We start from the raw sequence: 138,433 nt of genomic DNA on the forward strand, positions 1-138,433 counted from the left end.
TATGAACTATGCACAATCTTGGGGACAACTAGTTGTAGTGTGCGGCAAGGCCGCTGCTTCACCTTGCCACAGAAGTGAACATAGATAATGTGTTCCTGCTTGAATTACTCTTCAGGGTTCTAACTTGGTATCCCCTTCCTCACTTGCTGTGTGTGCTGACACCTGTCCACTGACTTTCCACTGAAGCGGTCCCCCTTCCTGGGCAGACCCCTGGCAAGCTTCCCGGTACTCACGGACACTGTTTTTCCCAAGGCTGCTCTGCCTCCAACTCCACCAGTCAGCTTTCCTGGACCTCCTGGCTCAGCTCCAAATTCCTGGCTCACAAGGCTGAGCACCTGTGACCACCATTCACAGCAGCAGAAGGAGAGACAAATGTCCCCCTCCTTCTGGGACCTGGCTTCCCTCCCAAAGACACCCTGTCACATGTGCCCTTGGCTTTTATAACATATCCCAGGGTGCACCACTGTTTGTGCCAACCCACTGGGACAGTTATAAAAACCTGTGTGTCACTGGCTGGGTTTCCTCCACTGTCCAACAGGCTCCCCTATTGGATACCGTGGGGACTCTCTCTCAGCCCAGATGAATCACACCCTGGACACATGCAACAGGCATAACTATTAACCAGGCTCCCCTGATAAGTAGATGGAAACACTAGGCTTTACCTACCTAGCACCTACCTACGAGCAGGGCCGCTGATAGGGGGGGACCACCAGCCCTCTTGTAGGGGGCCCGAGCACAACACAGGGGGGCCCACACAGAGAGGGGGATTAGTGATGGACAACAAATACAGAAATCTTCCTCCAGCACCTGAATCTGATCTGTCCCTCTCCCTGCTATCAGCTTTTATTTGTTGAGAAAGAGACAGTTGTCCCTCACTAATCCCCCTCCCTTGTGTGGGCCCCCCCCCCTCCCAGCACTTATCTCTGCTCAGGAGTTTATTTGTAAATTGTAACTTTGTTTCTCTCTCTCTGTCTCTCTGATCACTGAGCTCCAACTGCCCAGCCTGTATATTTTTCTCATCTCATCTTCTTTTTTATTTAACATCGTTTATTTTTTAGATTTAGCAGGAATTATGTGAGTTATGTTATATTTGTGTCTGCTAATAGTGATTTTGTTGTAATTTTAGCTAAATATATCTTTTATATATTTTCTTGGGGGGGGGGGGGGGCTGCCAGGTAGTCTGTACGGGGCCCCATGATTTCTAACAGCAGCCCTGCCTAAGAGGGTGCTACATTAGCAAGCCTTGGATTTGGACTGAACTAGAATTTGGTCCAAATTGGGCAAAGTATATTGGGCCAAATTGGCAAACTAAATAATGTTCACCTGCCTGCTGAGTAGAAGCAGCAGCGGGAAGTGATACATTTAGTAGCTGTATTACTACTATTATCATTACATCCTTCCAAAGAAGTCTAATACTGACATTTCTTTACTGCATTGGAAGTGCAATAAGGAACTTGAACTTATGTCCCAGTATCACAGACAAATTCTTGTAACTAGATTACCAAATAAAGCAATGAAAATAGAATAATACTGCGGTGTCTGGGGGGGAAACAAAAAAACTGAGCAAGCTTCCCTTTTTTCTATGCTGATTCAACTTTATTAGAAAACTTCCCTAGAATGGTAAATGCTGAGAAAATCTCCTCTGCATCTTCACCCAGTGGATTCCACCTACAGAGAGATTCTCCTGGTGATTTAGTATAGTAAGTGGAGCATACAAATCTAGGGATGTCCATGGTTCAGATCCCTTACTCTAATCGGTTTATTTAATCTGTTCCTAGGAAGTATTGTTTCAAGTTCATTCCTTTAGATCGGTTCCCTTGATTGTTTTCTGCACAAATGACATGTTGGAAGTTTTTGTAATGCAAAATCTGAACACCAGGCAAGCCGCTAAATACACATAAGGGAGCTGCTTTACCAGCCAAGGGATTTATTTATCCATCTATCCAGGTGTGAGATTCACACAGCTCTGCCACAATGCATGGATTTTTTTTTTTTTTTTTACACGATTATATGCAATTATAAACCTTATTTTTTTATTATGTTTGAAGGAATGGTAAAAACATATCAGGGCCATGTATGCTCTTTTTGCTGTAGGGTCACCAGCCTAGCATTGGCTTGGTACGTTTCAAAAAGGGTTTATTTTTTTTATGTTTAAAATAAGTGAACGAAAAAGCAAAATAAAATGGTAGTTTTGTGGACTTTAACCACTTCAGCTCCGGAAGGTTTTACCCCCTTAATGCGGAGTTCCGGCCTCAAGAAACGACTTTGGGCCATCCGCTTGCTCTGTGTCACCTGTAAAGGAAATGGATAGTCCCGATTTTTTATTTTTTTTTTGTTTACTTACATTGTTATTGAAGAAAGTATACTCACTTTTCTTCCACTTCCTCCCTCTGCGGCCGCGGCCTGCGCCATCACTTCCTGCTTGCATTGATTCCCGGGAGCTGAACGTCATCGTTCCCTGGAGTCAATGCGCCTGCACTGGCCCCGCTCGTCAATTCCGGTGCAGGCACGTCATTCCCTGCTAAACAGCTTCTGGGCATGCCCAGAAGCTGTGCAGGGATGACACGCCTGCCCTGGAAGTGACGAGCGGGGCCGGTGCAGTGCATTCTGGGACCGAAGAGGACGCAGAAGAGGACGCGCTGGCTTCAGCTGCCCACACCTGAGATGGCAGCGCTGGAGAAGAAATTTTCAAAGTAAGTATTTCTTCTAAAAGGTAAGTGCAACCTGGGACAGTACAGAGGCTATCCATTGTGGAATGTACTAGCCCTGACTGTCCCGGGGGTATTTTAGTGAAAAATAGTTTCCGAGGCCGGAACTCCGCTTTAATGACCAGGCCATTTTTTGTGATTCGGTACTAAGTTGCTTTAACTGACAATTGCGATGCTGTACCTAAATACAATTGATGTCTTTTTTTTCCCCACACATAGAGCTTTTATTTGGTGGTATTTGATCACCCCTGCGGTTTTTAGATTTTGCGCTATACACAAAAAAATACTGACAATTTTGAAAATAACACAATATTTTTTACTTTCTGCTATAAAACATTCCCAAAAAAAATTTTAAAAATCTATTTTTTTTTATCAGTTTAGGCCAATTTGTATTCTGCTACATATTTTTGGTAAAAAAAAAATCCCAAAAAGCGTATTTTAATTGTTATAGCGTATACAAACTACAGGATAGATGTTTGGACTTTTTTATTTATTTATATTTTTAGTAGTAATGGTGGCGATCAGCGATTTTTAGTGGGACTGTAACATTTCGGTGGACAGATCGGACATCTAACAGACGTTTTTGGCACTTTTTGGGGACCAGTGACATTAATATAGTAATCGGTGCGAAATAATATGCACTGTTACTGTATAAATGACACTGGCAGGGAAGGGGTTAACACTGGGGGTGATCAAAGGGGTTAAGTGTATGTCTAATAGTGCTTACTGACTGTGTGGGGGGATGGATTGGACAGAGGCAGGGAGAGATCGGTGATTCAGCATAGCTGAATCACACAATCTTTCCCTGCCTCTCTGACAGAAGACCCACCTGCTTTGTTTACATAAGCAGGCGGCTCCTCCTTCATTCTATGTAAACAAAGCAGGCGGCTCTTCTGTCATTTTAGCCGAAGATCGCGGGAGGCTGGCGGCGATCTGCCTATTGCTGTGTCTAATCACAGCGGGAGCGTGGCTCCGGTGGCGCGAGCGCGCCGCCAAATCCATGTGCACATAATCACGTAGATCTACGTGATTATGCGCAGCTGAGCCGCCCTGCCGCAGTAAATCTGCATAGGGCAGTCGGCAAGTGGGTAAAGTGATTGTAAAGTCTCATTTTTTTATTTTTTTTTAAATACTTACCTGCTCTATGCAGTTGGTTTTTTGCACAGAGTGGCCCGGATCCTCCTCTTCTCGGGTCCCTCTTCTGTGCTTCTGGCCCCTTCCTCCTGTTGAGTGCTTGCTGTGGGGGCACCTGAGCTGAGTCACAGCTCCCTGTGTCCATTCAGACACGGAGCTCTGACCCGGCCTCATCCCCTCTCTCTCCGGATTGGCTGACTGACTTTGATTGACAGCAGCGGGAGCCAATCGCTCCGTGCTGTTGTCTCAGCCAATGAGGAGGGGAGTCCCAGGAAGCTGACATATTTCTGCAACATCCTTGGATAAAGATGGGCTCAGGTAAGTATTAGAGGGGCTAAGGGGAGGCTGCTGCACACAGAATGTTTTTTTTTTTTATCCTAATATATAGAATGCATTAGGATAATAAAAACCTTCTGCCTTTACAATCCCTTTAACCTGCTATTTTGTTACACATAATAATAATAAAACTATTACCTGAGTTCCTGGCATAGTCATTTCATAATTGTGTTGTTCAGGAACAGATGCATTCTCATACACTGAACTTCTTGGAGTTTCTAAAAAGAAGGTGCATGGCAAGTGGTGTAAAAGAATTGTTTTAAAAAAACAGAATAAAATACAATTATAAATAGAAAAAATACAATGAAGAAGATCACTTAATAAAATCTTATAAAAGCAATAGAATAACATATTATACAATCCAGTATTTGCTACTGCACACAACTACACACAAACCCCTGAGAAAATGGGCCAGAGTGCCCAGCAAAGCATATAATCCGAAAGATAAGGGGGCACTCACAGGGCCTAAAAAGTGAACACTCAGTGATGATGTTTATTTTTCGAGAAGGCACATCCTCATCTTCCTAAGGACCACAGAAGGTTCTGAGGAAGATGAGGTGGTTCCTTGTCAAAATAAAATGTATTCACCAAGTGTTCATCTAATCTTTAATTCCGGTCAGTGCTGCCTTATCTTTTGGATTTTATATATATGCTGTATATTATATACACTGCTCAAAAAAAGTAAAGGAACACTTTGAAAACACATTAGATTGGGAAAATATCATGCTGGATATCTATACTGATATGGACTGGGTAATGTGTTAAGAACGAAAGGATGAAAATGTAAATTCTCAACCTAAGAGGGCCGAATTCAAAGACACCCCAAAAACCAAAGTGAAGAAATGATGCAGCAGGCTAGTATATTTTGCTGGAATTTTATTGCAGCAACTCAAAATGATACTCAGTAGTTTGTATGGCCCCCATGTGCTTGTATGCATGCCTGACAATGTTAGGGGCATGCTCCAAATGAGACGACGGATGGTGTCCTGGGGTATTTCCTCCCAGATCAGGACCAGGGCATCACTGAGCTCCTGAACAGACCGAGATGCAACCTGGCAGTATAAGATAGACCGAAACATAATGTCCCAGTGGTGTTCTATTGGATTTAGGTCAGGCGAACATGGGGGCTATTCAATGGTATTAATTCCTTCATCCCCCAGGAACTGGCTCCATACTCTTGCCACATGAGGCCAGGCATTGTCATGCACCAGGAGGAACACAGGACCCACTGTACTAGCTTTGCATCTGACAATGAGTCCAAGCATTTCATCCCGATACCTAATGGTAGCTTGGGTGCAATTGTCTAGCCTGGATATGCCTCCCTAGGCCATCACTGACCCACCACCAAGCCAGTCATGCTGTACAATATTACAGGCAGCATAATGTTCTCCACGGCTTCTCCAGATCCTTTCACGTCTGTCACATGTGCTCAGGGTGAACCTGCTCTCATCTGTTAAAAGCACAGGGCGCCAATGACAGTCCTGCCAAATCTGGTGTTCAATGGCAAATGCCAATCCAACTCCATGGTGCCAGGCAATGAGCACAGGGCCCACTAGAGGACGTCAGGCCCTCAGGCCACCCTCATGAAGTCTGTTTCTGATTGTTTGTTTAGAAAGATTCATACCAGTGGCCTGCTGGAGGTCATTTTGTAGGGCTCTGGCAGTGCTCATCCTGTTCCTCCTTGCACAAAAGAGCAGATACCGGTCCTGCTGATGGGTTAAGGACATTTTATGGCCCTGTCCAGCTCTCCTAGAGTAACTGCCGGTCTCCTGGAATCTCCTCCATGCCCCCCTTTAGACTGTGCTGAGGACACAGCAAACCTTCTGGCAATGGCACGTATTGTGCCATCCTGGAGGAGTTGGACTGCCTGTGCAACCTCTACATGGACTCAGGAATACTTCCAGAAAACATTGTCGGTGAACACAATCCACCGTGCCATTTGCCGTTGCCAGCTAAAACTCTATAGGCCAAAATTTAAAGAAAATCTAAACATGATCCAGAAGCGCAGGCGTTTTCTCTGGACCAAGGCTCATTTATAATGCACTGTGGCAAAGTGGAAAACTGTTCTGTGGCCAGATTAATCAAAATTTAAAGTTCTTTTTGGAAAACTGGGACGCCATGTCATCCGGACTAAAGAGGACAAGGACAACCCAAGTTGTTATCAGCACTCAGTTCAGAATATGACTATAATGTACCACTCGCGCCACTGGGGTTAGGTTTCTTTTATCAGTCTACCCTAGGGGACAAGCTGCTGTTTCAAAACCCTGCAGGGTGAATGTAAAGGTAAGTAAGAATGTAAACAGAGCTAGGTCCTCCCACCTACTGTAAACATATCACACTGTGCAAATACTAACTGTGCAAATATTCCAATATTTCATCTGTGCAATATTATAAACAACTATAAATCACAATATTTCAAATAAATAAAACAATATATAAATATAAATATAAATATTACTGTGCAATGTAAAGTGCTTGAAAGAATACTAATAGATAGTGTTGAGCGAACACGGACTGTATTATTCGTGTTCGTACCGAATAATTGGATTTTTTGTACCCGAACACGGACACGGACACTTTACTGTATGTTCGGGTAAAAATCCGTGTTCGGTCGTTTTATTTCCGGGTTTTGCATGCTTTGGCGCTCTTTTCATGGCGGGCTTTCAACAGCCAATCAACAATCGTTTAACTGGTGTGCCTTAAGCCATCCCAGCCATGCCTGCAAATGTCTCAGTAGCTGTGATTGGCCGTCTGAAGCATGTGACCAAGTCTTTATAAGTTCGAGGCAGCCGCAGCGGCGTCATTATGCTGCTTAGATTCAGGGACAGAGAGCACACATCAACGTGCTGGCTGCTGATTAGGGAAAGATAGGCAGGAAAAAAACATTTGTGTCCGGATAGAATTGAGGGACAGGTCGGAGTGTTTAGGCAGGGCGAGTTGTAGGCATTTTAGGGATAGAGTCTGCTGAATTATATAGGGTCAGTGTCTTCTACAAACTACAATCGATATTGCTGTGTGGGGGGTGGGGTGAATCTGCACTCAATCCTGATCTACGATCTCTTCTCAATCCTGTTAGGGACAGAGTCTGCTGAATTTTAGGGAAACTGTGTTCTACAAACTACAATCGATATTGCTGTGTGGGGGGTGGGGTGAATCTGCACTCAATCCTGATCTACGATCTCTTCTCAATCCTGTTAGGGACAGAGTCTGCTGAATTTTAGGGAAACTGTGTTCTACAAACTACAATCGATATTGCTGTGTGGGGGGTGGGGTGAATCTGCACTCAATCCTGATCTACGATCTCTTCTCAATCCTGTTAGGGACAGAGTCTGCTGAATTTTAGGGAAACTGTGTTCTACAAACTACAATCGATATTGCTGTGTGGTGTGGGATTGGAGATAGGCAGGTGTCAGTGATCCACATCCATTTTTCTGTGTGTGAGCTGCAGTGAACACAATCTTTTTGGGCTGCAGTGAACACAATCTTTTTGGGCTGCAGTGAACACAATCTTTTTGGGCTGCAGTGAACACAATCTTTTTGGGCTGCAGTGAACACAATCTTTTTGGGCTGCAGTGAACACAATCTTTTTGGGGTGCAGTGAACAAAATCTTTTTGGGGTGCAGTGAACACAATCCTTTTTGGTGTGCAGTGAACACAATCTTTGTGGGGTGCAGTGAACAAAATCCTTTGTGGGGTGCAGTGAACACAATCTTTTTGGGGTGCAGTGAACAAAATCCTTTTTGGGGTGCAGTGAACAACATCCTTTTTGGGGTGCAGTGAACACAATCTTTTTGGGGTGCAGTGAACAAAATCCTTTGTGGGGTGCAGTGAACACAATCTTTTTGGGGTGCAGTGAACACAATCTTTTTGGGGTGGAGTGAACAACATCCTTTTTGGGGTGCAGTGAACAAAATCCTTTTTGGGGTGCAGTGAACAAAATCATTTTTGGGGTGCAGTGAACACAATCTTTTTGGGGTGCAGTGAACACAATCTTTGTGGGGTGCAGTGAACACAATCTTTTTGGGGTGGAGTGAACAACATCCTTTTTGGGGTGCAGTGAACAACATCCTTTTTGGGGTGCAGTGAACACAATCTTTTTGGGGTGCAGTGAACACAATCTTTGTGGGGTACAGTGAACAGAATCTTTGTGGGGTGCAGTGAACAAAATCTTTGGGGGGTACAGTGAACACAATCTTTGTGAGGTGCAGTGAACACAATCTTTGTGGGGTGCAGTGAACACAATCATTGTGGGGTGCAGTGAACTCAATCTTTGTGGGGTACAGTGAACACAATCTCATACTGAAGGTTTGAGGGTGCTGCCTGTTCCATACTCCCCCTACTCCTCATCTAGCCTTTTAGGGGTACAAACAATAGTAATTGGGGCCTAGTGTGGTTGTGTACGTGTGATATACATACACTTTTTTGGGATCATATTTTCTATTCCGCTATTTAATCAAAAACCTTTGGCGATCAGTTAAATTGGGGGATAGTCTGTGTTGGTACGTGTGAGAGAGATCCACCTTTCCAAGTTGTTGGGGTTCATCTCATACTTCTGAAGGTTTGAGGGTGCTGCCTGTTCCATACTCCCCCCTACTCCTAGCCTTTTAGGGGTACAAACAATAGTAATTGGGGCCTAGTGTGGTTGTGTACGTGTGATATACATACACTTTTTTGGGATCATATTTTCTATTCCGCTATTTAATCAAAAACCTCTGGGGATCAGTTAAATTGGGGGATAGTCTGTGTTGGTACGTGTGAGAGAGATCCACCTTTCCAAGTTGTTGGGGTTCATCTCATACTTCTGAAGGTTTGAGGGTGCTGCCTGTTCCATACTCCCCCTACTCCTAGCCTTTTAGGGGTACAAACAATAGTAATTGGGGCCTAGTGTGGTTGTGTACGTGTGATATACATACACTTTTTTGGGATCATATTTTCTATTCCGCTATTTAATCAAAAACCTCTGGGGATCAGTTAAATTGGGGGATAGTCTGTGTTGGTACGTGTGAGAGAGATCCACCTTTCCAAGTTGTTGGGGTTCATCTCATACTTCTGAAGGTTTGAGGGTGCTGCCTGTTCCATACTCCCCCTACTCCTAGCCTTTTAGGGGTACAAACAATAGTAATTGGGGCCTAGTGTGGTTGTGTACGTGTGATATACATACACTTTTTTGGGATCATATTTTCTATTCCGCTATTTAATCAAAAACCTCTGGGGATCAGTTAAATTGGGGGATAGTCTGTGTTGGTACGTGTGAGAGAGATCCACCTTTCCAAGTTGTTGGGGTTCATCTCATACTTCTGAAGGTTTGAGGGTGCTGCCTGTTCCATACTCCCCCTACTCCTAGCCTTTTAGGGGTACAAACAATAGTAATTGGGGCCTAGTGTGGTTGTGTACGTGTGATATACATACACTTTTTTGGGATCATATTTTCTATTCCGCTATTTAATCAAAAACCTTTGGGGATCAGTTAAATTGGGGGATAGTCTGTGTTGGTACGTGTGAGAGAGATCCACCTTTCCAAGTTGTTGGGGTTCATCTCATACTTCTGAAGGTTTGAGGGTGCTGCCTGTTCCATACTCCCCCTACTCCTAGCCTTTTAGGGGTACAAACAATAGTAATTGGGGCCTAGTGTGGTTGTGTACGTGTGATATACATACACTTTTTTGGGATCATATTTTCTATTCCGCTATTTAATCAAAAACCTCTGGGGATCAGTTAAATTGGGGGATAGTCTGTGTTGGTACGTGTGAGAGAGATCCACCTTTCCAAGTTGTTGGGGTTCATCTCATACTTCTGAAGGTTTGAGGGTGCTGCCTGTTCCATACTCCCCCTACTCCTAGCCTTTTAGGGGTACAAACAATAGTAATTGGGGCCTAGTGTGGTTGTGTACGTGTGATATACATACACTTTTTTGGGATCATATTTTCTATTCCGCTATTTAATCAAAAACCTCTGGGGATCAGTTAAATTGGGGGATAGTCTGTGTTGGTACGTGTGAGAGAGATCCACCTTTCCAAGTTGTTGGGGTTCATCTCATACTTCTGAAGGTTTGAGGGTGCTGCCTGTTCCATACTCCCCCTACTCCTAGCCTTTTAGGGGTACAAACAATAGTAATTGGGGCCTAGTGTGGTTGTGTACGTGTGATATACATACACTTTTTTGGGATCATATTTTCTATTCCGCTATTTAATCAAAAACCTTTGGGGATCAGTTAAATTGGGGGATAGTCTGTGTTGGTACGTGTGAGAGAGATCCACCTTTCCAAGTTGTTGGGGTTCATCTCATACTTCTGAAGGTTTGAGGGTGCTGCCTGTTCCATACTCCCCCTACTCCTAGCCTTTTAGGGGTACAAACAATAGTAATTGGGGCCTAGTGTGGTTGTGTACGTGTGATATACATACACTTTTTTGGGATCATATTTTCTATTCCGCTATTTAATCAAAAACCTTTGGGGATCAGTTAAATTGGGGGATAGTCTGTGTTGGTACGTGTGAGAGAGATCCACCTTTCCAAGTTGTTGGGGTTCATCTCATACTTCTGAAGGTTTGAGGGTGCTGCCTGTTCCATACTCCCCCTACTCCTAGCCTTTTAGGGGTACAAACAATAGTAATTGGGGCCTAGTGTGGTTGTGTACGTGTGATATACATACACTTTTTTGGGATCATATTTTCTATTCCGCTATTTAATCAAAAACCTTTGGGGATCAGTTAAATTGGGGGATAGTCTGTGTTGGTACGTGTGAGAGAGATCCACCTTTCCAAGTTGTTGGGGTTCATCTCATACTTCTGAAGGTTTGAGGGTGCTGCCTGTTCCATACTCCCCCTACTCCTAGCCTTTTAGGGGTACAAACAATAGTAATTGGGGCCTAGTGTGGTTGTGTACGTGTGATATACATACACTTTTTTGGGATCATATTTTCTATTCCGCTATTTAATCAAAAACCTCTGGGGATCAGTTAAATTGGGGGATAGTCTGTGTTGGTACGTGTGAGAGAGATCCACCTTTCCAAGTTGTTGGGGTTCATCTCATACTTCTGAAGGTTTGAGGGTGCTGCCTGTTCCATACTCCCCCCTACTCCTAGCCTTTTAGGGGTACAAACAATAGTAATTGGGGCCTAGTGTGGTTGTGTACGTGTGATATACATACACTTTTTTGGGATCATATTTTCTATTCCGCTATTTAATCAAAAACCTTTGGGGATCAGTTAAATTGGGGGATAGTCTGTGTTGGTACGTGTGAGAGAGATCCACCTTTCCAAGTTGTTGGGGTTCATCTCATACTTCTGAAGGTTTGAGGGTGCTGCCTGTTCCATACCCCCCCTACTCCTCATCTAGCCTTTTAGGGGTACAAACAATAGTAATTGGGGCCTAGTGTGGTTGTGTACGTGCGAGATACATACACTTTTTTTGATCATATTTCCTATTCCGCTATTCAATAAAAACCTTTGAGGATCAATTGAATTGCGGGATAGTCTGTGTCGGTACGTGTGAGAGAGATCCACCTTTCCAAGTTGTTGGGGTTCATCTCATACTTCTGAAGGTTTGAGGGTGCTGCCTGTTCCATACCCCCCCTACTCCTCATCTAGCCTTTTAGGGGTACAAACAATAGTAATTGGGGCCTAGTGTGGTTGTGTACGTGCGAGATACATACACTTTTTTTGATCATATTTCCTATTCCGCTATTCAATAAAAACCTTTGGGGATCAATTCAATTGCGGGATAGTCTGTGTCGGTACGTGTGAGATCCACCTTTCCAAGTTTTTGGGGTTCATCTCATACTTCTGAAGCTTTGAGGGTGCTGCCTGTTCCATACTCCTCCTCCTCCTCATCCATCCTTTTAGGTGTACAAACAATAGTAATTGGGGCCTAGTGTGCTTCTGTACGTGTGAGATACATACACATTTTTTGATCATATTTCCTATTCCGCTATTCAATAAAAACCTTTGGGGATCAATTAAATTGCGGAATAGTCTGTGTCGGTACGTGTGAGATCCACCTTTCCAAGTTTTTGGGGTTCATCTCATACTTCTGAAGCTTTGAGGGTGCTGCCTGTTCCATACTCCTCCTCCTCCTCATCCATCCTTTTAGGTGTACAAACAATAGTAATTGGGGCCTAGTGTGCTTCTGTACGTGTGAGATACATACACATTTTTTGATCATATTTCCTATTCCGCTATTCAATAAAAACCTTTGGGGATCAATTAAATTGCGGAATAGTCTGTGTCGGTACGTGTGAGATCCACCTTTCCAAGTTTTTGGGGTTCATCTCATACTTCTGAAGCTTTGAGGGTGCTGCCTGTTCCATACTCCTCCTCCTCCTCATCCATCCTTTTAGGTGTACAAACAATAGTAATTGGGGCCTAGTGTGTTTCTGTACGTGCGAGATACATACACTTTTTTTGATCATATTTCCTATTCCGCTATTCAATAAAAACCTTTGGGGATCAATTAAATTGCGGGATAGTCTGTGTCGGTACGTGTGAGATCCACCTTTCCAAGTTTTTGGGGTTCATCTCATACTTCTGAAGCTTTGAGGGTGCTGCCTGTTCCATACTCCTCCTCCTCCTCATCCATCCTTTTAGGTGTACAAACAATAGTAATTGGGGCCTAGTGTGCTTCTGTACGTGTGAGATACATACACATTTTTTGATCATATTTCCTATTCCGCTATTCAATAAAAACCTTTGGGGATCAATTAAATTGCGGAATAGTCTGTGTCGGTACGTGTGAGATCCACCTTTCCAAGTTTTTGGGGTTCATCTCATACTTCTGAAGCTTTGAGGGTGCTGCCTGTTCCATACTCCTCCTCCTCCTCATCCATCCTTTTAGGTGTACAAACAATAGTAATTGGGGCCTAGTGTGTTTCTGTACGTGCGAGATACATACACTTTTTTTGATCATATTTCCTATTCCGCTATTCAATAAAAACCTTTGGGGATCAATTAAATTGCGGGATAGTCTGTGTCGGTACGTGTGAGATCCACCTTTCCAAGTTTTTGGGGTTCATCTCATACTTCTGAAGCTTTGAGGGTGCTGCCTGTTCCATACTCCTCCTCCTCCTCATCCATCCTTTTAGGTGTACAAACAATAGTAATTGGGGCCTAGTGTGCTTCTGTACGTGTGAGATACATACACATTTTTTGATCATATTTCCTATTCCGCTATTCAATAAAAACCTTTGGGGATCAATTAAATTGCGGGATAGTCTGTGTCGGTACGTGTGAGATCCACCTTTCCAAGTTTTTGGGGTTCATCTCATACTTCTGAAGGTTTGAGGGTGCTGCCTGTTCCATACCCCCCCTACTCCTCATCTAGCCTTTTAGGGGTACAAACAATAGTAATTGGGGCCTAGTGTGGTTGTGTACGTGCGAGATACATACACTTTTTTTGATCATATTTCCTATTCCGCTATTCAATAAAAACCTTTGAGGATCAATTGAATTGCGGGATAGTCTGTGTCGGTACATGTGAGAGAGATCCACCTTTCCAAGTTGTTGGGGTTCATCTCATACTTCTGAAGGTTTGAGGGTGCTGCCTGTTCCATACTCCCCCTACTCCTCATCTAGCCTTTTAGGGGTACAAACAATAGTAATTGGGGCCTAGTGTGGTTGTGTACGTGTGATATACATACACTTTTTTTGGATCATATTTTCTATTCCGCTATTCAATAAAAACCTTTCTAGGGCAAGATCTTAAATTACAGAAATATGAGGAGACCGTCAAATAAGGGCCGTGGCCTGGGTCGTGGTGCTGCTGGTAGAGCTCCTGTTGCAAGGAGAGGACATGGTCGATCTGTGCCAGCTACACGCACAAGTGAAACACCTTCCTCAAGTGTGAGTAGGCGACAGAACCTGCATCAGTATTTGGTAGGGCATCAAACGCCCCTAGAAGTGATGAGGCCAGAACAAGTTGAGGCGATAGTAGATTGGTTTGCTGCTGACAGTGCCTCCAGTTCCTTCACATTGTCTCCCACCCAGTCTACTGCAGAAAGGTCAGAGTTGGCACCTGCAGCCAATGTCCAACCGTCTTTCACCTCACCCCCTTGCAAATCAGGCCAGCAGTCTGAGCCCCAAGCCATACAGCAGTCTCTTATTCTTTTTGAGGACTCTGTCAGCAGGGTTTCCCAGGGCCATCCACCTAGCCCTGCCCCAGAAGTGGAAGAGATTGAGTGCAGCGATGCCCAACCACTTATTCCTCAAGATGAGTACATGCAAGGATCATCGCAGCACGTCTCCGATGATGACGAAACGCAGGTGCCAACTGCTGCGGCGTTCAGCATTGTGGAGACCGACAAGGAGGGCAGGGGTGAAGACTGGGTGGAAGATGATGTGGAGGACGATGAGGTCCTCGACCCCACATGGAATGAACGTCATGCAGGTGAACTGAGTAGTTTGGAGGAAGAGGCGGTGGTCGCACAGAGCCACCAGCACAGCAGAAGAGGGAGCAGGGTGCAGAAGCGGAGCGGCCGTGCCCTAGACACTACGCCCGCTACTGCCCAACGCAGCAAGGGAACGAGCGCACCAAAGTCAGCTCAAAGGAGTTCTCTAGCGTGGAAGTTCTTTAGAAAATGTGCTGATGACAGGACACGAGTGGTTTGCACCCTGTGCAATCAGAGCTTGAAGCGAGGCATGAACCTTCTCAACCTGAGCACAACCTGCATGATCAGGCATCTAAGTGCAAAGCACGAGCTGCAGTGGAGTACACACCTTCAAAACCAAGAAACGTCTCTGGCTCATCCTGCTTCCTCTTCTGCTGCAGTCTCGGCCGCTCCAGCCACATCTGTAGTGATACCGGCACCTGCCACCCCGCAAACAGACGATCTGTCAGCAACACCACCACCTGGGTCACCAACAACCATCTCCACAATGTCCCGTGGAAGCGTTCAGCTTTCCATCTCCCAAACACTTGAGAGGAAGAGGAAGTACCCCCCTACCCACCCGCGATCCCTGGCCCTGAATGCCAGCATTTCAAAATTATTGGCCTTTGAAATGCTGTCATTCCGTCTGGTGGAGACGCACAGTTTTAAAAACCTTATGTCGGTGGCTGTCCCACAGTACGTCGTGCCCAGCCGCCACTACTTTTCCAGGCAAGCCATCCCTTCCCTGCACAACCAAGTGGGGGAAAAAATCAGGTGTGCACTGCGCAACGCCATCTGTGCCAAGGTCCACCTAACTACGGATACGTGGACCAGTAAGCACGGTCAGGGGCGTTATATCTCCCTAACGGCACACTGGGTAAATGCAGTGGCGGATGGGCCTGAGGCGGATAGCAATTTGGCGCATGTCCTTCCACCACCGAGGATTGCAGGGCGCTTCAGTTTGCCTCCTGTTCCTAACTCCTCCTACTCCGCTTCCTCATCCTCTACCGCCTCCTCATCCGGACAGCGTAACACCTTCACCACCAACTTCAGCACGGCCAGGGGTAAACGACAGCAGGCAGTTTTACAACTTGCCTGTTTGGGGGACAAACCACACACCGCGCAGGAGTTGTGGAGGAGCATGGAACAGCAGACAAATGAGTGGTTGCTGCCAGCGAGCCTCAAGCCCGGCCTGGTGGTGTGCGATAACGGGCGAAATCTCATAGCAGCTCTGGGCCTAGCCGGTTTGACGCACATCCCTTGCCTGGCGCATGTGCTGAATTTGGTGGTGCAGAGGTTCCTTAAAAACTACCCCGATATGTCAGAGCTGCTGCAGAAAGTGCGGGCCGTTTGTGCGCACTTTCGGCGTTCTCACCCTGCTGCTGCTCGCCTGGCAGCGCTGCAGCGTAACTTCGGCCTTCCCGCTCACCGCCTCATATGTGACGTGCCCACAAGGTGGAACTCCACCTTGCACATGCTGGAAAGACTGTGCGAGCAGCAGCAGGCCATAGTGGAGTTTCAGCTGCAGCACGCACGCGTGAGTCGCTCTGCGGAACAGCACCACTTCACCACCAATAACTGGGCCTCCATGCGAGACCTGTGTGCCTTGTTGCGCTGTTTTGAGTACTCCACCAACATGGCCAGTGGCAATGACGCCGTTCTCAGCTTAACTATCCCACTTCTATGCCTCCTTGAAAAAACAATTCGGGCGATGATGGAAGAGGATGTGGCACAGGATGAGGAGGAGGAGGAGGATGAAGAGGTAACATTTCCAAGGCTTTCAGGGCAGTCATTCGCAAGGGGCTCCGAGGGTGGGTTCCTGCACACGCAAACGCCAGGGACGCAATTGTCCAGCAGGGGCACAGTTCTGGAGGATGAGGAGGATGAGGAGGAGGAGGAGCTGGAGGAGGAGATGGAACCATGTTCACAGCAGGGTGGCACCCAGGCCAGCTCATGGCCATCACTGGTGCGTGGCTGGGGGGATACAGAGGACACGGACCATACACCTCCCACAGAGGACAGCCTTTCGTCGCCTCTGGGCAGCCTGGCACACATGAGCGATTACATGCTGCAGTGTCTCCACAACGACCGCCGAGTTGCCCACATTCTAACTTGTGCTGATTACTGGGTGGCCACGCTGCTGGATCCCCGTTACAAGGACAACGTACCGTCCTTAATTCACTCACTGGAGCGCGATCGCAAGATGCGCGAGTACAAGCGCACGCTGGTAGACGCCATGCTGCTGGCATTCCCATCTGACAGCGGGGCCACAGTGGAAGCACAAGGCAGAGGAGGAGGAGGAGGAGGTCGCCAACGCAACCAGGGCACCGCCAGCACCTCAGAAGGCAGGGTTAGCATGGCCGAAATGTGGAAAAGCTTTGTCAGCACGCCACAACAAACAGCAGCACCAGCAGCTCAGATGGAACGTCTTAGCAGGAGGCAGCATTTTACCAACATGGTGGAGCAGTATGTGTGCACACGCCTACATGTAGTGAATGACGGGTCTGCCCCCTTCAACTTCTGGGTCTCCAAATTGGGCACATGGCCTGAGCTTGCCCTTTACGCCTTGGAGGTGCTGGCGTGCCCTGCAGCCAGTGTATTATCTGAACGGGTATTTAGCACGGCTGGGGGCGTTATAACAGACAAGCGCAGCCGCCTGTCCAGAGACAATGTGGACAAGCTCACGTTCATTAAAATGAACCAGGCATGGATCCCACGGGACTTTTCCGTACCTTATGCAGAATAGCAATGGATACCGACCTTACCCACCCATTGTTCCATTTTTGCTCTTTCTCACTCTTTTGGGGTGTACCCTCATTTAAAATTTGTGAAAAGAAGCAGTGTTGGCTACCTCGTCCTCCTCCTCAGGGCCAGATTAATGTAGGGTCTATTGGAGCTGCAGCTCCAGGCCCCTACCTTTTATATAGGCCCCGGGTTGGCCATATTCACTGTTACCGCTCTTCTGTCACTTGTAAACACAGAAGTCTGGCTTCTATGCTCGCTTCCCCAGGCAGCACCCTCAGAACCTCCCCACACAGCGTGAAGGCCGGACAAGGAGGGACAGTTGGCGATGCATGGATGTGTTTATGGGCTTCAGAGACAGCATCCCATGTTGAATTAGGCATGCATGGCTGCACCCTTCCTCCTCTGGGTGCATGGCAAGGCACGGCCCTAAGGCCCTTCAAAATCCTCAGCACCAAGCCCATGATGCTGTTAATCCGGCCCTGGTCCTCCTCCACCGCCGCTTCCACCTACACCGCCCATAGGTGTGCGCAGCCTATTGCATTAAGGTGTGCACCCCAAAGTTGAAATACACATGCATGTGTTTGCCAGCAGGGAGAGTAATGTATCGGGGCCATGTACCTGTAGGCAAGGAGAAATAGAGCAGAGCAGGTCCCAGGGAGATCTTTCCCATCTCCTCACTGGCAATGCTATGTGCCCTAGGTGATTAGGGTGTGCCCAGGCACACCCAGCACACCCTGTGCGCACGCCTATGTCACCGCCACATCCACCACCACCTCAACCTCCCTCCTACTCCATATGGGCCTCGTCCTTCAGAGATGAAGAAGAACATTGTTTTATTTTTCTGTTTTTTTTTGTTGTTTTAAGTTATTTCCCTATCCACATTTGTTTGCAGAGCACTTGCCATGCTCTTAATTACGTTTTGCTGCCATTTGCAGCACTCTAGCCCTTTCCTTTGGTGTTTTAGAGCCATTTTAGTGCCTTAAAGTTCGGGTCCCCATTGACTTCAATGGGGTTCGGTGTCCGGGAAAAGTTCGGTAAAAGTCCGGGACACGGACCCGGACTTTTTTTTAAAGTTCGGCCGAACCCGTCGAACACGGACATCTAGGTGTTCGCTCAACCCTAAATATTATTATAAAATAAGAGATGGTCCCATATATAGAGGAGCAGAGATGTATAGTAACGAAGTAGAACTACTTAAGTACTGTACTTAAGTACCGAAATGCGGTATCTGTACTTTCCTAGAGTAGAATTTTTTTCTCTTACTTCTACTTTTACTTCACTACATTTTTTCGATGATTTCGATACTTCTACTCAAGTATTTTTTTTTTTTGTGCTGCATAGTTACTCGTTACTTTTAAAAAAATTACCACTGCCAGAACAGTAGATGGCAGGTTGCATAAAGCTCAAAAAAATGTGTATAATGTCATTTGTAAATCAGCGCATACGAAAATAAAGGCTGTGTATAATAAAAGCTGCTATACCAAATCTTTCCAATAAAAAGAAAATATGAAACAAACAAATAAATGGTGCTACAGCGCTTAAAGTGCATCAAGAAACTACTAACAAACACAGGTTAATCATTTGAATAAATCATTTGAAATAATAAAAACAATATGATGTTCAAACTTTTGACTTATTTCTTTAATAACTACATAACACAGTACTTGTACTTCTACTTTTAGTACTTGAGTAGAAATTTTTTTTCAAAACTACTGGTACTTTTTACTTTTAGTACTTAAGTAGCAAATTTTTTGAAAAAACTACTTGCAATACTTAAGTAAAAAAAATGTTGAATACTTTAGTACTTCTACTTAAGTAACTTTTTCTGCGAGCACTTCCACTTCTACTCAAGTAATTTTTTGATCGAGCACTTGTACTTTTACTCAAGTAGAAATTTCAAGTACTTTATACAAGTCTGTAGAGGAGCGGAAGCTGCCTATAGATATTTCAAAAAAGCTGAAATCGCTCAAATCGCACTTGTCTCAGACCCTTTCCTGAAAAATCAGTGGTACTATTTATTTCCGACAAGGAATAGATTTAAAAAAACCCAGGGCTTTAGACAAAAAAAAAATATTCCACCTTTATCAGGATAGAGGCATGCAGAGAGGCTGGGGCATTAAACCACAAGGCACCAAAGATTTTTTAGAGCCCTTCCTTACTGACTGAAGGCTGCTGTGCTGTAATAGAACTCACGGGTAAGCCATACTAGCGACCCTTGAAATGTGCTGATGAGCCCCTCCAGCCCATACCATCTGCACTCACGACAGCCAAACCAAGAAAAACCATGAGTTCTATTACCCCCAAACATTATATTTTCTTTTTTAGCAGAGACCTTAGGGAATAAAATGGCGGTCATTGCAACTTTTTATATCACATGGTATTTGCGCAGAAATTTTTCAAACGTGTTTTTTTTTTCTTTAAAACTGTTTTGTGAATTTAAAAAAACAAACCACTAAAGTTAGCCTAATTGTTTTGTATACTGTGAAAGATGATGTTAATATATACCTAACATGTCACGCTTTAAAATTTGCGCACACACGTGGAATGACGCCAAATCATAAACGTAAATGATTCTCTAATTTATTCATAAAAAAGAAAAGAGAAGGCGCCTGGCCCTTTAAATAAAAGATTGTTGAACCTGCTGCCCTTTTAATTGTAATAAAACAATAAATAGGTATATATCATAGGTAAAAAGGCGCTGGTAATCTTAATATATCACGTGTTATAAAAATTAATAGGTGATTTAAAGTGTAATATATGTGATTAAAAATTGCTACAAATATATATATGATCTACTATTGGTGCAATTAGCAAAGAAAAGTGCATACCAGTGCAATTTCAATTCAGAAGTGTTTGTGCTTCTCAAAGTAAATTAATCCACAAAGGTGTGGATCAGTGAACCAATAAATAGATATATAAAGAATTCCATACAAAAATCACATAAGAATATAAAAAAATATAAATATATAAATGTGCTCCAAGTAGTGTTTAAAAGTCCAGGCAATAGCATGCAATCAAAATTGTGCTTGGTGGATTCTTATTAATCCCTTCACAGTGCTCCAGGTGCTGGGATGTGACAACCGTGGCCTCTTACCAGCTAGCAGCAGGTCACAAGGACCCCCAACGCCTGTGATCCCTTTATTGGGTGGATCAGACCTCTCCTCGATTGCTTGGATCTCTGGCTCCTATATTACTCGAGTTGGACCATGTAGTCCCCCCATACACATAAAGATATAGAAGAACAAATAGCCTCCAATAGTGAAATACTGTTTTATTCTCCAAAAAACATACACTATAAGGTGACAATTAGCCTCTTACTATTTGTTGTGCCCTCCTGGCACTGGGCAATTCGGCAGTACAAAATCGTTTTTTTGGGTCTTAGGAAGATATTCTCCGGGGATCTGCAGCACCCTGTATCTCCTTTCCCCCTTTCTTTGTATTGCAGCGGTGGATGTGTATCCCAGCCTCTGTTCCGAATGCCTCTGTGTGTTACTTCCGGGTTAGCATTGACCACAATGCATTTCGCTTAACGAGCGTCCTCAGGCAGTCTGCCTGAGGACGCTCGTTAAGCGAAATGCATTGTGGTCAATGCTAACCCGGAAGTAACACACAGAGGCATTCGGAACAGAGGCTGGGATACACATCCACCGCTGCAATACAAAGAAAGGGGGAAAGGAGATACAGGGTGCTGCAGATCCCCGGAGAATATCTTCCTAAGACCCAAAAAAACGATTTTGTACTGCCGAATTGCCCAGTGCCAGGAGGGCACAACAAATAGTAAGAGGCTAATTGTCACCTTATAGTGTATGTTTTTTGGAGAATAAAACAGTATTTCACTATTGGAGGCTATTTGTTCTTCTATATCTTTATGTGTATGGGGGGACTACATGGTCCAACTCGAGTAATATAGGAGCCAGAGATCCAAGCAATCGAGGAGAGGTCTGATCCACCCAATAAAGGGATCACAGGCGTTGGGGGTCCTTGTGACCTGCTGCTAGCTGGTAAGAGGCCACGGTTGTCACATCCCAGCACCTGGAGCACTGTGAATGGATTAATAAGAATTCACCAAGCACAATTTTGATTGCATGCTATTGCTTGGACTTTTAAACACTACTTGGAGCACATTTATATATTTATACTTTTTTATATATTCTTATGTGATTTTTTTATATATCCTTATGTGATTTTTGTATGGAATTCTTTATATATTTATTTATTGGTTCACTGATCCACACCTTTGTGGATTAATTTACTTTGAGAAGCACAAGCACTTCTTAATTGACGGTTGTCACATCCCAGCACCTGGAGCACTGTGAAGGGATTAATAAGAATCCACCAAGCACAATTTTGATTGCATGCTATTGCCTGGACTTTTAAACACTACTTGGAGCACATTTATATATTTATATTTTTTTATATTCTTATGTGATTTTTGTATGGAATTCTTTATATATCTATTTATTGGTTCACTGATCCACACCTTTGTGGATTAATTTACTTTGAGAAGCACAAACACTTCTGAATTGAAATTGCACTGGTATGCACTTTTCTTTGCTAATTGCACCAATAGTAGATCATATATATATTTGTAGCAATTTTTAATCACATATATTACACTTTAAATCACCTATTAATTTTTATAACACGTGATATATTAAGATTACCAGCGCCTTTTTACCTATGATATATATCTAATTTATTCATAAATGATCTAGAGGAGGGGATATCTAGCACAATCTCAGTATTTGCGGATGATACTAAACTAAGCATGCCAATATCTTCTATGCCGGATGTGGAAACCTTACAAGCGGACCTGAACAAAATAACGGGATGGGCAACTACATGGCAGATGAGGTTTAATGTTGAAAAATGTAAAGTAATGCACTTGGGTGCCAGAAACCAGAAAGCAAGCTACTCACTAGGGGGGGGCAACCTCTGGGTGAGTCTAGGATGGAAAAGGACCTGGGGGTACTGGTAGACAACAGGCTTGGCAGTGGCATGCAATGCCAAGCCGCTGCAAGCAAAGCCAACAGAATACTGGGATGTATAAAAAAGGGGATTCACTCCAGAAATAAAGAGATTATTCTCCCACTCTACAAGACTCTGGTCCGGCCACATCTGGAGTATGCTGTCCAGTTCTGGGCACCGGTCCTCAGGAAGGATGTGCTGGAACTGGGAAGAGTCCAGAGAAGGGCAACAAAAATAATTAGGGGAATGGAGGAATGGAGGACATCAGCTATGAGGAAAGACTACAAGCACTGAACCTATTCTCTCTGGATAAGAGACGATTGAGGGGGGATATGATATCAATGTACAAATACTGTACTGTGAACCACATCTAACTGTGCTAACAGTTAGATGTGGTTCACACCTACAGGTTTAAGCAAGCATGTGCATGTTTTTCACATATCACGTGTAGGGTAGCTCGTTCGTTTTATTGGGCTGCCACATGGAAAAGTCATGAAAAAGTCCAGCTTCATACTCACATATGCAGGTGCATGGGGGTTCCATTAACAATTAATAGAACGACTGCATCTGCTAAAGGGCAGCTCATTTCTCTGTGCATGTTGGGAAAGCATACACTTTTGCATGCATTCCCCACATGCATAGAGGTGAACTTAGCCAAAGAGTGTTTAGTTTATGTGTTGATTTTACACTTTTGATTGTACAAAGTTTGGATAACACAGGGTTAAATAGAATGGTCATAAAATACTGTCACATTATCTGGACATACACAGAGTGTTTGGGGGTTGTATATTGCACTGTAACTGTATTTACTATAGTAACCTGCATGACGTCACGCCCGGCAGTTTTCAATACTGCACTGATCTTGGCTGAATAGCCGAGATTGTTTTTTTTTTTTTATTTTTTTTTTTTATTTCATGCTTTCTATTCTGTAGGAGAGATTTGAGGTCTTATTGATCCCAGATCTCCCCATAAAGAGGACCTGTCATTCACTGATCCTATTACAAGGGATATTTACATTCCTTGTAATAGGAATAAAAGTGATAAAAAAATAACATTAAAGGGAAAGTGTAAAAATAAAAAAATAAAATAAACAATGAAAAAAAAAAATTAAAGTGCCCCCGTCCCCGCGTGCTTGCACGCAGAAGCAAGCGCATTTGTATGTTGCGGCTACGTATGTAAACGGTGTTCAATACATAGATATGAGGTATCACTGCAAACATTATAGTAAGAGCAATAATTCTAGCCCAAGGCCTCCTCTGTAACTCTAAACTGGTAACCTGTAAAAAGTTTTTAAAGAGTCGCCTATAGAGATTTTTAAGTACCGAAGTTTTACATAGTTACATAGTTACATAGTTAGTGAGGTTGAAAAAAGACATCAGTCCATCCAGTTCAACCTATGATGTGTGTGTTTGCTGTTAACCGTACATTGTATACCCCTTCTAATCGTTTTTTGAAACTATCAATGCTCCCTGCTGATACCACTGCTTGTGGAAGAGAATTCCACATCCTTACCGGTCTCACAGTGAAGAACCCCCCTACGTATTTTAAGGTTAAACCGCCTTTCCTCTAGTCTCAGTGAGTGGCCACGTGTCTTATTGTATTCCCTTTCTCTGAATAGTTTGTTCCCTATGCTAGGGTCGCCAGTACAGTATTTGTACATTGTACATTGATTTCATATCCCCCCTCAATCGTCTCTTATCCAGAGAGAATAGGTTCAGTGCTTGTACTCTTTCCTCATAGCTGATGTCCTCCATTCCTCCATTCCCCTAATTATCTTTGTTGCCCTTCTCTGGACTCTTCCCAGTTCCAGCACATCCTTCCTGAGGACCGGTGCCCAGAACTGGATAGCATACTCCAGATGTGGCCGGACCAGAGTCTTGTAGAGCGGGAGAATAATCTCTTTATTTCTCGAGTGAATCCCCTTTTTTATACATCCCAGTATTCTGTTGGCTTTGCTTGCAGCGGCTTGGCATTGCATGCCACTGCCAAGCCTGTTGTCTACCAGTACCCCCAGGTCCTTTTCCATCCTAGACTCACCCAGAGGTTGCCCCCCCCCCCCCCTAGTGAGTAGCTTGCTTTCTGGTTTCTGGCACCCAAGTGCATTACTTTACATTTTTCAACATTAAACCTCATCTGCCATGTAGTTGCCCATCCCGTTATTTTGTTCAGGTCCGCTTGTAAGGTTTCCACATCCTGTATAGAAGATATTGGCATGCTTAGTTTAGTATCATCCGCATATACTGAGATTGTACTAGATATCCCCTCCTCTAGATCATTTATGAATAAATTAGAGAATCATTTACGTTTATGATTTGGCGTCATTCCACGTGTGTGCTCAATTTTAAAGCGTGACATGTTAGGTATATATTAACATCATCTTTCACAGTATACAAAACAATTAGGCTAACTTTAGTGTTTTGTTTTTTTAAATTCACAAAACAGTTTTAAAGAAAAAAAAAACACGTTTGAAAAATTTCTGCGCAAATACCATGTGATATAAAAAGTTGCAATGACCGCCATTTTATTCCCTAAGGTCTCTGCTAAAAAAGAAAATATAATGTTTGGGGGTTCCGAGTAATTTTCTAGTAAAACAATTATGATTTTTACATGTAGGACCGGAGTGCCAGAAATCACCTGGTATGGAAGTGGTTAAGCCACTTTATACCATACTGTTGTAACGGGGTTTTGAGGGTGCCCCCTAGTGTCTTTGGGGTCCCTAACCCTAGTTAACTCACTATGCCTGACAGCCGGATCCTGAGCCTCCGCTATCTGGGAGCTGGGGTACATGTCTGCGGCAGTGCCTCCACCCAGCGGGGCATCCGGTGTAGGGATGTGGGGTCCCACTGGGAACATACTTGGTGCAATAAGACTGACACAGCCTAACTGGAACTAACTTTATATAGTTAGTAGCAAATGAACCAACATACATGGGAAAATACAATAGAATAATACAGATAACAATGCAATGTGGATTTTCCTCACCCACCCACTAACACACCTGCGTCCCACCCCCTTATCTTCGCCCTAATGGCCGTTGGTGCACATAGGAGAGCTGGGGCCCTTATAAGTCCTGCTCCGCAGGGTCACTGAAGCAGCCTGAGCTGTGCAATGTCCACTCTGGACCTCAGAGTCTTTACTGTGAGTGAGGAGACAGGTGCCCTGTGGTGATACAGGGAGAGGCTTGGCTTACCCTCACAACGCCATTAACCCGATCAGTCCACTGCAGTCTCCTCTCACTGGATTCACCAGACGTCTGGACTCAGTGCTTGTCTTTGCCAGGGGTCCCTCTCTCAGCTGGTGTGGATCTTGGGTGAAGCAAGTTCTCTCAGCAGGATTCTATCTCTGTGCTGCAGTCTCTCCCAGCTAGTAGCATGTCCTTTCTCTGGCTGAGCAATGAGGTAACCTCTAGAAGTCTTCCAGGACCTGTTTCCTCAGAGTTGTGCAGGAAGTCCTCCCAGGACATTAATAGGTGATAAAACATGAGCAGAAGGATAAGAAGTCATCCAGAGCGGGTCTCTATCTCCCTCAGTGTTCTCATCTCCTCCCACACCACTTCCTGGTCACACTGTGATGATGATACAATCATGTGACTGAAAAGGCCAAGTCCTGTGATCAATGCTCAATGTTTTATTAACAGCATACTGAGTCCATCTGCCATCTACTAGGCATTTCAGATAATACAGCCCATGTAAAATCCACAGGGTTACACTGTCTTGTCTGTTTAATAATCCTGTGTGCCCGTACCCCTGTGTCTGTGTATGTGTTTTTAAAAAAAAATGCCATTCTTTACCAGTTTTCAGAGTTCCGATCACCGCTCACGTAACCCTGCCAACTCTCGCCTTTCCCCGTCTGAAAGCTGCCTGCAGCGGGCGGAGCCGAGGATTCTCCACTGACGTCAATCAGGAGGAGAGAGGCGGGCTGTCATGTGAGAAATGATCGGCGCTCTGAAAACTGGTAAAGAACGGCTTGTTTTTATAAAACACATACACAGGGGCACATCGGATTATTAAACAGACTGAAAACAGGATATGAAACTCCAGCAGCAGGAAGGGAGGGGCAGACAGGCAGGGAGGGAGGGGGTCGAGAGGACAGAGGAGGACAGGAGGGTCGTCTATGACGGAGGCATGTAGACTAAGGTGACCAGATTTTTAAAATAAAATCCGGGGGACATATTTTTTTTTTGGCAAAGGGCACAGGACTGCATAATACACAGAGCGCTGGGCACAGGACTGCATAATACACAGAGCGCTGGGCAAAGGACTACATAATACACAGAGCTCTGGGCACAGGATTGCATAATACACAGAGCGCTGGGCATAGGACTACATAATACACAGAGCACTGGGCACAGGACTGCATAATACACAGAGCGCTGGGCATAGGACTACATAATACACAGAGCGCTGGGCACAGGACTGCATAATACACAGAGCGCTTGGCATAGGACTGCATAATACACAGAGCGCTAGGCACAGGACTGCATAATACACAGAGTGCTGGGTACAGGAATGCATAATACACAGAGTGCTGGGTACAGTACTGCATAATACACAGAGGGCTAGGCACAGGACTGCATGATGCCCAGATCGCTAGGCACAGGACTGCATTATACACAGAGCGCTGGGTACAGGACTGCATAATAAACAGATCGCTGGGCACAGGACTACATAATACAGAGAACACTGGGCACAGGACTGCATAATACACATAAGGCTGGGCACAGGACTGCATAGTACACAGAGCGCTGGGCACAGGACTACATAATATACAGGAGGGTGTTAGGTCTCAGCCAGCATGGGATGCCTTGTCTACATTAATCCACCCCTGAATCCGGGGATAAAACCGGGGACAAACTTGGACCGGGGACTGTCCCCGGTTTCACCCTAATGTAGACTGACCAAGGTGTCAAGGCTATGCAGCCAGGGTATACCATGGTCAGTTTACGAAGGGAAGGACATAGCCAGGCAGGATCAGGTAGGCATTTTAGGTGATAGAAGGAGCCAAATTACAAAGCACAAGCACTGTGCTGTATAACATGCTTTAAGGGAACAGGGATCAATATATTTCTTTAGATTAACAATCGCTTTAAAAATAAATTCTGCCATTTCCCCTTTAAAAATAAATACTCAAAATAAATATAATGACTATGCCTCTCCTCTTCATGACATTGTAAAAAAAGGGGCAGAGTATGGGTGACCTTAGAATGATGCCCCCTCCTGAAAAAAGTTCTGTGGATGCCCATGACACCTCTGTACCATTCCTGTTCCCCACCTCAATCACTTCCCTCCCTGTCTCTTACTCTAGACCAGTAACCCTCCCCAACCATATACTTTTTGTCCTCCAGTGTCCTGATAAGGGCCATCCACAAACCACTAAGATTGGGAGATCTACTTAGCAGTCAGACTGGCATATTGGGTGACATCTAAGTAATTCTTTAACTTCCTTAGCGGTATTCCCGAGCGTGGCTCGGGGTTACATTTCAGAGCCAAAAGCTGTAACCCCGAGCCACACCCAGGGTACCGCCAGAAGCATCGCTGGATCCTGTAAAAGAGGTTACTTACCTTGTCACCGGGATCCATCGATGTATGCGAGCAGTATGCGAGCGGTATGCGGCGGCGGATCTTCCTCCCGATCCTCTCCGCGCCACGGCTTCCGTCTCCTGCGACGTGACGTTCGCAGGGGGGTGGAACCGGCGGCAAATTCAAATGTAAAACACACCAAACACACTGATACCATTCAAAATAAAATAAATTCACATTACATTGCCCCCCAGTGCCCTTACCTGCAGTTTTACTGTACTTTTTATGTATATATATATATATATATATATATATATATATGTGTGTGTGTGTGTGTGTGTATTTATATATATATATATATATATATATATATATATATATATATATATATATATATATATATTTATTTATTTATTTATTTATATATGTGTATGTATACATACATACATACTTTAACTTATTAATATTTTTTTATTATATTAAAATTTATGATTTTGTGTTTCAAACTTTATCATACCCGAGATGTTATAAAGAAGAACGCACAGTAAAAAAAAAATGTGTAAATAGTTGGTTTGGGCTGCTCATTCTCAAGAATTACATGCAAAATAATAGTACCGCTTTCAGCACCTAAAATCCGAAAGAATCATACGGCCAGGGAGGTTAATGTTAAACAAGCAACCAGACAATGCCCATATTTCTCCCATGACAAGTTCCACTTTAAGGCAAACAGGACAAAAACAGTAGTACAAACACCAATCTTTAGGTATACATTTTGGAATGCACCTGTCCATACAACCATATCATGTCATTACTAGTTTTTTCTCACTTGGCAGTTGCTACACTTACCTGACACAATAACACTGGAGCCGAAAGAATGTTGCTTGGTGATCATTTTCTTTAGTTCACAAACTTGGACACATAAATTAAACAACAGAAATTTCCTTCATGTTCACCATGGCATCTCTTTGTTCCTGGCAATCCTTTGTGTCACTTTTGATTTGCTAGACTCCCTTATATAGGACCCAAATATGTAGTTAATCTCAGATTGTACGTGCTTTGTCTCCAGTGTTACCCTGGGCTGCTCTATGTCTGGGTGTGGGGAAATACAAAGTGTGGGAGGTACAATAAGGGAAGTAATGCATTATTCTGAACACAGCTAGTTCCCATTCAAACCATTTAAAGTATTCCATGCTCTTTGGACTATCAATAGTCATTTAGCAAGTTTGAGCAAGTTGATATACCCCAACCAGGACTGGTACCATACCAAGGCATTTCACAAGAGGGTGAACGTCATGCACAACATTTTGCATCCATGTGCTCACTGTATTCAGCGGGCCCCCCCAAGCCCCTCGGATGTCCTAAGCACCTCCATTGGTTTTAATGTTCTTAGCCATAGCCAATGAACACAGGTGTTATTATTAGACACATCTAATTGACCAGTGGCACCACAGTATGGCAGTATGCCAAAATTAGGAGACAGAAGTCATGGAAAGGTATTTTGGGTCCCCTGCTGACGAAGTTGTTTAATTAATTGACGTAAAGTCAGGGCCCCGTTGCAAGAAACTATGAAGGGCCCCCTTGACCCCCGGCCAGGGCCCTTCCTACTGATCCCGGGGCGTGAGGGCAGAAGGACCTGGATAGGAGAGGCGGCGAAGGGAGACATATAAAGGAACAAATCCCCTCCATTTTCCTCCTTCAGCCTCTGAATGCCTATGTGAGGGAGATGAGGAGAAGCTGGCCTTTAGGAGAAAAATGGAGGGGATTTTTTCCTCTATATGCTGCCCCCCCCCTATCCAAGGGCAACACATGGGCCATTGCAATTGCGACCCCAGTAGTTACGCCCCTGAGATGAGTGGCAGCGGTGGTGGTTGGGTGGGGATGGAATCAGTGGTAGCAGTGGTGGTGGGGGGATGGAATGATTGGCAGCTGTGGTGGAGGGGGGATGGAATGATTGGAAGTGGTGGTGGTGGGAATGGGATGAGTGGCAGCGGTGGGGAGGATGGGATGAGTGGCAGGGGTGGTGGGGGAATGGGATGGAATAAGATAAGTGGTGGTGGCGGCAGGGATGGGCTGAGTGGCAGTGGTGAGGGGGGGGGTGGGATGAGTGGCAGCGGTGAGGGGGGCATGGGATCAGTGGCAGCAGTGGTGGTAATGGTATGGAGGGGATCAGTGGCAGCAGTGGTGGTGGTGGTATGGGGGGATCCATGGCAGCAGTGATGGTGGTGTGGGGAGGATCAGTGGCAGCAGTGGTGGTGGTGTGGGGGGGATCAGTGGCAGCAGTGGGGGTGGTGTGGGGGATCAGTGGCAGCAGTGGGTGTGGTGTGGGGGGGATCCATGCCAGCAGTGGTTATGGTGTGGGGGGGATCAGTGGCAGTAGTGGGGTCGGTGTGAGGGGGGGGGGGTTTGTGGCAGCAGTGGTATAGTGGAAAAAAGCTAGACACCTCTGTAGGAAGCTGGATATAGCCAATATATTAAAATGCTGTTGAGAACAGTGATCAGACAGTAAATAGATAATGGATTCAAAATTGCCTGAATAGAATGTAGAATATAAAAAAAACAATCATATACATGGGGGAACATGGGAAATATTCAAGTCCATGATAGTATATAGAAGTCCCGGGGAAGAGACAGTGTGCCAGTAGAAACTTTATATATACTGGACTGCAGTAAGGGCTAGCTCCACAGCACAGGGAAGTCAGCGCTGTGGGAGGAAGCATATAAAGAAAGAAGCGGAAGCGAAGAAAAATTATTTATTCCAAGGACGCACACAACAATCACAAACTCACAAGGGGGGAGTGGGTAGGTGATGAGGGATGGGTAGAGGAGAACTGGAGTGAAACTGGGGGATCCTGGTCTGTATAGGGATAAAAAAAAGGAGAAGGATTTGTGCTTGCATGAGGGAAAGAAGGGGCGGGGGGGGGGCAGAAAGAAAGAAAGAAAGAAAGAAAGAAAGAAAGAAAGAAAGAAAGAAAGAAAGAAAGAAAGAAAGAAAGAAAGAAAGAAAGAAAGAAAGAAAGAAAGAAAGAAAGAAAGAAATGGAGAGAGAGAGAGAAAGAAAGAAAGAAGGAAATGGAGAGAGAAAGAAAGAAAGGAGGCCCCCACATTCTATAGGACTATGAAAGCAGTCAGAGGAGTGTGAGTGTGTACGGAGTGACAGCAGGAGCAGGACAGAGCAGTAGACACTGGGCAGATGAGCGCACCAGGCTTTCTACTGTCTATAGTGCCACAGTGCCCTGCAGGGCTGCGGGCACGGTACAGGAGAATGCAGTGCTGCGGGCATGGTACAGAAGAATGCAGTGCTGAGGGCATGGTACAGGAGAATGCAGGGCTGAAGGCATGGTACAGGAGAATGCAGGGATGTGGGTATGGTACAGGAGAATGCAGGGCTGCGGGCATGGTACAGGAGAATGCAGTTCTGCAGGCATGGTACAAAAGAATGCAGTGCTGCGGGCATGGTACAGGAGAATACGGGGCTGCGGGCATGGTACAGGAGAATGCGGGGCTGCAGGCATGGTACAGGAGAATGCAGGGCTGCGGGCATGGTGCATGAGAATGCGGGGCTGCGGGCATGGTGCATGAGAATGCAGGGCTGCGGGCATGGTGCAGGAGAATGCGGGGCTGTGGGTATGGTAGAGGAGAATGTGGGTCTGCGGGCATGGTACAAGAGAATGCGGGGCTGCGGGCATACTACAGGAGATGCAGTGTTGTGGGCATGGTAGAGGAGAATGTGGGTCTGCGGGCATGGTACTAGAGAATGCGGGGCTGCGGGCATACTACAGGAGATGCAGTGCTGTGGGCATGTACCATGCCCGCAGCACTGCATCTTCTGTAGTATGCCTGCAGCCCTGCTTAATGGCAGATTGGCAGGTAGTGTGGCTGCAGTGTGGAGCAGTCTCACTTACCTCTTTGTAAAGGCGCCTTAGGATTTAAAAATGGTGCCTCCCATTGCCACACGTCAACACGTCCGCGGCCGGCCTGACATGCACACTGCGCATGTGCTGCCGCTCAGGAAAGCTAATACATGTTCGGCTATTCCCGGAAATAGCCGAACATTTATGGGCTTTGCCGAGCGGCGGCGGCGGTGGCGCGCAGTGTGCATGTCAGGCCGGCCGTGGGTCACCTTTTTTTTACCGATAGCCAAAGAAGAGAAGAGGCAGCCGGGGGCCGCCCCTCTCTAGATGGGATGAATGGATCAGCAGGCTCCATCTTTCCTCTTCTGGTTGCTGGTGTTCAATCTTCCCGCCCACACATCATCTTCTCTGAGGCAGAAAATTTTCGGGGAGTATGGGCGGGGCAAGCACAGGAGGAGAGGGTGGGAGGAGGAGGAGCAGAAGCATCTCTCTCCCTCTCCTGTCTGTGGGGGAGGGGGAACTGTCAGTGCAGCGGCTCTAGTATCTGGCTGTGATCCGGAGCTGTCAGTAAGCTCCTATCTCCCAGTGAGCTGATCCTGATCACGGCCCAGAATCGTAGCAAATTGTACCGCTTACAGCTGGGACTCGGGACTGTGCTGATGGCCAGGAGATCCCTGCTGCCAGCTTCAGAGACTGCTCTTTAATTTGGCAAATTAGGCATCCGCAAGGACCCTGTGAGCACCTAAATTGCCTAATTAAAGGGCCGCCTCTGACAATCATGATCGGCTTACTTGAGATACACGCTGTGGTGCTTAGTCCCTCCTCCTCAGCTCCTCTAGGTTGCAGCTCATCAAGCAGCACTCTATGCTCCTCTCATCACGCCTCTGGCCGGCCTCTTGGTGAGTGATGTCACGCTTGGCCGGGCCTGGAATACGGAGCACCTGTCAGGGGAAGTATCTCCACTGACAGGGAAGACAAATGAAAGGCTGGTGTGCTCTAGGCTTGTGCCGAGTGCAGGAGTGCACTCGGCACATCATTGCAGGAGGTGCAGCTACTAGCGGTTGGATCAATCTCACTCACACACAGTTGTCCAGCCACTTTTTAGAAGTACAGAAGTAACCTTCACTGCGCCCCCCTCCCTCCAATAAATTGTACTTCCCAGGGCACCCCCCCTTCTGCCCCCCCCCCCCCTCTGTACCAGCTCTGCTGTTTTATTCTACAAACATCCCTTAACTGCAAAAGCAGTTTTTTTTTTGTAAAGGTGAACTATCCTTTTAAGGAACTCAGTCAGGTGATAGCTACACCGTTGTTCCTATTTTTTATGGAAAGTTAACTGACTGGAATTGTGCCAGCTGATTGGAGAAAAGCCAACAAGGTAACAATATTTAAGAAAAAGGTAGAGATTTGTAGCACCCTGGAGAGAGAGTAAAGTTTTGGATCCTTTCTGCTTACCAGGTAAATCTATATTGTTCTCTGCCTACCAGAGAGCATGATCTGCTAGTGAGGTCTGCTCAATGTGCTCAGATGCATCTTAGCTTGTCTGAAGTGTTTCACACTGGTCCAATAGGGAGGCATATTAGACAATGGGAGGAAACCTGACAAATGAGTGCAGAGGCATTTAGTACAGCCCTGGTGATTGGCAGAGGAAAGTGCCTAGGTGCATGCTGGGATACTGTATAAAAATCTATTTTTTTCATCCTTTTAGGCCAATTTGTATTCTGCTACATATTTTTGGTAAAAAAAAAATTGCAATAGTAATGGTGGCGATCTGCGATTTATAGTGGGACTGCAACATTGCGGCGGACAAATTGGACCCTAACTGGCCTTTTTGACACTTTTGGGGGGACCAGTGACATTACTACAGTAATCAGTGCTAAAAATATGCACTGTTATGTAATAATAACACTGGCAGGGAAGGGGTTAACCTAGGGGGGATCAAAGGGTTAAATGTAAGCTTAGGAGAGTTATTACTAATTGTGGGGGGGGAGGGGCTTGGGAAATGACCATAGAGATCTGTGTTCCTATATAGGAGGATGACAGGCACTCTGTGATCATTCCAGGGAGAAGAACGGTCAGCTATGTTTACAACAGCTGACCGTTCTTCTCTCTCAGCGGGGAGCGATCGCGGGTGGCTGGCGGTGCCACCAGCCCCATGCATTGGCATCCCTGCTGTCATTGGGGTGGCGGTGGTACGCACTCTCCCCCTAGCACCAGGCTGCGACATTGCGCCGGACAGATCGGTCTCCCCTAACTGACATTTTTGACACTTTTTGGGGACCAGTGACACTAATACAATAATAAGTGCTAAATAGTGTGCACTGTTGCTGTATAAATTACACTGGCAGGGAAGAGGTTAATACTGGGGGCAATCAAAGGGTTAAATGTATGCCTAATTGTGTTTACTAACTGTGGGGGGGGGGGGCGGGGGCTTTGTGACAGGCACACAGAGATCGTGTTTAAGCTTAGCTGAAACACACAATCTCTCTGTGCCTTTGTTTACATAGGTAGGCGGATCTCCTGTCAGTTTCTGTGAAGATCGCGGGAGGCCGGTGGCAATCGTGCCCACTCCTCCCGCGGGCTGGCTCCCTCTGTGCCAAATCCAGTGGTTCTCAACTCCTTTCCTCAGGACCGACTAACAGGCCAAGTTTTCAAGATAATTGAAATACATCCCAGGTGATATAATTTACCGCTCAGTGATTGCAGTATTCTAGTCTACATCTCCCCAAGGGTATACCTAAAATCTGGCCTGTTAGTGGGTCCTGAAGACAGGAGTTAAGAACCAATGCTCTAATCACAGCGGGAGCGTGGCTCCGGCGGGGCACGTGCGCCACCAAGACCGTGTGCACATAATCACGTAGATCCACTTGATTATGCGCAGCCGAGCCGTCCTGCCGCAGTAAATCTGCATGGGGCAGTCAGCAAGTGGTTAACATGCAGCATTCCGCACACTTACATGCATGCAGTAAGGTACTGCACAGGTGATAAGGGGTCGTAAAAGTAATTGTCAGGACCTTGGTCACCTGCTGGTGGCACTGTGATTCTCAGAACTGAAGGGTGTAGTTCCAGTAGGGATATGCATTTTAAAAATGAATTGGGCAATCATTTTTTTTTTTGGATCACTTACCTTATTTTAGAAGATTCTTTGTCCCACTTCCTTCTTCTGTGGCCACGGCCCCGGACGTCACTTCCTGTTTTGCATTGCGTCCTGGGAGATGTGTGTCATCAATCCCCGGTGGCAATGGGCATGGCCGGCCGCTCCTCTGATTGCCGATCGCAATCTACAGCGCATGCGCGAGATTGCAATCGGCATTCTGGGTAGCCAGAAACCAGGAAGAGGGACACAGCGGGGGACACAGCGGCTTCAGACACCCACACCGGAGATGGCCACGCTCTGCATACAATTTTAAAGGTAAGATATTATCTACATTCAAATACTGTACTGTACTGCAATGTGGGAATAGTGTTACTGCTCATATGTTAGGATTAGAGGAGTGTTTTTATCTTAAAAATGTATTTTTTAACTTTCATTAGGTCCTCAGTGTTCTGTGTAACGCTCCGGCGTTTATTTGTGTGGTGTGGATTTGCAGCTGCGGAAGTTACACTCAGTAGTCATGTAGAGATGTGTTGAACTACCATATTCAACTCTCAAGACTCATCATTGTGCATCAGCCTGTCTCAGCAAGCACATACACAAACACAGACACTCATTAAAGATGTTCCTGGAGTGATATGTTTATATGTGAAAGTATAGAGGTGATACTGAGGGGACAGGCGTGGATAGTGATAGCAATGGTAAGAGGTAACAGATGGTGATAGTAAGCACTTAGTATAGCAATCATGTACAGGTAACAGGTGGTAGTGAAGAGCAGATGAAGTGTACAGGAGATGCTAGGCTAGTGCAGTGACAAGATGGTAATAGGCTCAAGAGCTTGCAATCTAAGCAGCGGTGCAGATGTTAGATGTAACAGTATAGTTCTTAGAGTAGCAATAGTCTTTAGTAAGCAGAGTAGTAGTGAAAGTAGATTAGGAAGGTATTCCCCTGTGGGGTACTTATCACTGGTAGGTTTGTAAGGAGAGGGTTCTGGCGGTGAGGTAATGATCTTGTAGCGAGATACAAGATGTTGTAGCAAGTCTTCGGTCAATCCAGGTATTAGGGAATAGCTGGAGGATTCGGCAGCGTTAGGTAATGCTGTAGCAAGCGGTTTGCACGAACACATGTGAGTGAATGCCAGCGGTTGAAATAGCCGCTCAGAGCGGCACTCACTGATGAGGTCATGGAATTTAAAGGGACAGGTACTAGATGCGTTCCACCTATCTATATGGTGGAACGTAATGTACAAATAATAGGCTGGAAGGGTACCGCAGGTACCAGGATCTTACATTAGATCGTTTGCAGCAAGCTGGAAGCTTTGCAGATCCGTGCAGTTGCGTCTGATTCTCAAGTATTGCCCGAAAGGAATCGAGCGAACAAGGGTTTCAGGATGAAAACTTGAGGCGTGTAGGATGGTGTTCCCCGCAGTGGGCTTACGATAAAGACCACTGCGGAGAGCACCATCCTCACCTATGTGAACCTCCACATCCAAAAATGTAATGCATTTCTCATGAAAGTTCATTGTGAACGTAAGGTTGAATTCATTTTTGTTCATGACAATTTTGTAATAGTTCTGTTGGGCCTTGCCATAACATAAATATGTCATCTATGTAGCGGACCCACATGACACTGTGGTCCGTGTACATAGAAGTTGACTCATCATGTAAAAAAGATAGCTCCCACTCCCCCAGGTACAAATTGGCGTAGGATGGGGCACAACAAGTGCCCATCGCTACGCCTTGCACCTGGAGGAAATGGGAGCCATTGAATGTGAACACGTTATGGAGGAGTATATAATGCAGAATGGACAATATAAACTCCCCATAAGCATCAAATTTTCCGCTTTGCATTAGTGTGTGTCTAACAACAGAGATCCCTCGATCATGTGGGATCGAGCTGTATAAAGCTTCTACATCTATAGTAACCAATAGACAATCTTCAGGAGTGATAACATTTTCAATTTTTTGTAAAAAATGTATTGTGTCACGTACATGTGAGGGTAACGCGGTAACGAAGGGTTTTAAATACGTGTCCACTAATTTACTCGCATTATCCGAGATCCATCCTCTCCCCGAGATAATGGGTCGCCCTGGTGGATTAGTGGCATGTTTATGGATTTTCGGGAGCGCGTAAAAGGTTGGAGTAACTGGAAATGCTTTACGGATAAATTCCCATGTATGTTTTGGAATTGTGCCGTTTAAATATGCAGAATCTATTAGTTGGTAAAATATTTGTTGGTATTTTACCACAATGTCAGATGTGATTCTGCGATACCAATTAAGGTTTTTTAAAATATTTTGGCACATCTGTATATATTGGTTGCTATCCATAATGACAACATTGCCGCCTTTGTCAGCCTGCTTAATTGTGATTAAATGATTTTCTGCTAATTTTTTAATAGCTTGTCTTTGTTGAAATGTAATATTTGGTTTAGAAGATGATCGTATGTGAAGTTTTTCCACCTCTTTGGAAACAAGTTTGACAAAGGCAGCAATGTTGGCATTGGATGTGTTGGGATATTTATCGGACTTCTTCTTTAACAGTGATGTCTGAGCGGTGAGGGTGGGCCCATCAGAGTCCACATCTGCTAATAATGCTGGTAAATTTACTCTATCAATAAGGTCCTCATTCTCCTCAAGTAAAGATATTAGGGTTTCAAGAACTGGATCTTTTTTGGGTATGGAAGACTGTGTGGAGTTTTGTTTGTCAAATAAGACCTTAAAATTGAGTTTACGGGCAAAAAGGTGTAGGTCTTTTATAAAGTCGAACTTATCCAATTTTGCATTTGGACAGAAACTGAGGCCTTTGGAAAGAACCTCAGTTTCATCTATAGATAGTTCATAGCTTGAAAGATTGATGATTGACAAGTCAGGGTTTTCAAGTGTATTGGGAACAATGTGGGACGGATTTGTGTGTTGACTATGGTGACGGTAGAGTGGTTGGAGTGAAGTTTGGGGCTCGTTGGTGAAGTGCTTCTAAAAAAATGGAATCCTGTAAATTAAGAGTGGATAGGAGTGATGGTGGGGGGTGAGTAGAAGAAGGAACATTAATAGTTGAATTAGACCCACAAGACACATCATCCATATTTGGTGATTTGGTCGAGGGATTTTGTAATTTAAATAAAGAGAGATTGGTTTTAGGGATCTGTTGTAAGTTTGATATTTTGGTGGACTGTTCCATCGTGGAATCACCTTGGTATGTGCGTTTTCCTCGATCAGTGGTTTTGGGTTTTGTGATATTTGGTGTGAAATGTGATCCATTTCTAAGTGGAGGGTGTGTTGAAGTGTCATAAGGTGGTTTCTTAGGTACAGTGTTGTGTGTGGATTTGTTGGAATTCCACTTGTATGCCTTGCCCTGTTGGAAGGCATTGATGTCTCGATTGAGCTTCTTTTGTTTTTTAATTAGAATGTTTCTGTTGAAGATTTCTAAATGTTCCTTCAGTTGTTTTTCTTTCTCTTGAAATAATTTGTGGGTTTTATATTTTTGAATCTTTTCACAAATAAGTTCAATTTCGACATCTAGTTTGGCAGCACGTGTGGTATTTTCATCTATTAAAAGAGTCATGAGGGAAGCTGAACATTTATTGTTGAACATTATAATAAAACAGCGCAATGATTACTTTTTTGCTATTATAGTAATCATAAGCACAACGCTTTTAGTAATTTTCCCTCTCTCCTCACCCGGCAGATCTCCCATTTTTCTTGGGTTTCAGCTGTCTCCATTCAGCTTTTAGCTGATGGGCACTCACAATTGCAATTTGTTTGCATGAATTGTCTTTACTCCAAAGTCATCCATTTTCCCCAATGAGGCACCCCAATGCAGCGATGAGCGCAATCCAGCCACTTGCTTTTAACATTACTGGCAGGCATACACTTTAAAGAGTCACACGGCAGATTTTGTAAGTGTTTTGTTGTTACTTTTGTATGTTATATATACATAATATTCTATTTGGTTTTCTTTTCTTCGCTATTATGAATGTTGTAAAACTGCATTTTGCCTTTTTGTATACTTTGTATATTTGTAGCTATTTTGATATATATATATCAATGATTAATTACTTTTGTGATTGATCACTTACAGACCGCTATTTAAAGGTTGCCCCTGAAGAAGGAGCTTTGACTTATGTCTTTGAAACGCGTTGGGCACTTACCTTCACTACAGCGGTATCATTCTGCCACATGACTATATGAATTGTATACAGCTTGCAATATCCTTTTAAAACCTTTTTTTGTATATGTATTTCATTCAATAAATTTATTACTATTTTGTTAATTCTTTTTTGAATTTATAAATTATTATGCGTGCCTTTAAAGTCCCACCCCAAGGGGAACTTCTCTCTTAGTCTTCAATTTCGGGATGTGGCACATTTTGGAGTGATTACACATGAGCACACTATATGTACTGTACCAGGTAGCAAATACCAATCCCCGCTTTTCGCTCATGTGAAATCCTCCTATTTTTAAATATTACTTTGTTAAACAAATGGTTGTTTATTGATATTTTCATTATTAAAAACACTCTATCTATTATAACCTTCAGTGTAGATCAACTTTTCCCCTCATCCACTACTGGATCTTTTCTTTTTCTGTCTCACACTGAGACTTTCTTAATATTCCATTATGGCCAAAATTACTGGCGATGACTGGACAACACTGATGTCAAAATACCTTAATGACTACGAGCAAAAAGAATTTATAGACACTGACATTTTTTCACTATTTTTCCAACTATCGAAAAGTCTTGAAAAGAAGTCGGCTCATTTTTGGCATGTCAAATCTTTCCGGGAGTATATAGACAAAAAAATTAATCCCTTTGGTCTCAGAGTCCAAGTTTTCCCTCTTCTCGAGGATTTGGACCGGGAGTTTAAGACCAAATGGGAGAAAACTCTCAATAAATGTTCAGCTTCCCTCATGACTCTTTTAATAGATGAACATACCACACGTGCTGCCAAACTAGATGTCGAAATTGAACTTATTTGTGAAAAGATTCAAAAATATAAAACCCACAAATTATTTCAAGAGAAAGAAAAACAACTGAAGGAACATTTAGAAATCTTCAACAGAAACATTCTAATTAAAAAACAAAAGAAGCTCAATCGAGACATCAATGTCTTCCAACAGGGCAAGGCATACAAGTGGAATTCCAACAAATCCACACACAACACTGTACCTAACAAACACTTCAACACACCCTCCACTTAGAAATGGATCACATTTCACACCAAATATCACAAAACCTAAAACCACTGATCGAGGAAAACGAACATACCAAGGTGATTCCACGATGGAACAGTCCACCAAAAAATCAAACTTACAACAGATCCCTAAAACCAATCTCTCTTTATTTAAATCACAAAATCCCTCGACCAAATCACCAAATATGGATGATGTGTCTTGTTGGTCTAATTCAACTATTAATAAATAGTAAAAAGCTGCGCTAACAATTGATAAATAGATAAATGTATGAACAATAATATGTTAGGATTAAATGCAGTCCAAGCCCATAAAGAGGGTATCAAAGATCAGATGATAAAGTCCAACAATGCCGCCAAAAGACTCCAAAGTGCAGTTAGAGAATGGATAAATCCGCCACCAGAGAGCACTAAGTCAGCCGCAGTGAAGCATGCATAAGGGGTATGCGCTTACCAGATGGACACAGGTTACTCGCATTGATAAACTCCAAAATGCCTCAGAGCCAGCTCCAGTGCATACCACCTCTCCTACCGAGTCCTATCAGGTATGGGAATCAGCAGCGTCTAGCCAACAACACCAGCCACCTCGTCCTCATCAGAAATTAAGCAAGAATATGCAAAAAAAGAAGAGTGGGGCCACAATAGTGTAGATGGTCTAAACAATTTTATTGTACGAATAAAGGAATAGGAATTACACTCACAATGTATCGAAGAAATAAGCGCTCATCAGACAAATTCAAAGCCGCCGCCGCCCGACTTCCGGCTACACAGTAGTGACGTCAGCAGGCCTTCCCGGCGTAGCAACTATTAATGTTCCTTCTTCTACTCACCCCCCACCATCACTCCTATCCACTCTTAATTTACAGGATTCCATTTTTTTAGAAGCACTTCACCAACGAGCCCCAAACTTCACTCCAACCACTCTACCGTCACCATAGTCAACACAGAAACAAATCCGTCCCACATTGTTCCCAATACACCTGAAAACCCTGAATTGTCAATCATCAATCTTTCAAGCTATGAACTATCTATGAATGAAACTGAGGTTCTTTCCAAAGGCCTCAGTTTCTGTCCAAATGCAAAATTGGATAAGTTCGACTTTATAAAAGACCTACACCTTTTTGCCCGTAAACTCAATTTTAAGGTCTTATTTGACAAACAAAACTCCACACAGTCTTCCATACCCAAAAAAGATAAACCCTAATATCTTTACTTGAGGAGAATGAGGACCTTATTGATAGAGTACATTTAACAGCAGATGTGGACTCTGATGGGCCCACCCTCACCGCTCAGACATCACTGTTAAAGAAGAAGTCCGATAAATATCCCAACACATCCAATGCCAACATTGCCGCCTTTGTCAAACTTGTTTCCAAAGAGGTGGAAAAACTTCACATACGATCATCTTCTAAACCAAATATTACATTTCAACAAAGACATGCTATTAAAAAATTAGCAGAAAATCATTTAATCACAATTAAGCAGGCTGACAAAGGCGGCGGCAATGCTGTCATTATGGATAGCAACCAATATATACAGATGTGGCAAAATATTTTAAAAAACCTTAATTGGTATCGCAGAATCACATCTGACATTGTGGTAAAATACCAACAAATATTTTACCAACTAATAGATTCTGCATATTTAAACGGCACAATTCCAAAACATACATGGGAATTTATCCGTATAGCATTTCCAGTTACTCCAACCTTTTACGCGCTCCCGAAAATCCATAAACATGCCACTAATCCACCAGGGCGACCCATTATCTCCGGGAGAGGATCGATCTCGGATAATGCGAGTAAATTAGTGGACACGTATTTAAAACCCTTCGTTACCGCATTACCCTCACATGTACATGACACAATACATTTTTTACAAAAAACTGAAAATTTTATCACTCCTGAAGATTGTCTATTGGTTACTATAGATGTAGAAGCTTTATACAGCTCGATCCCACATGATCGAGGGATCTCTGCTGTTAGACACACACTAATGCAAAGCGGAAAATTTGATGCTTATGGGGAGTTTATATTGTCCATTCTGCATTATATACTCCTCCATAACGTGTTCACATTCAATGGCTCCCATTTCCTCCAGGTGCAAGGCGTAGCGATTGGCACTTGTTGTGCCCCATCCTACGCCAATTTGTACCTGGGGGAGTGGGAGCTATCTTTTTTACATGATGAGTCAACTTCTATGTACACGGACCACAGTGTCATGTGGGTCCGCTACATAGATGACATATTTATGTTATGGCAAGGCCCAACAGAACTATTACAAAATTGTCTGACAAGAATGAACAAAAATGAATTCAACCTTACGTTCACAATGAACTTTCATGAGAAATGCATTACATTTTTGGATGTGGAGGTTCACAAAGGTGAGGATGGTGCTCTCCGCAGTGGTCTTTATCGTAAGCCCACTGCGGGGAACACCATCCTACACGCCTCAAGTTTTCATCCTGAAACTCTTGTTCGCTCGATTCCTTTCGGGCAATACTTGAGGATCAGACGCAACTGCACGGATCTGCAAAGCTTCCAGCTTGCTGCAAACGATCTAAGAGATAGACTCCTTCTTAGGGGTTACACGAAAACCACCCTCAAAAAAGCTTATAGAAAAGAGGTTGCGTCTGACAGAGAAGCTTTGTTGTCCCCTCAAGCCTCCAAGGAACCTGATCATGTTTTGAGAATTATCATGAAGTATTCTGAACAACACCAAAATATCAGACAAATTGTTTCAAGATACTGGCATGTGTTAACCTTGGACCCCACTGTGGGTAAATACGTTCCAGATCGCCCTCAGTTCACTTTTAAAAAAGTGCCAGCTCTGAAAGAAAAGCTGGTACAAAGTGAATTTAAAACGCATAAAAATCAAGATCCCTGTAAACTTAAGGGCACCTATATCTGTGGCAATTGCAACCATTGTGGTTACATGTTAACCACAAAAAACCCAACATTACCCAACGGCCAGATATTTTTCCCCAAGCATTTCGCCAACTGCCGCACCCACAGAGTTGTATACTTACTCCTCTGTGGGTGCGGCTGCTTTTATGTTGGCAAGACCAAACTGCCATTTTTCAAACGAGCAAATATACATGTAAGGAGCATGAAAACTTGTAACCCAGACTTACCTTTAGGACGTCATACCAGTTTAGTACATGCAGGAAAATTTCCAAAAATCAAATTTTTGATTTTAGATAGAATTCATCCCAGTCCCCGTGGAGGGGACTGGAATAATTCTTCTACAGATGGAGCTACGGTGGATCTATACCTTAAAGGCTACAGATCCTCCAAGGTTAAACGAAATGGTTTCTTTCAAACCTTTCTTAGAAGGGTTCACGTCAGGAGGCATGGAACAATAATTCCTCTTTACATTCCTCTAACTATCTTTGATCTTTCATTACTCTTCTATCCACTTATATATATGGTAATCAGTGTTATTTATTTGTCAAACTTCATCATGATTTGCAATATTAATGTCATTACCCAACAAATATATAATCCCCTGTATTTTCTCTGTTATTCTTTTAGGGTTATCAATTACTTCAGTGGACACTTTAAGAGGAGATGCGCTTGATCTACATTGATGTTACATTTGGCTGTTTTGCTTTTCTCCCTCATTTTGGGATCATGACCTTCATAGGGGATTTTCCATTATAGTAGTTTTGTTTAATACTTTTTATATAAAATTATAGTTTATTTCATGATTTTTCTTACAGCAAACATACTTAAGACACAATCAATAGTCGTTAACCATCTTGTTTGCTTATGAGTCAAACAACAATTTCCTTCCTAATTGTGGTTCATGCCCTTGGTGACATGCCCGGCACGGTAGGCGGACACCCCTTTTGGATGTCCGCCTTTTGAGCAAATGCTATTGGCTCTCTTTGAGATCCTCTGGCTGTGTTCATTCACTTCCGTTTGCGGACCACGCCAGCGGATGTGACCGTGTCGGTGGAGCGCATCGGCCGCACGGGTTTCCGCCTCAATATGCCTTAACGCATGCGCCGTCGGGAACGTGTCCGGTGGCTGCGCACCAGGGAACCCATTAGGGGACTGCCAACCGGGTGCAATGAGAGTGAGTACATCCAGTTGATTTCAACCAAGCCAATTACTCAGACAATATAAACAGCTCCCCTTCGAGCAGTGAGTTGTATTGCTCACTCACTGGAAGGTGGATGTTTGCTGCACGGTTCCACAATAGCCCATGAGACTGACAAGGTAATCAAATCTGCATTTATCATTACATTGATGCTGTAAAATATGTGATCTGTCTGTCATCGGTGCTGCACTGGCCCAATCAATCCTGTTTCTCACACACTGTTTTAACTTTCAACCAGCGCTGGGACTGCTCCATTATTTTAATGGATCTGTATCATATGATGAATGCCTTACTGTTTAGTATACTTTAGAGCCCGTTGCATCAAAACTGCCTATAGACATCATTAAGTGATACAATCAGGATTAAATTCATTCATTTTATATTATATTTCCTGTCATGTTTAAACAGCCAAACTTTTTAAATGAATTCTGATAAGCATGTGCAGCATTTTTGGCAAATGTGGTTCACAATAAAACAGCGCAATGATTACTTTTTTGCTATTATAGTAATCATAAGCACAACGCTTTTAGTAATTTTCCCTCTCTCCTCACCCGGCAGATCTCCCATTTTTCTTGGGTTTCAGCTGTCTCCATTCAGCTTTTAGCTGATGGGCACTCACAATTGGAATTTGTTTGCATGAATTGTCTTTACTCCAAAGTCATCCATTTTCCCCAATGAGGCACCCCAATGCAGCGATGAGAGTAATCCAGCCACTTGCTTTTAACATTACTGGCAGGCATACACTTTAAAGAGTCACACGGCAGATTTTGTAAGTGTTTTGTTGTTACTTTTGTATGTTATATATATATATATTCTATTTGGTTTTCTTTTCTTTGCTATTATGAATGTTGTAAAACTGCATTTTGCATTTTTGTATACTTTGTATATTTGTAGCTATTTTGATATATATATCAATGATTAATTACTTTTGTGATTGATCACTTACAGACCGCTATTTAAAGGTTGCCCCTGAAGAAGGAGCTTTGACTTATGTCTTTGAAACGCGTTGGGCACTTACCTTCACTACAGCGGTATCATTCTGCCACATGACTATATGAATTGTATACAGCTTGCCATATTCTTTTAAAACCTTTTTTTGTATATGTATTTCATTCAATAAATGTATTACTATTTTGTTAATTCTTTTTTGAATTTATAAATTATTATGCGTGCCTTTAAAGTCCCACCCCAAGGGGAACTTCTCTCTTAGTCTTCACACACCAATGACTCTAACCATAGATAACGCCATAATTGCTGTCAAAGCTGCCTGTGCACTCCACAATTTTGTTAGATCAAGAGATGGATACCTCTTCAAGGACTCGTTGATGGATGATATGGAAGGCGCAGAGTGGATCCACACCAGGGGAAACTACAGAGGGGCCAACATCAGGGAGGATTTTACAGACTTCTTTATGAGTCCTGCCGGTCAGGTGCCATGGCAGCTTGATGCCATTCAATAAAGAGTGTTCATCATTCTCTGTACTTTGTTTAAATAAATACACTATTGTTAAAATGTTCAACATTGCGTAATTCAGTTTTTTCGTTTGTGGTTACCTACTGAGCATGCATGGTCTTCCACTTGCTCCGTCCTTTGGAGCAGGGCCCACCATAGATCCCCTTCAAATCAGGGCCCCCATAGATCCCCTTCACATCAGGTTCCCCCATAGATCCCCTTCACATCAGGGCCCCCCATAGATCCCCTTCAAATCAGGGCCCCCATAGATCCCCTTCACATCAGGTTCCTCCATAGATCCCCTTCACATCAGGTTCCCCCATAGATCCCCTTCACATCAGGTTCCTCCATAGATCCCCTTCACATCAGGTTCCCCCCATTGATCCCCTTCACATCAGGGCCCCCATAGATTCCCCTTTCTGTGATAAATATATACACACAGGAACCATAGAACATATCTTCTTACCTTTATGTTTCCGCACTTGGGGTGTGAATCCATTCCAGTCCTGATACAGGCTTACACAAATCTCTTCCCACCCTCTTTTCTTCAGAGCATTATTTTTGTACTCTGCTGTACGGCTGTCCCATATATATGGCCTTTCACGGACAAGCCTGATCAGCTCCTCATTGTCGATCCCAATAAGTTTGGGTGCCATGTTTGTGGATGTCCAAGATGTTTGTGATTTTTGTGGATGTCACATGGAGGCTCGGGACAGGAAATAGAGGGGTGGAGCTGAAGGGACAAACTGTACACATATTCGCACATATCTGCACTGTACATGCAAGTTCAGACCGATTTACATTCATGTCTATGGAGACTAAATTCGCAACGCAGCGCTGTAAACTCACACAAGACCCTTTTTATCATCTCCTCACATTCGCATCTGGATCGCAACGCATAGATGTGAACGACCGTCACAAATTCAATGTATTTTGTAAATGCATGCGATTGGAGACTATTTAGAACGCATTGCATTCGCAGTACAAGCGCATAAGTGTGAACCGGCACTCAATAATGTATTTCCTTTGTTTACAAGGTAAAGTTGAACATTTCTTGAATGCCCATTTAACTGCTTCACATGCCTGATGGTGCTGTATAATTGCGTAAAGTGATGATACATCTGCTGTAACCATAATCCATGTATCTTATTTTAAATTAATCTCCTCTAAAAGCAGGAGTATATGTTTTGTGTCCTTTAACTAGGCCTTTGTATTCTGTACTGGCTGTAGGTATGTATCAATATATTGGCCCATTCTTGCTGTTAAAGAGTCGATTCCATTTACAATTGGTCTAGGTGGTGGATTTTCCTTGTCTTTGTGCATCTGAGGTATTGAATTTATGCTGGGTGTGCGACAGGCTTCTGGGTTAAGATACTTGGCTTCTTTCTTCTCCAATTTTCCTTTTTATTCTGTCCAAGGTGAACTACTTTATCATTCTTTTTTATATTTTTTCAGCTGATTACCTAGTAATTTACAGTAGGTTTCTTCATCATTGAGTAGCTGTTCTATTGTTTCGTGGTACTTATCCTTAGACAGCACCATGATTCCTCCTCCTTTATCCGCAGGTCTTATTACCAGATAATTTCCTTTAATAATTTCTTAATACCTACTAATACACCTAAGAGAGACCTAACAGCTAACTATATACAAAATAAATACAAAATGAGGGACAAGGGTAACTGGGAATACCAGGGATGCAAGGAAGGGGGGAATCGAGACTGGATACAAGAGCAAGGAGCAGGAGTAAGGCAGCATGGTACAGGATGCAAGATTAGCTTAGGAGAAGGATAACAAAAACAAAAGGATCTGGCACTGAGGAGGCAATAAAAACAAGGACGCAAGGTGTGTTAGTAGGAGCAGCCTTATATAGCCACCTGGCAGCTGAAACTGGGTGGAGCTGATCACTGAAGCCTACCAGGGCCGGACTGGGAATAAAATTCAGCCCTGGAAAAAATGTCATACCAGCCCCATAGCATTATTATGCCGGCCCAACAGCATAACGCCATTATTTCCTTGTTCATAAAAGGGAAAACCATGCATTTTAAAGCAAATTTGAAGAGTGTACTATCATAGATAAGATAGATATGAAAGCATATAGGGCTTTATATATAAAAGAGCAAATTATAGTTAAAAGTGGTAAAAAGTGCGGACATGGTAAAGGAGATGTCAGAGGATGTGCGGACATGGTACAGGAGATTTCAGGGGCTGTGCGGATATGGTACAGGAGATGTCAGAGGCTGTGCGGACATGGTACAGGAGATGTCAGAGGCTGTGCAGACATGGTACAGGAGATGTCATAGGCTGTGCGGACATGGTAAAGGAGATGTCAGAGGCTGTGTGGACATGTTACAGGAGATGTCAAAGGCTGTGCGGACATGGTACAGGAGATGTCAGAGGCTGTGTGGACATGGTACAGGAGATGTCATAGGCTGTGCAGACATGGTACAGGAGATGTCAGAGGTTGCAGACATGATGAGGGGGGTGGGATGAGTGGCAGCAGGGGTGGTGGTGAGGGGGGTGGGATCAGTGGCAGCGGTGATGGTGAGGGGGGTGGGATCAGTGGCATCAGGGTGGTGGTGAGGGGGTTGGGATCGGTGGCAGCAGGGGTGGTGATGAGGGGGGTGGGATCGGTGGCAGCGGTGGTGGTGATGAGGGGGGTGGGATCGGTGGCAGCGGTGGTGGTGATGAGGGGGGTGGGATCGATGGCAGCGGTGGTGGTGATGAGGGGGGTGGGGTCGTGGCGGTGATGGTGATGAGGGGGGTGGGGTCGGTGGCAGCGGTGGTGTTGATAAGGGGGGTGGGATCGGTGGTGGTGGTGAGGGGGGTGGGATCGGTGGCAGCGGTGGTGGTGGTGAGGGGGGTGGGATCGGTGGCGGTGGTGAGGGGGGTGGGGTCGGTGGCAGTGGGTAGCAGTGGTGGTGGTGAGGGGGGTGGGAATTGGTGGCAGTGGTGGTGGTGGTGAGGGGGGTGGGAATCGGTGGCAGTGGTGGTGGTGGTGAGGGGGGTGGGAATCGGTGGCAGTGGCAGTGGTGATGGGGGGTGCCATCCTCCCCACCGCCACTGCTTCCCCCCATCCTATCAGGGATAAGATCTGTGGGGGTGGTAAGATCAGCAGGGGGCAGTGGTGGGTGGTGGTCTGGTGGAGGTCGGAGGATGGGATCAATAATTGCACTGCTGATTTTTATTACTAACTTGGTCGGACTCGATTCCCCGGGTGCGATCATGCTGCTGGGCTGACGTCTGTGTAGTGGGACTCTCGGCGCCGTCACCATGACCGTCCGTCTTGCTGACACTCTGACAGTCACATGATCTACCGCCGGCCGGCGCCGTGCAGCCGCTCCCACCAGATCTGACGTCATGCTGCTCATAGCGGCTGACGTAGGAAAGACTTCACCAGGGCTGCAGCGGCCATCACAGCGCGGCCGCGGCGCGGTCCCAATATCGGCCGTGGCGCGGTCCCAATAGCGGCCGCGTCTTAAAGCTGCCACAATCTTAAAGCGGCCCCAGGGCCGGCGGCCCTCCAGGAAATTTCCCGGTATCCCGGTTAGCCAGTCCGGCCCTGAAGCCTACTGGCTTCTGGGAGACACCTGCTGGTGGATACTGGAACTGCAGCAATCTACGTGGAGCACCACAGTGCCACCAGCAGGCAAACTCAATCCAAACAGAGAGTTGGTAGAGCAGACAGCCAGGAGGTAGAGCAGAGGGCCCAAAGTAGAGGAGAGGGTTAAAATGTAGAACAGAGGGCCAGGAGGTAGAGAAGAGGAAAGCAGATAATAAGAAGGTGGAGCAGAGAGCTCAGATATAGAATAGTAGCATTAGAGAAAGAGCAGAAGCTAGGTGGTAGAGCTCAGTGTAGAAGGTAAAGGAAAGGGCAATAAGGTAGAGTACAGAGCCTTGAGGTAGAGCAGAAGACCAAGAGGTATAGCAAAAAAACAGGAGTTAGATAAGAGGGGAGTAAATGGTGTGGAGGTAGAACAAAAGGCAAAGAGGTGGAGCAGAGGACAATAATGTCAGACTTATAGTACAAAATAGAAATACGTTTTTCATATTATAGGTCAAGAACTGTGAACTTTGAGGCCTCAAAAGACCTTGTCACTATTTCAGTCAAAATCCCTTAGGTTTCAAGGACACATTGCTTTATTTGTTGAACTTGTTTAGCCATTATTTACACGTCTTTGAGATAAAAAGCTACATCCTCTGGTCACCAAAGGAGATTGTATTTGGAAAACCTTGAGAGACAACCAACTACATTGTTTATCCCAGGTGAGGTATCCTGGGAGGGGGAGGAGAGTTACAAGACAACAGATCTCAAGGAGAAAGCAGTTAAATGGGTTATTCAATTACCAGACTATTGTCTCAATTCTGAGAAAGTCAAATACAGATAGCCCTCAATTTTTTTTTCTCTCTTTGCTAGTCCCCAATGCACATTAATCAGACAATATTTTAAAAATATTTGAGAATATGATCATAAGTACCTACAACTTCCATGGTCCATCATATACCAAGAGGGGATGTAGAGATTATGGTTATATGGACAATCTTCTATGTGAGAATTACAGTATATCTATTAGATAGTAGTGTATAATGGTCAGAATATATCCCAAATCATGATTGTATTGTTTGCTAACATAAGAACCCCCTAATAGATAATATTCTGAATGGAAATAGCCCAGATATAGAAAAGTTTACATATACCAGTTGTTGTGTAGCAATATATGTATAAATATGTATGTATCCACATGGTTTTTAACACTACTAAATGTAAAACATCTAGTATCTGGGTATATCAGTTATTCCAAATCAATATATACTGTATTAATAATCCATCCTTATTAAACGGCGTTACCAGATCTAATCCTTACATAGATACATGACGGAAATATCAGATGGCCACGCCTGTACCATGAGAATATGGACATATTCTCATATTGTTTTTATGATTATAACTAAATGAAGAACTTATTAAATAATTGTAATATCCAATACACTGGGTGACTAGTAGAGGTGTTGCCCAATAACCCCACCTGTTAATGGTCAAGTAATCCCAACCAATGGGAAAGAAGTTCCTCCTTCTGGATTTGGCTTATTATAATTTTTACGACCCTTTTGTTCAACACAAAATTAAAAGGAACCCAGATGTGAGATGACACACTACATCACTACAACACTTCAATACACTTCAACACACACGCTACTACATCCCTACTCATACTCACTCATACATACTCCATCTTGCTCCATCCCTCACTTGAAACTCTGAAAGACGCCAAACGCAACTCCTCCCTAATCGACCACCATTTTGGGAAAGGCAGCCATTTTAAGGATTCTGGTAATGACCAGTTTAAGCCAGCAGCCATTTTAAAGTGGTAAATATACTTTGCTGATTATTTGATTATTATTTACTATTGCTTATTATTTTCCTTATAGGTTTTGCATTTTATGCTAGGGGTATTAACCATAGTAGATTTTTCTCTAAAAACTGATTTTTGTTTTTATACGTTTTTTTTTTATTAGTACCAATTTAGCACAATATTAGCTATTTAGTCTCCCGTTTTGCATAGCCTATTCTCACACCAACTGCAGCGGAGTGACTGTTGGCTGCGCAATTCGCAGACAATTTTGGTCTGATATCTAGAACATTGATCTATGGTTTCTACTATTCCTGGGAAAACGTAATCCTGCTTTCTTTTTACTTTTATCACTGAGCCACATATCACATATTGCATTTATCGCTTAAGTTTGTATTTTATGTGAAAGTTATATTTTTGTGTCACCTCAAGTCTTACTATTTATTGTGAATACATGTCTTGTGAATAAAAATACTTATACATTCCCTACTCTAGTCTGTATTCACTATGATTGGTATATGCTGTTAAAAAGTAATTGATTAAAAAGAACTCGTTATATTCATTCAGAATAATATTCTCAAATGTGTAACGCACTTGACAATAAGGTAGAGTAAAGTTAAGTAGATGAAGCAGAGGCAAGGAGGTAGAGCAGCGGGCACCAGCTAGGGAAAATGACAAGAAGGGGTAGTAGAGCTGAGAGCGAGTAGGTGGAGTAGAGGGAAAGGATAATGAATAGGCAGCAAGAAGGTGGAGAAATGTGCTAGGAAGTAAAGCCAAAGTCCAGGAGGTAGAGAAAAGGGCTAGAAGGTGGAGCAGAGGCCAAGGGTCAGAGCAGAGAGTCATGGGCTAGAGCAGAAGTCAAAGAGGTAGATCAAGGATGAGCTGATGGAACAAAAGCTAAGAGGTAAAGAAGAGAGCAGCAAGTGGAGTAGAGGGTCTGGAAGTGGAGAAGAAGCCTAGCAGGTGGAGCAGAAGGCCACAAGGTATAGCCAAGGCAGCTGATAGGGCTAGGAGGTAGAGCTGAATGCCAATGGGTTGCAAACAGAGTGGAAGGCCACAATTTGGCAAAGAGGACCAGGAGGTGAAGCAGAGACCATAGAGATATATCAGAGGGCCAGGAGGTAAAGCAAAGGGGAGAAAATGGAGCAGAGGGCAAGAAAGTTAAGGGAAGTGTAGAGGGAAGCAGGTAGAGCAGAGGGCAAGGAGGTGGAGTAGAAGGCTAGGAGGTGTAGCAGACGGCCAGAAGGATGAGCAAGGTCAGATGGTAGAGCAGAGGACCCAGAGGCAGAGTGTGTTTTTCTGGCATTAAAGAAAAGTACTCATCTGTTTATGAAGTGCTTTTTAACTTGTAATCTTCTCTATATGGAATCAAATTTACTTACCTCTATGGTCTTGAACTCAACATAGATGGATGTCCCAGAAACAAATTAGCATGTTCTTGTATCAACATGTAAATATAAAATGCTCAAGAAAAAACAAAGAGGCTTCTCATAATATAATAGGTTTATTATAATAAAAAAAAAATAAAAACAAGGCTAAAACAGAAAAGAACACCCAAATACATAAAAGCATTCAACATTTGGATAATTGCATGCATATACAGAATTTCAGCAAACTAATATAAGATTGTACAAGTATGTAGGTAATTTCCAGATAATGTGTTACCATAATCCCTTGGGAAATGTAAAGAAAGGAAACCCCCTAAAAAGGGTGGGACTTTAAGGGTAACTAGTAAAGATCTCTCATTAGAAAGATTGAATTGAATAAAATATACAGTTTATTAGAACAAGTGTGTTCTAATAAACTGTATATTTTATTCAATTCTATCTTTCTAATGAGAGATCTTTACTAGTTACCCTTAAAGTCCCACCCTTTTTAGGGGGTTTCCTTTCTTAACTAATATAAGATAACAGCCATCGCAAATACAGGGTCTCTGACTATGAAACCTCCAGGATATGATTTAGGATTCTTCACATGGTGGAAGTATCCATATGTTTTTTCACTCCTATGTTACCCTTTTTTTCTTTGGCACATTTTCTTCTTTTTTATCTCTTTTATCCATGTTTAGGAGTCCTTCATTTTCCTTTTGCCATTTTATCCCGTGTGCTGGGATCCTTGGGACCCATTATGGCACCGCTGTGAGCCATAGACACACCGTCTTTTCCTTGTTTCCATATTCAAGTACACCCAGTTGTCACAGTTAATAATTGTAAGTACTATTACCCTTAACATAGTGTTTGCTAATACTCATATTTTTTGTTCTCCTGTTTATGTTGATATGTACTTTGGGATATTACTTTGTATATATTTTCTCTAGATATTTCCCTCAAGTGGACATCTTTACGCCCTGAAGAAGAAAATTTGTTGAAACACCTTGGGGGCCTATGTGTCTGCCTAGTACATACATATTTTCCTATATGTATTGGGTCTATCTTTTATGTTTTGTTACTCTGACACTACTGTGTGATTTTGTATTTTAATACTTTTGCTAATATGCCTTTCCTCTTTTGAGATGTTTTAATAAACTTTGTATTTTTACCTCTACATCCTTTTTACCTTTTCTACTATTTCCTGGGTATCATACAGTCCCAATTCCTATCCGCATCCGCTTGTGGGTTGCTGCATTGTATTACAGGAATAGATACCCCCCCCCCCCTCATTCTTGAGTCTAGGACTCTAGCTGCATTTATCTCAAAAAGAAAACACACTATACACATGCTATTTACTGTTGCTGGTCTCCATTGAGCGATCCTTCTGGGCCCTTGTTGAGCTGGCAGAAGACACTGAACATCTGCATCACAAGGACTCCTCCACTCTCCCCCCCCCCCCCCCCCACCTCCACCTCCACCTCCTTTCCTGACTAGAAGGATTCTGTGCACTTTAAGGGGAACTCCACTCAGAGATTAAGTATTGTATTTCTTGTAACTTGTTGTTTTAAAGTTGTGCCACAAAGTTTGTTGAGCCCATGGAATCAGGATTTGAAGGGAGCAGTCTGACATAAAAGACTATTCTCTTCTCTTTTATACCTGGGGTCATAGGGTCTTTTAGGACCTACTGATTACTACCTGTTATTTTCTTTGCATTGCATACCCTTTGCATTTTTATCAATAGTAATGCTGGCCATACACTAGCCGAAGACCGTTCGAAAATCTGTCAATTGGTCGGATCATTCATTTTTTGTCCAGTTAATGGCCACAAATGAAAACTTTTCAGAGCCGAAAGATCGAAGGAACAGTTTTTAAAATCCGCTGACCGAACGATAAATGAACAATAAATTGAAAGGTTAATGTGTTTCTCGGCCAACCTGTTTGCACTAGGCATATGTGACAAACTGAACAAAAACTGATTCATTTATGTCCATTGAACGATTTATCGTTCAAATTTCAGTCATTACATGATGGCACGATCATCTGCTCTCTCTGGCCGAAAATGAGTTTGCCTGATTTTTCGGCTAGTGTATGGCCAGCTAGAGTTTGACACAGAAAGATATCTGTTTAGGTTATTCTTGTTCTTATCTGCTTCAAGAATCCTATGTAAAATACTTGTTTACTTTGCCACAGTCTGGTGTCTCTGTAATTGCATTATCACTTTGAAATATGTCTGAACCCAGGATGTCAGAGGTGTCGGGGCAATCTTTGGGGACAGTCATCTTATAGCGGCCCTCACGGGGGTGGTACTACATGTTTTTGAATGTAATGAAAAAAGTGGAGCCGCACACCATAAATCAGCCTGATACAAAAACTGTACAGGACCGGCTTCAGCTAGTCTCCTGCCATGCCATGCCAACTGAGGCATTTCACCATCCCACAGGCTTAGTGGTAGCCATTGCTATTGCCGCTAACAGGTTGGATAAGCCCTTTAGGTTTAGAGTCCCTGGGAGGACATAAACTGCAGCTTAGAGCGGAACTGCTTCACTATATCAGTACTCAAGAGTTCATATATTTATAGAATGGTAAGCAGTGTATGGTCAGATCTGGTTTTTGGCAAACTTATAGGTATTTTGCAGGCTGAAAAAAGTCAGATGATGCAGGGAGAGTTTCATTGTGAAAATGATGTCCTACATTTGAGAAATGCTGGAGGGAAACCTAAGGACAAATACCATATATGCTTGAGTATAAGTCGACCCGAATATAAGCCGAGGCCCCTAATTTTACCACAAAAACGTGAGAAAACTTATTGACTCGAGTATAAGCCTAGGGTGGGAAATGCAGCAGCTACCAGACCCAACTGGACCACCACGAGACACAAAACAGGGGCCGCTGGCATGGTACAGGAGATGGTTCAGGTCATGGTATAGGCATGGTAAGGGCATGGCACAGGTGATGGTACAGGCACGGCACAGTATGTACAGGCATGGTACAGTATGTACAAGCATGGCACAGGAGGTGCAGTGCTGCGGGCCTGGTACAGGAGAATGTCCTGTACCATGCCCGCAGCACTGCATGATCAAATGCAGGGGCTATGGAGGAGTCTCACTTACCTGTCGGTGAGGCGCCTTCGATTTAAAAATCGCGACGTCCGGCGCCAATACATCACCGCGAATGTGCCGCCGATGCTCAGGAAAACCCGTACACGTTCGGCTATTCCCGGGCATGCGGCGCATGCACAGGTACATGTCAGAGCCGGGCGGCGCCATTTTTAAAAAGACAGTGACTCGAGTATAAGCCGAGAGGGGCTTTTTCAGCATGAAAAAACATGCTGAAAAACTCGGCTTATACTCGAGTATGTAAAAATTTAAAAATATTGTATATACACTCATGAATGGCATTATGTTATGAAAATGCTTAACACGCACACACACAACTGATATATATAGTCCAGAAAGGCTAGAGAAATAAAAGAAAATTAAAAAAACTGTGGATAAAAATGACATGTGTTATCCTAACACCAGGGGCTGACTGGCAACTTTGAGCCCAGGGGGCAAGTACAAACCATAGGCCCATGGTGCAGTGACTCGGCCCCCCTCCCACTCTCTCTCTTTCCGACCTCCTCCTGACCTCCATTCCAGATTGAAGCTCCGCTCCAGGTACTCTCTACTCATCGGCCAAATCTGGTTTCCCGACCTGGCCAGCAGGGGTGGTTGGGGGAGCTGGGACAGCTCGGTCAGGGCTGTCCGGAGGAGGAGAGTCTCCAGTGGGGCATGGAGCTGGCCTCTGCTCAGACAAAGTTTACATCATCCATGCTGGGGGGAGGGCTGCGCTCTGTCCTTGTCTTTATCCTGCAGTCAGTAGGTTAGCAGTGGGAGCTTTTTTTTTCTCTTCACCAGGAATCCTTTAGGCATGTCTGTTGCAGAAGCGGTGCAGCCTTTTTATGGGTCTGCAGTCCAGCACAACAAGCCCAGATACTGAATCAGTTATCTGCTGGGCTTGCAATCCTGCTAGCATTGCAAACTAGTGAGGCTGATTTACTAAAGAAGTAGAAACAACAAAAACATAAGTGCTCTATAGGCTGAGAAGAGGAGGGCATTTGCAGTAAGTTCTGGTTGAAATGTCCATAAAGTTCAAGCATGGGCTGATTGCTGGACAATGGAGAAATACTGGCTGTAGAAGGCCACAGGCTCTGATGAGAGCTAGAAGGAACTCTGTGGAAATGTACAAGAGAGAAAGGAGAGCAGCGCCATCTAAGTGCAGTATAAAAGATGCGTTTAATAACAAAAGACAAATGCAAACTCAAAAGCAGGGCATGATAAACCACCACTATTTTCTACAGGGTCTGCATCAGAAAATATTGTATATAACATTTTAAGGATTTAGGTGTGTTTTTAATTTTCAAAAAAATGTGTATTTTAGTATGTATGCACAAAATAGAAAAAATGTCTCAGACAGTGAAAGGGTTAGGGATGTAAAGGGGGAAATGGTCATGGGAGTAAGTGGTTGATATGCAATAACTAGGCAGACGGATTAAAAGAGATACATAAACGTGTTGTTACCTTCAGTGTTTTCCAGTAGCAGACTCCATGGTGCTGTATATGGATTTGTCTTTGTGTGTTAGCTCCTATTTGTGGAAAGAAAATAAATCAGATTGGCTGGAATATAATTATAGGACTGGGGCTTGAAAGTATAAATAAAGACAAAACCTTTCTTTTTAGTCTTGGGTAGAGTGGGGAGGGATTAGAACCCCTGTCAGTTTTTATTGCGATCTGTGCCCCCATTAAGGAGATTCACCTTCTCTATTTGTCTTGTTTACCATTATCATTAAAAGTGAAAGTAAAAGAAATTCCCAAGTTTTTGGCCATCCCCAGAAAAGTAATAGAGGGGAAATCTTCCAATGGGGACACTAGTTCTGGTGACCTGTAGCTCCCAAAGGAATTCCCTTTAATTAGTACAGATTTCCTCTCACTTCCTGTTTGGGTATGGGACAGGAAGTAAAGGGACATCTTCTCCATGTCACCGTCTGCCCGGGAATAGCCGAACATGTATGGGCTTTCCCGAGCATCGGCGGCGCATGCGCGGTGACGCGTTGGCGCCGGGCAACGCCATTTTTAAATCTATGGCGCCTCACCGACAGGTAAGTGAGACTCCTTTGCAGCCCCTGCATTTCCTCATGCAGTGCTGCGGGCATGGTACAGGACATTCTCCTGTACCATGCCCGCAGCACTGCATCTCCTGTGCCATGCCTGTACCTACTGTGCCAACTGCCTACTGTAGGTGGGTGTGGCCGTAATCATTTCCCATACCCCTGAATGTTTTGATCCTTGATATATACGTCCAAGAGTCTTTTAAAAGTAGCCATACTCCCTGCAGTTACTACCATTTGTGGTAGAGAATTCCACAGTCTTGTAGCCCTTACTGTAAAGAACCCCCTGCGTAGCCTGAGGCTAAAACGCTTCTCCGCTTATCACATTGTATGGCCTTGTGTCCTCATATTCCATGCTTTCCAACATCCTCGTCCCTGTAGCAGGTCAGCTGTAGCCTGTGCGGGTGTGCTATTTCTGAGCACACCACTATCCAGTGCACAGGCTGAATGGAGGGTCCACGATTCCAACCATAATTGATGGCCCCATTCATTACAGCTACAATACATCCAGGACCCCAACAATTCTACATGCACTGTGATAGCAACCACAAACCCAATGCAGTGCAAATACCAACATACAGATTCACATTAAAATATGTAAAAGGTACCTCATAGTTAGATTCTTGACGTAATTTACCCTGCAAAAAAGACATATATCACATCATAAATGAAAAATGTTATTAGTAGTTATTAGGTGAAATATTAGTGAATTAATGAATTTGGTTGAAGATCAGACATCTTTTATCCCAATCCTGTGTTATATTATATATATATATATATATATATATATATATAAACCAAACCCTCCTAGGGCACCACTTAGAAAACATTTGTTAAAAGCATTTGCAACTGAACAAAATGTCACCATAATATTTATAGGAGAATAATGCCTGTATCTTCAGCTCCATCTTGTGGCTAAAATGCAGTATAGTTTTCTCATTGAGGTGTTTCAGAAAACGATATCATGTTTTGGCCACCAGATGGAGCTGAAGATGCAGGCATTATTCTCTTCTGAATATTATGGTGGCATTTAGTTTAGCGTGCAAATACTGAATCTAAGAGAATAATGCCTGTATCTCCAGCTCCATCTGGTGGCCAAAACATGAAATAGTTTTCTGAAACGCCTCAATGAGAAAACTATACTGAATTTTGGTGACAAGATAGAGCTGAAGATACAGGAATTATTCTCCAACAAATATTACTTGACATTTCGTTCAGAGTGTAAGAATGCTTCTGATATTTGTGCAATGAATGTTTTATAAAAAAGACCCCCAAATGTATGGCCTGGTATTAATATAGTGTAGCACTGCCCCCTAGAGGACTGCTGAGAATTACACTTTCTGGGTTCCCCTGGGTTACCCTTAGCAACTGGTAGCAGATCATTAGCATTGAAATCCTTGGCTCAGTCAATAATCAATCCAGGGGATGTTGGTTTTTGTGTTTTTATTTGGAACTGGGATGGGAGAAGGGATGAGTGGGATACTCCAACTATGAACCATGCACAATTTGAGGACAACTAGCTGTAGTGTGCGGCAAGGCCGCTGCTTCACCTTGCCACAGAAGTGAACATAGATAATGAGTTCTAACTTGGCATCCCCTTCCTCACTTGCTGTGTGTGCTGACACCTGTCCACTGACTCTCCACTGGAGCGGTCCCCTTTCCTGGGCAGACCCCCGGCAAGCTTCCCGGTACTCACAGACACGGTTTTTCCCAAGGTTGCTCTGCCTCCAACTCCACCAGTTAGCTTTCCTGGACCTCCTGGCTCAGCTCCACACTCCTGGCTCACAAGGCCGAGCGCCTGTGACCACCATCAACAGCAGCAGAAGGAGAGGCAAATGTCACCCTCCTTCTGGGACCTGGCTTCCTGCCCAAAGACACCCTGTCACATGTGCCTTTGGCTTTTATAACATATCCCAGGATGCACCACTGTTTGTGCCAACCCACTGGGACAGTTATAAAAGCCTGTGTGTCACTGGCTGGGTTTCCTCCACTGTCCAACATGCTCCCCGATTATACAGTGGGGACACTCCCTCCGCCCAGATGAATCACACCCTGGACACATGCAACAGGCATAACTATTAACAGGCATAACTATTAACTATTAACATTAACTATTAACCAGGCTTCCCTGATAAGTAAATGGAGACACTAGGCTTTACCTACCTAGCACCTACCTATGAGGGTGCTACATCAGCAAGCCTTGGATTTGGACTGAACTAGAATTTGGTCCAAATTGGGCAAAGTATATTGGGCCAAATTGGCAAACTAAATAATGTTCACCTGCCTGCTGAGTAGAAGCAGCAGCGGGAAGTGGTACATTTAGTAACTGTATTACTACTATTATCATTACATCCTTCCAAAGAAGTCTAATACTGACATTTCTTTACTGCATTGGAAGTGCAATAAGGAACTTGAACTTATGTCCCAGTATCACAGACAAATTCTTGTAATTAGATTACCAAATAAAGCAATGAAACTGGACTAATATTGCGGTGTCTGGGGGGGACAAAAATACCGAGCAAGCTTCCCTTTTTTCTTTCTATGCTGGTTCAACTTTATTAGAAAACTTCCCTAGAATGGTAAATGCTGTGAAAATCTCCTTTGCATCTTCACCCAGTGGATTCCACCTACAAAGAGATTCTCCTGGTGATTTATTATAGTAAGTGGAGCATACAATTCTAGGGATGTCCATGGTTCAGATCCCCTAACCGGTTTATTAAATCTGTTCCATGGAAGTATTGTTTCAAGTTTAGGGTTGAGCGGACACCTAGATGTCCGTGTTCGACGGGTTCGGCCGAACTTTAAAAAAAAGTCCGGGTCCGTGTCCCGGACTTTTACCGAACTTTTCCCGGACACCGAACCCCATTGAAGTCAATGGGGACCCGAACTTTAAGGCACTAAAATGGCTCTAAAACACCAAAGGAAAGGGCTAGAGTGCTGCAAATGGCAGCAAAACGTAATTAAGAGCATGGCAAGTGCTCTGCAAACAAATGTGGATAGGGAAATAACTTAAAACAACAAAAAAAAACAGAAAAATAAAACAATGTTCTTCTTCATCTCTGAAGGACGAGGCCCATATGGAGTAGGAGGGAGGTTGAGGTGGTGGTGGATGTGGCGGTGACATAGGCGTGCGCACAGGGTGTGCTGGGTGTGCCTGGGCACACCCTAATCACCTAGGGCACATAGCATTGCCAGTGAGGAGATGGGAAAGATCTCCCTGGGACCTGCTCTGCTCTATTTCTCCTTGCCTACAGGTACATGGCCCCGATACATTACTCTCCCTGCTGGCAAACACATGCATGTGTATTTCAACTTTGGGGTGCACACCTTAATGCAATAGGCTGCGCACACCTATGGGCGGTGTAGGTGGAAGCGGCGGTGGAGGAGGACCAGGGCCGGATTAACAGCATCATGGGCTTGGTGCTGAGGATTTTGAAGGGCCTTAAGGGCCGTGCCTTGCCATGCACCCAGAGGAGGAAGGGTGCAGCCATGCATGCCTAATTCAACATGGGATGCTGTCTCTGAAGCCCATAAACACATCCATGCATCGCCAACTGTCCCTCCTTGTCCGGCCTTCACGCTGTGTGGGGAGGTTCTGAGGGTGCTGCCTGGGGAAGCGAGCATAGAAGCCAGACTTCTGTGTTTACAAGTGACAGAAGAGCGGTAACAGTGAATATGGCCAACCCGGGGCCTATATAAAAGGTAGGGGCCTGGAGCTGCAGCTCCAATAGCCCCTACATTAATCTGGCCCTGAGGAGGAGGACGAGGTAGCCAACACTGCTTCTTTTCAAAAATTTTAAATGAGGGTACACCCCAAAAGAGTGAGAAAGAGCAAAAATGGAACAATGGGTGGGTAAGGTCGGTATCCATTGCTATTCTGCATAAGGTACGGAAAAGTCCCGTGGGATCCATGCCTGGTTCATTTTAATGAACGTGAGCTTGTCCACATTGTCTCTGGACAGGCGGCTGCGCTTGTCTGTTATAACGCCCCCAGCCGTGCTAAATACCCGTTCAGATAATACACTGGCTGCAGGGCACGCCAGCACCTCCAAGGCGTAAAGGGCAAGCTCAGGCCATGTGCCCAATTTGGAGACCCAGAAGTTGAAGGGGGCAGACCCCTCATTCACTACATGTAGGCGTGTGCACACATACTGCTCCACCATGTTGGTAAAATGCTGCCTCCTGCTAAGACGTTCCATCTGAGCTGCTGGTGCTGCTGTTTGTTGTGGCGTGCTGACAAAGCTTTTCCACATTTCGGCCATGCTAACCCTGCCTTCTGAGGTGCTGGCGGTGCCCTGGTTGCGTTGGCGACCTCCTCCTCCTCCTCCTCTGCCTTGTGCTTCCACTGTGGCCCCGCTGTCAGATGGGAATGCCAGCAGCATGGCGTCTACCAGCGTGCGCTTGTACTCGCGCATCTTGCGATCGCGCTCCAGTGAGTGAATTAAGGACGGTACGTTGTCCTTGTAACGGGGATCCAGCAGCGTGGCCACCCAGTAATCAGCACAAGTTAGAATGTGGGCAACTCGGCGGTCGTTGTGGAGACACTGCAGCATGTAATCGCTCATGTGTGCCAGGCTGCCCAGAGGCGACGAAAGGCTGTCCTCTGTGGGAGGTGTATCGTCCGTGTCCTCTGTATCCCCCCAGCCACGCACCAGTGATGGCCATGAGCTGGCCTGGGTGCCACCCTGCTGTGAACATGGCTCCATCTCCTCCTCCAGCTCCTCCTCCTCCTCATCCTCCTCATCCTCCAGAACTGTGCCCCTGCTGGACAATTGTGTCCCTGGCGTTTGTGTGTGCAGGAACCCACCCTCGGAGCCCCTTGCGAATGACTGCCCTGAAAGCCTTTGAAATGTTACCTCTTCATCCTCCTCCTCCTCCTCCTCATCCTGTGCCACATCCTCTTCCATCATCGCCCAAATTGTTTTTTCAAGGAGGCATAGAAGTGGGATAGTTAAGCTGAGAATGGCGTCATTGCCACTGGCCATGTTGGTGGAGTACCCAAAACAGCGCAACAAGGCACAATATATGCAAATGTCAAATATGCAAACTATGCCGCAATTTAATGTTTTTTACACCAAAAGGGTGTGTATTGAATAGCGGAATAGGATAAAAAACTGTGTATCTCACACGTACAAACACAGACTAGGCCCGATTAAATTTTTTCCTACCCTAAAGGGAGGATGAGGAAGAGGAGTATGGAACATGCAGCACCCTCAAATCTTCAGAAGTATGAGATGAACCCCAAAAACTTGGAAAGGTGGATCTCTCTCACACGTACCAACACAGACTATCCCCCAATTTAACTGATCCCCAAAGGTTTTTGATTAAATAGCGGAATAGAAAATATGATCCAAAAAAAGTGTATGTATATCACACGTACACAACCACACTAGGCCCCAATTACTATTGTTTGTACCCCTAAAAGGCTAGATGAGGAGTAGGGGGGGTATGGAACAGGCAGCACCCTCAAACCTTCAGAAGTATGAGATGAACCCCAACAACTTGGAAAGGTGGATCTCTCTCACACGTACCAACACAGACTATCCCCCAATTTAACTGATCCCCAAAGGTTTTTGATTAAATAGCGGAATAGAAAATATGATCCAAAAAAAGTGTATGTATATCACACGTACACAACCACACTAGGCCCCAATTACTATTGTTTGTACCCCTAAAAGGCTAGATGAGGAGTAGGGGGGGTATGGAACAGGCAGCACCCTCAAACCTTCAGAAGTATGAGATGAACCCCAACAACTTGGAAAGGTGGATCTCTCTCACACGTACCAACACAGACTATCCCCCAATTTAACTGATCCCCAAAGGTTTTTGATTAAATAGCGGAATAGAAAATATGATCCAAAAAAAGTGTATGTATCTCACACGTACACAACCACACTAGGCCCCAATTACTATTGTTTGTACCCCTAAAAGGCTAGATGAGGAGTAGGGGGGGTATGGAACAGGCAGCACCCTCAAACCTTCAGAAGTATGAGATGAACCCCAACAACTTGGAAAGGTGGATCTCTCTCACACGTACCAACACAGACTATCCCCCAATTTAACTGATCCCCAAAGGTTTTTGATTAAATAGCGGAATAGAAAATATGATCCAAAAAAAGTGTATGTATATCACACGTACACAACCACACTAGGCCCCAATTACTATTGTTTGTACCCCTAAAAGGCTAGGAGTAGGGGGAGTATGGAACAGGCAGCACCCTCAAACCTTCAGAAGTATGAGATGAACCCCAACAACTTGGAAAGGTGGATCTCTCTCACACGTACCAACACAGACTATCCCCCAATTTAACTGATCCCCAAAGGTTTTTGATTAAATAGCGGAATAGAAAATATGATCCAAAAAAAGTGTATGTATATCACACGTACACAACCACACTAGGCCCCAATTACTATTGTTTGTACCCCTAAAAGGCTAGATGAGGAGTAGGGGGGGTATGGAACAGGCAGCACCCTCAAACCTTCAGAAGTATGAGATGAACCCCAACAACTTGGAAAGGTGGATCTCTCTCACACGTACCAACACAGACTATCCCCCAATTTAACTGATCCCCAAAGGTTTTTGATTAAATAGCGGAATAGAAAATATGATCCAAAAAAAGTGTATGTATATCACACGTACACAACCACACTAGGCCCCAATTACTATTGTTTGTACCCCTAAAAGGCTAGATGAGGAGTAGGGGGGGTATGGAACAGGCAGCACCCTCAAACCTTCAGAAGTATGAGATGAACCCCAACAACTTGGAAAGGTGGATCTCTCTCACACGTACCAACACAGACTATCCCCCAATTTAACTGATCCCCAAAGGTTTTTGATTAAATAGCGGAATAGAAAATATGATCCAAAAAAAGTGTATGTATATCACACGTACACAACCACACTAGGCCCCAATTACTATTGTTTGTACCCCTAAAAGGCTAGATGAGGAGTAGGGGGGGTATGGAACAGGCAGCACCCTCAAATCTTCAGAAGTATGAGATGAACCCCAAAAACTTGGAAAGGTGGATCTCTCTCACACGTACCAACACAGACTATCCCCCAATTTAACTGATCCCCAAAGGTTTTTGATTAAATAGCGGAATAGAAAATATGATCCAAAAAAAGTGTATGTATATCACACGTACACAACCACACTAGGCCCCAATTACTATTGTTTGTACCCCTAAAAGGCTAGATGAGGAGTAGGGGGGGTATGGAACAGGCAGCACCCTCAAACCTTCAGAAGTATGAGATGAACCCCAACAACTTGGAAAGGTGGATCTCTCTCACACGTACCAACACAGACTATCCCCCAATTTAACTGATCCCCAAAGGTTTTTGATTAAATAGCGGAATAGAAAATATGATCCAAAAAAAGTGTATGTATATCACACGTACACAACCACACTAGGCCCCAATTACTATTGTTTGTACCCCTAAAAGGCTAGATGAGGAGTAGGGGGGGTATGGAACAGGCAGCACCCTCAAACCTTCAGAAGTATGAGATGAACCCCAACAACTTGGAAAGGTGGATCTCTCTCACACGTACCAACACAGACTATCCCCCAATTTAACTGATCCCCAAAGGTTTTTGATTAAATAGCGGAATAGAAAATATGATCCAAAAAAAGTGTATGTATATCACACGTACACAACCACACTAGGCCCCAATTACTATTGTTTGTACCCCTAAAAGGCTAGATGAGGAGTAGGGGGAGTATGGAACAGGCAGCACCCTCAAACCTTCAGAAGTATGAGATGAACCCCAACAACTTGGAAAGGTGGATCTCTCTCACACGTACCAACACAGACTATCCCCCAATTTAACTGATCCCCAAAGGTTTTTGATTAAATAGCGGAATAGAAAATATGATCCAAAAAAAGTGTATGTATATCACACGTACACAACCACACTAGGCCCCAATTACTATTGTTTGTACCCCTAAAAGGCTAGATGAGGAGTAGGGGGGGTATGGAACAGGCAGCACCCTCAAACCTTCAGAAGTATGAGATGAACCCCAACAACTTGGAAAGGTGGATCTCTCTCACACGTACCAACACAGACTATCCCCCAATTTAACTGATCCCCAAAGGTTTTTGATTAAATAGCGGAATAGAAAATATGATCCAAAAAAAGTGTATGTATATCACACGTACACAACCACACTAGGCCCCAATTACTATTGTTTGTACCCCTAAAAGGCTAGATGAGGAGTAGGGGGGGTATGGAACAGGCAGCACCCTCAAACCTTCAGAAGTATGAGATGAACCCCAACAACTTGGAAAGGTGGATCTCTCTCACACGTACCAACACAGACTATCCCCCAATTTAACTGATCCCCAAAGGTTTTTGATTAAATAGCGGAATAGAAAATATGATCCAAAAAAAGTGTATGTATCTCACACGTACACAACCACACTAGGCCCCAATTACTATTGTTTGTACCCCTAAAAGGCTAGATGAGGAGTAGGGGGGGTATGGAACAGGCAGCACCCTCAAACCTTCAGAAGTATGAGATGAACCCCAACAACTTGGAAAGGTGGATCTCTCTCACACGTACCAACACAGACTATCCCCCAATTTAACTGATCCCCAAAGGTTTTTGATTAAATAGCGGAATAGAAAATATGATCCAAAAAAAGTGTATGTATATCACACGTACACAACCACACTAGGCCCCAATTACTATTGTTTGTACCCCTAAAAGGCTAGGAGTAGGGGGAGTATGGAACAGGCAGCACCCTCAAACCTTCAGAAGTATGAGATGAACCCCAACAACTTGGAAAGGTGGATCTCTCTCACACGTACCAACACAGACTATCCCCCAATTTAACTGATCCCCAAAGGTTTTTGATTAAATAGCGGAATAGAAAATATGATCCAAAAAAAGTGTATGTATATCACACGTACACAACCACACTAGGCCCCAATTACTATTGTTTGTACCCCTAAAAGGCTAGATGAGGAGTAGGAGGGGTATGGAACAGGCAGCACCCTCAAACCTTCAGAAGTATGAGATGAACCCCAACAACTTGGAAAGGTGGATCTCTCTCACACGTACCAACACAGACTATCCCCCAATTTAACTGATCCCCAAAGGTTTTTGATTAAATAGCGGAATAGAAAATATGATCCAAAAAAAGTGTATGTATATCACACGTACACAACCACACTAGGCCCCAATTACTATTGTTTGTACCCCTAAAAGGCTAGGAGTAGGGGGAGTATGGAACAGGCAGCACCCTCAAACCTTCAGAAGTATGAGATGAACCCCAACAACTTGGAAAGGTGGATCTCTCTCACACGTACCAACACAGACTATCCCCCAATTTAACTGATCCCCAAAGGTTTTTGATTAAATAGCGGAATAGAAAATATGATCCAAAAAAAGTGTATGTATATCACACGTACACAACCACACTAGGCCCCAATTACTATTGTTTGTACCCCTAAAAGGCTAGATGAGGAGTAGGGGGGGTATGGAACAGGCAGCACCCTCAAACCTTCAGAAGTATGAGATGAACCCCAACAACTTGGAAAGGTGGATCTCTCTCACACGTACCAACACAGACTATCCCCCAATTTAACTGATCCCCAAAGGTTTTTGATTAAATAGCGGAATAGAAAATATGATCCAAAAAAAGTGTATGTATATCACACGTACACAACCACACTAGGCCCCAATTACTATTGTTTGTACCCCTAAAAGGCTAGATGAGGAGTAGGGGGGGTATGGAACAGGCAGCACCCTCAAATCTTCAGAAGTATGAGATGAACCCCAAAAACTTGGAAAGGTGGATCTCTCTCACACGTACCAACACAGACTATCCCCCAATTTAACTGATCCCCAAAGGTTTTTGATTAAATAGCGGAATAGAAAATATGATCCAAAAAAAGTGTATGTATATCACACGTACACAACCACACTAGGCCCCAATTACTATTGTTTGTACCCCTAAAAGGCTAGATGAGGAGTAGGGGGGGTATGGAACAGGCAGCACCCTCAAACCTTCAGAAGTATGAGATGAACCCCAACAACTTGGAAAGGTGGATCTCTCTCACACGTACCAACACAGACTATCCCCCAATTTAACTGATCCCCAAAGGTTTTTGATTAAATAGCGGAATAGAAAATATGATCCAAAAAAAGTGTATGTATATCACACGTACACAACCACACTAGGCCCCAATTACTATTGTTTGTACCCCTAAAAGGCTAGATGAGGAGTAGGGGGAGTATGGAACAGGCAGCACCCTCAAACCTTCAGAAGTATGAGATGAACCCCAACAACTTGGAAAGGTGGATCTCTCTCACACGTACCAACACAGACTATCCCCCAATTTAACTGATCCCCAAAGGTTTTTGATTAAATAGCGGAATAGAAAATATGATCCAAAAAAAGTGTATGTATATCACACGTACACAACCACACTAGGCCCCAATTACTATTGTTTGTACCCCTAAAAGGCTAGATGAGGAGTAGGGGGGGTATGGAACAGGCAGCACCCTCAAACCTTCAGAAGTATGAGATGAACCCCAACAACTTGGAAAGGTGGATCTCTCTCACACGTACCAACACAGACTATCCCCCAATTTAACTGATCCCCAAAGGTTTTTGATTAAATAGCGGAATAGAAAATATGATCCAAAAAAAGTGTATGTATATCACACGTACACAACCACACTAGGCCCCAATTACTATTGTTTGTACCCCTAAAAGGCTAGGAGTAGGGGGAGTATGGAACAGGCAGCACCCTCAAACCTTCAGAAGTATGAGATGAACCCCAACAACTTGGAAAGGTGGATCTCTCTCACACGTACCAACACAGACTATCCCCCAATTTAACTGATCCCCAAAGGTTTTTGATTAAATAGCGGAATAGAAAATATGATCCAAAAAAAGTGTATGTATATCACACGTACACAACCACACTAGGCCCCAATTACTATTGTTTGTACCCCTAAAAGGCTAGATGAGGAGTAGGGGGAGTATGGAACAGGCAGCACCCTCAAATCTTCAGAAGTATGAGATTGTGTTCACTGTACCCCACAAAGATTGAGTTCACTGCACCCCACAATGATTGTGTTCACTGCACCCCACAAAGATTGTGTTCACTGCACCTCACAAAGATTGTGTTCACTGTACCCCCCAAAGATTGTGTTCACTGCACCCCACAAAGATTCTGTTCACTGTACCCCACAAAGATTGTGTTCACTGCACCCTAAAAGGATGTTGTTCACTGCACCCCACAAAGATTGTGTTCACTGCACCCTAAAAGGATGTTGTTCACTGCACCCCAAAAAGATTGTGTTCACTGTACCCCCCCAAAGATTGTGTTCACTGCACCCCACAAAGATTGTGTTCACTGCACCCCAAAAAGATTGTGTTCACTGTACCCCCCCAAAGATTGTGTTCACTGCACCCCACAAAGATTCTGTTCACTGCACCCCACAAAGGATTTTGTTCACTGCACCCCAAAAAGATTGTGTTCACTGCACCCCAAAAAGGATTTTGATCACTGCACCCCAAAAAGGATGTTGTTCACTGCACCCCAAAAATGATTTTGTTCACTCCACCCCAAAAAGATTGTGTTCACTGCACCCCACAAAGATTGTGTTCACTGCACCCCAAAAAGATTGTGTTCACTGTACCCCCCAAAGATTGTGTTCACTGCACCCCACAAAGATTCTGTTCACTGTACCCCACAAAGATTGTGTTCACTGCACCCCAAAAAGATTGTGTTCACTGCACCCCAAAAAGGATGTTGTTCACTGCACCCCAAAAAGGATGTTGTTCACTCCACCCCAAAAAGATTGTGTTCACTGCACCCCACAAAGATTGTGTTCACTGCACCCCAAAAAGATTGTGTTCACTGCACCCCAAAAATGATTTTGTTCACTGCACCCCAAAAAGGATTTTGTTCACTGCACCCCAAAAAGGATGTTGTTCACTCCACCCCAAAAAGATTGTGTTCACTGCACCCCAAAAAGATTGTGTTCACTGCACCCCACAAAGGATTTTGTTCACTGCACCCCAAAAAGATTGTGTTCACTGCACCCCAAAAAGGATGTTGTTCACTGCACCCCAAAAAGGATTTTGTTCACTGCACCCCAAAAAGATTGTGTTCACTGCACCCCACAAAGGATTTTGTTCACTGCACCCCACAAAGATTGTGTTCACTGCACACCAAAAAGGATTGTGTTCACTGCACCCCAAAAAGATTTTGTTCACTGCACCCCAAAAAGATTGTGTTCACTGCAGCCCAAAAAGATTGTGTTCACTGCAGCCCAAAAAGATTGTGTTCACTGCAGCCCAAAAAGATTGTGTTCACTGCAGCTCACACACAGAAAAATGGATGTGGATCACTGACACCTGCCTATCTCCAATCCCACACCACACAGCAATATCGATTGTAGTTTGTAGAACACTGTTTCCCTAAAATTCAGCAGACTCTGTCCCTAACAGGATTGAGAAGAGATCGTAGATCAGGATTGAGTGCAGATTCACCCCACCCCCCACACAGCAATATCGATTGTAGTTTGTAGAAGACACTGACCCTATAATTCAGCAGACTCTATCCCTAAAATGCCTACAACTCGCCCTGCCTAAACACTCCGACCTGTCCCTCAATTCTATCCGGACACAAATGGTTTTTTCCTGCCTATCTTTCCCTAATCAGCAGCCAGCACATTGATGTGTGCTCTGTCCCTTAGCTAAGCAGCAGAATGACGCTGCTGCGGCGGCTGCCTCGAACTTATAAAGACTTGGTCACATGCTTCAGACGGCCAATCACAGCTACTAAGACATTTGCAGGCATGGCTGGGATGGCTTAAGGCACACCAGTTAAACGATTGTTGATTGGCTGTTGAAAGCCCGCCATGAAAAGAGCGCCAAAGCATGCAAAACCCGGAAATAAAACGACCGAACACGGATTTTTACCCGAACATACAGTAAAGTGTCCGTGTCCGTGTTCGGGTAAAAAAAATCCAATTATTCGGTACGAACACGAATAATACAGTCCGTGTTCGCTCAACACTATTCAAGTTCATTCCTTTAGATCGGTTCCCTTGATTGTTTTCTGCACAAATGACATGTTTTACGTTTTTGTAATGCAAAATCTGAACACCAGGCAAGCCGCTAAATACACATAAGGGAGCTGCTTTACCAGCCAAGGGACTTATTTATCCATCTATCCAGGTCTGAGATTTACACAGCTCTGCCACAATGCATGGATTTTTTTTTTTTTATGATTATATGCAAAGATAAACCTCATTTTTTATTATGTTTGAAGGGATGGTAAAAATATATCAGGGGTATGTATGCTCTTTTTACTGGGTCCTGGGTCACCAGCCTAGCATTGGCTTGGTACGTTTCAATAAGGGTTACTTTTTTATATTTAAAATAAGGGAACGAAAAATAAAAAAAAATGGCAGTTTTTTGGACTTTAACCACTTCAGCCCCCTTAATGACCAGGCCATTTTTTGTGATTGGGCACTACCTTGCTTTAACTGACAATTGCACAGCCGTGCGATGCTGTACCTATTTTCCCCCACAAATAGACCTTTTATTTGGTGGTATTTGATCAACTCTGCGGTTTTTAGATTTTGCGCTATAAACAAAAATAACCAACGATTTTGAAAAAAACACAATATTTTTTACTTTCTGCTATAAAACATTCCCAATAAAAAAATTAAAATAAATAAAATTTCTTTTATCAGTTTAGGCCAATTTGTATTCTGCTACATGTTTTTGGTAACCAAAAAATCCCAAAAAGCGTATTTTAATTGTTTTGCGCAAAAGTTATAGCATTTACAAACTACGGGATAGATGTTTGGACTTTTTATTTATGTACATTCTTATTAGTAATGGTGGCGATCAGCGATTTTTAGTGGGACTGCGACATTGCGGCGGACAGATCGGACATCTAAGAGACGTTTTTGACACTTTTTGGGGACCAGTGACATTAATACTTTAGTGCTAAGAAATATGCACTGTTACTGTATAAATGACACTGGCAGGGAAGGGGTTAACACTGGGGGTGATCAAAGGGGTTAAGTGTATGTTTAATAGTGCTTACTGACTGTGTGGGGGGATGGGTTGGACAGAGGCTGGGAGATATCGGTGATTCAGCTTAGCTAAATCACACAATCTTTCCCTGCCTCTCTGACAGAAGACCCGCCTGCTTTGTTTACATAAGCAGGCGGCTCCTCTGTCATTCTATGTAAACAAAGCAGGCGGCTCTTCTGTCATTTTAGCCAAAGATCGCGGGAGGCCGGAGGCGATCTGACTATTGCTGTGTCTAATCACAGCGGGAGCGTGGCTCCGGTGGCACGTGCGCGCCGCCGAATCCACGTGCACATAATCACGTAGATCTACGTCATTATGCGCAGCCTAGCCGTCCTGCAGCAGTAAATCTGCGTGAGGCAGTCGACAAGTGGGTAAAGTGATTGTAAAGTCTCATTTTTTTTTTTTTAATACTTACCTGCTCTATGCAGTTGGTTTTTTGCACAGAGTGGCCCGGATCCTCCTGTTCTCGGGTCCCTCTTCTGTGCCGCTGGCCCCTTTCTCCTGTTGAGTGCTTGCTGTGGGGGCACCTGAGCTGAGTCACAGCTCCCTGTGTCCATTCAGACACGGAGCTCCGACCAGGCCTCATCCCCTCTCTCTCCGGATTGGCTGACTGACTTTGATTGACAGCAGCGGGAGCCAATCGCTCCGTGCTGTTGTCTCAGCCAATGAGGAGGGGAGTTCCAGGCAGCTGAGATATTTTTGCAACATCCCTGGATAAAGATGGGCTCAGGTAAGTATTAGAGGGGCTAAGGGGAGGCTGCTGCACACAGAATGTTTTTTTTATCTTAATGCATAGAACTCATTAGGATAAAAATAAAACCTTCTGCCTTTACAATCCCTTTAACCTGCTATTTTGTTACACATAATAATAATAATAATAATAATAATAATAATAATAATAATAACTATTACCTGAGTTCCTGGCATAGTCATTTCATAATCGTGTTGTTCAGGAACATATGCATTCTCATACACTGAACTTCTTGGAGTTTCTAAAAAGAAGGTGCATGGCAAGTGGTGTAAAATAATTGTTTTAAAAAAAAACACAATTAATAAAATACAATTCTAAATAGAAAAAAAAAGAAAAAATACAATGAAGAAGATCACTTAATAAAATCTTATTAAAGCAATAGCATAACATATTATACAATCCAGTATTTGCTACTGCACACAACTACACACAAACCCCTGAGAAAATGGGCCTGAGTGCTCAGCAAAGCATATAATCCGAAAGATAAGGTGGCACTCACTGGATTTAAAAGGTGAACACTCAGCGATAATGTTTATTTTCGAGAAGGCACATGCTCTTCTTCCTAAGGACCACGGAAGGTTCTGAGGAAGATGAGGTGGTTCCTCGTCAAAATAAAATGTATTCACCAAGTGTTCACCTTTAATTCCGGTCAGTGCTGCCTTATCTTTTGGATTTTATATATATATATATATATATATATATATATATATATATATATATATATATATATATACTGTATATTATATACACTGCTCAAAAAAAAGAAACACTCTGAAAACACATTAGATTGGGAAAATATCATGCTGTATATCTATACTGATATGGACTGGGTAATGTGTTAGAAACGAAAGGATGAAAATGTAGATTATCAACCTAAGAGAGCTGAATTCAAAGACACCCCAAAAACCAAAGTGAAGAAATGATGCAGCAGGCTAGTATATTTTGCTGGAATTTTATTGCAGCAACTCAAAATGGTACTCTGTAGTTTGTATGGCCCCCATGTGCTTGTATGCATGCCTGACAATGTTGGGGCATGCTCCAAATGAGACGATGGATGGTGTCCTGGGATATTTCCTCCCAGATCTGCACCAGGGCATCACTGAGCTCCTGAACAGACCGAGATGCAACCTGGCAGCATCGATGGGCGGAAACATAATGTCCCAGAGGTGTTCTATTGGATTTAGGTCAGGCAAGCATGGGGGCCATTCAATGGTATCAATTCCTTCACCCCCCAGGAACTGGCTGCATACTCTTGCCACATGAGGCTGAGCATTGTCGTGCACCAGGAGGAACCCAGGACCCACTGCATCAGCATAGGGTCTGACAATGGGTCCAAGGATTTCATCCTGATACCTAATGGCAGCCAGGGTGCAATTGTCTAGCCTGGATATGCCTCCCCAGGCCATCTCTGACCCCCCACCGAACCGGTCATGCTGAACAATGTTACAGGCAGCAGAACATTCTCCATGGCTTCTCCAGACCCTTTTACATCTGTCACATGTGCTCAGGGTGAATTTGCTCTCATCTGTGAAAAGCACAGGGCGCCAGTGGCGGACCTGTCAATTGTGGTGTTCAATGGCAAATGCCAATCGAGCTCCACCGTGGCGGGCAGTGAGCACAGGGCCCACTAGAGGATGTCAGGCCCTCAGGCCACCCTCATGAAGGCTGTATCTGATTGTTTAGTCAGAGACATTCACACCAGTGTGCTGCTGGAGGTCATTTTGTAGGGCTCTGGCAGTGCTGATTCTGTTCCTCCTTCCATAAAGGAGCAGATACCGGTCCTGCTAATGGGTTAAGGACCTTTTATGGCCCTGCCCAGCTCTCCTAGAGTAACTGCCTGTCTCCTGGAATCTCCTCCATACCCTTGAGACTGTGCTGGGAGACACAGCAAACCTTCTGGCAATGGCACGAATTGATATGCCATCCTGGAGAAGTTGGACTGCCTGTGCAACCGCTATAGCACGGGACTCCAAACTATGGCCATACAGTTATTCAGGAACTACAATTCCCATCATGCCTAGTGATGTCTGTGAATGTCAGAGTTTTACAATGCTAAAAATGCTGTTTACATCACATTACGTCTGTCTTTCTCCCTCTCCTGTGGAAGATCGCAAGTAGCCGGCGGACATCGGAGCCGCCGGTCACACGCGCGGGCTAGGCAGGGAACGAGCGGGGGCGGGAGCGCGCCGCAGGCGGCGCGTGCTCGCCCCCTACAGGTTTGTGGGCAAGCCAGCAACGTACTGTAGGTCTACGTCGCTTTGCCCAGGAACGGCAGTAAATAGTTGTGGCAAGTGGTTAATTTAGATACCTGACCGATTACTTTCTATTCAATACATCCTTATTTAAGGGTTTTACATAACTGTCCCAATACTGATCTGATCAAAAATAAATGACATTTTATGATGAACTCAAACAGGGATAGAAAAAGAATACTATACTTCTTTTTGCCTTTAGAACAAAGTACACAATGACTTCAAGGATGAGTATCCCAAACACCGCGCCAATCACAATTCCAGCAATTTCCCCACCGCCAAGTCCACTTCTAGAGGTCTGACATAACTTTGTAGCTGTGGGACAAAATAGTACAGATAGTAAGAAAGAACAAGAGAAAAAGGCGAATTAGTGCTTTTAAAGCATCTGAGTGTAAATTAACCACTTCTGGACCGGAAGGATTTGCCCCCTTAATGACCAGGCCATTTTTTGCGATTTAGCAATGTGTTACTTTACCGGACAATTGCGCAGTCATGCAACACTGTACCTAAATACAATTAATGTCCTTTTTTTCCCACAAATAGAGCTTTCTTTTGGTGGTATTTGATCACCTGTGCGATTTTTATTTTTTGCGCTATAAACAAAAAAACTGCGACAATTCTGAAAATAACATTCCCAAAAAAAAAAAAAAATCAATTTTTTTAAACATTTTAGGCCAATTTGTTTTCTGCTACATATTTTTGGTAAAAAAAAAAATTGCAATAAGCGTATTTTGATTGGAGTTATCGCATCTACTAACTACGGAAAAGATTTATGATTGCAGGTGCCCGGCGGCAATCGGAGATGCCGGCCCCATGCATTGCTGTGGAGTGGGGGCAGGAGCGCGCCAGCGGTGGTGGCGCGCACTCGCCCCCTAGCTGCAGGCGTGCACACCAACGTACAGTTACGTCGGTTCGCGTAGGAGGGGCTGCCTGCCGCAGTAAATCTGCTGCGGCGGGCGGTCCAGAAGAGGTTAACAAAACAACTGTCAAAAAACAAAGAAAATAAAAAAAATTAATAAAACTGTATCTAAATCCAAAAAATTAAACCAAATATATAATGGACATTCTCCTGTAACGTCAAAACGTTTTTTTTTTTTTCTGTGTCCTGATTTCAGTTAAATCATCCCAGCATAGTTTATAAACCACTAAATCCACATTCTATTGCACGAATGCATAATATGTTTTGACACGGTTGAGCGATGTTCCCACAGTGCACCTAAAGGAGTATATGCATCAATGAGGCTCTGGGTCATTTGCCCAGTGAAGAAGTAATAGATATTCTCCCAAGTCAGAGTTGGTGGGATTTTTCCACTTTTCCACTGCCCCACTCACTATATTTGCAATAGGATAAATGTGTACCAGGTAATGCAACTACTGGTAAACATTCACATTGGGTTTTATTTACAAAAACTGAAGAGTTCAAAATCTGGTGAATCCTCTGCATAGAAACCAATCAGCTTCCAGATTATTTTGTCAATGCTTAAGGGCTTTCCGATCAGGTCCGTCTGTCAGTTTTTCAGGCGGACCCGATCGGATGCTCAATGCAGCCCTTTGGAGCAGTGGATGTCAGCGGTGACCTCTCCGCTGACACCCGCCGCTATCCGATCCGATCCTGTCTGTGAAATCCGGATGGATGGAAACCCTATTTTCCATCCGTCTGGAGAATTTGATCGGATAAGATCGGATGAATACGGACAGGTGGACCGTTTTCATCCGATCTCCCATAGAGGAGAGCGGGGTTCTGACAGCTCTCTGCAAAGTAAGCGGAGACAGAGCTGTCATCCGTCTGCTCAGCGGGATCTGTGCATTGATCCCCGCTGAGCAAAACACAGTCAGTCGAGCGCCCCACCCGTGTGAAAGGGCCCTAAAGGATAAGTTCACCTTTCATAACTTGTTACATGTTACATCCATATTCAGGGTGTAACATGTAATATTTTATGAACTGACCGGCCCTGCACCCCCCAATCTGACAGCTAGCGAGGAGCTTCTCCCCCCTGCTAGCTGTCATACTGTCTGTGAATGGGAAAACTACAAGGTCTGGCAGCCTTTGCAGCTGTCAGCTTGCAGTTCTTTAAAAACTACCACGGCGCTTTCACAGCGAATGGATTTTTTTTTCTTACACATTATGATTGCTTATACCAGTGAATTTCATTGGTATAAGCAACAATTTTTACTGAATCAAACTAGTTCATTCAATGCAAAAAGATAATAAAGACTTCTGCGCTACTATTGCTGGCCATACACTAGCCGAAAAATACTTCGAAATCTGTCATTTGGTCCGATCATTCATTTTCCGTCCAGTGAATGGGCACAAATAAAAAATCGTTTTTAACTTTTCAGAGCCGAAAATCGAAGCAACAGTTTTGAAAATCAGATGACCAAATGATAAATGAACGATAAATTGAAAGGTTAATGTGTTTCTCGGCCGACCTGTTAGCAATAGCAATAGGCATATGTGACAAACTGAACGAAAAATGGATTAATTTATGTCCAATGAACGATTTATCATTCGAAATTCAGTCATTACATGATGGCACGATCGTCTGCTCTCACGGCCGATTTTTCGTTTTTAGTTTGCCTGATATTTCGGCTAGTGTATGACCAGCTTTAATGTGATTCTAGAAGAAAGGGTTTAATCAAGCTAACAGACTTTTTGAGGTTACTGCTTAACAGCCGCTGTGTTCCCACATATAGTAACTAAAAGTGCTATAGTAAAAGTGAAGCGCTACCTCTTCAAATATCTAACAACACAAATATAAACCAAAGTGAAAAATGAATACTCTGTTTCCTGTTTCAAGCATTTTACTGAATGCAATCGATTCATTCAGTGCCTTATGTTGTGATCAGCTGTGATTGGTCAAAGCTAATAACATGGTACAGATGAGCTGTTTGGCCCTGTCTGAACCATGTGATCACTGTGACCAATCACAGCTAGCAACACAATTGTATACATTAAATGGCATGAAAGGAAGCCATCCATTGGTTATAATTGTCACATAATCTGCTGTGATTGATCACAGTAATCACATGGTATTGGCAGCGGGCTTGTACAGTGATCAGTTATCAGCTGTGTCCGCAGGGGATACTTTATTCTAACCTGTAAACCAGTCACTATTGAACAGTACCTTATCTGTCAGGAAATTCTTTGATGACTTACCAGTATCCTCTTTCATATATAAAGAAGCTGTGGCAGTATGCTGAGTTACTGGGTTACTGACCACGCATGTGTACGTCAACTCATTGTCCACCTGTGCTCCATCTATATGGAATGTATTCTCCTGGACACCTAAATATGTTCCATTAAACCACTGGTAGCTGGGCCGTGGAAAAGAATCAGCAGAACATGTTAATAAAATGGCAGAATTTTCGAGTGACTGGCCAATTATTTTCACATTTTCTGGGCCATCTGCAAAAAGAAAAAACTCAAGTGTCAGTATAACAGCAGTGGAAAAGAAAAGTTACTGAATTAGCAGAGAGGTTCTGAGTTCTAAGTAGTGATCGACCAATATCGTTTTTTTCGTTGCCGATACCGATATTTTGGTCATTGCATATCGGTATCGGCCGATATTTTCGTACATTTAAAAAATGTTTTATTTTTTTTACTTGACAGGTACTCTTGTGGAGGGATATGGTGGTCTAAAAGACCCCAAACCCCTCCTCTGCACTTAAAAGCATTCAAAACGCCAAGTTTGGCTGTTTTGAATGCTGTAATTTTTTTTAATCTGGGGCCGAGTACCTGGAAGTGATGTCATGACATCACTTCTGGGTTTTTGCATGGAGACCCGATCAGAGCCAAATGCGGCTTTGATCGGGTCTTTGGTGGCCATACAGGATGGTTGCCCGGGTCTCCCTGTGGGACGGGAGATTCGGGCGAGCCACAGAAGGCGGCGGGAGAGGGGGAAGTCCCCTCCCACTCCTTGTAATGACAGTCGATCGGCTTCTCAACCGCATAAGTTGTCATTACAAGACAGCCGACCGTCGGCTATAGATGCCGGTACCGGGGTGGTGCCTCTAGCTGCAGGCATCACTCCGGTACAAGCACTTTCTGAAATGTCGGCAATATCAGTAACCTCTGGGGCCGATTCCGATATATCGGGGAAAGTGCATATCGGCCTTCGATATATATCGGCTTTGCCGGTAATCTGTCGAACCCTAGTTCTAAGTACATTAAAATTGAAACTTTAACCAAAAACCTTCTTCTTTTTTTATTTTGCTTTAAATAGAGAGGTTCTGTGTGTTATGTATGTTGTTTATTGCTGTCTATGTTCCTGTTGGGGAGATTTCTCCTAACTTCCTTTCCAAGTAGCAATTTTCAGTGAAGCAATGATGGAAAATCTCTCCTTTGGGAACCCAGACAATAAAAACAATAAAACCATCCAACAAGTGTCCAACAAGCTCATATAGATGTAATTGTCAGATGTCCAATGATCTTTGGGCATATAGTGTAGAAATGTATGATGAAAAGCCCTTCATAGCAGCAGATAGGAATGCTACTTTTTCAAGCAATAGTAGAGAATGGAACGAGTGTCACATATACACTATATTACCAAAAGTATTGGGACACCTGCCTTTACACACACATGAACTTTAATGGAATCATAGTCATAGTCCGTAGGGTTCAATATTGAGTTGGCCCACCTTTTGCAGCTATAACAGCTTAAATTCTTCTGGGAAGGCTGTCCACATGGTTTAGGAGTGTGTCTATGGGAATGTTTACCCATTCCTCCAGAAGCACATTTGTGAGGTTAGGCACTGATGTTGGACGAGAAGGTCTGGCTCACAGTCTCCACTCTAATTCACCCCAAAGGTGTTCTATCGGGTTGAGGTCAGGTGCAGGCCAGTCAAGTTCCTCCACCCCAAACTTGCTCATCCATGTCTTTATGGACCTTGCTTTGTGCACTGGTGTGCAGTCATGTTGGAACAGGAAGGAGCCATCACTAAACTGTTCCCACAAAGTTGGAAGCATGAAATTGTCTAAAATCCCCATTTTTATTTATGGATTGTCTCCATATTTGATAGTCATTTCTTTTGCATGGTTGCGCTATTCTTTTTTAATATACATGTTGCTTGGTCCATAGCTGCACCGGCTTTAGATATACATGTTCAGGGTTTGCTCCCCCAATTTTTTGCTTGTTTATTATGTATTCGGTCTGACCAGACTTATGGGGTTGAGCATCCCATCCCCCACACACACCTGTACTCTATTGGTGTCCTCTATCAAGTAGATATAGGAGGAGTCCCCTGCAGTGCATTATCACACCTTCCCAGCAAGGAGCGTTGTCTCCAAGGGTAAGAGAGGCTGGATTCACCCCTTTTTTAAGGATAGTGTAGGACCCACCGATAATGGGGTACTTTGACGCAGTGGTGGGCTTGAGAACGATATGGCCATATGGTGGAACTAAATCCCCATTTTTATTTATGGATGGTCTCCATATTTGATAGTCATTTCTTTTGCATGGTTGCGCTATTCTTTTTTAATATATATGATGCCTTAAGAGTTCCCTTCACTGGAACTAAGGGGCCAAACCCAACCCCTGAAACACCACAATCCCCCTTCAACAAATGATTTGGACCAGTGCACAAAGCAAGGTTCATAAAGACATGGATGAGTTAGTTTTGGGTGGAGGAATTTGACTGGCAAGTACAGAGTCCTGACCTCAACCCAATTGAACACCTTTTGGATGAATTAGAGTGGAGACTGCGAGCCAGGCCCTCCCTCCAACATCAGTGCCTGACCTCACAAATGCGCTTCTGGAAGAATGGTCAAACATTCCCATAAACACTCCTAAACCTTGTGTACAGCCTTCCCAAAGGAGTTAAAGCTGTTATACTGTAGCTGCAAAGGGTTTGATAACTCAATATTGAACCCTACAGGCTAGAACTGGGATGCCATTAACGTTCATGTGTGTGTAAAGGCAGGCGTCCCAATACTTTTGGTAATCTAGCGTAAACTGTGGCGGCTTTGTTTTCTGCAGACCTCAGAAACAGGAAGTTTTTTTAGCAGGCTTAATTTACTCTTACACAGCCAACACCTTGCGTAACATTTCTTTCTTTTTTTTGCATCCAAAACGTAAATCAAATAATGGTAAGTTGCTTTTCATATAATTGTTTATACACTGCTCAAAAAAATAAAGGTACACTTTGAAAACAAATCAGATCTCAATGGGGAAAAAAATCTCATACTGGATATCTATACTGATATGAACTGGGTAATGTGCTAGGAAGGAAGGGATGCCACAAAGTTTGAAGGAAATGAAAATTATCAACCTACAGAGGGCTGAAATCAAAGCCCCCCCTGAAAATCGAAGTGAAAAAATGATGCAGCAGGCTAGTCCATTTTGCTGAAATTTCGTTGCAGCAACTCAAAATTTTACTCAGTAGTTTGTATGGCCCCCATATGCTTGTATGCATGCCTGACAATGGATGGTGTCCTGGGGTAATTCCTCCCAGATCTGGACCAGGGCATCACTGAGCTCCCAAACAGACTGAGGTGCAATGTGGTGGCATTAATGAACCGAAACATAATATTCCAGACATATTCTATTGGATTTAGGTCAGGTAAGCGTGGGGGGCCATTCAATGGTATTAATTCCTTCATCCTCCAGGAACTGGCTGCATACTGTTGCCACTAGAGGCATTGTCGTGCACCAGGAGGAACCCAGGACCCACTGCACCAGCATAGGGTCTGACAATGGGTCCAAGGATTTCATCCCGATACCTAATGGCAGTCAGGGTGCCATTGTCTAGCCTGTAAAGGTCTGTGCGTCCCTCCATAGATATGCCTCCCCAGACCATCACTGACCTATCACCAAACCGGTCATGCTGAACAATGTTACAGGCAACATAACGTTCTCCATGGCTTCTCCAGACCCTTTCACGTCTGTCACGTGTGCTTAAGGTGAACCTGCTCTCATCTGTGAAAAGCAAAGGGCGCCAGTGGCGGACCTGCCAATTCTGGTGTTTATTGGTGAATGCCAATCAAGCTCAACGATGTCGGGTAGTGAGCACAGAGCCCACTAAAGGATGTCGGCCCTCAGGCCACCCTAATGAAGTCTGTTTCTGAATGTCTGGTTAGAGGCATTTACACCAGTGGCCTGCTGGGGGGCATTTTGTAGGGCTCTGGCAGTGCTCATCCTGTTCCTTCTTGCACAAAGAAGCAGATACCAGTCCTGCTGATGGGTTAAGGGCATTTTACGGCCCTGTCCAGCTCTCCTAGGGTAACTGCATTTCTCCTGGAATCTCCTCCATGCCCCCCTTGAGATTGTGCTGAGAGACACAGCAAACCTTCTGGCAATGGCACGTATTGATGTGCCATCATGAAGGAGTTGGACTGCCTGTGCAATCTCTATAGCACGGGTCTCCAAACTATGGCCCTCCAGTTGTTCATAAACTACAATTCCCATCATGCCTGTCTGTGAATGTCGGAGTTTTACAATGCCTCATGAAACGTGTAGTTCCACAATAGATGGAGGGCCGTAGTTTAGAGATCCCTGCTCTATAGGGCTCAGGTATCGCCTAATGTTACCAGTTGTGACACTGACCCTAGCCAGATGCAAAACTAGTGAAAAACAGTCAGAAAAGATGAGTAGGGAACAAAATGTTGAGGGCTCCCACCTGTAAAACAATTCCTGTTTTGGAGGTCGTCTTATTGTTGTCCATCTAGTGCACCTGTTATCTTCATTAACACCAAAGCAGCTGGGACTGATTAACAACCCCCTCTGCTACTTACCCAGTGGCCTGCTGTGGGTCATTTTGTAGGGCTCTGGCAGTGCTCATCATATTCCTCCTTGCATAAAGGAGAAGATACCGGTCCTGTTGATGGGTTAAGGACCTTCTATGGCCCTGTCCAGCTCTCCTAGAGTAACTGCCTGTCTCCTGAAATCTCCTCCATGCTCTTGAGACTGTGCTGGGAGACAAAGCAAATCTTCTGGCAATGGCATACAGTGATGTGCCATCCTGGAGGAGCTGGATTGTCTGTGCAACCTCTATAGGGTCCAGGTATCGCATCATGCCACCAGTAGTGACACTGATGCTAGCTGAACGCAAAACGAGAGAAAATCATTCAGAAAAGATGAGTAGGGAAAAAAAATGTCAGTGGCCTCCACCTGTAAAACAATTCCTGTTTTGGAGGTTGTCTAATTGTTGCCCATCTAGTGTACCTGTTAATTTCAGTAACACCAAACAGCTGAAACTGATTAATAACCCTCTCTGCTACTTAACCACTTTAAGACCGGAAGGATTTGCCCCCTTCCTGACCAGGCCCTATTTTGCGATTCAGCACTGCATTACTTTAACGGACTATTGCGCGATCGTGCAATGCTGTACCCAAACGAAATTTATGTCCTTTTTTTCCCCACAAATAGAGCTTTCTTTTGGTGGTATTTGATCACCTGTGCGATTTTATTTTTTTTTTCTTTGCACTATAAACAAAAAAAGAGTGACAATTCTGAAAAAAATATATATTTTTCACATTCTGCTATATACCATTCCCAAAAAAAATGTAAAAATCTATTTTTTTTTGACATTTTAGGCCAATTCGTGTTCTGCTACATATTTTTGGTAAAAAAAAAAAAAAAAATCCCAATTTTAATTGGTTTGCGCAAAAGTTATCGTGTGTCTACTATCTACGAGAAAGATTTATGTAATTTTTATTGTTTTTTTTTTTTTTACTAGTAATGGCGGTGATCTGCGTTTTTTTGTGGGACCGCGACATTGCGGCGGACAGATAGGACCCCTGACTGACATTTCTGACACTTTTGGGGGGACCAGTGGCATTACTACAGTAATCAATGCTAAAAATATTCCCTGTGGGGGGGCTTGGCTTCTGAAATGACCATAGAGACATATAATCCTATATAGAAGGAATATATATAGGGAGAATAACTGTCAGCTGGATGTGACGACCGGAAGGCAGGTCCAGCACCCTATACGTGTTACATCGTTGCGCTGATTTCTTCAGTAGAGCGTGACGACGTAACGCATATAGGGGGCGGGTCCTGCCTTCTGGATGTCACATCCTCTCGAGCTTAGTACGGAACTGTGATTTTACATGCACTATCAAGTGCTATGTCTGTAAGTGCACTGATTTTAAATAAATGGTTTGCTAGCATCTAGCGGAGACCCTTACATTTCTTTTTGTTCCTTTCATGCCTGGGATCCTTTCATGTGGATAAGTGGTACCTGGTCCAGGGAAACCCTTTGGAGCCCTTATACAATCCCTCCTACCAACCTACTGTATTTAAACCAGGGTGACTCTTGGGTCAAAAACTAAGGTGAGAGCCGAGGCTTGATATCTCTTTGTGGTGGTTCACTGGAGCACATTCATGGAGGTGCAACGTGGGACTTTTCTGGGATTAATAGGACTTTGTTTGCTTTCACCATCCACAATATTTGGATATCTGGGGCACTTCTTATTTATATATGCACATACTGTATATATTTGATGATGGATATGATTTGGTACACATTATATTTTTTCTGTGATAATATGCTTGCCTTTTGGTGATATCATTTTATATGTTATTTGAGTAGTTTATTGGAATTGTTTCCTGGCGAGCGAGACCCTGACCCCAAGCACCCATGTGGGTTGCGACACATTTGGGGACCAGGCTGCCCGTCAAACTGTGACAGAGCCCCTGCAGAACAAGGGGGCCCTGTACTTATACAAAAATATATACTAGTGGGATGTAGGCTCTGTTGCAGAGTGCGATCACTGGATGCAGCGGAGTCCATTCAGATCAGACATTGTGGAGTCAACAGGAACTGGCTTCTTTATTGGAATATAACACAGAGAGCAAAATATATCACCTTCTCATTGTGAGGAGAAAAACAGACAGGAAGAGATAACCAACAAGTACAGTGCAGTGTACAGGAAATACACATCATAGAGAATGCATAGCATATCACTGAGCATTAGCGACATCTACTGTCCTATTTGTGAACTGCAGTTAATCTGTAATAGGCTAAAAGCTGTTGTATCTCCAACACCCCTTCTCAACAGCTAAGGCTTAGTCTATTAAACCCATCTTCTTTGTAAGCCTTGAGTGTCTTTCAGCGGTCAGAGGCTTTGTAAGGATATCTGCTGTCATATCCTCGGTTGGGCAATAAAGTAACTCAAGAAGACTTTGCTCTCGAAGATCCCTAAGAAAGTGGAACTTCACATCAATGTGCTTGGTTCTTGAATTAACTCCTTCCATGTGCGCTAGTGCGAGGCATCCTTGATTGTCCTTATAGATTTCTGTTGGTCCCAACTGTGGTTGACCCAAATCTGTTAATAACTGTCTCAGCCATATAACTTCTTGGCTTGCTTGCGCTGCAGCAACGTATTCTGCTTCAGTAGACGACAGTGAAACAGAGAGTTGCTTTTTACTAGTCCAACTGATGGCACCTCCGGACAGAAAAAAATAAGTATCCACTGGTAGATTTCCTGTCACTGGTGTCTCCTGCCCAGTCAGCATCCACATATCCTGTTAAGGTACTTTCATCGCTTGCTGGTAACTTTAACTTGTAATGCAAAGTCCCTTTAAGATAGCGAATGATTCGCTTTACAGCATTCCAGTCCTTTTGACTTTGCATTGAAACCTTTCTGCATAGGATTCCAACAGTTGCTGCAATGTCCGGCCTTGTAGCAGTGGTAAGATACAGCAATTTCCCTATTGCCTTTCTGTATTGAGTATTAGTAGGTAATGGGTTATCTTGGCAATTCATCTCCTTTAGGTAGTTGGTTTCCATAGGAGACTTTACTGGTTTGGCGTCTTCCATTCCAAATGTTTCAATTATTTCTTGTATTCTGTGTCTTTGGTTCAGAAGAAAGCTGCCATCTTCCTCTCTCTCGATCTGGATGTCAAGGTAATTCTTTATGTTGCCAAGATTTTTGGTGTTGAAGTTCTGATTTAGTTTTTCTAGGATTTCTGCTTCATCCCCTTCTTGCTCAAAGCAAATCAGGATATCATCCACATAAATAAGCATATAGACCCATCTGTCTGCCAATTTCTTTGTGTATAAGCAGGGGTCTGCTTTACTCCTCAGAAAGTTTTGATGTGTAAGCACTTCATTTATTTTTATATTCCACGCTCTGGCTGCTTGCTTTAGACCATATATACTCCTGCAAAGTTTGCAAACTAGGTCTGGCCTTTGTTCATCTTTGAACCCTGGCGGCTGTTCCATGTAAATTTCTTCTGTTAGCTCGCCATGTAGAAATGCGGTTTTCACATCAAAATGTTTCACTTGCATTTTCCTTGTAACGGCTACTGTCAGTAAAGTCCGTATTGTAGTGTGCTTGACTACTGGTGCAAATGTCTCGTCATAGTCCTCTTTTTGAGAATAGCCCTTGGCTACTAGTCTTGCTTTGTATCGCTCAATTGTGCCATCTGCATTGTATTTCACTTTAAAAGTCCATTTACAGCCTATGGCTTTCCTTCCGGGTGGTAGTTCTGTAAGTGTCCATGTTTTAGTGTCATGCATGGATTTTATCTCTTCATCAGCAGTCTTTATCCATTTACTTGCTTCTTATTCTAAAAGCTGAGATATTTCTTCCCAGGTTGCAGGTTCATTGATACTGGCAGTACTTGCTTTGTATGAGAGACGTACAGGTGGTTTACCTCTGTTTTCTCTTGTTGAACGTCTCGGTTTTGTGTCTGAGCCTTCTTGTGTCTGCTCTTCAGTACTGGTAGAGTCTGCACTCACTTCAACTGTTTGTTCAGAAGTTACAGAGATAGGCTGGTCAATGTCAGTTTTCTCTTCTATTCTTGCTTCTACTGTTGTCATTACATTGTCTCTGAAATCTTCAACAAAAGTTATGCTGTTGCTAACGGTAACCTTGTCTGTTTTGGGATTTAGAATTCTGTAACCTTTGACATTGTCACTGTATCCAACAAAGATACCTTCAAATGCTCTGTTTTGGAGTTTGGTGCGTTTTTCTTCAGGTATGTAGATGAATGCTTTGCATCCAAAAACTCTTAGGTGTTTTACATTTGGCTTCTCATTGTGCCAAAGTTCATATGGAGTTTTCTCTATTGTTCTGGAAAGTAGTCTGTTCTGCAAATATGTAGCTGTCATAGCTGATTCACCCCAGTATTTTTGTGGTAGTCCAGAGTCTGTCAGCATACATCTGATCATTTCAGTCAGAGTTCTGTTCTTCCTTTCAGCTACTCCATTTTGTTCTGGTGTATATGGGACTGTCTTTTGATGTTCTATTCCATTCTGTTTTAAGTACTCTTGTATCTTATGTCCTGTGAATTCACTTCCATTGTCACTCCGAAGTATGAGAGGCTTCCTCTGAAACTTGTTACTGGTCTTTATTATATAGTCTTGTAATTTGTCAAAAACTTCACTCTTGTGTTGCATTAGGTAGGTGACTGTGTATCTTGAATAGTCGTCTATGAAAGTCACTATGTACCTTTTGCCTCCAGGTGTAGGTGGGTTTAGGGGACCACACACGTCACTGTGAACTAAGTCAAGTGGTCTTGAAGCTCTCTTCTGACTGACTTTGGTAAGAGATGCTCTTGTAGCTTTGGATTTAATGAAACATTCACACTTAACAGTAACTGGACAAGGGGATATCGTTAGATCCCTTGTCAGATTCCTCCTCTGTAGTTCCTGTATGCATTCTGGGTGTCTGTGACCTAGACGTCTGTGCCATATATGTATACAGTCATTGTGCTTGTGTGTACATAGTCTCACTGTGTCGAGGTGATATAGATGATCATCCAGCTTGGCACTTGCTATTGTCTGGTTGCCGTTTAGGATTGAACACTTGTCACCTTGAAATGTTAATTAGAGATGTTTGCTGCGCTTGAGTAGATCAATAAAAGTAGATGAAAAGCTGCTGACACAGATCCAAATGTAACACCAGATCAAAAAAGACATGTAAATAAAAGTGTAGCGCTAATCTAGATATATAACAGTCCATATGAAGGAAAGTCCACAATGTGTTTGGAAAGCACTCCACATCAATATGTCACGCAGGTAGTGAAAAAATCCAGATGCCAAGACCACCACCAAGATGAAAAGACACACACTGCCTCTTACCAAATGATATGGACCCTCATTACAAAGGTCATATCCAGCTTAATCACATGAATACATGGATAATGCTTCTCCTGGGCCATCAGCATACCTCCATACCTCCGGGAATCAGGGCATCCAGATCACCTCCATACCTCCCGGAACCAGGGCATCCAGATCACCAAATGGAACAAAGTAAACAATGGCTCATAGCGTAACATGTATAGGCTGTTTTATTGCTTAAAATATGTAAAAAGCAGCTTACAAAACGGTGGTGGTAGTAGCGCTGAGTGAAGGCTCTTGTCTCTGGCGGTTCGCGTCCTATTCCCGCCAACAAAATGTCCGCCGCGTCTCCTCGTGTGGGCTAGCGTCACCGTAGGCCCCTACCGACGCGTTTCGTCAGAGGTTGACGACGTCTGGGGGTGTGGCCATACGGCGACGCCATCATATAAATAGCCATGGAGACGGGTGGGACTTTGAAGTTATCCCGGAAGCTGGGCGTCTCCGGATGCGTTCCAGCACCCGGAAGAAAACACATTGGCCGCAACCAGCATTCTAACTGTAAGAGACCATTCATATGGTCTTCTAAAATGGCAATTTTCTATATTCGATCATCCTCTTATATTCGCTCCAACGGGACTCGAATAAATAAATAAAACAGAGGAGAATCAGTATAATAGTAAGTAGATATTAAAAACCTCCATTAATATCTAATAGTAAATGCACCGGAGAGCAGCGCCATCTTGTGGCTCCAGGCCAAAACGCCAGAAAGAGAAACCACCACACCAGCACTAATAAAATTACAATTAAAAACACACTTATGTACAACAAAATACACAGCAAACTTCAAACCTCATATAAAAACTGCATAAAAGGTAAATGTAAAAGACAAATATGAAACGTCCAGAATAATGTACAAACAACATTACACAGAGGGGTGCAATCTATAAATTAATAATTTAATTTTAAAAATCAAGAATTATTAATAAAGGCATTGATATCCCAATCAATGTTTAACCCCTGAGGGGTATGGGATTTAATTTTATAGATCCAGTTGGTCTCTAATCTAGAGACATCCCTGGTCATATTGCTTCCCCTCCAATGCCCACTGAACTTATCGATACCCAAAAACACAGTGCCACTAGGATCCCTCTGATGGCATTGGTCATAGTGGCGGGATACACTGTGCTTCGGGTATCCCTTGACTATGTTGGCCACGTGCTCCTTGAGCCTGACATGCAGCTCCCGGATTGTGCGGCCAACATAGTCAAGTCCACATGGGCATCTAATGAGATACACCACGTGTCTTGTGGTACAAGAGATAAATGGTTTAATTTTAAACTCTTGCCCAGTGGATCCAGATGTAAAGGCACCAGTTCTTCTACTTTTAATACGGTTCAACTTGCATATTGCGCATCTTCTGCAAGGATAGAACCCCCCCTCTGTTTGAAAAAATGACAGAACCTTAGGCGGGTCCCTAATGTTCGGGGCTACTTGCAATTTAAGTGGTGGCACCCCTCTAAAGATTACCTTGGGTTGTTCTGGAATGAGGGGGCCAAGGATTCCATCATTGCGCAAAATATGCCAATGTTTGCGTAGAATTTTTTTCACAGAAAAATGCTGCAATGAATATGATGAAAAAAACGCATGTTGGTATGTATCATTTTTTTCTCTAATCCTAGGGCAAAGAAGATCTTCCCTATTTCTCTGATCAGCTCGCAAGAAAGCATCATCCAAATCCTCATATTTGTATCCCTTTTCCAGGAATTTATCTCTCAATGCAGATGCCTCCCGCAGGAAATCAACCCTCCGGGAGCAATTCCGCTTCAAACGTAGAAATTGTCTGACAGGAACGGATTTAAGCCACGCCGAATGATGACAACTGGTCGTGTCAATAAACACTGGATTTTCTGGATGGTGAGATCCAGAAAATGTATCTCCACATTACTGTACAAATACTGGAAACTGATGCCTCTGTCATTGTTGTTGAGCATTGCCATATATTCCTCTAGTAATGCTGAGTCGCCATCCCATAGGAGGAGGATGTCGTTGATGTACCTACGCCAGAGCACTAGCTCCGGCCTAGGTACACCCTCCACGACATCCTCCTCCCACTTGGCCATGAACAGATTGGCCATACTCGGCGCGAATTTGGCGCCCATGGCCACTCCCCTGTTCTGTAAATAGAAAGAACCTTTGAACCAAAAATAGTTCCTAGTCATAGCAAAATCCAGCAATGAAAGGATATAATTCCTTTGAAAGCCCAGCAGTGTGTCACGCTCATTACCACACACCCGTCTGAGTATGATGGAAACAGCTATCAATATAAAGGATGGAATTCGGATTCCCAGTATTACCAGAATCAAGGCCCATCTCGTCCCCAATATCACAATTCTTATGGGGACAGAGAGGGCCCCTATGTGGAATACCAACAGGAAGAATCTAGTCAGCGTTTTTTTCCCAGGGGCACCCCCAGAACAAAGAGACAAAAAAATGCAAAAGGGGGTCCAGAGGGGGGAGGCGAGTTTGAAGCAAAAAGAAGGCGGCTATGAAGGATAGGGGCCTATTCAACTTAAGTACGGCTGTTATTTCTAGTGATGAGAAGTTCGTTTTGAACCATGGCCTAAAATATGCTCCCCCTAAAATACTCAATAAATTCGAAACATTCATAGACCTGCATAAATATGTCAGAAAAATGAGCATCAAAAGACATTTGGCAGCCAATCCCATCAATTCCAGGCAAGATTACACTATAGGAGTAAAGTCTACCACTTTTGCTAATGCCTCAACGTTCAATCCCCCAGGTGCTCTACCTCCCTCATTATCAGTTTTTAGGGATGTGGTAGCAAGGGATTTGGAGGAACTTCAGATTATGAAGCCCAGGAGCAATCCTGCTTTTTTTAGGGGCATGAAATCACTGAAAGAAAGGAAGTATATAGTGGTAAGACCTGCCGATAAGGGTGGAGGAATTGTTATCCTGGATGCAGTAGACTATGATGCGGAGATGTTGAGACTATTGTCGGACAGGGAAACGTATGTCCCCCTGAAGGGTGATCCGACTAGGACATACAAGAAGGAACTTGAAAGTCTTTTGAATAATGGGTTCCAAAGGAAGCTACTTAGTAAGAAAGAAAAGGCTTTTCTGTTACCAACAACACCACGTATCCCCGTCATGTATTACCTGCCAAAGGTCCATAAGGATCCGGTGTGCCCACCCGGGAGACCCATTGTTAGTGGGATAGATTCTGTGACCTCCCGGGTGGGCAAGTATATTGATCACTTCCTGCAGCCCTTAGTGATTCAAACACCATCTTTTCTTGGGGACTCCATGCAGGTAATCAACGAGTTGAAAAATATAACGTGGAAGGAAGGATATATTCTAGCAACAGCGGATGTGTCATCGCTATATACCATTATCTCGCACCAACATGGGCGAGAGGCGGTATCACATTTTTTAGAGCGTGACACACTGCTGGGCTTTCAAAGGAATTATATCCTTTCATTGCTGGATTTTGCTATGAGTAGGAACTATTTTTGGTTCAAAGGTTCTTTCTATTTACAGAACAGGGGAGTGGCCATGGGCGCCAAATTCGCGCCGAGTATGGCCAATCTGTTCATGGCCAAGTGGGAGGAGGATGTCGTGGAGGGTGTACCTAGGCCGGAGCTAGTGCTCTGGCGTAGGTACATCGACGACATCCTCCTCCTATGGGATGGCGACTCAGCATCACTAGAGGAATATATGGCAATGCTCAACAACAATGACAGAGGCATCAGTTTACAGTATTTGTACAGTAATGTGGAGATACATTTTCTGGATCTCACCATTAGAGTGGTTGAGGGTCAGATTGTAACATCAACCCATTTCAAAGAGACTGACAGGAACGGGTTTATTGACATGACCAGTTGTCATCATTCGGCGTGGCTTAAATCCGTTCCTGTCAGACAATTTCTACGTTTCAAGTGGAATTGCTCCCGGAGGGTTGATTTCCTGCGGGAGGCATCTGCATTGAGAGATAAATTCCTGGAAAAGGGATACAAATATGAGGATTTGGATGATGCTTTCTTGCGAGCTGATCAGAGGAATAGGGAAGATCTTCTTTGCCCTAGGATTAGAGAAAAAAATGATACATACCAACATGCGTTTTTTTCATCATATTCATTGCAGCATTTTTCTGTGAAAAAAATTCTACGCAAACATTGGCATATTTTGCGCAATGATGGAATCCTTGGCCCCCTCATTCCAGAACAACCCAAGGTAATCTTTAGAGGGGTGCCACCACTTAAATTGCAAGTAGCCCCGAACATTAGGGACCCGCCTAAGGTTCTGTCGTTTTTTTTAAACAGAGGGGGGGTTCTATCCTTGCAGAAGATGCGCAATATGCAAGTTGAACCGTATTAAAAGTAGAAGAACTGGTGCCTTTACATCTGGATCCACTGGGCAAGAGTTTAAAATTAAACCATTTATCTCTTGTACCACAAGACACGTGGTGTATCTCATTAGATGCCCATGTGGACTTGACTATGTTGGCCGCACAATCCGGGAGCTGCATGTCAGGCTCAAGGAGCATGTGGCCAACATAGTCAAGGGATACCCGAAGCACAGTGTATCCCGCCATTATGACCAATGCCATCAGAGGGATCCTAGTGGCACTGTGTTTTTGGGTATCGTTAAGTTCAGTGGGCATTGGAGGGGAAGCAATATGACCAGGGGGGTCTCTAGATTAGAGACCAACTGGATCTATAAAATTAAATCCCATACCCCTCAGGGGTTAAACATTGATTGGGATATCAATGCCTTTATTAATAATTCTTGATTTTTAAAATTAAATTATTAATTTATAGATTGCACCCCTCTGTGTAATGTTGTTTGTACATTATTCTGGACGTTTCATATTTGTCTTTTAAATTTACCTTTTATGCAGTTTTTATATGAGGTTTGAAGTTTGCTGTGTATTTTGTTGTACATAAGTGTGTTTTTAATTGTAATTTTATTAGTGCTGGTGTGGTGGTTTCTCTTTCTGGCGTTTTGGCCTGGAGCCACAAGATGGCGCTGCTCTCCGGTGCATTTACTATCAGATATTAATGGAGGTTTTTAATATCTACTTACTATTATACTGATTCTCCTCTGTTTTATTTATTTATTCGAGTCCCGTTGGAGCGAATATAAGAGGATGATCGAATATAGAAAATTGCCATTTTAGAAGACCATATGAATGGTCTCTTACAGTTAGAATGCTGGTTGCGGCCAATGTGTTTTCTTCCGGGTGCTGGAATGCATCCCGCCCGTCTCCATGGCTATTTATACGACGGCATCGCCGTATGGCCACACCCCCAGACGTCGTCAACCTCAGACGAAACGCGTCGGAAGGGGCCTACGGCGATGCTAGCCCACACGAGGAGACGCGGCGGACATTTTGTTGGCGGGAATAGGACGCAAACTGCCAGAGACAGAAGCCTTCACTCAGCGCTACTACCACCACCGTTTTGTAAGCTGCTTTTTACATATTTTAAGCAATAAAACAGCCTATACATGTTACGCTATGAGCCATTGTTTGCTTTGTTCCATTTGGTGATCTGGATGCCCTGATTCCGGGAGGTATGGAGGTGATCTGGATGCCCTGATTCCGGGAGGTATGGAGGTATGCTGATGGCCCAGGAGAAGCATTATCCGTGTATTCATGTGATTAAGCTGGATATGACCTTTGTAATGAGGGTCCATATCATTTGGTAAGAGGCAGTGTGTGTCTTTTCATCTTGGTGGTGGTCTTGGCATCTGGATTTTTTCACTACCTGCGTGACATATTGATGTGGAGTGCTTTCCAAACACATTGTGGACTTTCCTTCATATGGACTGTTATATATCTAGATTAGCGCTACACTTTTATTTACATGTCTTTTTTGATCTGGTGTTACATTTGGATCTGTGTCAGCAGCTTTTCGCCTACTTTTATTGATCTACTCAAGCGCAGAAAACATCTCTAATTTATATTGTTTTATTGTAACCTACAGTGCTGCAGTCTGGGTTTATTTACATCATGGATATTTTTGATTTTCGCACCACGCATATTATCAATGTGGAGGGAATATTTTCTGCCTCTAATGACACCTCAAATGATTTGGGGGGTCTATTTACAAGGCTGAAGAACCTGATGACGGCTGAGCTCCATGCCAATTGGGACGTAGCCTTCTTTGAAAGGTACGTTGCTGATGGCATGGTGCCCAGGAGTCTGAGGTGGGAAGTATCCCCACAAAGCGATATTTTAGATACACAGGATTGGTTTTTATTTTTCAATAGTGCTGGGATCAGCCTGTTGAATTTTATGATAACCAAGAAAAGACAAAAATTGAAACGTATAGATGATGAAATAATCGACATTAAAGCTAAACTTAGTGAATTTAAAGATAAGGATGAATATAAAAATAAATCTACAGCTCTTCAGAAACATTTAGAGAAGGAGGACTCAGAACAGAAAGCTAAGAAGCGGAAAAAATACGCTAGAGATTTTGAGGATTATAAGACTGGCAAGGTTTTCAAATGGCAGAGTTTGATACCTAATGAGACTAAACAGGATGGAAACATCTATCAATATGACAGATGGAATTCGGATTCCCAGTATTACCAGAATCAAGGCCCATCTCGTCCCCAATATCACAATTCTTATGGGGACAGAGAGGGCCCCTATGTGGAATACCAACAGGAAGAATCTAGTCAGCGTTTTTTTCCCAGGGGCACCCCCAGAACAAAGAGACAAAAAAATGCAAAAGGGGGTCCAGAGGGGGGAGGCGAGTTCGAAGCAAAAAGAAGGCGGCTATGAAGGATAGGGGCCTATTCAACTTAAGTACGGCTGTTATTTCTAGTGATGAGAAGTTCGTTTTGAACCATGGCCTAAAATATGCTCCCCCTAAAATACTCAATAAATTCGAAACATTCATAGACCTGCATAAATATGTCCGAAAAATGAGCATCAAAAGACATTTGGCAGCCAATCCCATCAATTCCAGGCAAGCTTACACTATGGGAGTAAAGTCTACCACTTTTGCTAATGCCTCAACGTTCAATCCCCCAGGTGCTCTACCTCCCTCATTATCAGTTTTTAGGGATGTGGTAGCAAGGGATTTGGAGGAACTTCAGATTATGAAGCCCAGGAGCAATCCTGCTTTTTTTAGGGGCATGAAATCACTGAAAGAAAGGAAGTATATAGTGGTAAGACCTGCCGATAAGGGTGGAGGAATTGTTATCCTGGATGCAGTAGACTATGATGCGGAGATATTGAGACTATTGTCGGACAGGGAAACGTATGTCCCCCTGAAGGGTGGTCCGACTAGGACATACAAGAAGGAACTTGAAAGTCTTTTGAATAATGGGTTCCAAAGGAAGCTACTTAGTAAGAAAGAAAAGGCTTTTCTGTTACCAACAACACCGCGTATCCCCATCATGTATTACCTGCCAAAGGTCCATAAGGATCCGGTGTGCCCACCCGGGAGACCCATTGTTAGTGGGATAGATTCTGTGACCTCCCAGGTGGGCAAGTATATTGATCACTTCCTGCAGCCCTTAGTGATTCAAACACCATCTTTTCTTGGGGACTCCATGCAGGTAATCAACGAGTTGAAAAATATAACGTGGAAGGAAGGATATATTCTAGCAACAGCGGATGTGTCATCGCTATATACCATTATCTCGCACCAACATGGGCGAGAGGCGGTATCACATTTTTTAGAGCGTGACACACTGCTGGGCTTTCAAAGGAATTATATCCTTTCATTGCTGGATTTTGCTATGAGTAGGAACTATTTTTGGTTCAAAGGTTCTTTCTATTTACAGAACAGGGGAGTGGCCATGGGCGCCAAATTCGCGCCGAGTATGGCCAATCTGTTCATGGCCAAGTGGGAGGAGGATGTCGTGGAGGGTGTACCTAGGCCGGAGCTAGTGCTCTGGCGTAGGTACATCGACGACATCCTCCTCCTATGGGATGGCGACTCAGCATCACTAGAGGAATATATGGCAATGCTCAACAACAATGACAGAGGCATCAGTTTACAGTATTTGTACAGTAATGTGGAGATACATTTTCTGGATCTCACCATTAGAGTGGTTGAGGGTCAGATTGTAACATCAACCCATTTCAAAGAGACTGACAGGAACGGGTTTATTGACACGACCAGTTGTCATCATTCGGCGTGGCTTAAATCCGTTCCTGTCAGACAATTTCTACGTTTGAAGCGGAATTGCTCCCGGAGGGTTGATTTCCTGCGGGAGGCATCTGCATTGAGAGATAAATTCCTGGAAAAGGGATACAAATATGAGGATTTGGATGATGCTTTCTTGCGAGCTGATCAGAGGAATAGGGAAGATCTTCTTTGCCCTAGGATTAGAGAAAAAAATTATACATACCAACATGCGTTTTTTTCATCATATTCATTGCAGCATTTTTCTGTGAAAAAAATTCTACGCAAACATTGGCATATTTTGCGCAATGATGGAATCCTTGGCCCCCTCATTCCAGAACAACCCAAGGTAATCTTTAGAGGGGTGCCACCACTTAAATTGCAAGTAGCCCCGAACATTAGGGACCCGCCTAAGGTTCTGTCGTTTTTTCAAACAGAGGGGGGGTTCTATCCTTGCAGAAGATGCGCAATATGCAAGTTGAACCGTATTAAAAGTAGAAGAACTGGTGCCTTTACATCTGGATCCACTGGGCAAGAGTTTAAAATTAAACCATTTATCTCTTGTACCACAAGACACGTGGTGTATTTCATTAGATGCCCATGTGGACTTGACTATGTTGGCCGCACAATCCGGGAGCTGCATGTCAGGCTCAAGGAGCATGTGGCCAACATAGTCAAGGGATACCCGAAGCACAGTGTATCCCGCCACTATGACCAATGCCATCAGAGGGATCCTAGTGGCACTGTGTTTTTGGGTATCGATAAGTTCAGTGGTCATTGGAGGGGAAGCAATATGACCAGGGGGGTCTCTAGATTAGAGACCAACTGGATCTATAAAATTAAATCCCATACCCCTCAGGGGTTAAACATTGATTGGGATATCAATGCCTTTATTAATAATTCTTGATTTTTAAAATTAAATTATTAATTTATAGATTGCACCCCTCTGTGTAATGTTGTTTGTACATTATTCTGGACGTTTCATATTTGTCTTTTACATTTACCTTTTATGCAGTTTTTATATGAGGTTTGAAGTTTGCTGTGTATTTTGTTGTACATAAGTGTGTTTTTAATTGTAATTTTATTAGTGCTGGTGTGGTGGTTTCTCTTTCTGGCGTTTTGGCCTGGAGCCACAAGATGGCGCTGCTCTCCGGTGCATTTACTATTAGATATTAATGGAGGTTTTTAATATCTACTTACTATTATACTGATTCTCCTCTGTTTTATTTATTTATTCGAGTCCCGTTGGAGCGAATATAAGAGGATGATCGAATATAGAAAATTGCCATTTTAGAAGACCATATGAATGGTCTCTTACAGTTAGAATGCTGGTTGCGGCCAATGTGTTTTCTTCCGGGTGCTGGAACGCATCCGGAGACGCCCAGCTTCCGGGATAACTTCAAAGTCCCGCCCGTCTCCATGGCTATTTATACGACGGCGTCGCCGTATGGCCACACCCCCAGACGACATCAACCTCTGACGAAACGCGTCGGAAGGGGCCTATGGCGACGCTAGCCCACACGAGGAGACGCGGCGGCCATTTTGTTGGCGGGAATAGGACGCGAACCGCCAGAGACAGGAGCCTTCACTCAGCGCTACTACCACCACCGTTTTGTAAGCTGCTTTTTACATATTTTAAGCAATAAAACAGCCTATACATGTTACGCTATGAGCCATTGTTTACTTTGTTCCATTTGGTGATCTGGATGCTCTGATTCCGGGAGATATGGAGGTGATCTGGATGCTCTGATTCCGGGAGGTATGGAGGTATGCTGATGGCCCAGGAGAAGCATTATCCGTGTATTCATGTGATTAAGCTGGATATGACCTTTGTAATGAGGGTCCATATCATTTGGTAAGAGGCAGTGTGTGTCTTTTCATCTTGGTGGTGGTCTTGGCATCTGGATTTTTTCACTACCTGCGTGACATATTGATGTGGAGTGCTTTCCAAACACATTGTGGACTTTCCTTCATATGGACTGTTATATATCTAGATTAGCGCTACACTTTTATTTACATACCTTGAAATGTTACAGTGAGTCCTCTGGCTGTTAGACGCTTCACAGATAAGAGTCCTCCTTCTAGATTAGGAACATAAAGTACATCTTTCACTGGTATGGCTAGATTGTGTCTCGCATCATCAGGACATACAAGGGTTCCATGCCCATATCCTTCTGCATGTATTTTGCTTCCATCTGCAAGATAAATAGTTTCTTTGTTGTTCAGATCAAGTTCTGTGAAAAAACTTCTATCACTTGTCATGTGACTGGTTGCCCACGAATCGATGCACCAGCCTTGACATTTATTGTTGCCTGTCACTTTAAATGTGGCATTCCAGTTTCCTTCCCATGGATCATTGATTGTGGCTTTGACCTTTTGTTTAGCATAAGAGGGACGCTGTCTTCTTTGCTCTGCTTTCCATATAGTACAGTCTTTCTTTATGTGTCCCTGTTTGTGACATCTGAAACACACTCTGGTCTCTTTCCTGTGTAACCATGCGTCTGTAGCTTTAAGAGCGGTTCTGGTGTCGATTTCTGTGGAGTCATGCACTAATTCCTTTCTTCTCTGATACTCATCTATGAGCCTGGTTTTTACAAATGCTAGCGTCAGATCTGTCTCAGGCCGTGTCTCCAGTGCATTGATCAGTGCAGTATATGTTTCGGGCAAACTGCATAACAACATGGCTGCTCCGTGGCTGTCTGTTATATTCTCCCCGATTGATCTGAGTTGCGCAATCACTTCCAGCATTGCGTTTATGTGCTCCTGCATGTCCTGTTCTTTGCTAAGTCTCATTCTGTAAAGTTTCCGCAGTAGAAACAGCTTGCTGTTTAAACTGGATCTTTCATGCAGTCTATTTAGAACATCCCACATGCCTTTCGCTGTGTCCTCATGGCGTATATGTATGAGCTGATCATCCTCCACTAGTAAGCTTATGGTGGCCCGTGCCTGTCTGTTTTTCTTGTCCCAGTTTTTATTGTCCTGTGGCCTCTCTGTAGTGGTAACCTCCCACAAGTCATCTCTAGATAATAGCATTTCCACTTTAAACTTCCATAGCTGATTATTGTCATTGTTCAGCTTGGCCACTGAGAGTTTAAGTTCTGAGTTTCCGGACATTTTTCCCTCCTTTATATATAAACAGTCTTACTTGTCTTTGGAGATGTCACTGGAAACCTTCCTTATGTCGATCTCCGCATCAGTCACACTCTCCCATTCAAAGCTTTGTTCTGCCTGGGCTGCACCTGGTCATAAGACTTTATCCGGATCCTGGGCCCATAACCTGTTGCAGAGTGCGATCACTGGGTGCAGCGGAGTCCATTCAGATCAGACATTGTGGGGTAAACTGGAACTGGCTTCTTTATTGGAACATAACACAGAGAGCAAAATATATCACCTTCTCATTGTGAGGAGAAAAACAGACAGGAAGAGATAACCAACAAGCACAGTGGAGTGTACAGGAAATACACATCATAGAGAATGCATAGCATATCACTGAGCATTAGCGACATCTACTGTCCTATTTGTGAACTACAGTTAATCTGTAATAGGCTAAAAGCTGTTGTATCTCCAACAGGCTCCACATGGAGGAATAGTGGTGCCTCAACCCGCAAAAGATGGGAACACAATTAGTGTTATTTTGTGGTTACTGTGTCACTACATTATTGCGCTGATAGATTTTTGCACTTTTTGATTCTGGCATCTGAGCTGCCTCCCAGGATCCTCTTTCACCTGGGTGACATGTCAGAAAGTCCTCCAAGCCTCTCCAGCGGCCTATCGACTTCTATCCCTCTTGCTGGCCAGCCAACGGGACAGGCAAGATGGCGCCGGCTGCATGCCTGGAGATACGGCCCACCTTCTAAGGACACTGGTGAGTTCTCTCCCCCTCTACCCCACCACACGAAGTCCAGCCAAATCTAGGCAGAGGAGGGGGGAGGACACACAATCAGCTATGCAGCTTCAGTCTGACACCGGAGGAGACCTGCAGAGAACACAGCACAGCCTACCTATTGATTTATTCCCTGCTGCTGACAACTCTATCTCAGAGCACACCATGAGAAGTGTGCTGCTCCCTCTAAGAAGTTATTTGTTCAAAATTTGTATACCAACCGGTCCTCAGGAAGGATGTGCTGGAACTGGAGAGAGTCCAGAGAAGAGCAACAAAAATAATTAGGGGAATGGAGGACATCAGCTATGAGGAAATACTACAAGCACTGAACCTATTCTCTCTGGAGAAGAGACGATTGAGGGGGGATATGATATCAATGTACAAATACTGTACTGGTGACCTGAGCATAAGGAATAAACTATTCAGATAAAGGGAATACAATAAGACACGTGGCCACTCACTAAAACTAGAGGAAAGGCGGTTTAACCTTAAAATACGTAGGGGGTTCTTCACTGTAAGAGCAGTAAGGATGTGGAATTCTCTTCCACAAGCAGTCGTATCAGCAGGGAGCATCGATAGTTTCAAAAAAACTATTAGATGGGCACCTTAAAGAGCACATAATACAGGGGTATACAATGTACGGTTAACAGCAAACACACACACACATCATAGGTTGAACTGGATGGACTGATGTCTTTTCTCAACCGCACAAACTATGTAACTATGTAACAATCTAACCCCCCACTGTGCAGCTATTTCCCCCACCCAGCCCTCTATCTAGTTCCCCCCCTCCACACCCTATCCTCACTTACCCCCTTACCCACCCTCACTTATCGCCTTACCCTCTCCCAACCTGTCCTCACTTATCCCCCTTCTCCCCCCCCCCACCCTGCCCACACTTATCCCCCTACCCCCCCAACCATGCCCTTACTTACCACCCTACCCCCCCCACCCTGTCCTCACCCCCTACTCCTAAACAGTTGCATGGTGGATGTATGCTAGACCTGTGTGTGCTAATCAGCATCATAGGTGGAGCTGTGCCTCCTATAAGGGCTAGATTGGGGCTCCATCTGTATCCTTGCTCCCATATGGACACAAAGCTGAACTTTATATGACTAAGAGTCTTGCCTGAGCACTGGTTTCAACACACAGATATATCAGTATTATCCTACTGTGCAGCATCCCCCCTGAAGAAGACTTGGATAAATTGAAACGCATTGGGACTTTGGACAAGAACCAATGAGACTGTACTCCACTGTGCACTAACACTGTCGGGCCCATGCTGTGATGTGCTACATGGGTTTGATTGCTTATGTGGTTGTTTTAACTGTTTGTCATTTGAGTCCCACTTTGTGGGGATGTTTTAACTCATGTTAATAAATGTATAACTTTTTATTTAACATTGTTCTTATTGATTACATGATTTTTGGCATCATTTAAAGTCCCACCTCTTCCCCTTGTGGCCTATTTGGCAACTTTTTGCCTATCTATTATGGACGGATGCCTCCTTTTTATTATTGATATGGCCAACAGTTAGATGGTTGCGAAAGTTGTTCCCCATGTTTTCCAATAATACCCATTCCTATATGTGCGACTTAGAGTTGCAACAACTTCAAAGCAGTTCATGCACTACTTTGATCTGACTTTCATGCAGCTTGAGGGGCAAAGACTTCAATGTTAACCCTCAGAAGCTGCATGAAAGTCATACCTGAATGTTTAACAATGCAACTTGTGTGCAACAGTTGTCCATTATCACTGGTCAAAGACAAAGTCGTATTCAAGTTGCACCCATCCAAAGTTGCGTCAAAGTTGCACTCCAAAGTCGGCGCAACTTTGGAGTCATACAAGTGTGAATGGAGCAAGCATTTTCCAAAGACTTCCAAACTGGGATGTTGAACTGATCTCCAGTTTCCCAAGGAATTTACATCCTGCTATTTCCATCTAAAAAAAATGATGTGACCTTGAATAAATCTAAGATTGGCTAAGCGACTGACCTTATTTTTGAAAATGAGAATCAGTAGAATTTCTGTTTTCTTTTTATCCCAACACTGAAAGTTTTATTAGTTACTTACATGCTACTGTCAGTTTGTAGGGATCGCTGGTCTTCTTACTGCCAGGGTTCTCAGCCTCACACTGATAGTCCCCTGAATTCATACGGTTTATCCATGGGAAGGAGATAGTCCTGTTATCTGAAGACAAGGTGGCTCCAGAGGGGACCCTGCTCCATACTATTCTCTCTGCATTAGTAGAGGTACAGGTGAGAGTGACGGTATCATTTTCTTTGGGAAGTGAGGTAGAGGCTGTAATTGTTGGTTTACTAACTGTGTCTGCAGAGGAAGGAAATAGAAATGGTTAATAGTAGTCATATTATTCATTATAAGAACTAGAGTTTTTTTTAGATAATAATAATTTTACGTTTCACCTTTGGATGATGCAAGGTAAGCTCTTAAAGGGCACATCTACTTAAAACTAGTTTAACAGCTTCCGGTAGCTTTTGGCCAGTTTAGACATCTATTGACTAATAAATCTCATGAACCTCAGATGGGAAGCTCTACCCCTAAGATCCAGGCACCTGTCCAAGTAATATCCTTAGAACAAGGAAGTGAGGCATTCCATTTCTATTAAAATTGTCCTGATTCATCTGATTGTGACAAAAGAGAAAGAGAGCGCATGGCGGCCCTAGTGTAATTCAGTTTATTGATAAAACAATATAGATTTGCCACCATGATGCACTTGCATGATCTGATTGTGATACCACCTAAAGTACACTAAAGTGATCCCTCAAGCAATGTTATCACATGTCATAAAATTGCTTGGGAGGTTACTTTAGCATTTGTCCAGGCTCCATTTTCAGCCCCAAAGCCCCCAAAACCCCCAAAAGAAATACAACAGGGGTAGAGGTCACATATATGCAGACCTATGACATCAGAAGTCTTGCATTGGAAATGAGTGATGCAGGACATAACACCGACAGCCCGCCCACAACCTAGAGAAGAGGAGAGCAAAGCATAAGGTAAGTGAAACTTCTGTAGTTACACCTAGATTAAAACACAAATTAAACCCTTACATTGTGGGGGCAGCCCCGTCAATGTAAAGATGCTGGCTGCTGAAAAATAGGGCGGGGGGGGGTTAATTTTCTAAAGCCATATAATAGACTGTGCATGCTTCAAGTGCAGTTACTTTAGAGCTTAGTAAATCAGGTAAAGTTTCACTTTGCAAAGAATACGCAATCATGTGACTTCTATCATCCATTTACTAAGCTCTAGCAACTGCACTTTGCAAAGTGCACAGTCTAATCATCTTTAGTAAATCAACCCAAGAATGTCTGGCCATGAAGAAACAACTGAAGCTATCCCTCCCCCCTAAATGAAAGATAACCGGCTTGGTGAGAAATTCACACATGATCTGCCTCCTGTATCCTGCCTTAGAACACCATCTCCGAACACCAATCTAAAAAATACTACCAGAACCTTAATCTAAAAAAAGCCAAAGCCAGCATAGTTTTCAAGAGCAGAGAGAATTGTGTAAATAGAAAGTCTTTGAAGAGGAAGTTTTTAAAACCATTTGTGATATTCTGATGGTTTCTTAGCCTTCTTCCTATAGCTTGCAGACTGCAATAAAAAGTTTATTTTACCAAATCACTGGTACCTATTTTTCATTGGACAATGAATATACCTGCCTGGACCATTCATATTCTAAGGTGTTAGTTATCCAAAGGTCATTTCTTAAGCTGGCCATAGTTGGATCGAAATTTGTCTGGTTTGGCCAAATCCATGTATGGGCAGCTAGGTTGTACAGAAGTTGATCTACGGGTTGTGGATCAGTAGTGAGTTTACTAGACACATTTTTGGAAAATGTGGTCTTTGTATGAATCTCTACATTTGGATCCACATATGAGCAAGCTCATTTTTTCGCACCTGAAGACAGTGCTTTAAAGAATCATCATTTTTTTCTGCTCTAGGGCACTAGCTGTGATGTGGAGCAGGGCACCACTTCCTTGGGTGCATAGCCACCCAGCACTGCAGTTATCATAGAGATGGCTATATACAATTCCAAGGAACCGATTATCAAAAGATCCAATCACTCCCTTGGTAAACCGCGTTTAAAGTGAATAGTGCCAATAAATATACATAATCAATCAACAATTAATATATAAGCTTGTGAAAAATGTATAAAATGGTGTACATCTAAAATTAATTTGATAATTCAACAAACCATGATTCTTAAATATTGCAAATATGCATAAACAAAGTGTTACATGGTGCTTGAAAGTGCAATGTGATAATTGAATGATCATTAAATATTACAATATATGCAAAAATAAAGTGCTAAATAGTGCTAAAAGTGCAATATAGTGTATTAATAAATCGCCGATTGCCTTCAGCGTCCCCGCGTATCCTGAAGTGCTAGAATTGATTTTATGCTTGTAAGCTGTTTTGATCTTTATATCACTCAATAAAAAGACAATATTATGCTATGGAAGCCTTTCTTTCTTCTATCTTCCTTGGATATGCACCCTTTAGATAATGTGATGAAGATCTGATATACCCTCCTACTTAGAATGGTGTGTGGAAAAATTATCTTTGATGTGGTTTAAACCTTGATGGAGATATTTGTGAGTTATATACTTACCTCTGGTAAGTGAGTTCTTCTGCTGGTGGTGGATTTGATCACTTTAATGTGGAAGTTCCTCTGAAGAGCCATCCGCAACTCTTCACGTGTAAACCACATGCACAATAAGGAAAATGTTTTACGCTTTGCAAAGTGCACACTCAATTTATTTGAACTAATTTGGAACTGTGGTAGTCCAACAGACATTATTTATTTATTAATACACTATATTGCACCTTTAGCTCTATTTAGCACTTTATTTCTGCATATATTTTAATATTCATTCAATTATCACAATGCACTTTCAAGCACCTTTTAACACTTTGTTTATGGATATTTGCAATATTTAAAAATCATGGTTTGCTGAATTATCAAATTCATTTTAGATGTACACCATTTTATGAATTTTTCACGAGCTTACATATTGATTATTGATTGATTATGTGTATTTATTGTCACTATTCGCTTTAAACATAGCTCGGTTTACCAAGGGAGCAATTGGATCTTTTGATAATCGGTTCCTTGGAATTGTATACAATCACGGACTTTCTGTCTTTATAACATGCACCTATACCTATAGCCTAGAGCACAGTACTATTTATCCAATTTGTGCAGGTAGTGGTTTTCCACCTTTATATCATAGAGATGGCTATGTTGTAGCGCATGTCTCTGCCTCTCAGCTTCGGCAAGAGGAATGCAAAGGGATGGGAGGCTCACCTTCCTCTTCATTCCTCTTGTTGATGCTTGCTTTAGGAAAAGTGCTGGGAGGCAGAGACAGGCGCTACAGAGTAAATTAGCTATCTCCTTGTTAGCTGTGGTGTCAGGCCCAGGGGCACCCTGTCTGACATTGCAGCTAGTTACAGGGCACCTAGGCACTGTATAAATTAGTATATGTACTTTGTCCCATTCTACATTAACCACTTCTGGACCGGAAGATTTTTCCCCTTAATGACCAGGCCATATTTTGTGATTCGGCACTGCATTATTTTAACAGACAATTGCACGGTCATGCAATGCTGTACCCAAATAACATTGATGTCCTTTTTTTCCCCCACAAATAAAGCTTTCTTTTGGTCATATTTGATCACCTGTGTGATTAAAATTTTTTGTGCTATAAACAAAAAAAGAGCGACAATTCTGAAAAATAAAAAACAATATTTTTCACTTTCTGCTATATAACATTCCCCAAAAAAAAAAAATTAAAAAATCAAAATTTTTTTACATTTTAGGCCAATTTGTTTTCTGCTACATATTTTTGGTAAAAAAAATAAAAAATCGCAATAAGCGTATTTTGATTGGTTTGCACAAAAGTTATTGCGTCTACTAACTACGGGAAAGATTTATGTCATTTTTATTGTTTTTATTTTATTTATTTTTTTACTAGTAATGTGAATTTTTGTGGGATTGCAGCGAACAGATCAGACCCCTAACTGACATTTTTGACATTTTTGTGGGGACCAGTGACATTACTACAGTAATCAGTGCTAAAAATATGCACTGTTACTGTAATAAGGACACTGGCAGGGAAGGGATTAACAGTGTGGGTGATCAAGGGGTTAAATGTGTACCTAGGGGAGTGTTTCTAACTGTGGGGGGCGTGGCTTGTGGAATGACCATAGAGACATGTGATCCTATATAGAAGGATCACAGGCACTCTGTGATCATTCCAGGGAGAAGAACGGTTAGCTGTGTTTACAATAGCTGCCCGTCCTTCTCTCTCAGCGGGGAACGATCGCGGGTGTCAGGCGGCAATCTGAGCCGCCTGCCCACTGCATTAGCTTCCCCGCTGACAAGCCGGGCGGGAGTGTGCCCCCTAGCTGCAGGTGCTCAACCGACGTAGCCCTACATAGGTTTGCCTGGGAGAGCCACCCTGCCACAGTATATATGCGGTAAGCGGTCGGCAACAGGTTAACGTATAACTAAAGGCAACACTTTTAGTTTTGGATAGAGTGGAGAGGGATTAGAAAACTGTCAAGTTTTTATTAAAAGGATGAATCCAGCCTCTCTAACCCTTGGAGTTTTTATTAATGCCTTTGCCCCTGTTAGAGAGGTTCACCCTCTCTATTTTTCCTGTTTACCATTTTCACCAAGAGTGAAAGTGATAAAAAATCTGAAATCTTGGGTTTTCACCAGAACATGGATAAAGTAGAAATCTTGTAATGGGGACACTAGCTTGATGACATCCAGGGATTCCCTCACTTTGGGAGTATTTCTCATTTTCTGCTTTGCCTGTGGCACAGGAAGTGAACAAACATTTTCCCAAGGTGACACACATGACCAAAAAACAGACAGGAGTTATAACCCCTCCCCTTCCTTACGCTATCCAAAATGAATCTATCCACCTATTATTCATTAATAGTTTTGAGGTCATAAACATGAGGGATATATGACCAGAAAAGTTCCCAGCTCAACTAAAAGTGTCCTTTCGTAAAAGTGCCAGCTAGTGCGATTTTTCTGTGGGGGATGGTGTGAATAAAGCTTACCCTTAGTGGTGGTGTAAATTCATCTTTTGTAAATGAGGCTCTTATCATGTCCAGATTAATCTCCCAAACCCAATGCTTTTGGTTTTCAAATAGATAATGTGAACAATAAATAAATAAATAAATAAATAAATAAAAACAATAATAAATAAAAAGGGCAAATCTGTCTGACAATTTTCTCACCATAGATTTTCAAGAATACATGGATATCAGTTGGTTTATCTGTTTGCATCCTCACTGTGTAATTTCCCTCATCAGTTCTATTTAAGTTGGAGATCTGTAGAGATCCATTGGGGAAAGGTGTCACCCTACTATTATTGAACAGAAGTCCAGGAATTAGTGGGAACGGATCACCAGGGAAATATGAAAGGATTTGATAGTCTCTGTGTGTGTTCGGTCCTTTACACCAAATAACATTCTGAATTTTCCCAGTAATCCCAGTAACACTCAGAGTGACAGATCCCCCAATGACCGGATTCTGAGGGATCAGCTGAATACTCGTCATTCCACTGGACACATCCACCAACACACCGAGGAGAACTGCAAGAGAAATGACAGATCAGAAGATCGCACTGTTTCAAAAGTGCAGAAATTTCATGCCATGGTATCTCTTTATTAAAGATTCACTGGAAAATTTGCCCAGTGAATAATTTGCAGCCATTTGTCCATATATGATTGGATAAGATTCATCCATCCATCAGTATGACCTGCATTCACTCTACGTGTTGTGTGAGCAGCTATTGGACAAATCTTGTTAAATGAAATGTTTCTGAGGTAAAGTCATTAAAAAGCTCCAGTACAGTGAAGGTTATTTTTGTATTTCTGGTCAAGTGTTTTGACAAATCTTGGTAATTATTGGGCATTCTTTCATGTTGCCAGCAATAGCTCTCCATGGTGCTTAACCACTTAAGCCCCGGAAGATTTTACCCCCATTCCGACCAGGGGGTATTTTGCGATTCGGCACTGCGTGACTTTAATGGACAATTGCGCGGTCGTGCGACGCTGTACCTAAACGAATTTGATGTCCTTTTTTTCCCACAAACAGAGCTTTCTTTTGGTGGTATTTGATCACCTGTGCGATTTTTTGATCATGCGCTATAAACAAAAAAACAGCGTAAATTTTGCAAAAATAACAATATTTTTCACATTTTTTTTATATGAAATTCCCCCCAAAAAAATGTAAAAATCAAAATTTTTTAACATTATCGGCCAATTTGTTTTATGCTACATATGTTTGGTAAAAAAAATTGCAAAAAGCGTATTTTGATTGGTTTGGTGTTTTTTATTTTATTTTAACATGTGATGGCGGCGATCTGCGATTTTTTTTGCAGGACTGCGACATTGCGGCGGACAGATCGGACCCTTGACTGACATTTTTGTCACTTTTGGGGTTACCAGTGACATTTCTACAGTAATCAGTGCTATACATATGCACTGTTACTGTACAAATACACTGGTAGTGAAGGGGTTAACTTTATTTGAGAGGGAGGGGCTGTGTGTGTCCCTAGGGGCGTGATTCTTACTGTGATTGGCTGTGGCTTGAAGTGTAGGAAGGAACACTGATCAACGGTCCTACATTGTAGAACCGTGTGATCAGTGTTTCTACACCAGGAAGAATGACAGGCGGCTTGTTTACATAAGCCGCCTGACTTTCTCCCTCTCCCACGACGATCGCCGAGTGACCGGCGGACATCGGGTCCGCCGGTCACACGCGCGGGGGGGTCCGTGACCGCGCGGGAGCGCGCCTCCGGCGGCGCGCGCTCGCTCCCCAGAGCCTCACAGGCTAGCGACGTAGACCTACGTCACTCTGCCTGTGAGGGGCTGACCGCCGCAGTAAATATACTGTGAGCAGTCGGCAAGCGGTTAATGCAGTTTAAATTTATTGAGAGCTATTGCTAGTAGATCTTTTTTTTTTTTAACAGAAAAAAAGTGCCCTCTACCCAAATGCTAATCAGCCTTGGACAGCTGGCATGCGGGCTGGTATTCCCATACCAAGGGAACATGCAGACACCTGCCATGTTGATATCAACCTGCATGTTGTTCAGTATTAGAGAGTTTCCCCCCCCCCCCCCACAAAAAAATGGCACCCTAAAACTCCTAATTTTCATATATATATATCTTGCCAAAGTGTGCTCCTGCCAACCACCTGTACTGTACCTTTCATTCATTTCCAGTGCTCCTTGTCATGTTCTTCTCTTCTAACTTCCCAGTGATGCCTTTACTGTTCAATGCTTCCTCATACTGTACCTCTCATCTACTGTCATTGTCTCCCCCCTGATTGCCTCCTTTCTCTGGCACCTTCCCGTACTGCTTCTCCCATCTGACTCTAGTTGGTTCCTTCATTATGCCTCTAGTAGGATGAGGTTCACATTCCCCACAATGTGTTCAAGGAAAATCCCCCAGGTACATGGTTTGGCTACATTTCAAATTTTAGGCTGAGCATTTTGCCCCCACCCCATAATGCACTGCATAGCATTTCTCCTTGTCCAGCTGAGTCTCAAAGAGGGAATAATCCACAGCAATACTAAGCCAGCCCCCTTTTTATAAAAGGGTCCATAGCAGCCGTATTATCAGTGGGTGTTGGAACCTTTAAAGTGATCTCATTTTTTTTTTTTTTTAAATAACAAACATGTTATACTTACCTGTGTAGCATCACTCCCATGGGAGCTGCTGGTTACGGATTCCCCTGGGTTACCCATAGCAACAACTTGACAGTAGAGCATATTCAAAGTGCTTGGCTCAGTCAGAAAACAGTCATGGGGATTTGGTTTTTGTTGATTTATTGAGAACTGGGATAGGAGAAGGAATGAGTGGGATACCCCAACTGAACAACTATGCACAATTGCTGGGACTTCTAAACAGACATGGGAGTTAAGCCCCGTACACACGCACCGATTGTCGGCCGAACGATCGGTCGTCTTTTGTCCAGTGTTGTTTGTTGGTTGAAATGTGCTCTAGATTTGCACTGGACTTTTGTTGGCCGACAGAAACCAACTTCAGAAGTGATGTCATGTGATGGTTGACTTTCCCTGTGTTTTTTCTGCTCTGAGCATGCCCAGTCTTGCTCATCTGATTTTTGTCGGCCGAAATCTGTACTGACTGACGAACAAAAATTTTATAGCATGCAGACCAGATTTTGTTCGGCCGAAAAGTCGCAGTCGGTTGTCGGAATCATCATACTAACAAGCCGACAATCGGCCGATCGGACGTTGACCGAATATTTACGGCCGACAATCGGTACGTGTGTACGGGGCTTAAGTCACACATGTGCAAGTCACAAGTCTTAACCTTCAAGTCTCGAGCAAGTCCCAAGTTTCTGTGGCGCAAAGCAAGCAAGTCAAGTCGAGTCCCTGCTAGAAGTCAAGCAAGTCAAGTCAAGTCATTTATTTTGGTAGAAAATATGTGTAGCGTTTAACCCATAAAAATAAGTATCAAAAACAAATTATATGTTCAAACCAGTGATGTCGACCAAATTAATAGTGATCACCGATGAATTCATAAAATAGTCCCAATACGATGAATATATACATAAAAATAGAAAAAGCAAAAAATACAAAAAAAAATTTAGTCCCTGCGACTATGAGTCACTAAATATGAAAATCCAGCTGTAGCGAGTTCCAAAGAGTGGATGTGATTCTCTATGGCGACTTATAAAGCGATTTTTAGTAAACAGGGCTGCTTACCAAATGTAGTTGGTCTTCCAAATTCATGGACAGACCTTGTCTCACTTTAAAGAAGAAGATGATGACAGGATCCACTCGCTAGACTTCTCGCCAGTATGAAGGAGGGGGGCTCTCAAAGGCAGGTATTCAAAAAACCAAATATGGCAGAGAAAAAAAAAAGAAAAATGCACATAGTGTAACACCGTACGTACAATGAAAAAAAGAAAGGAGATAAGGAATTGCACTCACATGGAATCCTTATAAGTACCGTGTGTCACTGTTAACTCCAATCAGAGAAAAGAAAGAACCACAGATCCCAATAAATGGCAAACAACAAACACTAAGCACTTGGGAGACAAGTGTACACCCGTAATTTATTTTGGTCAAGTCACAAATCAAGTCAAAATACTGATCTACCCCAATTTTCATCTTTAAATCAGTTAAAAGTCAGTGTTCAGGAAAGGTTTTGTTTTATTTTCAACATTAACAAAACTGCTTAGTGCTTTTTTCTTGGCATATTATCCTCCCTGGTGGTATGATTCTTTTGGATTTTAGGTGCTGAAAGCGGTACCATTATTTTGCATGTAATTCTTGTGAATGAGCAGCCCAAACCAACTGTATACATTTATTATATATATTATATATATATATATATATATATATATATATATATATATAATGTATACAGTTGGTTTGGGCTGCTCATTCACAAGAATTACGTATATATATATATATATATATATATATATATATATATATATATACAGTGGGTACGGAAAGTATTCAGACCCCCTTAAATTTTTCACTCTTTGTTATATTGCAGCCATTTGCTAAAATCATTTAAGTTCATTCTTCTTCCTCATGAATGTACACATAGCACCCCATACTGACAGGAAAACACAGAATTGTTGACATTGTTGCAGATTTATTAAAAAAGAAAAACTGAAATATCACATGGTCCTAAGTATTCAGACCCTTTGCTGTGACACTCATATATTTAACTCAGGTGCTTTCCATTTATTCTGATCATCCTTGAGATGGCTCTACACCTTCATTTGAGTCCAGCTGTGTTTGATTATACTGATTGGACTTGATTAGGAAAGCCACACACCTGTCTATATAAGACCTTCCAGATCACAATGCATGTCAGAGCAAATGATAATCATGAGGTCAAAGGAACTGCCTGAAGAGCTCAGAGACAGAATTGTGGCAAGGCACAGATCTGGCCAAGGTTACAAAAAGATTTCTGCTGCACTTAAGGTTCCTAAGAGCACAGTGGCCTCCATAATCCTCAAATGGAAGACATTTGGGACGACCAGAACCCTTCCTAGAGCTGGCCGTCTGGCCAAACTGAGCTATCAGGGGAGAAGAGCCTTGGTGAGAGAGGTAAAGAAGAACCCAAAGATCACTGTGGCTGAGCTCCAGAGATGCAGTCAGGAGATGGGAGAAAGTTGTAGAAAGTCAACCATCACTACAGCCCTCCACCAGTCGGGGCTTTATGGCAGAGTGGCCCGACGGAAGCCTCTCCTCAGTGTAAGACACATGAAAGCCCGCATGGAGTTTGCTAAAAAACATCTAATGGACTCCAAGATGATGAGAAATAAGATTCTCTGGTCTGATGAGACCAAAATAGAACTTTTTGGCCTTAATTCTAAGCGGTATGTGTGGAGAAAACCAGGCACTGCTCATCACCTGTCCAATACAGTCCCAACAGTGAAGCATGGTGGTGGCAGCATCATGCTGTGGGGGTGTTTTTCAGCTGCAGGGACAGGACGACTGGTTGCAATCGAGGGAAAGATGAATGCGGCCAAGTACAGGGATATCCTGGACAAAAACCTTCTCCAGAGTGCTCTGGACCTCAGACTGGGCCGAAGGTTTACCTTCCAACAAGACAATGACCCTAAGCACACAGCTAAAATAACGAAGGAGTGGCTTCACAACAACTCCGTGACTGTTCTTGAATGGCCCACCCAGAGCCCTGACTTAAACCCAATTGAGCATCTCTGGAGAGACCTAAAAATGGCTGTCCACCAACGTTTACCATCCAACCTGACAGAACTGGAGAGGATCTGCAAGGAGGAATGGCAGAGGATCCCCAAATCCAGGTGTGAAAGACTTATTGCATCTATCCCAAAAAGACTCCTGGCTGTATTAGATCAAAAGGGGGCTTCTACTAAATACTGAGCAAAGGGTCTGAATACTTAGGACCATGTGATATTTCAGTTTTTCTTTTTTAATAAATCTGCAACAATGTCAACAAGTCTGTGTTTTTCTGTCAGTATGGGGTGCTATGTGTACATTCATGAGGAAGAAGAATGAACTTAAATGATTTTAGCAAATGGCTTCAATATAACAAAGAGTGAAAAATTTAAGGGGGTCTGAATACTTTCCGTACCCACTGTATATACGTATATATATATATATATATATATATATATATATATATACATACATAAAAAGTACAGTAAAACTGCAGGAAAAGGCACTGGGGGGCAATGTAATGTGATTTTATTTTATTTTGAATTGTATCAGTGTGTTTGGTGTGTTTCACATTTGAATTTGCCGCCGGTTCCACCCCCCGACGAACGTCATGTCGCCGGAGACGGAAGCCGGGGCTCGCAGACAATCGGGAGGAAGCTCCGCCGCCGCTTACCGCCCGTATTCTTCACTGGATCCCGGAGAAAAGGTAAGTAAAACCTCTACCAGGATCCGGCGATCTTCCTAGCGGTACCCCGAGTGTGGCTCGGGGTTACCTCTTTTGGCTCTAAAATCTAACCCCGAGTCACGCTCGGGAATACCGCTAGGAAGGTTAAAGAAACAATTTGAATGCCCAAACAGCTCAAAACCCTTCCTCCGGTCATGTTTCAACACCACAGTCACTAAAAACATGTTAAGTATTTCCATTGTTAAACAGCCAGTGTGCTAAAAATCAGAACACACTGAGGTGTTTTAAGTGACTGTGGTGTCAGAAACATAACAGGCACATTCATTTTGCTTTAACACATTTTGAGAAAATGCAAATATTTAATAACTTAAAAAAGTAAAGTCATTTTGAGTCATATGTCTCAAGTCGAAGTCAAGTCTCAAGTCATGTACATATACACAACGTTCGACCTGCGCCAGTGAAAGAGTCAAGTACATTCGATCTTATGAAAAAAGTTTCAACTGTGGCTGTAGGTAGTACTTTTAGGAGGTATGCAGGATAGTTTAATCCCTGGGGTTAGTGGAGATGGATGGTGGAGGTGGCTGCAGGCTTCTAGCTCTGTAGCTAGAGGGACTCTGCAACAGAAAAAAAGGGGTAGGAGAAGAAAAGCAGCGCCACCTCAGTGTAGATTAAAAGGTTATTTATTACATAAAAACAACGTAGTAACTCACACTGAGAAAATAGTTGATCAGCAAATGGTGCTTGGCGCCTGAGGAAGGAGCATGCATGCTCCGAACGCGAGCACCCCCCTGCCACTATTGGATGTAAGCCTGGATACTGAACACTGAACGCTGCCAGAAACACAGGAAGTGTGGGACTCCACCGGCACAGCCAGGACCACGGCCGCCATAGTGTACTTACCTAACATCCCTGGAGTGTTGCAGATGAATCATCACCATTTGCTGATCAACTATTTCCTCTGTGAGTTACTACGTTGTTTTTATGCAATAAATAACCTTTTTTACACTGAGGTGGCGCTGCTTTTCTTCTCCTAAGTCTCAAGTCATGAATACCAAGTCAAAGTCAAGTCGAGTCTTTTATTCATTTTTAGTCAAGCAAGTCTCAAGTCCTCAAACTGGTGACTTAAGTCTGACTTAAGTCAAATCATGTGAATTGAGTCCCCCACCTCTGCTTCTAAATATAGCTGAATGCGGCAAGGCCGCTGCTTCACCTTGTCACTGCAGTGAAGAAGAATTTAATGAAATGTATTGTTCTGTGAATCACTCTTCAGGGCCCTACTTGGTACCCCTTTGTCCCTAATCTTCAGGGTTCTATACACTCCCCCTTTACTCTGACACTCTGTGTGAGCTGGCCCCTTGATCCTCTGACTTACCTGGAGTGGTCCCTCTTCCTGGGCAGACCCTTTGGCAAGTCCCCTGGTACTCACAGACACTGTTTTTCCTGGAAGACTCTGCCAGCAGCTCCACTGTCAGCTCCACTGGATCCTCTGCAGCTCAGCTCCACACCTGGTTCACTAGGCCGACCACCTAAGACCACCTTCCTCACACCTGCAGGAGGAGAGACAGCCGTCAGCCTCCTCCTGGGACTGCAGGCATCATTTAGATATTTTTTTCAGCCGGCGATTCCCTTCACCATAAGAACAATCATAGTGGCTGTTCAGCTGCTTGATCATTCTTACAAGCGGCGGGAGAGGACATCCCCCCTCCCGCTGCCCTCCGGTGCTTCTACTGGCTCGCCCGGGCGATCAGCGAGCCAGAGAAGGAATCGGCCGCCGGTGGAAGTTTACCATAGAGACTGCGAGGACCAGATGGTCCCGGGCAGTCTCTATGACTCTCGGAGGCACGGGTGCGACGTGATGACGCCACGCCCGGCCTGGCAGTTTTCAATACTGCACTGATCTTGGCTGAATAGCTGAGATGTTTTTTTTTATTTCAGGCTTTCTAGCCTGTAGGAGAGATCTGAGGTCTTATTGACCCCAGATTTCCCCATAAAGAGGACCTGTCATTCGCTGGTCCTATTACAATTGATGTTTACATTCCTTGTAATAGGAATAAAAGTGATCCAAAAAAAAAAAAAATTAAGGGAAAGTGTACAGATAAAAAAATAAAATAAATAAAAAAAAAACATTTAAAGTGCCCCTGTCCCCACGTGCTTGTACGCAGAAGGGAACGCATGCGTACGTCGCGGGCACATATGTAAACGGCATTCAAGCCATACATCGCCGTGAACGTTATAGCGAGAGCACCAATTCTAGCGCAAGACCTCTACTGTAACTCTAAACTGGTAACCTGTAAACATTTTTAAAGCGTCACCTATAGAGATTTGTAAGTACCGAAGTTTGGCGTCATTCTACAAGTGTGCGCAATTTTAAAGCGTGAGATATTAGGTATCTATTTACTCGTAACATTATCGTACATATGTATTATACAAAAAAAAACGTAAGTGTTTTTTTTTTTTTTTTAATTCACAAATACCGTGTGATATAAAAAGTTGCAATGGCTGCCATTTTATTCCCTAGTGTCTCTGCTAAAAAAAAATATATCATTTTTGGGGGTTCCGAGTAATTTTCTAGCAAAAAAATGATGACTTTTACATGTAGGAGCGGAGTGCCATAACACGCCCGGTATGGAAGTGGTTAAGCCATTTAATACCATCCTGTCTTGTCTGTTTAATAATCCTGTGTTCCCCGTACCCCTGTGTCTGTGTATGTGTTTTAAAAAAAATGCAGTTCTTTATCAGTTTTCAGAGTTCCGATCGCCGCTCACGTGACCCGCTAACTCTTGCCTTTCCCCATTTGACAGCTGCCTGCAGCGGGCGGAGCTGAGGATTACCCGCTGATATCAATCAGGAAGGGAGGAGGAGAGAGGCGGCGGGTCACGTGAGCAATGATCGGCGCTCTGAAAACTGGTAAAGAACGGCTTGTTTTTATAAAACACATACACAGGGGCACATCGGATTATTAAACAAACTGTAGACAGGATATGAAACTACAGCAGCAGAAAAGGAGGGGGCAGGCATTGACACAGGATCAGACAGGCAGGGAGGGATGGGGTAGAGAGGACAGAGGAGGAAAAGAGGGACGCATATGACGGAGGCACGTAAACTAAGGTGACCAGATTTTTAAAATAAAATCCGGGGACATATTTTTTTTTTTGGCAAATGGCACAGGACTGCATAATACATAGAGCGCTGGGCACAGGACTACATAATACACAGAGCGTTGGGCACAGGACTGCATTATTCACAGATAACTGGGTACAGGACTACATAATACACAGAGCTCTGGGTACAGGACTACATAATACAGAGAGCACTGGGTACAGGACTACATAATACACAGAGCACTGGGCACAGGACTGCATAATACACAGAAGGCTGGGCACAGGACTGCATAGTACACAGAGCACTGGGCACAGGACTACATAATATACAGGAGGGTGTTAGGTCTCAGCCAGCACGGGATGCCTTGTCTACTTTAATCCACCCCTAAATCCGAGGACAAAACTGGGGACAAACTTGGACCAGGGACTGTCCCCGGAAACCGGGGACATCTGGTCACCCTAATGTAGACTGACCAAGGTGTCAGGGCTCAGCAGCCATGGTATACCATGGTCAGTTTACGAAGGGGAGGACATAGCCAGGCAGGATCAGGCAGGTATTTTAGGTGATAGAAGGGGCCAAATTACAAAGCACAAGCACTGTGCTGTGTAACATGCTTAAAGGGAACAGGATCAATATACCCTATTTCTTTAGGTTACCAAACGCTTTAAAAATAAATTCTGCCATTTCCCCTTTAAAAATAAATACTCAAAATAAATATAATGACTAAGCCTCTCCCCTTCATGACATTGTAAAAAAAAGGGGCAGAGTATGGGTGACCTTAGAATGATGCCCCCTCCTGAAAAAAGTTCTGTGGATGCCCACGACACCTCTGTACCATTCCTGTCCCCCTCCTCAATCACTTTCCTCCCTGTCTCTTATTCTAGACCAGTAACCCTCCCCAACCATATACTTTTTGTCCTCCAGTGTCCTGATAAGGGCCATCCACAAACCACTAAGACTGAGAGATCTAGTCAGCAGTCAGACTGGCATAATCGGTGACATCTAAGTCATTCTTTAATGTTAAACAAGCAACCAGGCAATGCCCATATTTCTCCCATGACAAGTTCCACTTTAAGGCAAGCAGGACAAAAATAGCAGCACAAACACCGATCTTTAGGTGTACATTTTGGAATGCACCTGTCCATACAACCATATCATGTCATTACTAGTTTTTTCTCACTTGGCAGTTGCTACACTTACCTGACACAATAACACTGGAGCCGAAAGACTGTTGCTTGGTGATCATTTTCTTTAGTTCACAAACTTAGACACATAAATTAAACAACAGAAATTTCTTTCATGTTCACCATTGCATCTCTTTGTTCCTGGCAATCCTTTGTGTCACTTTTGATTTGCTAGACTCCCTTATATAGGACCCAAATATGTAGTAGATCTCAGATTGTACGTGCTTTGTCTCCAGTGTTACCCTGTGGCTGCTCTATGTCTGGGTGTGGGGAAATACAAAGTGTGGGAGGTACAATAAGGGAAGTAATGCATTATTCTGAACACAGCTAGTTCCCATTCAAACCATTTAAAGTATCCCATGCTCTTTGGACTATCAATAGTCATTTAGCAAGTTTGAGCACGTTGATATACCCCAACCAGGACTGGTACCATACCAAGGCATGTGCTCACTGTATTCAGCGGGCCCCCCCAAGCCCCTCGGATGTCCTGAGCACCTCCATTGGTTTTAATGTTCTTAGCCATAGCCAATGAACACAGGTGTTGTTATTAGACACATCTAATTGACCAGTGGCACCACAGTATGGCAGTATGCCAAAGTTAGGAGACAGAAGTCATGGAAAGGTATTTTGGGTCCCCTGCTGATGAAGTCGTCTAATTAATTGACGTAACGGCAGAGGCGTAACTAGAACCTTCAGGGTCCCAGCGCAAGAAACCATGAAGGGCCCCCTTGACCCCCGGCCAGGGCCCTTCCTACTGATCCCGGGGCGTGAGGGCAGCAGGACCAGGGATAGTAGGGGTGGTGAAGGGAGACATATAAAGGAACAAATCCCCTCCATTTTCCTCCTGCAGTCTCTGAATGTCTATGGGAGGGACAGGAGGAGAAGCTGGCCTTTAGCAGCTGCTGGAGAAAAATGGAGGGGATTTTTCCTCTATATGCTGCCCGCCCCCCCATCCAGGTGTACAGGGGCAACACATTGGCCATTGCAATTGTGACCCCTGTAGTTATTCCCCTGAGAGTGTCAGCGGTGGTGGTTGGGTGGGGATGGAATCAGTGGTAGCAATGGTGGTGGGATGGATTAATTGGCAGCTGTGGTGGAGGGGGGATGGAATGATTGGAAGCGGTGGTGGTGGGGATGGAATGAGTGGCAGAGGTGGTGGGGGGATGGGATGGAATAAGATAAGTGGTGGTGACAGGGATGGGCTAAGTGGCAGTAGTGAGGGGGGCATAGGATCAGTGGCAGCAGTGGTGGTGATGGTATGGAGGGGATCAGTGGCAGCAGTGGTGATGGTATGGGGGGATCTGTGGCAGCAGTGATGGTGGTGTGGGGGGGATCAGTGGCAGCAGTGGTGGTGGTGTGGGGGGATCAGTGGCAGCAGTGGGGGTGGTGTGGGGGGGATCAGTGTGTTGGGGGGGACCTGTGGCAGCAGTAGTGGTGGTGCAGGGGGGGGCTGTGGCAGCAGTGGTGGTGGTGCAGGGGGGGATCTGTGGCAGCAGGGGAGGTGGATCAGTGGCAGCAGGGGGGGTGGTGTGGGGGGATCAGTGGCAGCAGTTAGGGTGGTGTTTGGGAGATCAGTGTGTTGGGGGGACCTGTGGCAGCAGTGGTGGTGGTGCAGGGGGAGGGGACCTGTGGCAGCAGTGGTGGTGGTGCGGGGGGGGGTCAGTGCCAGCAGTGGTGGTGGTGTGGGGGGATCAGTGGCTGCAGCAGGGTGGTGTGGGGGACGATCAGTGGCAGCAGTGGGGGTGGTGTGGGGGGGATCCGTGGCAGCAGTGGGGGTGGTGTGGGGGGGGATCAGTGGCAGCAGTTAGGGTGGTGTGGGGAGGTCAGTGGCTGCAGTGGTATAGTGGAAAAAAGCTAGCGCTCTGGGACACCTCTGTAGGAGGCCAGATATAGCCAATATATTAAAATGCTGTTGACAACAGTGATCAGACAGTTAATAGATCATGGATTAAAAATTGTCTGAATAGAATGTAGATTATAAAAAAACAATCATATACATGGGGGAACATGGGAAATATTAAAGCGGAGTTCCACCCTAGTTATACATTTTTTTATAAAAATACCCCTCAGACAGTCAGGGCTAGCACATTCCACAATGGCTAGCCTCTGATCTGTCCCGGGTTGCACTTACCTTTCAGGAGAAATACTTACCTTGAAATTGTCTTCTCCAGCGCTGCCATCTCGGGTGTGGGCAGCTTGAAGCCAGCGCGATCCTCTTCCGCGTCCTCTTCGGTCCTCTTCCTCCTTCTTCGGTCCCACGATGCACTGCACCGGCCCCGACGTCACTTCCGGGTCGCGCGCGTCATCCCTCCACAGCTTCTGGGCATGCCCAGAAGCTGTTTAGAAGGGAATGACGCGCGCGCCCCGGAACTGACGTCGGGGCCGGTGCAGGCGCAATGATTCCTGGGAGCGATGACGTTCAGCTCCCAGGAATCATTGCAAAAGCCAGGAAGTGACGAATCGCCGTGGCCGCCGAGGGGAGGAAGAAGGAAGTAAGGTGAGTATATTTTCTCTAAAAGGTAAGTGAAAAAAAAAAAAAAAATTGCGATTATCCATTTGTTTTTCAGGTGACCGGGAGCGAGAAGATGGAGGTAAGTATAAATTTCGGGTGGAACTCCGCTTTAAAGTCCATGATAGTATATAGAAGTCCCGGGAAGAGACAGTGTGCCAGTAGAAACCATATACTGGACTGCAGTAAGGGCTAGCTCCACAGCACAGGGAAGTCAGCTCTGTGGGAGGTAGCATATGAAGAAAGTAGCGGAGCGCCTCTAAGTGCAGTGTTATTTATTCCAAGGCCGCACACAACAATCATAAACTCACATAGGGTAAGTAATCATAGACTCAAGATTGGTCCGGTGGTCTGCGGGGAAGGCTGATGGATCCAGTGTCTGGAGATGTTAAAGATGTTGCAGCCAGGAGATGGAGAGGCCGGCTGGGCGTCTTCCAGGTTCGGCTGTTTCCGGGAACCAAGCTGGAACGCAGCGTGTGCCGCGTGACGTCACCGGGGCCGAGAAGATGAAGCGTCATCATTCATCCCATCCATTCCCTCCCTTCTCTCTTCTGCTTCCCAGTGAGTACTCTGATGTAAGAGAGCAAGAAGACTTAACCCTTCGATTCAAGTGGCAGTATGGTTAAAGCAGTGTGACTGCTTCCACAAATAACCTGGTGAGGCCAGGTGAGAGTTGTAATTATCAACTGTAAATAGTTGAAGTTGCAGTTTATCACTATTCCCTTCTCCCATCCAAGTTCCACAATAAATACCAAAAAACAAAACCCCTGGACTGTTTATTGAGTAACGAGCCATTGGGAGTACGTGTGAAACGTCCCTAAGGGACTGTCTGCAGGTAATCAGAGGAGGTCCAAGAAGTCACACAGCAAGCCCTATGGGGACAGTGCTACAGATATATTCCTGGAAACTACAGGCCTGTGTCAGTCCAGCATCACTAGTGTGTAAATTATTAAAGGGGATGATAAGGGACTATATCAAATAATTTGCTGATGAAAACAGTTTCATTAGTAGTAATCAGCATGAGTTTCTTTGAAGGATCATTTTTGGCAAAACCGATCTGTTAACTTTCTATGAAGAAGTGAGCTGCCATCTAGATAAAGGAAGGTCTGTGGATATGGTATATCTGGAATTTGCAAAGGCATCTGATACAATCTCCCCTAAACGTTTACTTTACTAACTGAGGTCTGTGTGCATGGACCATAGGGTGAGTACCTGGATAGAAAACTGGTTACAGGGGCATGTCCAAAGGGTGGTGATAAATAGTGAGCCCTCAGAATGGCCTGGGGTGATAACAATTCTGTTTCATTTATTCATAAATCATATAGAGATTGGTATAAATAGATCAATCTCAGTGTTTGCTGACGATACAAAGCTAAGCCGCACGATAACTTCACAACAAGAAACCTTACAGGAGGACGTCAATAAAATAATGGGTTGGGAGTCTACGTGGCAAATGAGGTTTATTGTTGAAAAATGTAAAGTAATGCATTTGGGTACTAAAAATATGAATGCAAGTTACTCACTAGGGGGAGAACCTCTGGGGTATTCGAGGATGGAAAAAGATCTTGGGGTCCTAGTAGATGGCAGGCTCAGCAATACCATGCAATGCCAAGCTACTGCAAGCAACGCCAGCAGAATATTAGCAAAGGGGATCTACTCAAGAGATAAAACTAGAATTCTAGAGTCTTTACAAGACTCTGCTTTGGCCACATCTGGAGTATGCTGTCCAGTTCTGGTCACCAGTCTTCAGGAAGGATGTGCTGGAACTGGAGAGAGTCCAAAAAAGGGCAACAAAGCTAATAAAGCGCTGGAGGACCTCAGTTACGGGGAAAGACTACAAGCATTAAACGTATTCTCTCTGGAAAAGAGATGTTCGAGAGGAGATATGATAGCGATATACAAATATCTTACTGGTGATCCTAGCATAGCGAAAGATCTTTTCAGTGGGAAAGAGTTTAAAAAGACACTCGTGCATTCAATGAAACTGGAGGAGAAGCGGCTTAACTTTAAACTGTAAATACTGAAGGTAAAGATAGGATATTAGGGCCAGTATTACCGGAAATACCAAGATTTGGGTATAAAAAGGCTCCTATATTAAAGGATATGATCGCTCCAGGGGCTATAGACCTACCTATTCAGAAGAAGGAGAGATTGTTCTCATTCATCACGGGGTTTCATGCTTGCAGGAAATGCCCCGCATTTAGACACGCGATATTGAATCAGAAAAAGAAAAAGGAATTCAGATCTAACAGTACCAATAAAGTATACCCCATAAAAGATCTCATCACATGTGGCACTATAGGAGTGGTCTACATGTTAGAATGTGGATGCGGTCTTCAATATATAGGGCTTACCTCCAGGAGTTTAAGTGTTAGGGTAGGAGAACATGTCAAAAATATTAAAAAAGGCTCCATCAATCATAATGTATCCAAACACTTCCGAATGATTCATAACCGAGACCCTAAATCCCTCAGATTTTGGGGGATTGAACAGGTAGTAAAACACTGGAGAGGTGGCAACTACATTAGGCAATTGAGCAAGCGAGAATCCTACTGGATATATGAGGCCAAGGTATTAGCCCCTAGGGGTTTGAACATTGAGTTCGACCTGAATTGTTTTATCAGTGATAAATAGCTTCTTTCCTCTTGTTATTAATGTATTAATTCTAGATATACTGAATATTTTTAACTTAATAATTTTAATATTTTAATATTTAGTATTTATGTGGATACATCTTGGGAATATTTTAGGATTTTCTTGAATTTTTTATGAAATTTATGAATTTTCTAGGATTTCAAGTCGCTTAAAATAATGAATATAAAAAGGAATTTATAGTGGATTATTTTAATAAATAATTTATCTACCAATTCATTTATCTGGTATTGTAATATGCTAAAAAGAATAGGTATAAATAGGATTATACACTAAATTTATTGGGATTATGGATTTTAATACTGACTTTATCACTCTCGACTCTGAGGGTATATATCTTTCTAATAGATTTTATCATTAATAAAGTTTTATTCAAATAGGGTATAAACCTCTTAGGATTATTGATTAATTATATGGGTTAAAGTATAAGTCTAATATTGTGTGTATTGTATATTTATTTGAACATTTGTTTGTTAGTTGCTTATATAATTGTAAAATGTATTAGGACACTGCCTGAATGAGTATTGTTATGCCTCCGGGAATATGATGACAGCAGGCTCCTAGTGAAAGCAATTTCATAATATAATGTCTACGATCTGCGGATCGGCCGGTCTATGTGGGCCGTTTTGGGATCGTTGTAGTTGCTAGCAGGGCGTCGGCATTTCATAGGAAATGATTGCTGGCAAAGCGCAGTTATGGCGCTGCACCATACGTCCTCTTCCGCCATGAGTGGGGCGGGATTATGGCAGCATTGGCGCTATATAGATCCTCAGAAGACGATTGGCTCCACCCCGCTGACGAAGTTTATTACGTAACGCGTACGGGAGAGGAGCCTGTACGTCATCACGCCGATTCCCGGAAGAATACAGGCAGAGTTTGATGTGCTGACAGCCCGCACTGCTTGAAGTGCATGGAAATGTAAGTGTATTACCATTGCTTATGTTGAATAAATAGCCCATCCTAGCAGAGAGCACTAGATTCTGTTTTTTATTTCCACACCGATACTGCATACATTTGGAGAAAGGAGCAGGGGGCGGTGATTGGAAGACCAGGCTATTGGAATTTTCCAAAGTGTGCTTTGACTCTTAGGAGTCTCTCCTTGAGGTGAGCTGCTAGTCTGTCACTAGTCACTTGGAGCACTTGGAGTGGAGCATGCAGCACCTTTAATCACGTTTATGGATGAAGATTTTAGTCATGATTTCTGACACGATCTTTTATGTGTGATTGGGGACATTTATTTATTTTCAGTGATTCTTATATCACCTGATTGATTTATATCACTTGATTATGTATTTTTCACTTGATATTTAAACACCGATTTATCTTCAATTGATTGATGTTCACTTGGCGCAGCAATATTATTATTTTCAGGTTTCACAGGTGTTTTTGTGTTTGGCACTGATTGTTTGCAGCCTTGTGCATGAGATAGTCTTTTTGTTTGATTTTGGTTTGCGCTGATTATTTTTTCTTATATAACTTTAAACTGTGTAGAGGGTTGTGAACAGAAAAAAACTTACTGCGCTACCCTTTTTTAACTAGTGAACAGCTCTTAATATGGGTTGTTATTTAACAATGTGCAGTATGGTGAGTAAAAATAAATAAATAAAATAAAAAAGTAAGTATGGATCACTCCAAACTCAAATGTAAAGTGCAATAATGCCCATATGAAATAAAATAAATGCAATAACAATATTAATATCAAAATGGTGCAACAACAACGTTACATATATAATTTAACTTGAATAGTGACAGTCCATTTAGCGTGACTAAAGTGCAAAGTGCTGGAAAAAAGTCTCTTTGTGCAGATTTCAAACGGTGGTGACTCCTGTGACCCTCTGATCACCCTCCAGTGCTCGAAGGTAAGGTATCCCACTTACCAGATATGGTGGATTCTTATGGCATACGCCAAAAAGAATCTGTAAGCGCTTGTGTGTTTCTCCTGACCTCAGATGGTCCGGTTCTGTGTTTCGCCCATAAGTACTCGGGATAAACAAGAAAAAGAAATGCTCCTCATAGTGTAGAAAGGTAACGACCTTTATTATCACTCGAACACATGCATAAAAAACACACTCTTCGTGTAAAAACACATCCAATAAAAGTCCTTAAAAACTGTGGTGAAAAAAACTCCAAAAACTCTTGTGCAAATATCGCAAGGAAAACCGTGATAGGTCACAGCAAAAAATATGGGGTACCCATATGTATACTAGTACCGCTGCTGAGCTTCCATAGTGCCTCGCGGCACGGTATGTCAGGACGCTGTGTGATTACCGCTGAGTTCGCCGTACCCGGAAGTGGTGTGGCGGCGTGCGGTCCAACGATAGCTCAGAGCGAGGCAGCGTGCGTACCAACTAGACGCGTTTCGTCAGAGATGTGACGTCTTCGGAAGTGGTACGTGCGCTGCGTGTCAACTTGGTTTTATGCGGAAGGATCAAGGTTCAGCCCACCTTGATCCCGCCTCATTAATTTATGCAAAACGGAAGTAATTCATTGTATCCGCGATCTTATTTCTATGTACATATTACTCCCATTTGTTATTGAGACTAATTGCGAATAGCTTAATATTTTATTTGGGTCGGCCTGAAACCATTTGTTTAATTTAATTTAGATTCATCCCGAAGCCATTTTATTACTATTGTGCCATAATGTATATATGAGGATCAATCAATTACTTCCGTATGGAGCATAATCGATTGTCATTTCATTCATAATTACTAAATCACTCTTTTTCCAACAATAATAATTTACATCATTATCATTATACTTATAAAACATATTACAATACACTAAAGGTTTAATTAATAAATAGCTCATTCAATACTAATAAGACCTATTACAATACACTAAGGAATTTGTTCAATGTGCAATAAATATTGATAAAATATAATATATAAGTCCCCTTACATTATTTACATTAAAAACCCCTTGGTATGTTGCAAATATTAAAATTGATAAAAAAGTATATGTCCATTTACATTATTTGCATTAATACCCCTTGAAATGTTCCAAAATGCTAGTGAAATTAATTACTTAAGATTGGGAACCCCTTAATATATTTAAAAATTTGTTATGAAACAGTTTATGTCTAAATCTTTGTTCATTCCACCAGGTTGTAATGTGCCTAACTCACATATCCAAAAAGTTTCGTTTTTGGATATTGCAATTTTTCTGTCTCCTCCCCTCCAATGTAGATCTACCATATCTATGCCGCAAAAACGTAATAATGAGGGGTCCCTATTGTGATGGGTCCTGAAATGCATGGAGAGGGTATGTTTCTTATATCCTCTTCTAATGTTACCCAGATGTTCACCTATTCTTGTGCTCAGTTTTCTAGTAGTGCGGCCTACATATTGCAGACCGCATGGGCATGTGGCCAAGTAGGTGACATGGGTGCTTGAACATGTTATTAATTTTTTAATTTCATATTCCTTGGAAGTGACGTGAGAAACAAAGGAAGTTTGTTTTCTAGCCCTTGTTCTCACTGTGTTGCATGCCTTGCATTTTTTGCATGCATAAAAGCCCTTAAAATCCAAAAAGGTGGATACCATCAACCTTGGTGGATCAGGAATGTTATGGGCTAACTTATCTTTCAGATTAGGTACTCTGCGATAAATGAATTGTGGCTTTGGTGGTAGTATAGTTTTTAGAGTGTTATCTCTCATTAGTATGTGCCAATGTTGTTTAAAGACTTTTTCTACCTGTTTGTAATTTCTATGGTACTGTGTGATAAAAGCTAGATTAAAGTGACTGGTGCTTGGATCATTAGCCCTATTTTTATCTTGCAATAGGATGGTCCTGTCCTTATTTTTTACTTGATCTCGCAATGTGATTAATTTTTGTGTGTCATATCCTTTGTCTGAGAATCTTTCTATGAGGGTATTAGTCTGCTCAACATAATCCCTGTCATCCCTGCAATTTCTTCTCATTCGTAACATCTGACCCTTTGGGATTCCCTCAATCCATCTAGGGTGATGACAGCTGTGGGTGGGTATGTATCCATTGCGGTCTGTGCTCTTAAAAAAAGTTTTGGTATAAAATTTCCCCTCTCTGATATAAATAGTCAAATCTAAAAAATTTACTTCATGTTTGTTATATGTCCCAGTAAAACTTATCTTATAGTTGTTAATATTCATGTTTTCCATAAAAACTTTTAAAGACTCCTCTGTTCCGGACCACACAATAAAAATATCGTCGATGTATCGTTTGTAAATTAAAAGATTCTGGTTGAGTGTGTGGAATATTTCTTCATGTTCCCATTTGCTTAAGAAAATATTAGCAACACTGGGGGCATATTTCGCCCCCATAGCAACACCTCTGTGCTGTCTGTAATATTGTCCCTCATGCCAGAAATAGTTGCCTCCCATGGCCAGATCTAGCATTTCTCCCATTAAAATTTGTTGTTCTGATTTTAAATCTGTTTTATCTTTTAAGGCCCACATTATTGCTCGTAGTGCATCCGTCTGATCTATATTAGTATACAGCGACTCAACGTCGACTGTAGCCATGATCAAATTCGGAACACACTCTGTTTGGTCTAATATGTTAATCAGTTGTTTGCTATCCCTAAGGTAGGCCGGATAGGACTGTACCAGAGGCTGCAAGTAAAAATCCAAATATTCTCCTATTCTGGAAAAGATGGAATTTATTCCACTAATAATGGGCCTTCCTGGTGGGGCTGTGGTGCTTTTGTGTACTTTCGGGACTTGATATATTACTGGTAATCTTGGGTGGTCCGGAATGAGGTATCTATACTCTTTTTTATTAAGAATACCTCTTTTATGTGCTTTTTTCAATAATAGTTTGACTTTGCTTCTATATTTACTTGTGGGGTTGTGTTTTAATTTCTCATAGGTAGATATGTCTTGCACCAGTCTGTTCAGTTCTTGTTTGTACATTTCTTTACTTAATATAACTATCCCCCCTCCTTTATCTGCGGGGCGGATAACGATGTTTTTCCTTTTTTCTATTTGTCTAATGCCTTCCCATATATCCTTTTTTGATCTTGCTTTGTATTTAGTGATATTCTTTAGATCCTGGGCTACCATATTTTTAAAAGTGTCCGTGTAGTGGTTGTTTAGGGGCTTAGGATTAAAAGTTGATTTATTTTTAAAATTGCTATGTTTAAAATCACTAGAAGTAGTAGGCATAGGGTTTGCATCCTTTCCTACATTACTTTCTTTTTGGTGGAAGTGTTTTTTTATATTTACTGTTCTTATAAATTTTTGCAAATCTATAAATGTTTGGAATTCATTAAATTTGTTGTCCGGGGCATATTTTAATCCTTGGTCTAGGACTATAAGTTCTTTCTCTGTAAAGGTCTCACTGGTCAGGTTGAAGATACCCTGACCTAATGATCTCTTTTTCTTTTGGTGGCGGCCCCCTCTACACCCTCTCCTTCTCCGTCCTCCCCTCCATACTCTGGCTGGGGGGGCGGAGGCAGAGGTGGAGGCGGTGGAGGGGGGGGGTGGATGCTGGGGGGTAGGGTTGGTACCAGGGTTTCCCCCTTCCCCCTTCCCCCCCTTCCCCTTCCACGATATTGGGGGTTCCATCCTCTGTTTCCCCTGTAGGAATGCGGAGGTCCTGGGGGGTTGCCATACCCTCTGTGTTGAAAATCCTGAGGGTGAGGATAATAGGGGTAGTTAGATGGGTGATAATTACCCTGTCCATTGTCCCTATATTGGGGGCTATTATAATGGTTATTGGATGGGTGTTTGGGTATCTTCACTGTTTGGGGGCCTCCAGGTGTTTTCGGTTTGTTTTCTATTCCTGGTTGATTAGGCCTCCTTGGAGTATTACTTATGCTTGTACTCGGCTCCTGTCTATCTCTGGCAGGAGATGAATCCCTGGAAATGGCTTCAGGTTCCTCCAGAAGTTCTTGCCACTTATACACCAGTTTTGTTTCATAATCCTTGATGTCTCTCTGGTATTTTTTTACCTTTTTATTTTGCGTGTCCCTATCCAGTTTTTCCAAAAAATCTTTCAAATTTTTATACCTATCTTTGTACTCAGTGGATTGTGTATATGGTTCTAGTTGGTTTTTTATGGTTTTTATTTTCTCCTTAATATTTAATAGTTTTTTCTTTCGTCGAGTTACTATTAGCTCTAATAGCTTAGTTTCGCTATCTTTAAAAAAGTTGTACCATTCCTCTTCTAGTGTTTTATCTTCTATACCATCATTGGGGGCTAAGTCCCACCTTAGCCTCCTAGGAGTAATGTCCTCCTTGATATATTTTTCCAAGGTGGTAATGTCCCACCAAGTTCTTATCTGTTTTTCCATGTTATTTTTCAATACTTTAAATAGCTGTTCCAAATTGGGTGTTTTGGCTTCGATTTGACCACCTCAAAAGAGTAGATCTACATCTACTCTTTTGTTGTCAGCATAGTCAAAAGTATTGCCAAGGTCCATGGCTGCGTGTAGCAATTAGTCACCAGTGTGAACTAAAGAAAGTGCAATGTGATATGGAAATACTCGCGCCAAGGAGTGCAAAATAATGTCTGTGGGAAGCTGCAATGTAATCAGGTGCACTAAAAAATTAGTGATCTAAGATTGTGAACAGAAAAAAACTTACTGCGCTACCCTTTTTTAACTAGTGAAAAGTAAGTATGGATCACTCCAAACTCAAATGTAAAGTGCAATAATGCCCATATGAAATAAAATAAATGCAATAACAATATTAATATCAAAATGGTGCAACAACAACGTTACATATATAATTTAACTTGAATAGTGACAGTCCATTTAGCGTGACTAAAGTGCAAAGTGCTGGAAAAAAGTCTCTTTGTGCAGATTTCAAACGGTGGTGACTCCTGTGACCCTCTGATCACCCTCCAGTGCTCGAAGGTAAGGTATCCCACTTACCAGATATGGTGGATTCTTATGGCATACGCCAAAAAGAATCTGTAAGCGCTTGTGGGTTTCTCCTGACCTCAGATGGTCCGGTTCTGTGTTTCGCCCATAAGTACTCGGGATAAACAAGAAAAAGAAATGCTCCTCATAGTGTAGAAAGGTAACGACCTTTATTATCACTCGAACACATGCATAAAAAACACACTCTTCGTGTAAAAACACATCCAATAAAAGTCCTTAAAAACTGTGGTGAAAAAAACTCCAAAAACTCTTGTGCAAATATCGCAAGGAAAACCGTGATAGGTCACAGCAAAAAATATGGGGTACCCATATGTATACTAGTACCGCTGCTGAGCTTCCATAGTGCCTCGCGGCACGGTATGTCAGGACGCTGTGTGATTACCGTACCCGGAAGTGGTGTGGCGGCGTGCGGTCCAACGATAGCTCAGAGCGAGGCAGCGTGCGTACCAACTTGACGCGTTTCGTCAGAGATGTGACGTCTTCGGAAGTGGTACGTGCGCTGCGTGTCAACTTGGTTTTATGCGGAAGGATCAAGGTTCAGCCCACCTTGATCCCGCCTCATTAATTTATGCAAAACGGAAGTAATTCATTGTATCCGCGATCTTATTTCTATGTACATATTACTCCCATTTGTTATTGAGACTAATTGCGAATAGCTTAATATTTTATTTGGGTCGGCCTGAAACCATTTGTTTAATTTAATTTAGATTCATCCCGAAGCCATTTTATTACTATTGTGCCATAATGTATATATGAGGATCAATCAATTACTTCCGTATGGAGCATAATCGATTGTCATTTCATTCATAATTACTAAATCACTCTTTTTCCAACAATAATAATTTACATCATTATCATTATACTTATAAAACATATTACAATACACTAAAGGTTTAATTAATAAATAGCTCATTCAATACTAATAAGACCTATTACAATACACTAAGGAATTTGTTCAATGTGCAATAAATATTGATAAAATATAATATATAAGTCCCCTTACATTATTTACATTAAAAACCCCTTGGTATGTTGCAAATATTAAAATTGATAAAAAAGTATATGTCCATTTACATTATTTGCATTAATACCCCTTGAAATGTTCCAAAATGCTAGTGAAATTAATTACTTAAGATTGGGAACCCCTTAATATATTTAAAAATTTGTTATGAAACAGTTTATGTCTAAATCTTTGTTCATTCCACCAGGTTGTAATGTGCCTAATAGTGTTGAGCGAACACGGACTGTATTATTCGTGTTCGTACCGAATAATTGGATTTTTTGTACCCGAACACGGACACGGACACTTTACTGTATGTTCGGGTAAAAATCCGTGTTCGGTCGTTTTATTTCCGGGTTTTGCATGCTTTGGCGCTCTTTTCATGGCGGGCTTTCAACAGCCAATCAACAATCGTTTAACTGGTGTGCCTTAAGCCATCCCAGCCATGCCTGCAAATGTCTCAGTAGCTGTGATTGGCCGTCTGAAGCATGTGACCAAGTCTTTATAAGTTCGAGGCAGCCGCAGCGGCGTCATTATGCTGCTTAGATTCAGGGACAGAGCACACATCAACGTGCTGGCTGCTGATTAGGGAAAGATAGGCAGGAAAAAACCATTTGTGTCCGGATAGAATTGAGGGACAGGTCGGAGTGTTTAGGCAGGGCGAGTTGTAGGCATTTTAGGGATAGAGTCTGCTGAATTATAGGGTCAGTGTCTTCTACAAACTACAATCGATATTGCTGTGTGGGGGGTGGGGTGAATCTGCACTCAATCCTGATCTACGATCTCTTCTCAATCCTGTTAGGGACAGAGTCTGCTGAATTTTAGGGAAACTGTGTTCTACAAACTACAATCGATATTGCTGTGTGGTGTGGGATTGGAGATAGGCAGGTGTCAGTGATCCACATCCATTTTTCTGTGTGTGAGCTGCAGTGAACACAATCTTTTTGGGCTGCAGTGAACACAATCTTTTTGGGCTGCAGTGAACACAATCTTTTTGGGCTGCAGTGAACACAATCTTTTTGGGGTGCAGTGAACAAAATCTTTTTGGGGTGCAGTGAACACAATCCTTTTTGGTGTGCAGTGAACACAATCTTTGTGGGGTGCAGTGAACAAAATCCTTTGTGGGGTGCAGTGAACACAATCTTTTTGGGGTGCAGTGAACAAAATCCTTTTTGGGGTGCAGTGAACAACATCCTTTTTGGGGTGCAGTGAACACAATCTTTTTGGGGTGCAGTGAACAAAATCCTTTGTGGGGTGCAGTGAACACAATCTTTTTGGGGTGGAGTGAACAACATCCTTTTTGGGGTGCAGTGAACAAAATCCTTTTTGGGGTGCAGTGAACAAAATCATTTTTGGGGTGCAGTGAACACAATCTTTTTGGGGTGCAGTGAACACAATCTTTGTGGGGTGCAGTGAACACAATCTTTTTGGGGTGGAGTGAACAACATCCTTTTTGGGGTGCAGTGAACAACATCCTTTTTGGGGTGCAGTGAACACAATCTTTTTGGGGTGCAGTGAACACAATCTTTGTGGGGTACAGTGAACAGAATCTTTGTGGGGTGCAGTGAACACAATCTTTGGGGGGTACAGTGAACACAATCTTTGTGAGGTGCAGTGAACACAATCTTTGTGGGGTGCAGTGAACACAATCATTGTGGGGTGCAGTGAACTCAATCTTTGTGGGGTACAGTGAACACAATCTCATACTTCTGAAGGTTTGAGGGTGCTGCCTGTTCCATACTCCCCCTACTCCTCATCTAGCCTTTTAGGGGTACAAACAATAGTAATTGGGGCCTAGTGTGGTTGTGTACGTGTGATATACATACACTTTTTTGGGATCATATTTTCTATTCCGCTATTTAATCAAAAACCTTTGGGGATCAGTTAAATTGGGGGATAGTCTGTGTTGGTACGTGTGAGAGAGATCCACCTTTCCAAGTTGTTGGGGTTCATCTCATACTTCTGAAGGTTTGAGGGTGCTGCCTGTTCCATACTCCCCCTACTCCTAGCCTTTTAGGGGTACAAACAATAGTAATTGGGGCCTAGTGTGGTTGTGTACGTGTGATATACATACACTTTTTTGGGATCATATTTTCTATTCCGCTATTTAATCAAAAACCTTTGGGGATCAGTTAAATTGGGGGATAGTCTGTGTTGGTACGTGTGAGAGAGATCCACCTTTCCAAGTTGTTGGGGTTCATCTCATACTTCTGAAGGTTTGAGGGTGCTGCCTGTTCCATACTCCCCCTACTCCTAGCCTTTTAGGGGTACAAACAATAGTAATTGGGGCCTAGTGTGGTTGTGTACGTGTGATATACATACACTTTTTTGGGATCATATTTTCTATTCCGCTATTTAATCAAAAACCTTTGGGGATCAGTTAAATTGGGGGATAGTCTGTGTTGGTACGTGTGAGAGAGATCCACCTTTCCAAGTTGTTGGGGTTCATCTCATACTTCTGAAGGTTTGAGGGTGCTGCCTGTTCCATACTCCCCCCTACTCCTAGCCTTTTAGGGGTACAAACAATAGTAATTGGGGCCTAGTGTGGTTGTGTACGTGTGATATACATACACTTTTTTGGGATCATATTTTCTATTCCGCTATTTAATCAAAAACCTTTGGGGATCAGTTAAATTGGGGGATAGTCTGTGTTGGTACGTGTGAGAGAGATCCACCTTTCCAAGTTGTTGGGGTTCATCTCATACTTCTGAAGGTTTGAGGGTGCTGCCTGTTCCATACTCCCCCTACTCCTAGCCTTTTAGGGGTACAAACAATAGTAATTGGGGCCTAGTGTGGTTGTGTACGTGTGATATACATACACTTTTTTGGGATCATATTTTCTATTCCGCTATTTAATCAAAAACCTTTGGGGATCAGTTAAATTGGGGGATAGTCTGTGTTGGTACGTGTGAGAGAGATCCACCTTTCCAAGTTGTTGGGGTTCATCTCATACTTCTGAAGGTTTGAGGGTGCTGCCTGTTCCATACTCCCCCCTACTCCTAGCCTTTTAGGGGTACAAACAATAGTAATTGGGGCCTAGTGTGGTTGTGTACGTGTGATATACATACACTTTTTTGGGATCATATTTTCTATTCCGCTATTTAATCAAAAACCTTTGGGGATCAGTTAAATTGGGGGATAGTCTGTGTTGGTACGTGTGAGAGAGATCCACCTTTCCAAGTTGTTGGGGTTCATCTCATACTTCTGAAGGTTTGAGGGTGCTGCCTGTTCCATACTCCCCCTACTCCTAGCCTTTTAGGGGTACAAACAATAGTAATTGGGGCCTAGTGTGGTTGTGTACGTGTGATATACATACACTTTTTTGGGATCATATTTTCTATTCCGCTATTTAATCAAAAACCTTTGGGGATCAGTTAAATTGGGGGATAGTCTGTGTTGGTACGTGTGAGAGAGATCCACCTTTCCAAGTTGTTGGGGTTCATCTCATACTTCTGAAGGTTTGAGGGTGCTGCCTGTTCCATACTCCCCCTACTCCTAGCCTTTTAGGGGTACAAACAATAGTAATTGGGGCCTAGTGTGGTTGTGTACGTGTGATATACATACACTTTTTTGGGATCATATTTTCTATTCCGCTATTTAATCAAAAACCTTTGGGGATCAGTTAAATTGGGGGATAGTCTGTGTTGGTACGTGTGAGAGAGATCCACCTTTCCAAGTTGTTGGGGTTCATCTCATACTTCTGAAGGTTTGAGGGTGCTGCCTGTTCCATACTCCCCCTACTCCTAGCCTTTTAGGGGTACAAACAATAGTAATTGGGGCCTAGTGTGGTTGTGTACGTGTGATATACATACACTTTTTTGGGATCATATTTTCTATTCCGCTATTTAATCAAAAACCTTTGGGGATCAGTTAAATTGGGGGATAGTCTGTGTTGGTACGTGTGAGAGAGATCCACCTTTCCAAGTTGTTGGGGTTCATCTCATACTTCTGAAGGTTTGAGGGTGCTGCCTGTTCCATACTCCCCCTACTCCTAGCCTTTTAGGGGTACAAACAATAGTAATTGGGGCCTAGTGTGGTTGTGTACGTGTGATATACATACACTTTTTTGGGATCATATTTTCTATTCCGCTATTTAATCAAAAACCTTTGGGGATCAGTTAAATTGGGGGATAGTCTGTGTTGGTACGTGTGAGAGAGATCCACCTTTCCAAGTTGTTGGGGTTCATCTCATACTTCTGAAGGTTTGAGGGTGCTGCCTGTTCCATACTCCCCCTACTCCTAGCCTTTTAGGGGTACAAACAATAGTAATTGGGGCCTAGTGTGGTTGTGTACGTGTGATATACATACACTTTTTTGGGATCATATTTTCTATTCCGCTATTTAATCAAAAACCTTTGGGGATCAGTTAAATTGGGGGATAGTCTGTGTTGGTACGTGTGAGAGAGATCCACCTTTCCAAGTTGTTGGGGTTCATCTCATACTTCTGAAGGTTTGAGGGTGCTGCCTGTTCCATACTCCCCCTACTCCTAGCCTTTTAGGGGTACAAACAATAGTAATTGGGGCCTAGTGTGGTTGTGTACGTGTGATATACATACACTTTTTTTGGATCATATTTTCTATTCCGCTATTTAATCAAAAACCTTTGGGGATCAGTTAAATTGGGGGATAGTCTGTGTTGGTACGTGTGAGAGAGATCCACCTTTCCAAGTTGTTGGGGTTCATCTCATACTTCTGAAGGTTTGAGGGTGCTGCCTGTTCCATACTCCCCCTACTCCTCATCTAGCCTTTTAGGGGTACAAACAATAGTAATTGGGGCCCAGTGTGGTTGTGTACGTGTGATATACATACACTTTTTTGGGATCATATTTTCTATTCCGCTATTTAATCAAAAACCTTTGGGGATCAGTTAAATTGGGGGATAGTCTGTGTCGGTACGTGTGAGAGAGATCCACCTTTCCAAGTTGTTGGGGTTCATCTCATACTTCTGAAGGTTTGAGGGTGCTGCCTGTTCCATACCCCCCCTACTCCTCATCTAGCCTTTTAGGGGTACAAACAATAGTAATTGGGGCCTAGTGTGGTTGTGTACGTGCGAGATACATACACTTTTTTTGATCATATTTCCTATTCCGCTATTCAATAAAAACCTTTGAGGATCAATTGAATTGCGGGATAGTCTGTGTCGGTACGTGTGAGAGAGATCCACCTTTCCAAGTTGTTGGGGTTCATCTCATACTTCTGAAGGTTTGAGGGTGCTGCCTGTTCCATACTCCCCCTACTCCTCATCTAGCCTTTTAGGGGTACAAACAATAGTAATTGGGGCCCAGTGTGGTTGTGTACGTGTGATATACATACACTTTTTTTGGATCATATTTTCTATTCCGCTATTTAATTTAACTGGGCCTCCATGCGAGACCTGTGTGCCTTGTTGCGCTGTTTTGAGTACTCCACCAACATGGCCAGTGGCAATGACGCCGTTCTCAGCTTAACTATCCCACTTCTATGCCTCCTTGAAAAAACAATTCGGGCGATGATGGAAGAGGATGTGGCACAGGATGAGGAGGAGGAGGAGGATGAAGAGGTAACATTTCCAAGGCTTTCAGGGCAGTCATTCGCAAGGGGCTCCGAGGGTGGGTTCCTGCACACGCAAACGCCAGGGACGCAATTGTCCAGCAGGGGCACAGTTCTGGAGGATGAGGAGGATGAGGAGGAGGAGGAGCTGGAGGAGGAGATGGAACCATGTTCACAGCAGGGTGGCACCCAGGCCAGCTCATGGCCATCACTGGTGCGTGGCTGGGGGGATACAGAGGACACGGACGATACACCTCCCACAGAGGACAGCCTTTCGTTGCCTCTGGGCAGCCTGGCACACATGAGCGATTACATGCTGCAGTGTCTCCACAACGACCGCCGAGTTGCCCACATTCTAACTTGTGCTGATTACTGGGTGGCCACGCTGCTGGATCCCCGTTACAAGGACAACGTACCGTCCTTAATTCACTCACTGGAGCGCGATCGCAAGATGCGCGAGTACAAGCGCACGCTGGTAGACGCCATGCTGCTGGCATTCCCATCTGACAGCGGGGCCACAGTGGAAGCACAAGGCAGAGGAGGAGGAGGAGGAGGTCGCCAACGCAACCAGGGCACCGCCAGCACCTCAGAAGGCAGGGTTAGCATGGCCGAAATGTGGAAAAGCTTTGTCAGCACGCCACAACAAACAGCAGCACCAGCAGCTCAGATGGAACGTCTTAGCAGGAGGCAGCATTTTACCAACATGGTGGAGCAGTATGTGTGCACACGCCTACATGTAGTGAATGACGGGTCTGCCCCCTTCAACTTCTGGGTCTCCAAATTGGGCACATGGCTTGAGCTTGCCCTTTACGCCTTGGAGGTGCTGGCGTGCCCTGCAGCCAGTGTATTATCTGAACGGGTATTTAGCACGGCTGGGGGCGTTATAACAGACAAGCGCAGCCGCCTGTCCAGAGACAATGTGGACAAGCTCACGTTCATTAAAATGAACCAGGCATGGATCCCACGGGACTTTTCCGTACCTTATGCAGAATAGCAATGGATACCGACCTTACCCACCCATTGTTCCATTTTTGCTCTTTCTCACTCTTTTGGGGTGTACCCTCATTTAAAATTTTTGAAAAGAAGCAGTGTTGGCTACCTCGTCCTCCTCCTCAGGGCCAGATTAATGTAGGGGCTATTGGAGCTGCAGCTCCAGGCCCCTACCTTTTATATAGGCCCCGGGTTGGCCATATTCACTGTTACCGCTCTTCTGTCACTTGTAAACACAGAAGTCTGGCTTCTATGCTCGCTTCCCCAGGCAGCACCCTCAGAACCTCCCCACACAGCGTGAAGGCCGGACAAGGAGGGACAGTTGGCGATGCATGGATGTGTTTATGGGCTTCAGAGACAGCATCCCATGTTGAATTAGGCATGCATGGCTGCACCCTTCCTCCTCTGGGTGCATGGCAAGGCACGGCCCTTAAGGCCCTTCAAAATCCTCAGCACCAAGCCCATGATGCTGTTAATCCGGCCCTGGTCCTCCTCCACCGCCGCTTCCACCTACACCGCCCATAGGTGTGCGCAGCCTATTGCATTAAGGTGTGCACCCCAAAGTTGAAATACACATGCATGTGTTTGCCAGCAGGGAGAGTAATGTATCGGGGCCATGTACCTGTAGGCAAGGAGAAATAGAGCAGAGCAGGTCCCAGGGAGATCTTTCCCATCTCCTCACTGGCAATGCTATGTGCCCTAGGTGATTAGGGTGTGCCCAGGCACACCCAGCACACCCTGTGCGCACGCCTATGTCACCGCCACATCCACCACCACCTCAACCTCCCTCCTACTCCATATGGGCCTCGTCCTTCAGAGATGAAGAAGAACATTGTTTTATTTTTCTGTTTTTTTTTTGTTGTTTTAAGTTATTTCCCTATCCACATTTGTTTGCAGAGCACTTGCCATGCTCTTAATTACGTTTTGCTGCCATTTGCAGCACTCTAGCCCTTTCCTTTGGTGTTTTAGAGCCATTTTAGTGCCTTAAAGTTCGGGTCCCCATTGACTTCAATGGGGTTCGGTGTCCGGGAAAAGTTCGGTAAAAGTCCGGGACACGGACCCGGACTTTTTTTTAAAGTTCGGCCGAACCCGTCGAACACGGACATCTAGGTGTTCGCTCAACCCTAGTGCCTAACTCACATATCCAAAAAGTTTCGTTTTTGGATATTGCAATTTTTCTGTCTCCTCCCCTCCAATGTAGATCTACCATATCTATGTCGCAAAAACGTAAAAACCTGGTGGAATGAACAAAGATTTAGACATAAACTGTTTCATAACAAATTTTTAATTATGGAGTGATCCATACTTACTTTTTTATTTTATTTATTTATTTTTACTCACCATACTGCACATTGTTAAATAACAACCCATATTAAGAGCTGTTCACTAGTTAAAAAAGGGTAGCGCAGTAAGTTTTTTTCTGTTCACAATCTTAGATCACTAATTTTTTAGTGCACCTGATTACATTGCAGCTTCCCACAGACATTATTTTGCACTCCTTGGCGCGAGTATTTCCATATCACATTGCACTTTCTTTAGTTCACACTGGTGACTAATTGCTACACGCAGCCATGGACCTTGGCAATATTTTTGACTATGCTGACAACAAAAGAGTAGATGTAGATCTACTCTTTTCAGGTGGTCAAATCGAAGCCAAAACACCCAATTTGGAACAGCTATTTAAAGTATTGAAAAATAACATGGAAAAACAGATAAGAACTTGGTGGGACATT

General features: G+C 43.5%; 1 protein-coding gene across 2 annotated transcripts; it reads right to left on the minus strand.

Moving 5' to 3' along the window:
* Positions 1-54,861: 54,861 nt before the first annotated feature.
* LOC309568021 (cell adhesion molecule CEACAM8-like) lies at positions 54,862-117,375 on the minus strand. 2 transcript variants are annotated; one of them, XM_082273595.1, is made up of 9 exons: positions 117,172-117,375; positions 106,726-107,082; positions 101,524-101,778; positions 77,552-77,800; positions 74,581-74,709; positions 72,304-72,383; positions 57,929-57,958; positions 56,734-56,798; positions 54,862-54,889 (listed from the first exon to the last, which is right to left on the minus strand). In XM_082273595.1, the coding sequence occupies exons 1-8, from the start codon at positions 117,215-117,217 to the stop codon at positions 56,736-56,738; spliced, it is 1,209 nt and encodes a 402-aa protein (XP_082129721.1). In that variant the 5' UTR covers positions 117,218-117,375; the 3' UTR covers positions 54,862-54,889; positions 56,734-56,735. The 2 variants fall into 2 exon arrangements, with proteins under 2 accessions (XP_082129721.1, XP_082129720.1); XM_082273594.1 differs by lacking the exons at positions 54,862-54,889; positions 56,734-56,798 and having other exon boundaries at positions 57,837-57,958.
* Positions 117,376-138,433: the final 21,058 nt, after the last annotated feature.

The sequence above is a fragment of the Pelophylax lessonae genome (genome assembly GCF_965119305.1).
Source record: "Pelophylax lessonae genome assembly, chromosome: 12".
In the NCBI taxonomy this organism is placed as follows: Eukaryota; Metazoa; Chordata; class Amphibia; order Anura; family Ranidae; genus Pelophylax; species Pelophylax lessonae.

Coding starts and splice junctions, on each gene's coding strand:
- LOC309568021 (XM_082273594.1), bottom strand. CDS start 117,217: ATGATCACCAAGCAACAGTCTTTCGGCTCCAGTGTTATTGTGTCAG. Junction 107,083..117,171: donor CTCCAGTGTTATTGTGTCAG/GTAAGTGTAGCA, acceptor TTTCTCTTGCAG/TTCTCCTCGGTGTGTTGGTG. Junction 57,959..72,303: donor TGACTATGCCAGGAACTCAG/GTAATAGTTATT, acceptor TCTTTTTTGCAG/GGTAAATTACGTCAAGAATC.